The sequence below is a fragment of the Notechis scutatus genome, chromosome 3, assembly GCF_049901735.1.
Source record: "Notechis scutatus isolate UNSWTSFEM ecotype Mainland chromosome 3, rNotScu1.2, whole genome shotgun sequence".
NCBI lineage: Eukaryota > Metazoa > Chordata > Lepidosauria > Squamata > Elapidae > Notechis > Notechis scutatus.
Window position 1 is genome coordinate 6,676,287 of NC_142011.1, and position 143,815 is coordinate 6,820,101.

Consider the following 143,815-nt stretch of genomic DNA (forward strand, 5'->3'; position numbering starts at 1 on the left):
GGGCCAGGGACCACTGGTGGTCCGCAAGAAAATTTTGATGGTCTGTAGAGAAATGTCACCCCCAAAGCAATTCATCCAGGCTGTGCAGGAACACAAGGCTGCACTGCCCACATGGCCCATGGGAACACAAGGCTTGCGTCGCTTGCATTGCGAACAACATGACCTGTACACTCTAAAAGGCCGCCAGAGGTGACCAGCAGACTTTCACTAAGACTCCGAACTTGAAGATTGAACCTCAAGCTTTGCATTTGTTTTGTTTGATGCTTTATTAATGTTTACTGTTTTTCTTAGTTACATAGCTAACTGTTTATCTTAATTATATAGTTATCTGCTATTCATAGTATTACTGTTTACTGGTTATCTTAGTTTATAGTTAATTTTTTTTCTCTTCTCTTAATAGTGGAATTTACAATTCCAGGCGGGGAGTGTGCTGTCCCAGCCAGTCTATGGGAATTGGATAGTTACCGTATTTGCCGGCGTATAAGACGACTGGGCGTATAAGACGACCCCCCAACATTTCCACTCAAAATATAGAGTTTGTTATATACTCGCCGTATAAGACTACCCCTCTTCCACACACCTTCCACTTTTGCACTTTTTTTTTTTTTTGACGCACTTTTCTGCTTTGGACAATTTTGAAATGAGCTAATCCAATTTTGAACCAAGAATATGCCAATAGCTATGGAGTTTAGAAATGAGTTTTAAAAATATTTTTCATTGCTTACCATTAAGCGTAAAATATGTTGTAAATAAAATGAGAACACAGGAAACGTTCTCTTCTCAATACAGCTGCTCTCTCTCTCTCTCTCTCTCTCTCACACACACACACACACACACACACACACCAAAAACCCGGACACTGAAAAGGCTGCCAAGGAACAGTATATTCAATGCCTTCTCTTTGGAATTCCTTAGAATCTTTTTTTTTCCCCAAGTGGCCCTCTTTAAAAAAATATATGGAGGTAACACTTTCATTCAAAAAGTCTTCCAGTATCTGGAGTCGCTCAGACATATTGAAGTGAGGCAGGAGAGTAAGTGAAATTTGAAATGATCCAGCTACAGTTTTCTTCCCCTCCCGCCCGAAGGCCATTATCTCCACATCAAAACGAACGAGGGAGGCAAAGAAGCCAAACACTCTAAAAAGGATCTCTTTATTTTCCTACACAAGGTCACACCTACTTTTCCGCATTCAAAGGACAACCTCTCCTCACCACCACCACACACACACACACACCCCAATACCCGCAAACAATGTTCTGGGCATTAATCACCATTGCTACATTAACCTGGTAAATTTATACCCTGCCTCCCCCAGTGTTGTTTTGACGGCAGGATTTCACACAGCGGGCGCTCGCTCGCTCTCTTCTCCGCTCTCCCACCGTTCGCACATGTTGGAAGCACCGTAAAACCTGATAACTCACCCGGGGCTCCCCATCCTTAACCTACAGCCGCCCGCATGCAAAACCTGCGTGCAAAAAAAAAAAAAAAAGAAAAGTACGCCGCACGTGAGGATCTTCGAATCCTCTCCTCCCCACACCGCTAAGGAAAGAAGAGGGGAAAGGTTGCGCAGCGCGTGGCGAGTGACACCCGCCCCCCCCACACACCGCTCCCCCAGCCTCCCTCCCGGCTGCAACTCAAGCTCGAAGTGGGAGTCGGAGTCCTCCCGGCATATAAGACGACCCCCCACTTGGAGGCATGTTTTTCAGGGCAAAAAAGTCGTCTTATACGCCGGCAAATACGGTACTTAGGAATTATGAGCTGTCCCCTTAAGGGAATGCATCATGGTAAATGTAGCTAAAGGTAACCTGGGAAATGTAGTTCATGTCACATGGCCACATCTGTAATCCCGATTGGTCACTAATTAGACCCTTGATGGGTTGGGGGAGTTTTCCTCACTTTTGCCTGAATTCTCTAACTCATGGCTGCTGCTTTCCATCGCTACGAGATGGGTTAGGAGATAACCATCTTTTACTACAAGGCAGATATGCAAAGGATTGGTCATTAAAGAAGAACTTCATCACAAATGTGAGTTATGAGGATACCTGATGAACCAATAAATGTACTTTGTTATGGACGTCTTGTTGAGTTTATCTATCTGCATCTGCATAGCTTACAAATCCACTACTGTGCAGAATACAGAAAAGGCATCATAATACTGTAATTTTAGAACTTTAATTGATTTGAAGCTAATTGTCTTTAATGATTAATATAACTTATATAACCTGATGATTACTTTGTCCATTGATCATAATGATTCTATACAAAATTTGAATAACCCTGTGTTAAAACCTTTTTTTTTTACTGCATCTGAAAGATTATGCACATTTGCAAGAAACAAAGTACAGTTGGAAAATAATGAACAATTCAACTCAAATTATTTTTTTTAAAAAGCCAATGCAATCCTAAGGCTGCATTAACAGAGGGATAGAATCAAGATCACATGAACTGTTAGTATCACTTTATAATGCCTTGGTAAGGGCACACTTGGAATACTGCATCCAATTTTGGTAGCCAGGATGTAAAACAAGATGTTGAGATTCTAGAAAGAGTGCAGAGAAGAGCAACAAAGATGATTAGGAGACTGGTGGTTAAAACATACAAAGAATGGTTGCAGGAATTGAGTATGTCTAGTTTAATGAAAAGACGGACTAGGGTTGACATGATGGCAGTGTTCCAATATCTCAGGGGCTGCCCCAAAGAAGAGGGAGTCAAATTATTCTGTTTTAGAGTCTAAAACACCTGAAGGCAGGACGAGACCAGATGGAAACTGATCAAGGAGAGAACCAACCTAAAAGTAAGCAGAAATTTCCTGACAGAATAATTAATCAGAGGAACAACTTGCCCTCAGAAATTGTGGGTGCTGCATTACTGGACATTTTTAAGAAGAGATTGGACAAGCACTTGTTTGAAATGTTAATAGGGTTTTCTGCTTGGGGGGGGGGGTTGGACTAGAAGACCTCCAAGGTCCCTTCCAACTCTGATTTTCTGTTATGTCTTTATTACTGTCATAGATCAGCATATCTACTAGATTAATCACTGGGTTCACTCACATTGCAGGGAAAACCAAAAAGTACAAGCTGTTATTATTCTGTTAACAGGCCATTCAGAACCATAATTAATAATTTAATGATGCTAAATTAGGCAGCAGAGGACAGCAATTTGCTTTTCCATTTCATGCCTATGTGGGTCGAATCAATTCTCTTGCTATGCTCAAATTTGGCAGTTTCTCCCATGATGGAGAACGACAACACTCAAACTATTTTCAGTGGGCACACACAAGAATGTTATCACAATCTCTTGAAAAGCCTCTGCAGACTGTCCCCGAGACACAATGCCTTCCATTAAACTTAGTGGAACAGACATGAATAGATTCAGGGCTATTTTTGAGAATCCAGTACATTTTGAGAATACTCCACCAACTCCAAAAAAGTTTGAAAAACACATTGAGTGACCTTGAGTTTACAAAGTGCAAATCCATCTGCGTACCTCGCAGGGTTGTGGCTGGATTTCAAGTCCCCCTCAGTCCCTCCCCCGCTTAAGACCAGCCCGCCCTTCCTTGCCTCCCTCTGCAGCAGCCCAGACTACCTTGCAGGGTTGTGGCTGGATTTCAAGTCCCCCTCAGTTCCAGACCAGCCCCCCTTCCTTGCCTCCCTCTGCAGCAGCCCAGACTACCTTGCAGGGTTGTGGCTGGTTTCAAGTCCCCCTCAGTTCCCCCGCCCGCTAAGACCAACCCCCACTTCCTTGCAGCAGCCCAGACTACCTTGCAGGGTTGTGGCTGGATTTCAAGTCCCCCTCAGTTCCCCCCGCCCCGCTGGTCTCCTCTGCAGCAGCCCAGACTACCTTGCAGGGTTGTGGCTGGATTCAAGTCCCCCTCAGTTTCCCCCGCCCGCTTAGACCAACCCCCACTTCCTTGTCTCCCTCTGCAGCAGCCAGACTACCTTGCAGGGTTGTGGCTGGATTTCAAGACCCCCTCAGTCCCCGCCCCCCGTCCCGCTTAAGACCAACCCCCACTTCCTTGCCTCCCTCTGCAGCAGCCCAGACTACCTTGCAGGGTTGTGGGTGGATTTCAAGTCCCCCTCAGTCCCCCGCCCCCCATCCGCTTAAGAACAGCCCCCCTTCCTCGCCCCACTGCAGCAGCCCAGACTACCTTGCAGGGTTGTGGCTGGATTTCGAACTCCCCACTACCGCCCAATCCCAACCCCGCCCCCGGGAGACTTAAGACCCGCCCCTCCTCCTCGCCCCGCCTCCCCCCGCAGCAGCCGAGCCTACCTCGCGGGGGCGTGTCTCCTGAGTGCGCCCAGCCTTCGCCCCGCCTCCAGGGCCTCGCCCCGCCCCCGCGGCCTGTTTGCCATCATCCTCCGCCGCCATCATGGCCGCCATGGCCGCTTCCTCGGCGGTGTCTCCCGCCTCGGGTTCCTCTTCTTCCTCCGGCGGCGGCGGCGGCCCGGCCGGTTCGAGCTCCTCGGGGGCTTCGGGCGGGGGCGGCGGCGGGGCCTCGGGGCTGACGGCGGCGCTGACCGGCACCATGAACCGCAAGAAGAAGCCCTTCCTGGGCATGCCGGCCCCACTGGGCTACGTGCCGGGGCTGGGCCGAGGGTGAGCAGCCGGATCGTGGGTGGAGGGCGTCCCTGAGCATGTATAGAGGGCTCTCTTTCCTTCAGTTTGCATCCCGGCGGACGTTTGCGTTCCCACGACCGGCCTGGTTTTCTTCGTTTTAGGGGCGTTTTTGCACTTCCTGAGCCGCTTTAAGATGGAGGGGGACTTCAACTCCCAGAATTCCCCAGCCTGATTCCCCAATGTGGGGCATTCTGGGAGTTGAAGTCCTCCCCCCTCCCATCTTGAATGTTGCCCAGCTGAGGAAGCACGTATTAGAATGGTGAGATTTGTCCACAAAGACACGTGTGTGGACTGAAGTGAGCTGTGTTGGGTGTTACCCGTGTTTCAGCCCCTGCTGGATTGGGCTGTGTAATAAGATCCAGGGAAGATCTCCTGGCTTGCATTTTGCACACCTTACTTGTTTGATCTCTGGTTTGCTTTTTGTTGTGGTGTTTTGCATGTGTGCCTGTTTTGAACGTGGTTAAGGCTTTGGGCTATAAAACAAGAGATATTTAGAATAGAATAGAATAGGAAGAGGAGTTGGAAGAGACCTTGGAGGTCTTCTAGTCTGACCCCCCTGCTCAGGCAGGAAACCTTATAGTTGCTGTCCAATCTCTTAAAAACTTCCAGTGTTGGAGAATTCAGATGGAGTTCAGGTTACATCTGGGCCATCTAGGTAACCTTGAATCAGTCCACCTCTCTCAGCCCAGCCCACCTCACAGGGTTGTTGTGATGGGGAAAATGCAGATAGTCAGTCCTCAACTCATAACAGTTTATTTAGTGATTGTTCAAAGTTACAAGGCACTGAAAAAAGTGACATAAGACAGTTTTTCACATGACAGTATCCCCATAATCATGTGATCAAAAGTTGGACGCTTGGCAACTGACTCATATTTATGACGGTTGCAGTGTCCTGGGGTCACGTGATCACCTTTTTTGATTTTCTGACAAGCAAAGTTAACGGGGAAGCCGGATTCATTTAACGAAGACGTTACTAAACTGCAGGGATTCACTCAATAATTGTGGCACCAAAGATTGTAAAATGGTGCAAAACTCCCTTAACAAATGTTTCACTTAGCGACAGAAATTTTGGGCTCAATTATGGTTGTAAGTTGATGACTACCTGTACTTTTTAAAAACAATAAAGGTGAAGTACAAATAAACAAACAAATGTTTAGCTCATTCATTGTGTTCTAAACACAACGCTTCTGGGCCACAATTGAAGATGCACCACTGTCTTTAATCCAAGAGTTTTCTGTGTTTAGTGGTAGGGCCACTAGTGGCCCCTGGGGTGAAGAACAGAAGGAGCTGACACCTGTTTTGAAAAAATAACCACCCAACAATTTGTGGTGTTAGCTTTTGCAGGAAGTTAGCTTTGGATTGCCATAAAAAGGCTTCCCTGTCTGCATGAAATGAAGCAGACAGAATGAATGTGTTTTCTTACAGCTTAGAAAGCGAGTACAGGTAGAGCTCAACTTACAACCACAATTGAGCCCAAAATTTATGTTGCTAAGTGAGAAATTTGTTAAGTGAGCTTTGCCCCATTTGTTAAGTGAATCACTGCGGTTGTTAAATTAGTAACGTGGTTAAGTGGATTTGGCTTTCCCATTGACTTTGCTTGACCAGGAGCGGTGTGGTGGCCTAGAGGCAGAGCTCTCGCCTCACAATCAGGAGGCTTTGAGTTCAATCCTAGGTAGAGGTAGGTAGGTCTTTCTCTGGGCACAGTGTGAATATATTTGCTGAATGTAACTCCGCATTGGTGACAGGGAGGGCATCTGGCCATTAAAACACTCTGCTTGGAAACGGATTATTATTTGACGTGGAATGTACTCTATGATTGGCTAAATAATAGGTATAGAATTGAATAGAGAAGACAACAAGATAAGGTAAAAGTTATAGAGGACAAAGATAGATGAAGCAATATAGACAAGTGTATAGATAGTTAAGATTTATGTAAAAGTATGTATACCATATACATAGTTAAGTACCCAGGATGAGATGGATCTTTGAGGATGTTTTGAACTTTCTTAAGGCAGCGGGAGCTCTAAAGCTCTTCCAAAGAGGGGAGAGGGCAACCATTGATCCTCTGGGCAATGACGTTCACCCTCTGGAGTGCTGTCCTATCTGCCCCTGTGCAATTGGCCAACCATACAGAGGTGCAGTATGTTAAAATGCTCTCTATGGTGCAGCGGTAGAAGGTCACCAGCAGTTTTTCATTCAGTTGTTGTTTTCTGAGAAGTCTCAGGTAGTATAATCTCTGCTGGGCCCTTTTGACCAGGGCTGCAATGCGTGCACCCCAGGTCAGGTCCTCTTTTAGGGTAACACCCAGAAACTTAAAACTGGCTACTTGCTCCAGTCCCCATTGATAAGCAAGGGCTGGATGTCTGTTCCTTCTATAGTCCACGATAAGCTCCTTGGTCTTATTGGTGTTGAGGACCAATTTCAGATGGGTGACTGTCTAGAGTCTCTTCTTAAAAACATCCAGTGGTGGAGTTCCTTTTTCCTGATTTCCCCCCATAATTTTCCACTTCAACTTCATAGAAAGAAAGTGTGCTCACACACTGTTGTTGTTGTTGTTGTTGTTTTGCTGATCAATTCTTAATTTTATAAATAGCCCAGAGGAGATGATCATTGCAAAACACACACACACACACACATCTAACCATGTCTGAATTTTCTCTGAATCTGTTGTGGTGTTTTTTTTTTTTTTCTCCCTGTGTAGAGCTACTGGCTTTACCACCCGTTCAGATATTGGTCCTGCCCGGGATGCTAATGACCCTGTGGACGACCGTCATGCTCCGCCAGGGAAGAGGACCGTTGGGGATCAGATGAAGAAAAACCAGACAGCCGATGACGATGACGAAGACCTGAATGACACAAATTATGACGAGGTGATGCCATTTTGTCACACTGGTCCATGCTGCCGATCAAGCTGTGTTATAGTTGCAATATTGTTCAGTCGCTAAATCGTGTCTGACTCTTCGTGACCCCCAGGGACCACAGCACGCCAGGCCCCCTTGTCCCCCACTGTCTCCCAGAGTTTTGCCCAAACTCATCTTCATTGCGTGGATGACACTATCTAACCGTCTCATCCACTGCCGTCCCCGTTCTTTTACCTTCCATCATCCCCAATCAGGATCTTCTCCAAGGAGGGATGGCCTTCAGCTTCGGTGGCTGTCCATCCAGAGAACAATCAGGGTTCCTTTCCTTTAGGATTGACCGGTTTATATTTGCAATATCATCATGTTTTATTGAGCTTCTACAATTCGCTTAAGGATGGATAGGTGTTTTTTCTTCTTCTTCAAGATTGTAACATTCCTTTTATGTGGAGTGCTATGGATTTGAACCTGTTCTTTTTTCTCCCTGCATGACTGCTTACATGACTTTCCTTGCCCCTCTTCCTTAAGTCTGTCTGTCTGTCTATCATCTGTTTGTGTCTGTTTATATCTCTCTAGTCTGTCTATCCATCTATCATCTACCTACCTACCTACCTACTTATATATCTTATGGCTAAACAGGCTATAAAACTGGATTTAATTTGACATTTTGATTTTGGTGGGTTACAATAAGGGGATAAAATTAGTTGACACAACCTTTTTGTCCTGTGCAGTTTAATGGTATGCTTGAAGCTTGTTCTTAAGGTTTACCTATCCTATCCTATCCTATCCTATCCTATCTATTCTATCATCTACCTATTTGTATCTATCTATCTATCTATCTATCTATCTATCTATCTATCTATCTATCTATCTATCTATCTATCTATCTATCTATCTATCTATCTATCTATCTATCTATCTATCTATCTATCTATCCCTGTCTGTCTGTCTGTCTGTCTATCTATCTATCTATCTATCTATCTATCTATCTATCTATCTATCTATCTATCTATCTATCTATCTATCTATCTCTGCCTGTCTGTCTGTCTATCTATCTATCTATCTATCTATCTATCTATCTATCTATCTATCTATATCTATCTATCTATCTATCTATCTATCTATCTATCTATCTATCTATCTATCTATCTATCTATCTATCTATCTATATCATGTGCCTCTATCTATCTATCTATCTATCTATCTATCTATCTATCTATCTATCTATCTATCATCTCTCTCTCCCTCATTTACGTACTGTATGTATCTGTCTGTCTCGATCATCTACCTATTTCTATCTATTTCTATATGTCTTATCTACCTCTCTCTGTCTCTCTCATCTCATCTATCTATCTATCTATCTATCTATCTATCTATCTATCTATCTATCTATCTATCTCTACTTCTATCTATCAATCATCTTAAGATTAAACAGGTTATAAAACTGGATTGATTTTGGCGTTTTGATTTTGGAGGGTTATATTAAGGGGATAACATGAACTGACATGACCTTCTTGTCCTGTGCAGTTCAATGGATACGCTGGAAGCTTGTTCTCCAGTGGACCTTATGAAAAAGATGATGAAGAAGCAGATGCAATTTATGCTGCTTTGGATAAAAGGATGGATGAAAGAAGAAAAGAGAGAAGGTAAGCATTTTTTTTTTAAGCATGAGAAACACTGCCGTTGTGCTTTGATTTGAAACCTGCATGTTCAAACGTCAGCTGCGAATTTTTAACTTTTGGCGCACGATTTAGTTTTGGGTGTCTCAAATACTTAAATACTTAAAATATAACCTGAAGATAAAATAAAAGATAAAGTATTGGCTGTACCTTTTATTTTCTAGAGAACAGCGTGAGAAAGAAGAGATTGAAAAGTACCGAATGGAACGACCAAAAATTCAGCAGCAGTTCTCGGATCTGAAAGTAAGGAGTCAGCAATATGCATTTGATTTGAGAAAAAAATTATACATATACATATATAAAAATGGCAACGTTAATGCAGAAAATACGTTACGATATTACTATCTCTTCTCAATGTGTTCTTAAGGTCATAAAATCTGCTTAGAGGGACATAATTAATACTCGTCCTCACGGATTCAGTTGTCATCTACAATATCTATATCATACCTTATATCTCTATATCTTCTATCTACCTTATCTTTCTCTCTCTCTCTCTCTGTATACACACACACACACACACACACACACAAACTCTTTCATTTATTTAATCATCTCATACTTCTCTCTCTCATCTATCTTCTCATCTACTTATCATTTCTAGATAATTTATTAACTATAAATTCTATCTATCTATCCTATCTATCCTTTCTTCCTTCCTTCCTTCCTTCCTTCCTTCCTTCCTTCCTTCCTTCCTTCCTTCCTTCCTTCCTTCCTTCTTTCTTTCTTTCTTTCTTTCTTTCTTTCTTTCTTTCTTTCTTTCTTTCTTTCTTTCTTTCTTTCTTTCTTTCTTTCTTTGGTATGTACAACTGAATCAGTGAGGTGATTCTGGGAGCTGAAGTCCCACAGGATTGATTGAAAGATGGGTGAGTATAGAAATGTGTTAAATAAATAAATAAATAAGCCGTTGGGTTGAAGTAAAACTAAAACCACATCTATGCAGATAGTCTTGGACTTAAAATCATGATTCAGCCCAAAATTTCTGAGTGCTAAGTAAGACAGTTAGGTGAGCTTTGCCCCATTTTATGATTTTCCTTGCCACTGTCGTTAAGTGAATCACTGCAGTTAAGTTAGAAACACAGATGTTAAGTGGATCTGGCTTCCCCATGGACTTTGCTTGTCAGAAGGCTGGAAAAGGTGACCCCCCCCCCATGACACTGCAACCGTCATAAATGTGAGTCAGTTTCCAAGCATCTGGATTTTGACCGCATGAGAATGCTGCAACGGTCGCGTGAAAAACGGTCATAATCCGCATTTTCAGTGCCATTGTAACTGAACGGTCACTAAACAAATGGTTGCCAGTCATTTGGAAGATTGGGAAAAATTATGGGAAATAAACTACGTATAAACTAACTCTATCAGCAGCATACAAAGAGAATTTATACAAAATGTTTTACCGTTGCCATTTACCCCCAGCAAGATTGGCTAAGATGTTCCCTAATAGATCAACAAATTGTTGGATATGTAATTATAAACAGGGAACCTATTTCTATATATGGTGGACATGCCCTCAAGCTAAAAAGTATTGGTTTAAAATTGGGAAATGGCTGGAGGAAATTACAAAACAGAAAATTGAATTGAGACCAGAGACATTCCTATTGGGTATATTAAGAGGTAAAATAAGTAAGAAACTCCAATATATTATATTACGTATAACTGCAGCAAGAATAGCCTTTGTCCAGAATTGGAAAAGTGACAGCATTCCCTTCGATATTATGATAATAACAAAAGGTTTTAGAGTGTGCAGAAATGGATAGGCTTTCAATGGAAATGAAAGAGAGAAGAGATAAGAGTACTATGAAAATTGGAATTTGTGGTATAATTGGCTGTAAGGTAGACCACAAAACAGAGAGATGAAATGAAAGGTTATGGTGTGATGAAATAATTTGGTATGAATAGACATCTGTCTATATATAGATAAATAACTACATAAATACATAAAAATAACATAAATCAAATGTAAAATAATTGTAATAATATTTAGTAATATTCTATATACTTAAGAATATGTCAAAATGAGTGAACACGACTACAAATACACTGCAATGAATGGAAATATGTTTTTCAATTGTAGAATTTGTTTAATAAAGTTTTTTTATATTTTTTTAAAAAGAGAGAGAACAAATGGTTGCCAGTCAAGGAATACCTGTATAAAGATCCAGAAAGTCCAAATTTGTTTGTCAGGGAGGGGGAAAAGGCCATAATTTGCAAGCTAAAAGTAAAGATGGGGAAAGGGAAGGAGGGGACAGTTCAAATGCCACGTAGAGATTTCATTTACAGATTGTGATTGTTGTTTGGATAGAGAAAACTGGCTGAAGTTACCGAAGAAGAATGGCTAAGTATCCCTGAAGTTGGCGATGCCAGGAACAAGCGCCAGAGGAATCCACGTTACGAAAAACTGACGCCTGTTCCGGACAGTTTCTTTGCGAAGCACTTGCAATCGGGAGAGAATCACACATCGGTGGATCCTCGGCAGACGGTGAGAATCTCCGTCTGAGATTTCCCAGTTTCAATGGGTTTTCTGAAAGAACGTGTTCTGACCTAGGCTTCCCCCAACAGCACGAAGCAGAGTCCTCATCCCGATAAACCCCTTTCGTTTGATTTACAATGAATTTCCTCTCCAACAAATTCCTGCCTAACAGCCTTTCATGATAGTTCCCAATTAGAGACCTTTATCAGGCTTGGAGAGTTGCCAGACCGATAACCTTTCAGACATCGCAATACTTGGCAAACATGCCAGAGTGAACTAATTGTCTCCTTACAAAGCTGCACTGCCCTTTCACTCCTCTTTTATACTCTAGGGGAGGGGCCATATACCACTCACCTGTGACTTTACTCCCAAATCGGCCCTTGTTCCTCAGCTGTTCCCTTTATCTGGCAACTCTGCACATGGCGCTCGCTGGGAACAGGCTCCAGCTGTTCTTCTGCCTCACTGATCTCCGACTCCAAAGGCAGCTGATACATGCCAGGCAGCCCTGGCCCCATCTCTGCCTCCCAACACAGAGCACTTGTCAGAGCCTTTCCTTGACTCCAGGACCGGCCCATGTTCCCCCCGCCAAACTCCTCACTGTCCGAATCTAATGTCAGCTCCTTCGGCTTTTGTTGGGCCACAACAGAATGGCTTGGGAAGGGATTTCCAATCAATACCTGTTCTATGGACAAAACAAGAGGGAAGCTGGTCTTGGGTCAGAAGTTCAGGAAATTTTCAAGCAGAAAATTATTAATTTAAATTTTAAAAGATTTGTTAAAATGTTAAGACCCTGTAATCCCCTTTATCATTGTAGAGTTGGGGCGACTGAATGGAGCTGAGGCATTTACTGGCCGGCTTCCTTTCCTGATGCCTACGCGGGGTTTGCAGCAGATATTTTCTCTTTGCACCCTGATGGAGAAACGTCTGTCGCTGCCTGGGATTGAACTCTCAGCCTCCCGAGTGTGAGGAGAGCATTTTCACCTCTAGGCCACTGTGCCCCTGTAATTTTAAAAAGATTAAAACTTGAATCAAAACATAGATTTATATACACTGCTCAAAAAAAATAAAGGAAACACAAAAATAAGACATCTTAGATCTGAATGAATGAAATATTCTTATTAAATACTTTGTTCATTACATAGTTGAATGTGCTGACAAGAAACTCACACAAAAATTATCAATGGAAATCAACTTTAGCAACCCATGGAGGTCTGGATTTGGAGTTACACTCAAAATTAAAGTGGAAAAAACCACTACAGGCTGATCCAACTTTGATGTAATGTCCTTAAAACAAGTCAAAATGAGGCTTAGTAGTGTGTGTGGCCTCCACGTGCCTGTATGACCTCCCTACAACACCTGGGCATGCTCCTGATGAGGTGGCAGATGGTCTCCTGAGGGATCTCCTCCCATACCTGGACTAAAGCATTACCCAACTCCTGGACAGTCTGTGGTGCAATGTGGCATTGGTGGATGGAGTGACACATGATGTCCCAGATGTGCTCAATTGGATTCAGGTCTGGGGAATGGGTGGGCCAGTCCATAGCATCAATGCCTTCGTCTTGCAGGAACTGCTGACATACTCCAGCCACATGAGGTCTAGCATTGTCGTACATTAGGAGGAACCCAGGGCCAACCACACCAGCATATGGTCTCACAAGGGGTCTGAGGATCTCATCTCGGTACCTAATGGCAGTCAGGCTACCTCTGGCGAGCACATGGAGGGCTGTGCGGCCCCCTAAAGAAATACCACCCCACACCATTACTGACCCACTGCCAAACCGGTCATGCTGGAGGAAGTTGCAGGCAGCAGAACGTTCTCCACGGCGTCTCCAGACCCTGTCACGTCTGTCACAAGTGCTCAGTGTGAACCTGCTTTCATCTGTGAAGAGCACAGGGCGCCAGTGGCGAATTTGCCAATCTTGGTGTTCTCTGGCAAATGCCAAAAGTCCTGCACAATGTTGGGCTGTAAGCACAACCCCCACCTGTGGACGTCAGGCCCTCATACCACCCTCATGGAGTTTGTTTCTGACCGTTTGAGCAGCCACATGCATATTTGTGGCCCGCTGGAGGTCATTTTACAGGGCTCTGGCAGTGCTCCTCCTGTTCCTCCTTGCACAAAGGCGGAGGTAGCGGTCCTGATGCTGGATTGTTGCTCTCCTACGGCCTCCTCCACGTCTCCTGATGTACTGGCCTGTCTCCTGGTAGCGCCTCCATGCTCTGGACACTACGCTGACAGACACAGCAAACCTTCTTGCCACAGCTCGCATTGATGTGCCATCCTGGATGAGCTGCACTACCTGAGCCACTTGTGTGGGTTGTAGACTCCGTCTCATGCTACCACTAGAGTGAAAGCACCGCCAGCCTTCAAAAGTGACCAAACCATCAGCCAGAAAGCATAGGAACTGAGAAGTGGTCTGTGGTCACCACCTGCAGAACCACTCCTTTTTTGGGGATGTCTTGCTAACTGCCTATGCTTTCCACCTGTTGTCTCTTCCATTTGCACAACAGCATGTGAAATGGATTGTCAGTCAGTGTTGCTACCTAAGTGGACAGTTTGATTTCACAGAAGTGTGATTGACTTGGAGTTACATTGTGTTGTTTAAGTGTTCCCTTTATTTCTTTGAGCAGTGTAGTTCTAGCCCAATGCGGGGCCCACATTGATGGCAGGGATAATTCTGACCAGCAAGTCATTATGTCTGCATGTCGGTCCCAGGGGGCATTGTAAAAGATGGATAGTTGTTTAAATAGTGCTACATTTGCAGTAAATATCCTTGTGGGGAGAGATTCCCATTTTAACATGCGGCCTTTAATTCTAGCCAGACCATTTAAACATCTCCAAACTGTCCACTCTTACTTTGAATCTCCAGACCTGGAGGGAACCAGAAATAGTAGAGAGATTGGCTGAATTTTCGACACAGGGTTAAGAGAGGTCAACCCCATTCCTGCAGATCTTCACTGCAGCGAAAAAAACCGGGGCCACTTTGGTTATGCTTTTCCCCTGGCACAAATAAATGTCTGTTTGTAACCTCCCTGCGCTCCTGCACGGGGGTCTTTGCAATATTTAAACCTTTTTCTTGGTTGCATAAACAGAGTCAAAAGAATCAAAACCGTGTGAAGTATTAATACCGCTTTATAAAGCCTTAGGCAGACCACGCTGGGAATCTTGCATCCAGTTCTGGTCACCACAATACAAGAAAAGACTCTGGCAAAAGTGCAGAGAAGAGCAATTAAGATGATTAAGGGCCTGGAGGCTAAAACACATGAATAACAGTTTTTGGAATTGGGTATTGGGCAGGAATTGAGCATGTCTAGTTTAATGAAAAGGACCGGTGGGGCACGATAGCAATATTCCAGTATTGAAGGGGCTGCTATAGAGAGGAGGGGGGTCAAGCTATTCTCGAAAGCACCCGAAGGCGGGACAAGAAACAATGGATGGAAACTAATCAAGGAGAGAAGCAACCTGGAATTCAGGAGAAACTTGCAAACAGGGAGGACAACTAACCAGTGGAAATGACTTGACTTCAGAGGTTGTGGGTGCTCCATCGCTGGAGGTTTTTAAGATGTGTCTGGACAGTCGCTTGTCTGAGATGGTATAGGTTCTCCTGCTTTGGTAGCGGGTTGGTCTAGAAGACCTCTGAGGTCCCTTCCAGCTCTGTGCTGATTGATTGATTGATTCCACACAGCAACGGCCTTCTTTTTATTGATAGAATTTGACGTTCCGTAACACTCTCTCTTCCTCTCTCCCACGCCCTCCTCTTCCTCTTGCAGCAATTCGGTGGTCTGAATACCCCTTACCCAGGGGGCTTAAACACCCCTTATCCAGGGGGAATGACCCCGGGACTGATGACCCCTGGCACAGGGGAGCTGGACATGAGGAAGATCGGACAAGCTAGAAACACCTTGATGGATATGCGTCTCAGCCAGGTAAGCTGACACCTGGGGGAGGGGGGATGGTGTGAGAAATACAAGTAGTCCTCGACGTACGACCATTCACTGAGTGATCTTTCAGAGTTAGGATGAACCTTGAAAAGGCTGCTTGCAACCTGAATTTGAAATTCCCTCAGCCACCACCCCGCTTCTCCCCAAGGTCACGTGACATTATTTGGGGGCGCTTGTCAACCAGCCCACATTTAGGATAGGATAGGATTAGGATAGAATAGAATAGAATAGAATAGAATAGAATAGAATAGAATAGAATAGAATAGAATAGAATAGAATAGAATATAGAATGGAATATGGAATAGAATAGAATAGAATGAATAAAATAAGGAATAGAATAGAATAGAATAGAATAGAATAGAATAGAATAGAGGTATAGGAGTGGGGTGGAATGGAATAGAATAGAATAGAATAGAATAGAATAGAATAGAATAGAATAGAATAGAATAGAATAGAGGTATAGGAATGGAGTGGGGTGGACTAGAAGAGAAGAAGAGAAGAGAAGAGAGAAGAGAAGAGAAGAGAAGAGGTATATGAATAGGAATGGGGTGGGGTGGAATGGAATAGAATAGAATAGAATAGAATAGAATTCTTCATTGGCCAAGTGTGATTGGACACACAAGGAATTTGTCTTGGTGCAATACTCTCAGTGTACATAAAAGAAAAGATACATTCGTCAAGAGTCAAGAATCATCAGGTACAACACTTAATGATAGTCATAGGGTACAATAAGAATAGAATAGAGTAGAGTAGAGTAGAATAGAATAGAATAGAATAGAATAGAATAGAATAGAATAGAATAGAATTCTTTATTGGCCAAGTGTGATTGGACACACAAGGAATTTGTCTTAGTGCAAATGCTCCCAGTGTGCATAAAAGAAAAGATACCAGAGAGCCGCAGTAACCAAGTGCGCCGAATAACTAAAAATCTCCACAGACCGTTCTCATCCTGGACATTCATATTTCGAACTCAGGGAGGCGTTATAGGTGTCTTAAAATGCAGACTAATAGATTGAGAAACAATTTCTTTTCCAAGGCAGTAATTGCCTTGAATGAAACAGTGCATTTGTGATTTAGTCCTGTTATTATAATTATTTTAATTTTTAAATACTCTGTAGTGTGATTGTGATGGGGTGTTTGGGGCACTGTGCTGGAGTAGCTTTTAAATTTCATTGTATTCATGGAATGCAATGACAGTAAAGGTATTCTATTGTATTCTATTCTAAAAGAAAAGGTACATTCGTGAAGAGTCAAGAATCATCAGGTGCAACACTTAATGATAGTCATAGGGTACAATAAGGAATCAAATCATACTAGGAAACAGTCAATATAAATCGCAAGGATGCAAGAGACAAAGTTACAGCCATACAGTCACAAGTGGGAGGGGATGGGTGATAAGGAGTGATGAGAAGATTAATAGTAATAGTAGTGCAGACTTTGTAAATAGTTGGAATTATGTTGAGGGAATTATTTGTTTAACAGAGTGATGACATTTGGGGAAAAAACTGCTCTTGTGTCTAGTTGTTCTGTGCAGTGCTCTATAGTGTCGTTTTGAGGGAAGGAGCTGAAACAGTTTAGGTCTGGGATGTGAGGGGTCTGGAGATATTTTCACAGCCCTCTTTTTGGCTCGTGCAGTATTCAGGTCTTCGATGGAAGGCAGGATGGTAGTAATTGTTTTTTCTGCAGTCCTAATTACTCTCTGGAGTCTGTGTTTGTCTTGACGTTTGCGACATCCTATGGGCACATAACCATAATTTCCAGCATTTTCTTCAGAAACATGATTTTTACGCTTTGGTTTTCTGCAAAAAAAATGTCCATAGAAAACTGGGTCCTTTTTTACGACCGAGGTGTTTACTTTATGACCAGCGTGAAAACCAGGTGTGTTCCCAGTAATCATCACCTCAATGACTGTCACGACTGGCAGCCATTATTTGAAAGCTCAATTACAGTCGTAAGTGAAGGACTTCCTGGAGCAATGTTGCTTATCAGACCGAGTACACCAGAGGTGCCAAACTCAATTTCATTGAGGGCCGCATCAAGGTTGTGTTTGGCCTCGGGGAGGGAGGTGTGTGTGTGGGGGCCTGGCCAACTTGACATCACTCATGTCAGGGCGCCTGTGCTGGCCTGAGTACTCTGCCAGAGAAAATGGTATCCCAACCTCTGTTTTCGGCTGGGATGGCCTCCTGCAACCCTCTGCCAGTGAAAATGGAGCCAGGGAGGGCTGAAAACGGAGATTGTGACCCCGTTTCCGCTGGCAGAGACACCACAGGCCAGTCTTTCGCTGTTTCCAGGGCAGCCTCTCAAGCCAGATCTAAGCACCCTGCAGGCCGGATTTGGCCCGCAGGCCTTGAGTTTGACACCCCTGGAATAGACCATCAGGATGCTACATTACAGCTTCTAAATGTGGCAGTGCCAAAAAATATTTTTTTTTCTACTGGGGTATTTGGGATAAATTTCCCTAATTTTAAGGGTCTTCTGTTTTCCTTATATCAGGAGTTTCAATGAAGCAAGTTTTCCCCCAAATGCCATCACTCTGCCAAACAGCTAATTCCCACAACACTGTCAAATTAACTATTAAGACTATATTACTATTCTTCTTCTCATCCTTAACTAGTACCTATCTCTTCCCACTTATGGCTATATCCATTTTGCTTATATCTTTACAACTTATATTGTTTTCATTGTCTCCTAGTATGATTTGATTGCTTATTAGTATCCTGTGAGTATCACTGTGTTGTATCTTACGATTCTTGAAGAATATGTTTTATTTTTTTTCTTTATGTACACTGAGAGCATATGCACCAAAGACAAATTCCTTGTGTGTCAACCACATTGGCCAATACAGTCAGTCACATTGCCCAGTTCTATTCTATCCTATTTAAGACTTGTGGACTTCAGTTCTCAGAAAGGAATTCCGGGGGTTGAAGTCCACAAACCTTAAAGTTGCCAAGCTTGGACACGCCTGCTTTATATGATTGCTTGTGAGTCTCCCTGTCGTGCCCCTGTTGGAATCTTGACTCCAAGGGAGAGGAGGAACAGCTGACAGGGAGTAGAAGTGTGGCTCCGGAGGTTGTGGAGGAGGCTGGGCAGTCAGAGGAAGACCCAGGCCCATCCCCTCTCCATCCTAGGGCATGCAGGGAGGAGAGGATAAGGGAGAGACATGAATGGCGTGGTCTACGGGGGAGGAAAGGGCCTTGATCCCCTTCATGGGCTGCAGCAGTGAGAACTGGTTAAAAGGACGGACATGCGTATGGGCCAGTGCTGGAAACAAAGCATGGAAATATCTCTAGTCTGTCCTTCCTCTCTGAGTTTGGCATCCTTCCCAGTGTGTGTTCTGATATCTGTGGACGTCTTCAAACCCTTTATCTTGCCTGGTTCCCTTAATTGCTTCAGTGTGGTTTGTGGTGTTTTTACTCTTTATAGTTTATAGGCATTTTTAGTTTAAACGGCATTTCCTCCTTTTCGTAACTGCTTGTGGGGGAGTTTTTTGTCTCCAGTCAAGGATATTTGGAGCTTTGAAGCAAAGTGAAGGAATAAAAGGGGCTTCACCTGTTTTTGTGACTGTGTTTATTTTGTATCCCACCCTGGGTCATCACACTCCCAGAGTTGTGGAGAGTCAGGCAGCATGCATGTTAAATAAATTAATATATTTTATTTTATTTATTTATTTATTTATTTGATTTGCCAATTGTTTACAAGATAATAAGTATAAGTGTATACATGGTTGTGAATACATGAAATGGGTACATATAAGAAAAATAAAAGAAGAATAAGAGAAACAATAGGACAGGGACGGTAGGCACGTTGGTGCGCTTATGCATGCCCCTACAGACCTCTTAGGAAAGGGGTGAGGTCAATAGTAGACAGTCTAAGGTTAAAGTTTTTGGGGTTTGGGGAAGAAACTACAGAGTCGGGTAGAGTATTCCAGACATTGACCACTCTATTGCTGAAGTCGTATTTCCTGCAATCAAGTTTGGTGCGGTTTACTTTGAGTTTGTATCTATTGTGTGCTCTTGTGTTGTTATGGTTGAAGCTGAAGTATTCATTGACAGGTAGGACATTGCAATGTATGATTTTATATACCATGCTTAAATCAGACCGAAGACGCGTAATTCGAGGTTTTCTAGTTTTAGAATTTCGAGTCTGGTGGCATAAGGTATTCTACAACGTAGAGGAGTGGAGAACTCTTCTTGTGAAATATTTCTGGACTTTCTCAATTGTGCTAATATCAGATACGTAATGAGGGTTCCAGACTGATGAACTGTATTCGAGTATTGGTCTAGCAAATGTTTTGTATGCTCTGGTTAGTAGTGTGATATTACCAGAGAAAAGCAACGTAGGATTAGGTTAACAACTCTTAATGCCTTTTTGGCTATGTAGTTGCAGTGGGCTCTAGCACTTTGATCATTAGAGATGAGTATTCCAAGGTCCTTTACAGAGCTTGGGTCATCAACAAGATCTTGACTATATGGGGATGATCTTTTCAAAAGATAATGATATTTGGAAAGGGTTACAGGTAGTCCTCAACTTACGACCACAATTGAGCCCAAAATTTATGTTCGTTAAAGTGAAAAATTTGTTAAGTGAGTTTTGCCCCGTTTTGACGACTTGCCGCAGCTGCTAAGTCAATCACTGCCATTGTTAAATTGGTAACACAGTTGTTAAGTGAAACTGGTTTCTCCACTGACTTGTCAAAAGGTTGCAAAGGGGGATTACATGACTCCTGAACCCTACAACTGTCATAAATACAAGTCGGTTGTCAAGCATCCATATGTAAATCGCGTGGCCATGGGGATGCTGCAACGGTCGTAAGTGTGAAAAATGGGTCCTCAGTCCCTATTTTTAGTGCTGTTGTAACTTTGGAGGGTGACTGAGCGAACTGTTGTAGGTTGAGGATTACCTGTCCTTAGCGATGGGTGTAACGTCACTTACCTTTTCAGTGCTTTGTGGGAAAATGTTTGTAGTCATTAGCTGTTGTGTTAGCCGGCAGTAGGCGCTGATGGCTGAGGAGAGCGAGGACTCATGAGGGGCCAGGACCATTAGGGTGGACTGCTGCCTTTAGAGATTGTGGGGGCTGGCAGCAGCCATGAGGAGGTTTCCGAGGAGCCTGTGCCAAGTGCGCATGTGCGCAGGATTGCTCATAGGAAAGAGCAGCTGCAGCAGCACGGGCAACTCGGGAGTAAGGCTGCAAGTAATGGTCTCTCCTTCAAGAAGATAAAAGCCAGCAGCTGTGAAACGAACGTACTTTGCAGAAGGCAAAGACATTTTGAAACTCCAGCCTCGTGGACATTCCAGTATGCTGAGTTTGTATTTGAAGATTCTTGTATTGCACATTATTTCTTGTCCGTTATCTTTTGGCAAGTCTCGCACAGTTTGGCAAGGCTTGTGCTTATCACAGCTAATTATTTTGCAGAAGCATTACAAAGTTTCTGTTCCCTTTGGATTTGTGTTTGATTTGTAGGAAACGTGTGTGGGTCAGAACATTAGCCTTTTACATTGCTTTGCTCGTTCCCTCGTTTTAACAAGGCTTCGCTTAATCCTCAGGTATCCGACTCGGTGAGCGGCCAGACAGTGGTGGATCCCAAAGGATACCTCACGGATTTAAACTCCATGATTCCCACACACGGTGGAGACATCAAGTAAGACCACGGGTGTTGTACTTGTATCATAATTGTGGAAAGGAGACAAAACTTCTGGGTTGAAAACGGCTGCGTGAATGTGTAGACGTCTCCTCCCTCCTCCCAGAGAAGCTGCATGCAACCTATCCTAAGGCTACCTTTGCCAGTGTTTCTCTGTCCCTGCACGTAGCAGGTCCGATTGTAGTGGAAGTTCAGTGTGGTAATATTGTCCTAAATGGGGGTGGAGTGAGGCTGTACAACACTTTGGGTCTGAAGTCAGAAAGGTGATTTGGAGTGAAAGTGGAGTCTGTGAAAGTGTCCGAGCTGGATTGTTTTCTTGCCGGTGTTTTATTACCCAACTAGGTAATATCACTAGCATTGATGATGTTACCTAGTTGGGTAATGAAATCTCTGCAGGAAAAGCTCAAAGAGCACCAAGGACCCCACTCCACTCCATTCCACTCCACAAACCCCACTCCCTTCTAGCACTGATGTTGTTACCTAGTTGGGCAGTGAAATGTCTGCAAGAAAACAACCAAGCCCAGAGAGAACCAAGGTCCCCACAGTTCTCTCCTCCTCCTCCTCCTCCTCCTCCTCCTCCTCCTCCTCCTCCTCCTCCTCCTCCTCCTCCTCCTCCCCTCCTCCTCCTCCTCCTCCTCCTCCTCCTCCTCCTCCTCCTCCTCCTCTTCTCCCTTCATTCTGTAAACCTCACTCCCTTCTAGCACTGATGTTGTTACCTAGTTGGGCAGTGAAATGTCTACAAGAAAACAACCAAGCTCAGAGAGCACCAAAGACCCCACAGTTCTCCTCCTCCTCCTCCTCCTCCTCCTCCTCCTCCTCCTCCTCCTCCTCCTCCTCCTCCTCCTCCTCCTCCTCCTCCTCCTCCTCCTCCTCCTCCCTCCTCCTCCTCTCCCCTTCATTCTGTAAACCTCACTCCCTTCTAGCACTGATGTTGTTACCTAGTTGGGCAGTGAAATGTCTACAAGAAAACAACCAAGCTCAGAGAGCACCAAGGACCCCACAGTTCTCCTCCTCCTCCTCCTCCTCCTCCTCCTCCTCCTCCTCCTCCTCCTCCTCCTCCTCCTCCTCCTCCTCCTCCTCCTCCTCCTCCTCCTCCTCCTCCTCCTCCTCCTCCTCCTCCTCCTCCCCCCCTTCATTCTGTAAACCCCACTCCTTTCTAGCACTGATGTTGTTACCTAGTTGGGCAGTGAAATGGCTGCAAGAAAACAATCCCCAGAGGCACCAAGGACCCAAATTTTCCTCCTCCCCTCCCCTTCTCCCCTCCCCAAACCCCACTCCTTTCGTGCACTGATGATGTTACCTAGTTGGGCAGTGAAATGGCTGCAAGAAAACAACCAAGCCCAGAGGGCACCAAGGTCCCCACAGTCCTCCTCCTCCTCCTCCTCCTCCTCCTCCTCCTCCTCCTCCTCCTCCTCCTCCTCCTCCTCCTCCTCCTCCTCCTCCTCCTCCTCCTCCCCCTTCATTCTGTAAACCCCACTCCTTTCTTGCACTGATGATGTTACCTAGTTGGGCAGTGAAACGTCTACAAGGAACGACCAAGCTCAGAAGCACCAAGGTCCCCACAGTCCTCCTCCTCCCCTCCTCCTCCTCCTCCTCTCCCTCCTCCTCCTCCTCCTCTCCTCCTCCTCCTCCTCCTCCTCCTCCTCCTCTTCTTCTCCCTTCATTCTGTAAACCCCACTCCTTTCTTGCACTGATGATGTTACCTAGTTGGGCAGTGAAACGTCTACAAGGAAACGACCAAGCCCAGAGGGCACCAAGGACCCCACAGTCCCCTCCTCCTCCTCCTCCTCCCCTCCTCCTCCTCCTCCTCCTCCTCCTCCTCCTCCTCCTCCTCCTCCTCCCCCCTCCTCCTCCTCCTCCTCCTCCTCCTCCATTCTGTAAACCCCACTCCTTTCTTGCACTGATGATGTTACCTAGTTGGGCAGTGAAACGTCTACAAGGAAACGACCAAGCTCAGAGAGCACCAGGGAGCACCCCACTTTTCCAACCTGACCCCTCTCCTTTCGACCTTGTGTGTGTGAACATAAGTTCTCGGGGAATTCTCCTTCTCTGCGTTCCTGCAACCCATTTGGATACAAGCAGGGCTGGCCCTGCAGGGGAGGAAGCTTTTGCCCTCTTACCTTCCCTCTCTCCCCAGCGACATCAAGAAAGCGCGCCTGCTTCTGAAGTCCGTGCGGGAGACGAACCCTCACCACCCGCCGGCCTGGATCGCTTCGGCCCGCTTGGAAGAGGTGACCGGGAAGCTGCAGGTCGCTCGAAACCTCATCATGAAAGGAACGGAAATGTGTCCCAAGGTCAGAGCTGCTTTGCAGAAGTTTTAATTTTTTTCTGGATCCTTAAGACACAGATAGCCCCCCACTGAAGGACCATTCGTTTAGTGACCGTTTTTCACACTTAACAACCGTTGCGGTGTCCCCATAGTCACGTGATCAAAATTCAGGTGCTTGGCAACCGGCTCATATCTATGACGGTTGCAGGGTCCCTGAGAGGGGTGTGTGACGTGATCCCCTCCTGCGACCTGGCAAGCAAAGTCCACGGGGAAGCCAGATTCACTTAACAACCCGGTTACAAACTTTAGCAACTGAATAACTGAGTAATAGGATAACAGAGTTGGAAGGGACCTTGGAGGTCTTCCAGTCCAACCCCCTGCTCTGCAGCGATTCAGTTCAGAACTGTGGCAAGAAAGGTCGAATGCGACGCACTCGTAAGTGACCTTGGGTCTGGGTCGACTCCTCCTGATAATTGGCATTTCTCATGTTCCTCCCATGCCCTCCCTTTAAAGCAGGGGTCGCCAACCTTTTGGACCTCGGGGACCACCAAACCCATCATTTTAAATCCCGCGGACCAGAGACACTGGGAAAATCCCCCAAAAAGTCTGCAGGAAAATTCCCCACCCCGTTTTCCTACCGGTCGATCGTTCTTGATTTGGGATCGCAGGATACTGTCTCCAGCTCCGTTCTCAGGGGAACAGAGAGAAAGAGAGAGACTTTTGGCTTCATGCAAGGAAAGCAGCAGAAGCAGCAGAAGTCTTTCTTTCTCTCCCCCAAACTCCGTCAGGAATGAGTCTTTGTGAGACTTGTCATGCTAGCGCAGCTTCTTAGAGCAGAAGGCCTTGCAGGGTCCCAAAGACTCATTTCTGGCGGAGTTTGGGGAGAGAGAAAGAAAGACTTCTGCTGCTTTCCTTGCGTGCAGCCAAAATCAGTAGAAGAAAGAGGTAGAAAGAAGCAGCCCGGTGGCCGCGCGAGGCGCATGGCGCGAGTGAAGCTAGTTCCCCCCCTCCACCCTTTCCCCCCTTCCCTCACTACCTCGTGTTGTTCTCAATGCAAGCAACGCAAGCCTTGTGTTCCCGCGCAGCCTGGATTAATTGCTTTAGGAGGAGGGCTTTGGAGGGGGGGGGACATTTCTCCGTGGACCACCAAAATTTTCTTGTGGACCACCAGCGGTCCCCGGCCCACCGGTTGGCGACCACTGCTTTAAAGGACTTGGATCAGTGGCGGGCTGGAACTGGTAGTTCCGATGAGTAGTTAGCCCCGCCCACCTGGCCCCACCCTTTCCTGTCCTATATTTCCCTGTTTTTTTTTTTTAGCTCAGCTGATTCGCGTGGCTAGTTCATGCCTCAGCTGTTTTACTCACCAGCGCTGACATAGAAGGTTAAGTTTTTAAGCTTAAAACAGGTGGTTTTTGAATGCTGTGCGCCTGCGTGCTCAACGAACCGGTTGCTAAACCGGTTGCAGCCCGCTGCGGGCTTGGATCCCTTAACCAATAAGCCATTGTCTCTTCTTTGCTGCCTTCCTCCAGAGCGAAGACGTATGGCTGGAGGCTGCGCGTTTGCAGCCCGGCGATACCGCCAAGGCTGTGGTGGCTCAGGCCGTCCGTCACCTCCCCCAGTCGGTCCGGATTTACATCAGAGCCGCCGAGTTGGAGACTGACGTTCGAGCCAAGAAGAGGGTCCTCCGGAAAGGTGAGATGGGCCCCATAGAGGAAGACCTCAGAAGGTTTGGAAGGTGGTTGCTACCTGGGAGGAGGGATTGGGGGAATTCTGGGAGTTGAAGTCCGCTCATCTTCAAGGGGCATAGGTTGAGAAACACTGCCTTATGGGTTTTGAGATCTTTAAAGCTAGGGGAAGTTGAAAATCCAGTTCCGAGGAAGCTCCGATGAGCACAGCTGGTAGGAAGGGATGATGGGAGGTGCAGTTCAGCAATGTTCTGACCAAGGCTTCCGAGACCGTAATTAAGCACACGCTCAGTTAAAGCAATTCCTCTTTTATTTCGACGCTGGGAATTAGGTTCATTCCCAGCCGGTAATGAGTTTCAAACAGTCCCTCAAGATAAGCGCACCCATCTTTCTTTCCTGTGAAGTGCTGCCAATAACAGAAGTGCCGAATGAACTATAAAAAAAACAACCGAAGTACAAAGTCCATATAGACTTCAAGGTTTAATCTGAACAGAGCAAATGACCTTGCTTCCTGCAAAGGCTTCTCTACCTTTGCCTGTCCTTTATACCTTTGGGGAGGGGCAATCACCTCCCAGCCTTACTCCCGAGTCGCCCCTTTTTGTCTTAGCTGCTCTTGCCTTCTGGCAGCTCTGTGCACACGTGCACTGGGAACAGGCTCCCCTTGCTCCTCTGCCTCGCTGCTGCCAGACTCCGGAGGCTCCGGAGTCAGCACACAACTCCCAGATGGTCCTGGCCCCATCTCTGCATCGGATGCAGACCGCCCGACGTCCTCTTCAAACCCGACTGGTCCTGAGTCCCTCTGTCAAACTCGCTGGACTGCGGCAACCCCATTCGTGTCCCCAACCTGTCCAATTCCCCCACCTGCCCGGTTGCTGCCCATGATGAAAGCTCGCTCACGGCCGCCCGTGAGCCATACCGAAAAACAAGCCCCAAACCACCTAGAGGACTTGTTCCAAGTGTTGGGACCCAGACGTAGACGTGGGTAGACTTGGATGACCGAGACTCTCCATAGACCTCTCTTGGTGTTGTTTTATAGTTTTTGGCTTCCAGCTCCTGGGGCGGGGCTTATGAGGGCCTCCCTTCCAATTGTTTGAGTCCAGATTTTAAGTGAAAGGAGTCGCCGCTTAAGGGGTGACACAAGATGCCATGAGTTCCTGCAAGGCGTCAGAGATCAGTGGTGCTCCTATAGACCCAGTTTATGTGGACCTGGTAATTCAGGCACCAGGCTTTACACAGAGGCTTCGCGAAACAAGTCGCTCGACAGCACTGGAAGATTAAGGGCTTGAAGGAGGTGAAACAAAAACAAACATTCCTACCAGTCTGCACGCTGACTCGTTTAGATTGATGAGGGGGGAATGCAAACACTTCATGACATACCCACCGTCAGCAATGCAGCATTAACCAAGAGGAACCTCATACAAATAAATTCATAAAGACAGCTTTTTTGGCAGGGTGGGTAAATAAGTCAAGAGAGAGCAACTGCAGGAACGGGAGGAGTAAGGGGTAGTTGGGAACCGTGGCTTAGTTAGTGGGATGTAGACACATAAAATTATAGCGTTAATAGGGTAATTGGGACACGAGTGCAGGCGGAGATAGGCAGTGGTTAGGTGGGTGGAGTGAAGGGATAAATTACACTGAAAGATGATTGATTTCAGTGCTAACCTTGTTCAGTTTAACTGTGCTTACCGGTTCCTGTACTAGGAACAATAAAAAGAAAAAAAGAATACAAACCTATCTGTTTGCAATTTCTTACCTAGGATTCACAGAACCATGGCTAAGACTTTGCTAACTGGGGGAAGTTGGCTAGGTGACCTTGGGACAGTTACCAGGAGTCTGTGAGTTCTCGTCCCTCCTTAGGCAAGACAATTGGCTAGGTTACTGTGGGCCAATGGCCAAAATGCTGTGAGTTCTAGTCCCACCGTAGGCGTGAATGCTGGCTTGGGGGGGATGCTGGATCAATCACCCAGAGAGAGTAAATTCCTGTCTGAGGCATGAAAACCGGGTGGGGGACTTTGGCCCAATCACCAGTATACTGTGAATTCTAGTCCTGCCTTAGGCGTGAAAACTGGATGGGTTACTTTGGGCCAATCACCAGGAGAGAATGAGTTCTAGTCCCGCCTTAGGCATGAAAGCTGGCTGGATGACTTTCAATCCAACCCACCTCATAGTCTGGTTGTCAGAGAAATAGGTGTGAGAAGGGATGTTGCATATGTCCCCTGCCTTGAGTTATTTGTAAACATTATAAAAGATGGGATACAAATTATAAAATAATAAGAACTACCAGCCCCCCAGATGCAAAAAGGAGAGACCAAAGTTCCCCCTTACACTCCCACTTACTCTAGAGTAGCTCTGCAGGCTGACGAACTGCCCGTGGCCCATATAATCTCCACCTTATGAGTTACGGTCTCTCTCTTGAAACCCAACCCAATCATAGGCACAGAGCCATAATTGCTGGCCAGACATGAATATGAACAGATTGAACAATGCATCGAGCTGGCATTTCCTTTGCCTGCTTATTGGTTGGGGAGGAAGACCGAGAAGGGAAGGAAAAAACAAAATGCCTGGCCTATGAGCCCGATTCTTAAATGTGTGAAAACAGAACACTCTGCTTGCCAGAACACCCTGTCCCAGACTGTTGTTCCGCATTTTATAGTCTCTTGAACAATCTCCTACTGGAGCTATAAACGTGATGGAAAGTGGTTTCCATCCTCCAACTAATCAGAACATTATCACAATAAATTTTCCATGGATAACACAGTCATCATTGTTTGTTGGCCATTATGGGCATAATTGAAGTCACCGCACCAGCTTGGTATTTTAAGAGCGAAGTGGAAAGCTATTACAGTTTTGCATTAAGAGGTCAATGCCTTAGCATCTTCTCCAGGGTTTTAATTTCCAGTTTCAAACAATCAATTAAATAAATTAAAAAAGAGAGGATAGGTATATTTTTCAGAGTTAGCAACTGTGACTTGGTTCCACATTGTGACTCTTAGCGTTGCCCTTTGCTTACTTATTAAATTTATTTGCCATCTATCTTGCTGTGATGACCCAGGGTGGGATACAAAATAAACACAGTCATGAAAACAGGTGAAGCCTCTTTTATTCCTTCACTTTGCTTCAAAGCTCCGAATATTCTTGACTGGAGACAAAAAACTCCCCCACAAGCAGTTACGAAAAAGAGGAAATGCTGTTTAAACTAAAAATGCCTATAAACTATAAAGAGTAAAAACAACACAAACCACACTGAAGCAATTAAGGGAACCAGGCAAGATAAGGGCTTGAAGATCTCCACAGATATCGCAACACACACTGGGAAGGACGCCAAACTCAGAGAAGAATGACAGACTAGAGATATTTCCATGCTTTTTTTCCAGCACTGGGCCATACGCATGTCTGTCCTTTTAACCAGTTCTCACAGCTGCAGCCCATGAAGGGGATCAAGGCCCTTTCCTCCTCCGTAGACAACGCCATTCATGTCTCTCCCTTATCCTCTCCTCCCTGCAAGCCCTAGGATGGAGAGGGGATGGGCCTGGGTCCTCCTCTTGACTGCCCAGCCGGCCTCTGCCCTTCCCCAGCCTCCTCCCCAACCTCCGGAGCCACACTTCCACTCCCTGTCAGGTGTTCCTCCTCCAACAGGGGTATGACACTTGCTGTCAAACAGTAGAATAATAAATACATGAACATTAAAAAGAAATACAGGTAATCCTCGACTTACAACTATTCGTTTATTGACCATTCAAATTTACAAAGGCCCAGAAAAACAGTGACTTATGACCATGTTTTACACTTAACGGTCATTGTGGCATCCTCACGGTCACGTGATCAAAATCCGGACGCTTGGCAACGGATTCATATTCATGATGATTGCAGTGTCCTGTGTTTATATGTGATCAAAATTCAAACAACTGGCTCATATTTATGACGGTCGCAGTGTCCCAGAGGTCATATGATCACTTTTGGGTGACCTTCTGACAAGCAAAGTCAATGGGGAAGCCAAATTCACCTCATAACTGGGTTACTAACTTAACAACTGCAATGATTCACTTAAGAACTGTGGCAAGGAAGGTCGTAAAATGGGGCAAAACTCACTTAACAAATGACTCACTTAGCAATGGAAATTTTGGGCTCAATTGTCATCGTAAGTCAAGGACTACCCTATAACTAAGATAGCGGGGAGTCTGCATTCAAATGGAGATCTTCTATTTAATCCGTCCACCACCTCCGATACAGGAGGCGTATATAACTCTGCCCATTGTAGTTCGATCCTGACCGGCTCAAGATTGACTCAGCCTTCCATCCTTCTGAGGTCGGTCAAATGAGGATCCAGATTGTTGCGGGGCCCCATGCTGACACTGTAAACCACTTAGATCAGGAGTGTGAAACTCGCATCATCACGTGACATATCGGGACTCCCCCCCACTCCGCTTCGCTAAACTGGGTGGAGGGGTGGCCAGCACGGGACTTATCCGGTTTTCGCGGGCCTGGCTTAAGAGAGAGCTGTAAAGCATTGTGAAGCGGTATATAAGCCTTAAGTGCTATTGCTGTGAAGGATTTTAAGGGCCAAGATGGTGGGGGGGGGGCAGACTTCCCCTCAAGTGGTCTGATGTTTCAAAGGGTGGGAACCACCACAGAAAAGGTCCTGCCAACCGAATTCCCTTGGCCAACAGGCTCTGCAACAGGCTTCTATCCCTGGTGCCACGTGGGGCCGGCTGGTCCCATTGGGGCAAGGTGGTTTCTCAGGTAACTTTGACTTTCTCTTTGCTTGCCCATCCTTTTCCATTTTGAGCTATCAAAGCAGAAAATTGGGAGTGGTTGCTGAAAGAGGGCAAACACGAATGCCTTTCCGAGTCTGCTGGGCAGCTCAGGATAATGGCAGCAGTGGGAACTTGTGGGATTCTGAGGTGATACTGCAGGCTAGCCGAAACGAGTTTGCAGGCTTCGTTCTGGGATTCATTCCAGCTTCATGCTGGGTTCCCTCGAGCTGCCTCTTGACAGCCTGCCTGTCAAATAAACCCAGGATGTGTAGTCCACTAGGAGCAGAGGTTGGAGCCTGCAGCTATTCTTAAGTCTTGACAGTTTGGTATATTTCTGTCAAAGCTTCTGAATAAAACCGGCTTGCTAGTCCAAGCAATTGGGAAATGCCTGGTTTTAATGACCTTTTTTTTTTTTTTTTTGATAAGCAAAGGATTTGCATTCGTTAAGTGAATCACACAGTTCCCTGGTGGCTCCGTAGGGATTCTAGGCTGGTTCCTCTCTTGACTCCACCCCCTCCACCTCCCGGGTTCTGCCACTCCTCTTTCTACAGCGAGTCCCTGACATGCGTGCTTCCGAGGTTTCTCTTTGTGTTAAATTTGCAAATCGCATTACACTCGGTGGCTTTGGATATTGTTAGGTCCTGGATAAAGAAAAGGATTTCTATTCTCTTTCCCCCTCTCTCCCCATTTCTTTTTCTTAGCGCTGGAGCACGTGCCAAATTCAGTCCGCTTATGGAAAGCAGCTGTTGAATTAGAAGAACCCGAGGATGCCAGGATAATGTTGAGCCGGGCCGTGGAATGCTGCCCCACCAGTGTGGAAGTAAGTGGGCAGATTGGTTTTGTACACAGAGGGGGGCAACCTATTTTTCAAAGCACCTGAAGGCAGAACAAGAAACAATGGAGGGAAATTAATCAAGGAGAGAAGCAACCTGGAACTCAGGAGAAACTTCATAATAGTGAGGACGATTAACCAGGGGAACAGCTTGTCTCTAGAAGTTGTGGGTGCTCCATCACTGGAGGTTTTCAAGAAGAGGCAGGACATCCATTTGTCTGGGTTGGTATAGGGGTTTGGACTAGAACAGTGGCCCCCAACCTTTTTTGTGCCACGGCCCGGTACCGGCATCACAAAATCATCCATGGCCCAGTACCGGCATCAGCACGCATGGCAAGGCGAGCCGAGCGACCGGCCAGCCAGCCGTCCCCCGCTTCTCCCCGCCACCTTCAACTCCTCCTTTGTACCTGTGTCGATGGGCTTCGGGACGGCTTCGGGACGGTCGCTCGGCTTGCCTTGCCATGTGTGCTGAAGGAATCCTCGCGCCTTAGTTTTGTTCGAAGCCGCCCCCCCCCCCTCGATGAAACTAAGGCGCGAGGATTCTTTCAGCACCCAAACGCCGCTTTCCAACCGGAAAAGCTCACCGGAAGCACTTTTTCATCAAAACAAGATGGCGGCGCCCAGCAAACCGGCGTTCCACGGACCGGTACCGGTCCGGGGACCGGTGGTTGGGGACCCCTGGACTAGAAGACCTCCATGGTCCCTGCCAACTCTGTTAATCTGCTGTCCTGTTTAATGACTTAAAAGTTACAGCGGCACTGGAAAAAAATGACTTACGAGGCGTGGTGGCACAGTGGTGAGAGTGCAGTGCTGCAGGCTATACTTCTGACTGCTGGCTGCCTGCAGTTTGGCAGTTTGAGTCTTACCTGGCTCAAGGTTGACTCAGCCTTCCGTCCTTCCGAGGTGGGTAAAATGAGGACCCCAAATCATTGGGGGCAAGAGGCTGACTCTGTAAAGCGCTTAGAGAGGGTTGTAAAAGCACTGTGAAGTGGTATGTAAGGGCTATTGCTATTTCACACTTACGAACAGTGTAGCATCCCCCCATAGCCACTTGATCAAGCTCAGGATGCTTGGCAAGCAACTTCCCCCATTGACTTCGCTTGTCAGAAGGTTACAAATAATTTTTTTGGGGGGGGGGGGAATTGTTTTATTTTATTTTATACAAACAATTCATCTTCCATTTAAACAGTGTGTTGTCTGGATACAAACGTCTTATGCGATAACAATGACAGTTTATACATATTCATTATATTGATACTTGTTAGGAATAACAAGGTTACCTAACGTAGTTTGGGTAAAATAATATATATAAACTATGATAGTAAGTTTAAGTGTGTGTCACTTTAAATTGCAAAGCATGTAATTTTGGGTGCGGTTGTAAAACCGCCATAAGAAGGAGCAAGAGAACCTACTTGCTTGCTGGATTGCTGGATTGATGGTTTGCTAACTGCATATTCCCTGCTGCTGAGTTTTTGAACGTCAAGGAAGAAAGGAGGTTTGACTTCTTTATATCTCTACTGCGAGGATATATATTACTGGACTGATATTTGTAAGTTTACTAACCCCTTTTTCGACACTGGACTTTGCAACTGAATAATCCCGAACGGACTGAACTAGTGAATGATATATGGACTGTTTGACTATGATAAAACTCTTACTGGAATAAACTATTTAACTAGCACAGTGTATCTGTTTTACTGAGTGTAAGCTACAAAAACGTTTATCTCACATATTTGCCTGCCTGCCTGCCTGCCTGCCTGCCGTGCAAATTCTGCTAGGGTGTATCCCTAACAATACTGATATACATAATACTGTATATCGAATTCTTATTAACAGTCCCCATCTTAATATTTTTAATTCTTTTCACATGTTTAGTATTTTTCGCTAATCGTCTTTAATTTCTAACTTTCAAATTTATTCTCCAGTTGTTGATAAAATAACTCCCACATCTTATAGCAATAGCACTTAGTCTTATATACCACTTTATAGTGCTTTACAGCCCTCTCTAAGTGGTTGACAGAGTCAGCCTCTTGCCCCCAACAATCTGGCTCCTCATTTTACCCACCTCGGAAGGATGGAAAGCTGAGTCAATCTTGAGCCTGGTGGGATTCGATCTGCCAAATTGCAGGTAGCTGGCTTTCAGCAGAAGTAGTTTGCAGTACTGCACTCTAACCACTGCACCACCGAGGCTCTTCATATGGGAATATGAAGGTTACAAATAATAATCACATAAACCTGGGACACTGCAACCGTCATAAATACAAGACAGTTGCCAAGCGTCCAAAGTTTGATCCCAATTTGTTTGGGACAGATGCATCACAATTACAGTAAGATATACTATACAACATACACTTTAAAATACAAGATTAAAATATGTACAAGTGAAAGAAATCGTGTCCAGAAACTAGCAACACGAATTGCCTTCTGTCATGCTGCTGTGAGGTCTTCAAGACACAAAGGGCCTTGATGCAAGTTTGTGGCAACAATCGTAAGTGTGAAAAACGGTCCTAAGTCATATTTTTTTATTCCTCTGTCCTTGTAACTCTGAAAGGCCACTCAATGAATGGTTGTAAGTCTCGATCAATCGGCAAAAGTCGTATTGAGAGGCAGCTGGGTAGCCTTTCCGGTCAACTCCTCTTGTTTCCTTTGTTCCAGCTGTGGCTTGCCCTGGCTAGGCTCGAAACCTACGAAAATGCTCGCAAAGTCTTGAACAAAGCCCGTGAAAACATCCCAACCGACCGGCACATCTGGATTACAGCTGCCAAGCTCGAGGAGGCCAACGGGAATACTCAGATGGTGGAGAAGATCATTGACCGAGCCATCACCTCCTTGAGGGCGAACGGGGTGGAAATCAACCGGGAACAGTGGATCCAGGTATCTGCCTAGGAGGGATCCCTCTTCTTTCAAAGCCTGACTTTTCTAACCTGGTGTCTTCCGGGCCTTTTGAAATGAGGGGTCGGGAATTACTCAGGAAAAGCTGTTTTAGATCATTATTTTTAATTATTGTTTTCCTTTTTACCTCAGTTTCCTTATTGTTGCGCATAATTCAAGGTAGTGAACATGCCTAATACTCCTTCTGCCTCTTGTTTCCCCCCCCCCCAACAACCCTGTCAGGTGGGTTGGGCTGAGAGAGAGAGAGTGACTGGTTCAAAGTCACCTAGCCGGCTTTCATGCTTCAGGGGGGACTAGAACTCACTATCTCCTAGTGATTGGCCCAAAGTCACTCAGTCGGCTTTCATGCTTAAGGCAGGACTAGAACTCACCATCTCCTGGTGATTGGCTCAATGTCACCCAGCTGATTTCATGGCTAAGGCAGGACTAGAACTCACAGTCTCCTGGTGACTGCCCCAAAATCACCCAACCAGCTTTCATGCCTAAGGCGGGACTAGAACTCACCATCTCCTGGTGATTGACCCAAAGTCACTCAGCCGATTTTCATGCCTAAAGTGAGATATTATATGTGTTCAGGGTGGGTGCTACTATATGATCTGGAATAGCATAAACAAATGTGTTAAAACTATTGCAAAATGTCTAATGGGTCCCAGTGCATTTCATTACAATTTCTGTGGTACTTTTCTTTTACGTATACTGACAGTATTTGCACCAAGACAAATTCCTTGTGTGTCCAATCACACTTGGCCAATAAAGAATTCTATTCTATTCTATTCTATTCTATTCTATTCTATTCTATTCTATTCTATTCTATTCTATTCTATTCTATGATAAATATATGAATACAAATAAAGGAGAATATTTGTAACTCTGGGTTGAAATGAGGGCCCCAAACTTGTCTGTTTTCTTGCAGATTTTTCATTACCCAAACCATGATGTTATCTACTTTGGGTAATGAAACGTCTGCAAGAAAACAGCCAACCTCAGAGAGCACCAAGGACTCTTCAAATATATGAATATTTTAAATGTTATGGATTGAAACAACTGGTGCTCTGGAATCTACGAGAAACAGATGAGAAGAGATGGTTTGGATGTTCAAGAAGGATGGATGAAAAACACGCAATAGAGAATTCCCCCCCCCACCCCGCTTCTTTCAGTTATAGTTAAATATTTAATCACCGCTACGCCGTGAACTAAAGAAGCTCATGTATCTGTCAGTCTTAATCATTGCTCTAATGTGAATTTTTAGAGAGGAAAGAATTATTACTATTGGTTTTTCCCCCAATTGGAAATGAAAGATGCTTAGCAAGAATTATTACATTCCAACGACGCTCTGAATCAAAGCCTAAGCAAAATTTTCATTTTGACTGAATAAGTTACTTGGATGAGCAGTGAAATGTGTCAGTTTAATAAACTTTGGTCCAGTTGTCATAATTTAACCTTTTTAGGTACTTAGCCAAGCATGTACTCTTCTAAGACGGGGTCTCCACCCTTGGAGACTTTAAGATTTATGGACTTCAACTCCCAGAATTCCTCAGGCAGCCATGCTTGTGAACTTCAGCTCCCAGAATTCCTCAGGCAGCCATGCTTGTGAATTTCAATTCCCACAATTACTCAGGCAGCCATGCTTGTGAACTTCAACTCCCAGAATTCCTCAGCCAGCCATGCTTGTGAACTTCAACTCCCAGAATTCCTCAGACAGCCATGCTTGTGAACTTCAACTCCCAGAATTCCTCAGGCAGCCATCCTTGTGAACTTCAACTCCCAGAATTCCTCAGGCAGCCATGCTTGTGAACATTAACTCCCAGAATTCCTCAGGCAGCCATGCTTGTGAGCTTCAACTCCCAGAATTCCTCAGGCAGCCATGCTTGTGAACTTCAACTCCCAGAATTCCTCAGCCAGCCATGCTTGTGGACTTCAACTCCCAGAATTCCTCAGCCAGCCATGCTTGTGGACTTCAGCTCCCAGAATTCCTCAGCCAGCCATGCTTGTGGACTTCAACTCCCAGAATTCCTCAGACAGCCATGCTTGTGAACTTCAACTTCCAGAATTCCTCAGGCAGCCATCCTTGTGAACTTCAACTCCCAGAATTCCTCAGGCAGCCATGCTTGTGAACATTAACTCCCAGAATTCCTCAGGCAGCCATGCTTGTGAGCTTCAACTCCCAGAATTCCTCAGGCAGCCATGCTTGTGAACTTCAACTCCCAGAATTCCTCAACCAGCCATGCTTGTGGACTTCAACTCCCAGAATTCCTCAGCCAGCCATGCTTGTGGACTTCAGCTCCCAGAATTCCTCAGGCAGCCATGCTTGTGGACTTCAGCTCCCAGAATTCCTCAGCCAGCCATGCTTGTGGACTTCAACTCCCAGAATTCTGGCAGTTGAAGTCCACAAATCTTAAAGTTGCCAAGGATGGGGACCCTGTTCTAAGATTCTTGGCTTCTCACCTCTGCTTGGGTGAAAGTGCAGTGGCAAGGGGGGCAGAACAACCAGTTACGGGCCTTGCCAGGTTAGGGAACAGAGTGAAGCTCTCCAGCAAGGGTGTGTTTGGGTGGAATTGCCCCTTTGTTGCCCTGAACTGAGGCCACGTCAAAATGATTTTTTTCCAGGATGCCGAAGAATGCGATAAAGCTGGAAGCGTGGCCACATGCCAAGCTATCATGAGAGCAGTGATCGGGATTGGGATTGAAGAGGAAGATCGCAAGCACACCTGGATGGAAGATGCTGATAGTGTAAGTGCAAGGCCTCAGGTGTGAAACTGAGGACAGGACCAAGAGGTAGAATAAGAGGTGGGACGCTGCTGTCCAGGGTGTCCAACCTTGGCAACCCCTAAGACTTGTGGACTTCAACTCCCAGAGTTCCTCAGCCAGCAAAGCTGGCTGAGGAACTCTGGGAGCTGAGAATCCACAAGTGCCAGGTTGAAATCCACTTGTCTGTAGCCTGTCTTGCGTTACCTATTCCTTCCAGGAGCCATGGTGGCACAGTGGTTAGAACAGCACTATAGCAATAGTCATTAGACTTATATACCGCTTTACTGTGCTTTACAGCCCATCCTAAGCAGTTTACAGACGCAGCCTCTTGCCCCCAACAATTTGAATCTTCATTTTTACCCATCTCGGAAGGATGGAAGGCTGAGTCAACCTTGAGCCTGGTGAGATTCAAATCACCAAATTGCAGGCAGCCGGCAGTCAGCAGAAGTAGCCTGCAGTACTGCATTCTCACCACTGCGCCACTGTGGCTCTTGAATGCAGTATTGCAGGCTGGTCTGCTCACTGCCAGGAGTTCGAATCCTGACAGGCTCAAGGTTGACACAGCCTTCTGTCCTTCCAAGGTTGGTAAAAATGAGGACCCAGATGGTTGGGGGCAATGGGCTGACTCTGTAAACCGCTTAGAGAGGGCTGTAAAGCACTGTAAAGCGGTATATGACTTTATTGCTGTTCCTACTTTTTTGTTATCACTTTTATCAGTTGACACCTCTCAGTCTGCCTTTTTAGGATCGGGGCTACCTCTAAATTTTTTTTCATCATTTTGTTCCAATGAGAGCAAAGAAGTTCTGAATTGCAATTTAGATCGGGTGTCTCTGGTGGATGTGTATAGGTAGTCCCCTACTTACAACCCAAATGGAGGCCAAAATTTTAGACTCGGGATGAATTGTCTGCAAGTGGACTGATGATGTTACCTAGTTGGGTAACAAAATGTCTGCAAGAAAATAAGCTGTCAGCCCTGGAGCCATTTCCGCCCCCGGCACCTTCCCATTCCTCCAGCCCAACTAATCTCCGCTGTGGCAGCCCTGAAGGTGCCAGGGGGAAAATGCCATCTGAAATAGTATAGGTCAGTGGTGGCTAACCTTTGGGGGCTTCTGTGCCAAAAATTGCGTGCCCGTTAGCGTGTGCGCACTCACGTGCCAGCACTCAGAATGCAATGCACGCCCCCCCACGCCCCCGATGCATGCGCGCACAATCCCCCCTCTGTCACCCCCTTACCTGCACTGTGCCTCACAGCTGATTTTTTGGCTGGTTTGTGGCCTTTTTTGGCCTCCCAGAGGCTTAGAAAAAGACTCTTCAAGGCTTTTCAGGAGGAATAATAGGCCCATTTGGTCACTTTCGGTATTACAGGAAGTGACGAAACAGGCCTATTCCTCCTGAAAAGCCTTGCAGAGGCTTTTTCCAAGCCTCTGGGAGGCCAAAAAAGGCCTGAAACCAGCAGAAAAATCAGCTGTGAGGCGTGCACATGTGCAGTGAGGTAAATTTGCCTGCGGCTCGCATGCGGCTCACTTGCCGGCACAAATGGCTCTGCATGCATGCCATAGGTTCACCATCACGCGTATAAGTTCTCCTGCTTAAGCAGGGGGGTGGACTAGAAGACCTCCAAGGTTCCTTCTAGCTCATTCATTCTACTCTAAAGCACATGAGCACGGGGATGCTGCAGTGGTGCTAAGTGTGGAAAAACAGCCACAGATCCCATTTTTCAGTGCTGTTGTAAGTTCGAACGGTCCCTAAAATGAACCGTTGTAAGTCGAGGACTGCCTGCATAGATAAGATTATGAGGTAGGTCACTCAAAAAAGGCTTCTTCGACCTGTCGTCTTTTTTTTCCCCCCCACAGTGTGTGGCACACAATGCCTTGGAGTGTGCCAGGGCAATTTATGCTTACGCCCTGCAAGTTTTCCCCAGCAAGAAAAGCGTCTGGTTACGAGCGGCTTATTTTGAGAAGAACCACGGAACAAGGTACGTCCCTGGGTGCCGTTTCACAAAAAAAAAATTTCCCTCAGAAAGCTGGTTGTGCCAATTGTTCCGGCGATGGTTTTCACTTCACTTGTTTCCACGTGAGGGGAACGGATTCAGGGTGGTTTTTTTCCCTACGGCTCTGTTTTTAAAGACAAAAAAAATGCACCTGGAGGATTACAGCCTCTCCGTCCCGGGGCCTTTGAGGCTTCCTCCATTGTCACTTTCTTGGCCCTTCTGGATGTCCAAAACAATCTCTCCTTTTTGGTCATCGCCCGTGAGATTCTTAAACGTGACACGGCCTCTAACGAATGCCTGTAGCACATCCAGGAGTGGGGTTCAGCTGGTTTGGACTGGTTCAAGCCAACTGGATGTTAAATTTACACCTGGTTCGCTGAACCAGTAATTGAACCGACTGGCTGGCCCCTCCCTCCCCTCCCAGGAGTCTCCACGTGGCCCGTTTTGGATGCAGGTAAGTGCAGGATCCACACAGAGAAAAATGGGAAAAAATGGGCCTTCCGAAAGTGGCCTCCTGACTCTGGGGGAGGCCATTTTCGCCCTCCCAGAGGCCCGAGGGAAGCCTCCAGACTCTGGGGAAGGTGAAAAATGGCCCTCCCGGAAAGTTCCGGAAGTTTGGAAACCGGCCTGTTTCCAGCTTCTGAGGGAGGCTGTTTTCGCCCTCCCAGAGGCTCGAGGGAAGCCTCTGGACACTGTGGAAGGCGAAAAACTCCCACACCCACCATGGCCATGCTCATCATGGCCATGCTCTCAGCGAACCGGTTGCTGGGATTTTTGAATCCCACCCCTGGGCACACCTTGTAAAAATTGCATACAGGTAGCCTTTGACGTACGAAGAGAATTGAGTCCCGAATTTCCGTCGCTAAGAGAAAAGTTGATAAATTGCGGCCCCCGCTTCGCGAGGGGGAGAAACTAATATTGCTTCGATATTATTTATCAATATTCAACCAGGGAGGATAATATATGTGTATGCGTTTTGGTCTTTGGTCTTTTTTTAATGCACATTTTAAAAAATGTTTTGTCTACTTTTGGGAAATTTTTCCCCTTTTTCTATTTTTCCAATTAGTACTGTATTTTAACTTTCTGAATAAAATGCTTAGGGTGGCCTCGACTTACCACTTACAATTGAGTCCTAAATTTCTGTTGCTAAGTGGGACATTTGTTTAGTGAGCTTTGTCCCGTTTTTTATGACCTTTCTTGCCACAGGTGTTAAGTGAATCGCTGCAGATGTCATGTTAGCAACATGATTGTTAAGTGAATCTGGCTTCCCCATTGTCTTGGTTTTTCAGAAGGTCACAAAAGGGGATCACATGACCCTGGAACACTGACCGTCATAAATATGAACCAGTTGACAAGCGTCTGAATTTTTGATCATGCGACCTTGGGGATGCTGCAATAGTCATAAGTGTGAAAAATGGTCATTAAGTCACTTTTTTCAGCACCGTTGTAATTTTCAGAACGGTCACTAAACGAACTTGGTGTAAGTCGAGGACCACCGGTATTGCTTCTTTAAATTTAAAATCACACGTTAGAAGCCCGGACATTTGCATTCTAATTTCCTCGGGTTTCTGTCTTATTTTCAGGGAATCGTTGGAAGCTCTTTTGCAAAGGGCGGTGGCTCACTGTCCCAAGGCTGAGGTCTTGTGGCTCATGGGGGCAAAATCCAAATGGTTGGCCGGAGACGTCCCTGCGGCCAGGAGCATTCTGGCCTTGGCTTTCCAGGTGAGTGTCAGGGTTCCGACGATTGCCCGAATGAAATCATGAGCCTCGAGCCAAGCTTCAAAAGAATCCAAAAGATTTATTAGGAGCAACATGTCCGGCACTAACCCATATGAAGCCAACTCTGAGACACATAATTTACTATCAGCTACGATCCTGTTTCTCCCCCACCCTCCCTGGGTGTGTCATTAAATCAGATTCTCCAATGAAACACCTTCACGGGCTGGGTGTCCTCAATCACACTCTCCAGATAGAAGGGTAGAAGATCCAGTATCCTAGGCTACAATCTCCACAAGATAAGTGTGGAATGTGCTTCTGGCCTTCACCCGCTGCGCTGCTCCCTCAGGCCTCCCCCCGCCCCTTTCTTATGGCAATTCGGAACCAGGCATAGGAAAGATTTACGAGTTGACATGACCGCTTTGGAACATAGGGCTAAATGTTTCTAGCCGTCTTTCTCAGTCTGGACAACTTGAAGAGGTGTGGACTTCAACCCTCAGAATTCCGCAGCTTTCCTGCATAGGGCAGACGGTTGGACGCCTTTAGTGTTTCTCAGCCATACCAACTTGAAGCGTGGACGTCAATTCCCAGAATTCCCTAGCCTGCATGCCCCATTTTCCGCCCTTTGTGAACCCTCGCCATCCGGAATGAGCTGAAAACGGGGCATGCAGAGGCCGAAAACAGGGCACGCGTAGGCCAAAAACGGAGCGCGGAGGCCAAAAATGGGGCGCGCAGAGGCAGCAATAGGTGATGGCAATCCCTGCAGCCTGAAATAGCTGATCGTCGGGAGGCCGAACCATCCGACAATCGGCTGCTTGTGTTAATCAGGCTGTGTTGAAGCTGAAACAGGCTGTTTGCCGTTTGCTGCCAGGGGGCAAACGGCTGGGAGGCAGAGGCCGAAGGGTGGGGCGGGGTGGGCGGGGCTTCGGCAATATTTGCTGTATAAGACGCATAGACATTTCCGCCCACTTTTTGGGAGTGGAATAATAGTGTGTCTTACGCACCGAAAAATACGGTACTTAGATGTTACCTTAACAATTCTTAGGTCCTTGGTTAGGACCTGAACTGTTCAGTTTTTACCAGTCCACAGACTATGAATCAAATTGAAGATGAAATAATAATAGCAATAGCAACGATAAATAAAGGAAGTTTTTATTTATATACATTTATATATTAAGCACCAAGGACCCCACAGTTCAGCCCTCCTGCTTTCTAATCTGGTGCCTTAACCTCCAGACCATGATATGTGATGTTTAGGCTCTCATGATATTCAGCTAGCACAAAGTGCCACGAAGAACAGCGTCGAAGTAGTGGAGGATTCAGCTGATACATACAATCCATGAAAGGGAATTTTTCTGACGCTTCTTTCCTGACTTTTTCTCTCTTTGACTTATATTTTCAGGCCAATCCAAACAGTGAAGAGATTTGGCTGGCTGCCGTGAAGTTGGAATCCGAAAACAACGAATACGAACGAGCAAGGCGTTTGCTGGCCAAGGCCCGTAGCAGTGCCCCAACGGCTAGAGTAAGTCCACTCTTCTGGGAGAAGGCAAATCTGTTGAAAGGAATTCAGCCGTTAAGGCCTAGCCTAGAGCTATGTTTTCAGCCAATCTGCTCGGTTCAGTATATCCCAACTTTGGCCTTTTCTAGCAGTATGGACTTCAACTCCCAGAATTCTTATCAGTGGCCATGCTGTCATGCCTAAGGTGGGAGTAGGACTCAAAGTCTCCCGGTGATTGGCCCAAAGACACCCAGCCAGTTTTCATGCCTAAGGCGGGACTAGAATTCATAGTCACCTGGTGATTGGCCCAAAGACACCCAGCCAGTTTTCATGCCTAAGGCGGGACTACAATTCATAGTCTCCTGGTGATTGGCCCAAAGTCTCCCAGCTGTTTTTCATGCCTAAGGAGGGACTAGAACTCATAGTCTCCTGGTGATTGGCCCAAAGTCACCCAGCTGGTTTTCATGCCTAAGGCGGGACTAGAATTCATAGTCACCTGGTGATTGGCCCAAAGTCTCCCAGCTGGTTTTCATGCCTAAGGCGGGACTAGAACTCTCAGTCTCCTGGTGATTGGCCCAAAGTCTCCCAGCTGGTTTTCATGCCTAAGGAGGGACTAGAACTCTCAGTCTCCTGGTGATTGGCCCAAAGTCACCCAGCTGGCTTTCATGCCTAAGGCAGGACTAGAACTCATAGTCTCCTGGTGATTGGCCCAAAGACACCCAGCCGGCTTTCATGCCTAAGGCAGGACTAGAATTCATAGTCATCTGGTGATTGGCCCAAAGTGGCTTTCATGCCCAGCTGGCTTTCATGCCTAAGGCAGGACTAGAACTCATAGTCTCCTGGTGATTGGCCCAAAGTCACCCAGCCAGTTTTCATGCCTAAGGCGGGACTAGAATTCCTAGTCATCTGGTGATTAGCCCAAAGTGGCTTTCATGCCCAGCTGGCTTTCATGCCTAAGGCGGGACTAGACCTCTCAGTCTCCTGGTGATTGGCCCACAGTCACCCAGCTGGCTTTCATGCCTAAGGCGGGACTAGAATTCATAGTCATCTGGTGATTGGCCCAAAGTGGCTTTCATGCCCAGCTGGCTTTCATGCCTAAGGCAGGACTAGGACTCATAGTCTCCTGGTGATTGGCCCAAAGTCACCCAGCTGGCTTTCATGCCTAAGGCGGGACTAGAACTCTCAGTCTCCTGGTGATTGGCCCAAAGTCACCCAGCTGGCTTTCATGCCTAAGGCGGGACTAGAATTCATAGTCATCTGGTGATTGGCCCAAAGTGGCTTTCATGCCCAGCTGGCTTTCATGCCTAAGGCAGGACTAGGACTCATAGTCTCCTGGTGATTGGCCCAAAGTCACCCAGCTGGCTTTCATGCCTAAGGAGGGACTAGAACTCTCAGTCTCCTGGTGATTGGCCCAAAGTCACCCAGCTGGCTTTCATGCCTAAGGCAGGACTAGAATTCATAGTCACCTGGTGATTGGCCCAAAGTCTTTCATGCCCAGCTGGCTTTCATGCCTAAGGCGGGACTAGAACTCTCAGTCTCCTGGTGATTGGCCTAAAGTCACCTAGTTGGGTGCCATGCTTAAGGCAAGACTAGATCTCAGAGTTTCTAATCTGGTGCTTTAACCACTTGAGCAAATTAACTCCCATGCTATAACTACTACCATTAATTTGTTATTAGTCCAATTTTTCTCATCCCCCCTCCCCCGCACAACATTGCTAAGCAGATCAAAATCCATATCTATAGTTTACAATCTTCCCATTTTTCCTTTCTAAGAGCTGGGGGGTGGCTAAGGAGCAACTTGAAACCAGCTGCTAGGCTGTTACAGTCAGCGGTGGAGCAGACGCTGTGCAGCCGAGTGGTTGTCCTCAGGACCACTGGCGAGCGTGTGCAAGGATCTAAAGAGTCTTGGAAGGTGGGGTTGGGGGGGGGTTCCCCCCTGGATTAGGGTCAAAGGTCAAGGGTCCTCGCTCCTCCTCCTCCAGGTCTTCATGAAATCCGTCAAACTCGAGTGGGTGCTTGGGAACATTGCTGCGGCCCAGGAACTCTGCGAGGAAGCCCTGAAGCATTATGAAGACTTCCCCAAGCTCTGGATGATGAAAGGGCAGATCGAAGAGCAGGAGGAGCTGATCGAGAAAGCCCGGGATGCTTATAATCAAGGAGTAAGCCTCTCCCGTTCTCTGAGACGATCGCGGGCTGTCTCAAAATGTATTTATCTCCGTGTGGGCTAGTAGAATAGAATAGAATGGAATGGAATGGAATGGAATGGAATGGAATGGAATGGAATGGAATGGAATGGAATGGAATGGAATGGAATAGAATAGAATAGAATAGAATAGAATAGAATAGAATAGAATAGAATAACGGAGTTGGAAGGGACCTTGGAGGTCTTCTAGTCCAGCCCCCTGCTTAGGCAGGAAACCCTATACCCTTTCAGAGCAATGGCTGTCCAATCTCTTATTAAAATCTTCCAGTGTTGGAGCATTCGCAACTTCTGGAGGCAAGTTGTTCCACTGATTAATTATTCTCACTCTCCTTAGTTCTAGGTTGCTTCTCTCCTTGATTAGTTTCCACCCATGGCTTCTGGTCCTGCTGTCAGGATTCCAGCACGTAAGCCCAATTAAATCATGAGTCTCGAGCCAAACTTCCAAAACTTCCAAAAGGATTTATTGGGAGTTAAAAGGTCCGGCCCTGCCTGGGTGTAGCCGACTCTGAGACACATCATTCATTGTCACCCTTGACCCTGGTTTCCCCCCACGCCCTGGGTGTATTGTAATTCATATTCTCCAATGGGACACATCCATAGCCCAGAGTAATCAGATATCAGGCTCTCCAGGTAGAATTTTGCCGCAGCAGAAACTTCAGCCACCTTGTTACTATCTTTGAAAACTTATTTATGGAATGCACTTTTGGTTGCCAAGCTGCTGCACTGCTCCCCCCTCCCTTTCTGTTGGCAGCTCTAAACAGACCATAGAAATATTTTATGAGTTGACACCCAAATTGTATAGTTAAAAGTCTGTAGAGATCCTCCGCCCTCCAGGTCATGGTTGTCCCAAAGGTGAAAATGATAACTGTCATACATAAGTAATTTATGATATAAGCATGAATGTTCATGAATTAGCAATATTCAAGTTACTTTGCTCTGCCCTTCCACGTTTACCTGCCCTCAGATGCTTTGGAGAATAGCTTGACTCCCTCTTCTTTGGGGCAGCCCCTCAAATACTGGAACACTGCTATTGTATCACCCCTAGTCCTTCTTTTCATTAAAGTAGACGTGCCCAGTTCCTGCAATCGTTCTTCATTTGTTTTACCTTCCAGCCCCTTAATCCTCTTAGTTGCTCTTCTCTGTACTCTTTCTAGAGTCTCAACATCTTTTCTGTAATGTGAGGACCAAAACTGGATGCAATATTCCAGGTGTGGCCTTACTAAGGTGATACTAATACTTCACGTGACCATGTCACTCCTAGTCCTTCTTTTCATCAAACTAGACATACCCAAGTCCTTAAGTGAATGTAGCAATCATAAACAAATATGGTGGTCATTGAGAGAACACCATAGTCATTAAGTGAACTCAATGTTCACAATGAATGTGGGTTTTTTTTGCCAGAAAGTTTAAATACAGGTAGTCCTCAACTTACAACAGTTTGTTTAGTGACTGTTCAAAGTTACAACACCACTGGAAAAAAACTGCCGTATTATGACAGTTTTTCACAGTTACGACCTTTGCAGCGTCCCCACGATCACATGATCAAAATTTGGATGCTTGGCAGCTGGTTCACCTTTATGACGGTTGCAGCGTCCAGGGATCACACGATCCCCTTTTACGACCTGACAAGCCGAGTCAATAGGGGAAGTCAGATTTACTTAAAAACCGAGATACTAATCAACTGCAGTGATTGACTTAACAACTGTGGCAAGAAAGTTCGTAAAATGGGGCAGAGTTGACTTAACAAACATCTCACTTAACAACAGAAATTTTGGGCTCCATTGTGGTCGTAAGTCGAGGATTACCCATAACAGACTAGCTCCTATGTTGAGGAATCATTGCAGTTATGAAGTCAGTAACAGAATTATTAAGAGAATCTGGTTTCTCCAGTGACTTTGCTCTCCAGAAGGTCCCAAGAGGGACTGCAACCGTCATAGAATAGAATAGAATAGAATGAAAAAGAATAAAATATATGGGATGGGAATGGAATAGAATAGAATGGAATAGAATAGAATAGAATAGAATAGAATAGAATAATAGAATAGAATAGAATAGGAATTATTTATTGGCCAAGTGTGATTAGACACACAGAGTGTATATGCTCTCAGTGTACATAAAGAAAAAAATAAAATACTATTCTATCCTATTCTATAAATTCAAACCAGTGTCTAAATTTTAATCATGTGACCATGGAGATGCTGGAACGGCCATAAGCCAGTCATAAGTCCCCTTTTTTTCCAGTGCCAAATGGTCACTAAACGAACGCTGCAGAGGTGGTATTCATCAGGTTCTGATCAGTACTGGAGAAACGGTAGCGGAAATTTTGAGTAGTTTGGAGAACTGGCCCCGCCCCCATCTATTCTCTGCCTCCCATTGAGTCCCAGCTGATTGGCTGGGTCTTCTTTGGTTGTCCTGCGCAGGAGAACAGAGCTGGAAAGCAGGTTAGTGGGGTGGGGAGGGAATGGAGATTTTACAGCATCCTTCCCCTGCCACGCCCACCAAGCCACACCTACCAAGCCACGCCCACATAACCAGTAGTAAAAATGTTTGAATCCCACCACTGCAACGGTGGTGGTAAGTTGAGAACTACCTGTACAACATTTTCTCTCTGTCTTTACTTCCCAACAGCTGAAAAAATGCCCTGGTTCAATCCCTCTTTGGCTGCTGCTGTCCAGACTGGAGGAGAAGGTCGGTCAGCTCACCCGAGCCAGAGCCATCCTGGAGAAATCTCGTCTGAAGAATCCCAAGAACCAAGATTTGTGGTAAGAGGACATTTTACTGTCGATCAGAAGCCGCGGCAGACTTTCATAGAGTTAAATACAATAATAGATTATTAACAGAAGACTTCGAAGTTTAACTTCGCCTGGGCATTTTTACTCCACTGGCCATTGCTGACTCTAGGGCAGGGGTCTCCAACCTTGGCAACTTTCAGCCTGGAGGACTTCAACTCCCAGAATTCCCCACCAGGCTTAAAGTTGCCATGGTTGGAGACCCCCGCTCTAGGGAACGATGCTCACCTCTGTTTGAAGGCCATTGAGCCAGCACTGTCCAAAAGACAGTCATGTGGCCAGCATGATGTTACAGAACGCTCTTACTTTCCCGTGGAAGTGATGCCTATTTATCTACTCGCATTTGCATGCTTTCGAACTGCTAGGTTGGCAGGAGCTGCGGTAACGATAGGAGCTCACCAGAGGTGGCATTCAGCAGGTTCTGACCAGTTCCGGAGAACCGGTAGTGGAAATTTTGAGTAGTTTGGAATACCACCTCTGACTGGCCCCGCCCCCATCTATTCTCTGCCTCCTGAGTCCCAGCTGATTGGCTGGGTCTTCTTTGGTTGCCCTGCAGAGGAGAACGGAGCTGGAAAGCAGGTTAGTGGGGTGGGGAGGGAATGGGAATTTTGCTGTATCCTTCCTCTGCCATGCCCACCAAGCCAAGCCACACCCACCAAGCCACGCCCACAGAACCCATAGTAAAAATATTTGAATCCCACCACTGGAGCTCACCCCATCTCAAGGTGCTCGGATCTCAAACCCGGGCGGTCAGCTTTACAGCTGACAAACTCAGTATCTTTAATCTCGGAGCCACTGCGCAGCCACTGTTCAATTACCTGTTACATACAGTAGATAGAGGACAGGCCAAGTTGGTTGTTCACCAGATAGTGAAGTTGATAAATTGCAAGCTTGCTTTACAAGGGGGAGAAAGTAATATTGCTGCAATATATTTATCAGTATTCAACCACACAGGACAATATATATATGTGTGTGTGTGTGTTTTGGTTTTTTGTTCTTTCTAATGCACATATTTTTTTAACGTTTTATCTACTTCGTTTGGAAAATTTTTTTTTCCTTTTTCTATTTTTTCCCATTTGTATTTTAATTTCCTGAATAAAATGCTTAGGTAGCCCTCCACTAAACGACTGTAATTGAGCCCAAAATTTCTGTTGATAAGCGAGACATTTGTGGACTGAGTTTTGCCCCATGTCACATTTTGCCACAGTTGTTAAGTGAATCACTGCAGTTGTTAAGTTAGTCCCACAGTTGTTAAGTGAATCCATGGACTTTGCTTGTAAGGTCATAAAAGGGGAACACATGACCTGGAAGATCACTGCAGCCGTCATAAATATGAGTCAGTTGCCAAGCGTCTGAATTTTGATCATGGGACCATGGGGATTCTGCAATGGTCATAAGTGTGGAAAATGCTCCCATTTTTCAATGCCGTAGTAACTTTGAACGGTCACAAAACAGACTGTTGTAAGTTGAGGACTACCTGTAAAATAAAATGCTAAAACGAAAAAGGAAGGAAACCCCTATGAAGGTTTGAGGAAAGCCTTCCTGGAGCCTTTCCACCTTTCCACCTTTCCTAGCTAAAACCTGGTGCTGTCAGCCTTGGGAGCCATTTTTTATTTAGAAGCTTTGAGGCTGCCATTGTCATGCCCCTGTTGGAATCTGATTCGGAGGGGGAGGTCGAACAGCTGACAGGGAGTGGGAGTGTGGCTCCGGTGGCTGTGGAAGAAACTGGGGAAGGGCACAGTCCGGCTGGGCAGAGCAGGGGAGAGATAGAACAAGGGAGAGGGCATTCAGAGGAAGACCAGGCCCACCCCCTCTTCATCCTAGGGCACGCAGGGAGGAACAGAGAAGGGAGCAACGTAAGTTGCATGGCTTACAGGGGAGGAAAAGGCCCCGATTCCCTTCATTAGCTGCAGCTGAGAAAACAGGTTTTAAAAAGGGAAGCTGCACACAGCACCTTGCTGGAAGCAAAGCATGAATTATCTGTTTGCCGAGGCTTATCTGGGTTCTGGCATCCTCCCCATCTGTGTGTGTTTCGTTGGCTTTGAAGTCTGCAATTCCTTATCCTGCCCTCTCCTGTTAATTGCTGCAGCGTGGTTTGTGTTGATTTTTATTTATAATTATATATACTTTGGGTTCGGACTGAATTTCCTCCCCTTAAACTCTCCTGTTCCTGGGAGAGTTTTCATCTCCAGCCGAAGTTAACTGGACATTGGGGGCCAAGTTGGAAGGTATTAAAGGGACTTTGCCTACTTTTGTGACTTTGTTGCTTTTGTGCCACGCCCCAGGTCATCACAGCCACATTCAGTGCCTGGGAATTTGGGAGGGGGGGATTTCATAGTGAGGTAGAAGATTAGACTCAACAACATTCATTCTCCGAGAGTCAAGGACAAGTTACCTTGCACCTGGAGAGGAGTGTGTGGAGTTGGGACGATGATTTGATTGGGCCACTGATGGGTGCAGGGAATGGATCTTTGAATTTCTCTTGGGGAAGGGAAAACCCAGAACTCTCAGATTCGAGTTTTCCCAGGTGTGCCAATATGACAACTCTAATAAAACGGAACTTTTGAGGAAATGCCCGTCTCGGAGTTTATTGGATTGGAGTTGGTTAGCTGGAACGCTGACAGGTGCTTTGTCTTTCTGTAGGCTGGAATCGGTGCGTTTGGAGTACAGAGCTGGACTGAAGAACATTGCAAACACTTTGATGGCCAAAGCACTGCAGGAGTGTCCCAATTCGGGTACGAAAGGCGTCATTCCGGTTTGGCAACTTTGCTCAACCTGACAATACCGTACAATACAATTAACAACAAAGTGTTAAATACTGTTTTACCATGCCTTGGTAAGGCCACACCTGGAATACTGTGTTGAGTTTTGGTCGGCACGATGTAAAAAAGATGTTGAGACTATAGAAAGAGTGCAGAGAAGAGCAACCAGGATGATTAGGGGACTGGAGATTAAAACTTTCAATGAACAGTTGCTGGAATCGGGTAGGTCTAGTTTGATGAAAAAAAGGACTAGGGGAGACATGATAGCAGTCTTCTAATATCTCAGGGGTTGCCACAAAGAAAAGAGGATTGACTTATTCTCTTAAGGCAAGGGGTCTTCAAACTTGGCAAGTTTAAGACCTGCGACTTCAACTCCCAGAATTCCTGAGCTAACATGACTGGAGGAGGAATTCTGGGAGTTGAAGTCCACAAGTCTTAAAGCTGTGAAGGTTGAAGACCCCTGACTTAAGGCATCAGAAAGGCTGGACAAGAAGCAGTGGATGAACCCTGATCAAGGAGAGAAGTGATCTAGAACTGAGACAGATTTCCTGAAAGTGAGAACAATTAACCAGTGGAACAACTTGCCTCCAGAACTTGTGGGTGCTGCAACAGTGGAAGTTTTTAAGAAGAGATTAGATAACTATCTGAAATGGTACAGGGTTTCTGCCTGAGCAAGGGTTGGACTATAAGGCCTCCGAGTTCCCTTCCAACTTCTATTCTATCCCATTCCACTCCATTCCAGTTCTCTATTCTATTCCAGTTTTCTTTTCTTTTCTTTTCTTTTCTTTTCTTTTCTTTTCTTTTCTTTCCTTTCCTTTCCTTTCCTTTCCTTTCCTTTCCTTTTCCTTTTCCTTTTCCTTTTCCTTTTCCTTTTCCTTTTCCTTTCCCTTTCCCTTTCCCTTTCCCTTCCCTTTCCTGTTCCATTCCGTTCCATTCCAGTTATTCTATTCTATTCTATTCTATTCTATTCTATTCTATTCTATTCTATTCTAGTTCTCTGTTCCATTCCATTCTACTCATTTATTTCCCCCCCCCCCTCTTTTTTTAAAGTACAGGTAGTTCTCAACACAGGACCACAATGGAGCCTGCCTATTACAGTTATAGGTCGTATCAATTGTAAATCCTGCCGCGGCTGAGGAAATTATCCTTCCCTTGACCATGGCGAATCGGCTGCGGCAAATTGTCCTAGACCCCCTTCCTGGATCAGTTCTGACTTCTGCCTCTTCTGCCTTTTAGGAATCCTGTGGTCGGAAGCCATCTTCTTAGAGGCCAGGCCTCAGCGGAAGACCAAGAGCGTGGACGCTCTGAAGAAGTGTGAACACGATCCTCACGTCCTCCTGGCAGTGGCCAAGTAAGTCGTAATGCCTGTTTTATTTTAAGGAGGTTGAATACTACCCTCTCATGCAGATACGAATCCAGATACACAGATCAGAAAAAAGATCAGAAAGGAATATTTGCTAAAGGCTGAGGACCTAGGCCAGTGTTATGCAATCTTGGCGGTTTAAAGGTGGGTGGACTTCAACTCCCAGAATTCCTCAACTCCCAGTTTTTCTGCACAGCTGGCTGGATCACTTTAGCGCAGGGGTCTTCAAACTTGGCAGCTTTAAGACTTGTGGACTTCAAACTCCCAGAATTCCTCCTCCAGTCATGTTAGCTCAGGAATGCTGGGAGTTGAAGTCCACAAGTCTTAGACGTGGAGGAAAGTAAACAGCGGGATGCCACCAAGGTTCCGTCTTAGGCCCAGTACTCTTCAATGTCTTCATAAACGACTTAGATGAGGGAATAGAAGGAGAACTTACCAAATTTGCAGATGATACTAAGCTGGCAGGAATAGCTAACACCCAAGAAGATAGGCTCAAGATTCAGATGGATCTTGACAGACTAGAACACTGGGCCGTATCTAACAAAATGAAATTCAGTGTAGAGAAAAGGAAAGTCCTACACTTAGGCAAGAAAAACCCAAAGGACACATATAGACTGGGGGAAACCAGGCTCAATAGCAGGAACTGTGAGAGGGATCTTGGAGTCTTAGTGGACAACCAGCTAAATAGGAGCCAGCAGTGTGGCAGCAGCAGCCAAAAAAAGCCAATGCAATCCTAAGTTGCATTAACAGAGGGTCAAGATCAAGGGAAGTACTAATACCACTCTATAAAGCCTTAGTAAGGACACACCTAGAGTACTGCATCCAGTTTTGGTCACCACATTATAAAAAAAGATGTTGAGACTCTGGAAAAAGTACAGAGAAGAGCAATTAGGATGATTAGGGGATTGGAGACTAAAACATATGAAGAACGGTTACAGGAACTGGACTTGGCTAGCCTAGTGAAGAGAAGGACCAGGGGAGACGTGATAGCAGTCTTCCAATATCTGAGGGGCTGCCCCAGAGAGGAGGAAGGGGTCAAGCTATTTTCTAAAGTGCCTATAGGCCAGACAAGGAATAATGGATGGAAACTGAATCAGGAGAGATTCAACCTGGAAATAAGGAGAAACTTTCTGACAGTGAGAACAATTAACCCATGGAACAGCTTGTCCTCGGAAGTTGTGGGAGCGCCATCACTTGAGACTTTCAAGAAGAGATTGGACTGCCGTCTGTCAGAAATGGTGTAGAGTCTGCTTGGATGGGGGGGGGGTGGGGGGTGGATTAGATGACCTACAAGGTCCCTTCCAAGTCTGATTTTCTGTTATCTGATTTGCCAAGTCTGAAGACCCTTGCTTTAGTGTTTCTCAACCTTGGTAACTTAAAGATGTGTAGACTTCAATTTCCAGAATTCCCCAGCTTTCCTGCACCGTGCAACTGGCTGGACCATTTTACTATCTCTCAACCTTGATAGCTTGAAGAGGTGTGGACTTCAACTCCCAGAATTCCCCAGCCAGCTGGCTGGGGAATTCTGGGAGTTGAAGTCCACATCTCTTCCAATTGTCAAGGTGGAGAGACCCTGTAATAGATGCAAGTAAGCAAGGGGTAATTTCACACCTCTCTTTTGCCGTTTTCACTATTCCTCAACAGCCATTTTGATTTCACTTTTCCCTGTACTAACATGGCTAGGAAGGAACGGAGTTTGCGGGGCGAGGGAGAGATAGAAAGGTTGTTTTGCTATTTTTGAAGACAAAAGAGAAAATCACGCACACAGGCCCTTGGTCCCTCGTACCCATCCTTGCTTCTTCCTTTTCTGTAGATGAAAAAGAAATAAAATAATAATGCACACGAGGTAACCCTTCGAAGGGGAAATGCTGCAGGGAAGGAAGGAAGAGGTGGGGTGGATTATTTCGAGAGAGGGAATCAAGCCATCTTTTGGGTAACACCTTTTATTAAAAGGCAGCTCAGGAAAGCTTCAATAGGAGGGAAGGGTTTTTTCCCACTCCCCTTCAAGGGGTTGGACTAGAAGACCTCCAAGGTCCCTTTAAAAACCCTATTTATTCTATGTTCTTTGCTGAGGGAATAAAACCAACAAAAGGCACTGTCCTGTATTTCTGTTGGCTCAAAGCAGATTTTTTTTCCTTCTTCTTGCAATTAAGCCTGAGTGGATCTTTTAGTCCTTTTCGTTCGACTGGGAAACATTAGGGAACGTGCTGTGGGGTCCTTGGCCCTGCCAGGGAGTCCTTTCCGCTACCATCCCTGACATCTGAACAGCACGCATGGTCCTTTTCCCATTATTTTAATGAGCAAAGGAGCACTCAGTGTGCTCTCCAATTCTCCTCCTGGCCCAGATTGACTGGAGGAAAATCCCAGGGTGGCTGGGCGTTGTTTCTCCATCTCTACCCTGAAAGCCATCAATAAAGGAGAATATTTGTATCTCAGGGTTGACATCCTTGGTGTCAGGGTGTCCCAGGGACGCCCTAATGAATTCATGAGCCTCGAGCCAAGTTTCAAAAAGAAATCCAATTATTGATTAAGAGCAAGGTGTCGGCCCTTTCCCAAATGCAGCCAGCCCTGCCTCATGTAATTTACTGCCCACCTATGACCCTGTTTCCCACCGCCTCGCAGGGTGTGTCATAAATCACATTCTCCAACTGGAGCGCTTTTGCAAACACACCTCTCCGGCTTGCTCTAGTAACCTGGGATACAATCTGGAGAAAGGTATGTGTGGAATATGCTTCTGGCCATAGCAACCAAGCTTCTCCACCAGTTCTCCCCCCCGCTCCCCGCCTATGGCAACTCAAGAGCAAGCTAGGGATGCTTTACGAGTTGACACTTGGGTCCTTGGTGCTCTCCAAGCTCGATTGTTTTCTTGTGGACCTTTCATGACCCAACTAGGGAACCTCATCAGTGCTAGTAAAGAGTTAATATCTGCTGTCTGTTTATGTTTTGATGTCTTGCCAGTCTGTGTTGGGTGAGGGCAGTCTTAAGAGATTCTTTGGTTGGGCTGTTGGCTTATTTGGCAGTTTCTTGATTGGGGTGTTGCTTATTTGGTGGTTGATCTGAAGTTGACCTTGAAGTTGATCTATGCTGATCTGGGGGCTGATCGCTGGTGGAGAAGGTGCTGGAGTCTTTATAATAGACATTAACAACATCTACAGACTGTGCAAAGAGACTATTCATGCAGCCCCAAAGGGGAGTTATTATTGTTGTCGTCCTCCCCCCGCTGCAAACCTCCCTCCCTTCTAGCACTGATGATGTGACATAATTTGGGTGATGAAACGTCTGCAAGAAAAGAAGCAAGCTCAGACAACACGAAGGACCCCTCCCGAAAGCCATTGACAAGAGGTAGCAACCCTTTCCAACACAATAAAGTAGGCGCCTGTCTCTTTCTTCCAAACATCCTTCCTGCTGCCAAGTCATCCTCAGCCAATTGTCCTGCCGTTTGGCCTGTTACTGGGTGATGTTGTTTCACCCAGAATCTCGCTCCATGGGGTCCTAGATGCTCCCTGACGTTTGGACGTTTTCTTGCTTTCCTTAACCAGCTAGGTAACATCATCAGTGATAGAAGGGAAGGGTCTTTGTGGAGTGGAAGAGGAGAAGTTGCTGCTGCTGCTGCTGCCTTGAGCATGAAAGTCGGCTGGGTGACTTTGGGCCGATCACCAGGAGTGAGTTCCGGTGCCACTTTAAACATGAAAGCCAGCTGGGTGACTTTGGTGCTACTCACCAGGAGATGGAGAGTTCTAGTCCTGCCTTAAATAGGAAAGCTGACTGGGTGACTTTGGACCAATTACCAGGAGAGAATGAGTTCTAGTCCCACCTTAGGCATGAAAGCCGGCTAGGCGAGACTCATTTTTCTCTCAACCCAACCCACCTCACAAGGTTGTTATTGTGAAGAAAAAGAGGAGGAGGAGGAGGAGGAGGAGGAGGAGGAGGAGGAGGAAGAAGTCTTAGATATGCTTGCTGCCTAATATTTATAAATAATATTTATAAAGTAGCACAAGTGAGATCAAAACAAAGTAAAATAAAATAAAGTAAGATTCTCTTCCTCTTGCACCGACAAATAAACTTTGCTTGGTTCTGTCTTAAGCACAAGCCTTGTAAATAGTTTTTGGCAACCTCTCGCTTCCAAGGCCTACCCACTTCGCAAATAACCTCCTCCTCCACCCCCCCTTTAGGCAATTGAAGGAACAAGTCCTCTGCCCCCAATCAAGTCCTCTGCCCCCAATCGTGTTTACTAGACCATAAACATGCCCAGTGGAACAGCCTGATCTGCCAGGTAGCCTTTTTAGTAAATGTCAAGAACTGGAACTCCCTGGGCGTGGATGGAACCCCTGTGCCGCGATGCAGAACCGGTGCCTGGGACATGGCACAGAGGCAGCTGTTCTGACGTGAGGGATTTCTTTTAGAAGGAATATTTCAGAATGCGTATAACCAGCAGGGAAAGCTGGACGTTGAGAATTCAGCCCACGTTCTGGTGGCTTTTCTCCATTGTGGTGAGAGTCTTCGGCGGTGCTTCGGTTAAATTTCCTCATTTAGAGGCAACGGTGTCATGCCCTTGTTGGAGTCTGATTCTGAGGGGGAGATTGAGCAGCTGACAGGGAGTGGGAATGTGGCTCTGGTGGCTGTGGAAGAAAGGGGGAAGGGCACAGTCCAGCTGGGCGTTCAGACCCAGGCCCACCCCCTCTTCATCCTAGGGCACGCAGGGAGGAATGGAGAAGGGAGCAATGTGGCTTACGGGAGAGGAAAAGGCCCTGATTCCCTTCATTGGTTGCAGCTGGGAGAACAGGATATAAGTTGGGCGTTTGCACACGGCTCCTTGCTGGAAGCAAAGCGTGCATTATTTTGGCCGAGCCCTATCTGGGTTTTGGCGTCCTCTGCGTTATCCTTTGAAAGTCTGCAATTTATCATCCTGGCCTGTCGTGTTAATTACTTCAGCGTGGTTTTGTGTTAGTTTTTAAAATTTCTAATTATCTTCACTTTGAGTTCAGACTGCATTTCTTCCCTTTGTAGACTGTTTTTGGAAGAGTTTGATCTCCAGACGAGGATAACTGGACCTTGGGGGCCAAGTTTGGAGGCATTAAAGGGAATTTATTCTACTTTGGTGACTTGGTTATTTTTGTGTCACGCCCCCGGGTCATCACACAATGCTGTACCAGAGAATGAATTCATTTATATATTTATCAGATTTGCGTCGATGAACTTAACAAACAAAACGGGGACCAGAATTTCCTGCGGCCTAGCACGGTGGCTGTTAATTGTGCCCAATTTTACAAATTCTTTTTTAGCCACGGTCGTTAAGCGAAATCACTGCGGTGGTTCAGTGAATCGTACAGTTCAGCAAATCCGGCTTCTCGCGTTGGCTTTGCTTGCCAGAAGCCGGCCTGTGGCAAATTAGGGGGCGTGCATAAGCGCACCAACGTGCCTACCGTCCCTGTCCTATTGTTTCTCTTATTCTTCTTTTATTTTTCTTATATGTACCCATTTCATGTATTCACAACTATGTATACACTTATACTTATTATCTTGTAAACAATTGGCAAATCAAATAAATAAATAAATAAAATAAATAAATGTTCACAGGATCCTGGGATGCTGCAATTGTCTTATAAATATATGCTGGTTGCCAAACACCGGAATTTTGATTGCGTGACGGGTGGGGGGGATGGAGGGGGGGGGAATTCATTTTTTTAACCACCGGTTCTGTGGCTTTAGTTGGTGGCTGTGGCTTGGTGGTCATGTGACTGGGTGGACGTGGCCAACTCGACATCACTCATGTCAAGAGGTGCTTGTTGCCTGGCCTCTCATGACAGTGGGGATGTTGCAATGGTCATAAGTGTGAAAAATGGTCATAAGTCACTTCTCTGAACTGCTTAGAAAGTTAAGGGGTTCTATAGAACCGGTCAGAACCAGTAGCATCCCACCCCTGGGCGGGGATGCTATGATGGAGGATCTGAACACAAGGTCACTTTTCTCAGGGCTCTGAACAGTTGTTAAATGAATGGTTTTAAGCCTATGTGGCTACCACTTGTTCTCTTATACAGGAAGGTTCCACTATCCATAGAATACGAGGGCTGGAAGGGTCCTTGGAGGTCTTCTAGCCCAACCCCTTGTCCCAAAGGTGCTTTTTTCAAGAGGCAACTGGACTTCCTTTGTTTTTGTTTTTTCTTTTGAAGATGTTTCGCTCCTTATCCAAGAAGCTTCTTCAGCTCTGACTGAGTGGTGGGGAAATGGAAGGATTTGCATCCTTTTAGAGGGTTGTTGAGGCCACCTGGAGGTTTACCTGTGTCCTCAGGATGCTTTTTTTTCAAGAGGCAACTGGACTCTTTTTTTTTTTTTTTGAAGATGTTTTGCTTTTCATCCAAGAAGCTTCTTCAGCTCTAACAGGAGGTTGGGGAAAGAGAAGGATTTATATTCCTTGTAGACAGCTGGTCATTTGCATCCTTTTAGAGGGTCGTTGAGGCCACTTGGAGGTTTTTCTGCGTCCTCAGGGTCAACTGAATGGTTCTCCTTGTTCCCGTGGTTTGCCATTTTCCCTCTGGAAATCCATTCCTCCTCCCACACCATTCATTCCAAGGCTGTTCATCCCAAATGGTGTAGCTAAAAGTGAGAATCTCTGCCGATTTTTGAGTCAAGGCAAGTGGACCTTGTAGCATCCCAATCAAACAGTCCTCCTCCTCCAGACTCTTGTTTTGACCAGAAAGACGTTCCTGGTCTCCTTAGATTGTCTTCTCCTTCTTCCTCCTCCTCTGCAGGTTGTTCTGGAGCGAACGCAAAATAACCAAGGCTCGGGAATGGTTCCATCGGACCGTGAAGATCGATTCTGACCTGGGGGACGCTTGGGCGTTCTTTTATAAATTTGAGCTCCAGCACGGCACCGAGGTAAAAGAAAAGATGGCACAACTCAAACGGGGACTTAATGGAGAGACTTGGCTAATTGGGGAGAGTAGGCTAAGGTGGCTTTGGTGAGTTCTAGTCCTGCCTTAGGCATGGAAGTTACTCCGTACCTTGCGTCATTGGCCGGGACACCGGGAGTTCTAGTCCCACTTTAGTCATGAATGCTAGTCGGGTGACTTTGGGCCAATCCCCCCAGGTGACCGTGAGCTCTAATCCCACCTTAGGCATGGAAGCCAGCTGGGTGTCTAGCCAGTCACTCTCCCGTAGCCCAACCTACCTCACAGGGTTGTTGTGGAATAGCTAGGAGGAAGGAATATTTACCCCCTTGATATCACCTGACATTATCCATCCAGTAATAAAGGCAGGATAAAAATACGACAAGGCAAATTTAAAACCCTACAAGGTTAAAGCAAGCTTTGCCCCCCCCCCTTTCCCCCCCCCTTCCATCCCGATGCAGGAACAGCAGGAAGAGGCGAGGAAGCGCTGTGAAAATGCCGAGCCCCGGCACGGGGAGCTGTGGTGTGAGGTCTCCAAGGACATCAGCAACTGGCAGAGCAAGATTGGCGAGATCCTGATGCTGGTGGCCGCCAAGATCAAGAACACGTTCTAGAAGAAGAGGAGAGCCGTGGCCTCAAGAGGGGGCCTTGGGTCAAAGGGACTCTCCTGGGGTGATCCCTCTGTGCTCCGAGCATGGAGAAGCGCGAGAGAGCGCCGGGCAGCATCTCTTTTGCCACACCCGGGCCGTGCCATCCTGACAGCTGACCGGTCACGAGGACAATGAACTGCGTAGGGGATGTTTTGTATAGCAGCTTAGCCATCCTGAAGAGCGGACTTCACAGTCCTAGCTGACAGGCAGATGTTTCCTCTGCTGTCTGAAGTCTCCAGGTGTTTGTTTTCTCCAAATTCCTTTGAAAAGCTTCTGGCCGGTGGGCCCTCCTATGGACGCATCGGTTTCTAATATCCAGCTTGCCTACCTGAATCCTCCCCCTCCTCCTTCTCTTCCTCCTCCTCCTCCTGCTCCTCCTCCTCCTGCTCCTCCTCCTGCTCCTCCTCTCCTCTTCCTTCTCCTTCCATGTCTTCCTCCTTCTCCTCCTCTCCGCCTTCTCCTTTTCTTCTCTTCCTCCTCCTCCTCCTTCCATGTCTTTCTCCTCTCCTCCTCCTCCTCTTCTCTCCTTCTCCTCCTCCTCTTCTCCTCTTCCTCCTCCTTCTCCTTTCATGTCTTCCTCCTCCTCCTCCTCCTCCTCCTCCTCCTCCTCCTCCTCCTCCTCCTCCTCCTCTTCTCCTTCTCCTCCTCCTCCTCTTCTCCTCTTCCTCCTCCTTCTCCTTTCATGTCTTCCTCTTCCTCCTCCTCCTCCTCCTCCTCCTCCTCCTCTCCTCTTCCTTCTCCTTCCATGTCTTCCTCCTCCTCCTCCTCCTCTCGCCTTCTCCTTTTCTTCTCTTCCTCCTCCTCCTCCTTCCATGTCTTCCTCCTTCTCCTCTCCTCCTCCTCCTCCTCCTCCTCTCTCTCCTTCTCCTCCTCCTCTTCTCTTCCTCCTCCTTCTCCTTTCATGTCTTCCTCCTCCTCCTCCTCCTCCTCCTCCTCCTCTTCTCCTTCTCCTCTCCTCCTCCTCTTCTCCTCTCTTCCTCCTCCTTCTCCTTTCATGTCTTCCCTCCTCCTCCTCCTCCTCCTCCTCCTCCTCCCTCCTCCTCTTCTCCTCCTCCTCTTCTCCTCTTCTTCCTCCTCCTTCTCCTTTCATGTCTTCCTCCTCCTCCTCCTCCTCCTCCTCCTCCTCCTCGCTATTTAAAGAGTGCCATCTATTTTTCTACTTCCACTTTTCCACCGCATTCTGTAGGAATCCTCAACTAGACATTTATCTTTGGCAAGGACCAATTCAGAAAACCACCAGACCGGTGGGAAAGTGACATATGTCATTTAAAAAGTACTGTTGGCACATAGAAAGTGGAGGGAGAAACAGACAGGATTGCCACAGGAAAACTGGTTGAGACATACCATCTCGTCAAAATGCTTTTTTTAAAAAAAAAATTGAAATAAGGTACCGTTCTCACAGGTTTTCCCCCTTCCCCCCTTTTCTCTTTAAGTTTTTGTTTGTTTGCTGCTTCTTTGGGATTTTAAATAACCGTGCTTTCAAATCTGTAGAAGAATTATCCCGAAATACAGGAAGGAATAAGTGAGTGCGTGGGGAAAAAAAATGTGTTTAAGCAACAGATTATTTTCTAAAAGGGCAGATAGACCTAAAGAGAGAATACAGTATGAAAAGAGAAGCGTTTTGGTGGAAGGAAAGGGGTAGACTGGCAGACGCCTCGCTGTAGTAGTAGAAAAATATCACCTAAACAAACTCTATTTAAATTGTTCTTCTCATAGCAATAGTTTCTGATCTAGTATGTTTGAAACATTTCATTTTTTTTTAAAAAGGAAGCACTTTCCTGGTTTAACTCTTCCCTCCTGGAGTCCCCTTCCCGATTAAAATTCTTTGTCTGTTCAGGAAAATTGTTTTTTGTGTATTAAAACATATTGGAATGTTTTCGCATAGCATCCTTGGTTGTTGTTTTTTTGGGGGGCAGGGGGCGGATTGTGTACACCCACAACAGCTATACATAAACAGTAGCATGCTACTATCAAATACAAGTTCGGTTAGGGTTTGCGCCCGTCTGACACTAAATCAATTTGGTCCGGATCATTTTCTGGTTTTGGTTTACTTTATTGTCATTGCCCCTCGTACAACGAAATTAAATGCCATCTTCGGTGTATATGATAACTATAAAAATGAAACACACATCCTTCTCATTCTATACCTAGAATTGAAAACCCCTGATATTGCATTAATGTTGCACTATACAGTAGAATTCAATAGAGTTACTGCCCTGGGATAGAAGCTGTTTTTCAGCCTATTTGTCCTTGTTTTTATTATCCTGTGCCGTCTGCCAGATGGTAATAGTTCAGAAACAAGGGTTCCCAGGATGAGATGGATCTTTGAGAATGTTTTGAATATTTTTAAGGCAGTGGGAGCTATAAAACTCTTCCAAAGAGGGGAGAGGGCAACCCATGATCCTCTGGGCAATGACGTTCACCCTCTGGAGTGCTTTTCTATCTGCCCCTGTACAATTGGTGTAGGATGTTAAAAGGCTCTCTATGGTGCAGCGGTAGGTCACCAGCAGTTTTTCATTCAGTTGTTGTTTTCTGAGAAGTCTCAGGTAGTATAATCTCCGCTGGGCCCTTTTGACCAGGGCTGCAATGTGAGCACCCCCAGATCAGGTCCTCTTTTATGGTAACACCCAGGAACTTAAAACTGGCCACTTGCTCCACTCGGTCTCCATTGATAATAGCAAGGGCTGGATGTCTGATCTTCTATAGTCCACTCTAAGCTCCTTGGTCTTTTAATTCTTCCCCAAACAGCCACTGTGGATGCTTTTGATGGGGTCCAAAATTAATCAGACATATAAACCGAGTGAGAAGGATTGGGCGACTGGAACATGCTGTCAGCGTTCCGAGTAATGCACCCATAGAAAGCAGAAGTCCGAGGCAGGAAACTTCCTCAAAAGAGCAAATTTATTGGATACATCATATTGGCACAGCTGGTGAAAACCAACTCTGAAAGTTCCCGTGGCTTTCACCTAACTCAAAAGTGAAAGTTTCCCCTTTCCCCCCCCCCCCCCAGTCATCAGTCACATTGTCCAATAGAGGTGCGGGCCGGTTGCTCGGTTACTCTACTTCGCCTCTTCCCAGCCACCTGTTGAAATGTCCTTGGTTCCCACAAGAAAACATTTTGTTTTGACTACAAAACCCCAGCTAACTATCCCCCTCCCCTTTTCTCTCTCGGGGCAACCCTGAAGCCGTAAAGATGGCCTCAACCAGGTTCGCTTCTGGGTTGTAAAAGGTAACGGTTCTCCTCGCACATACGTGCTAGTCGTTTCCAGCTCTAGGGGGCGGTGCTTATCTCCGTTACAAAGCCGAAGAGCCAGCGCTGTCCGAAGAGGAGACGTGGTCATGTGGCCGACATGACTAAACGCCAAAGGCGCATGGAACGTTGTTCCCTTCCCAGTATTTTTCTACTTGCATTTTTTACGTGCTTTCAAGCGGTTAGGTTGGCAGAAGCTGGGACAAGGAACGGGAGCACACTCCGTTACGCGGCATTAGGGATTCAAACCGTCGAACTGCCGACCTTTCTGGTCGACAAACTCAGCGTCTTAGCCACTGAGCCACTGCATCCCCTGAAAGTTCCCATGGTTCTGGATTCCCACGTTCTGGGTTGAAACATGCATTAAAAACCCCTTTGTAAATAAAATTTAACTTTCCATCCATTGCGCATCCCCTTTGTAAATAAAATTTAACTTTCCATCCATTGTTTCTTCACCTGCCTTTTGTTTCTTCGGAAAATAAGTTGGACTCCCTCTTCTTTGGGGCATCCCCTGAGATATTGGAAGACTGTTATCACGTCACTCCTAGTCCTTTTCACCAAACTAGACATATTCAATTCCAGCAACCATTTTTTTATATGTTTTAGCCTTCAGTCCCTTAATCAACTTAGTTGCTTATCTCTGCACTTTTTTTCCAAAGTCTTACCATCTTTTTTTGTAACGTGGGGACCAAAACTGTATGCAGCACTCTAGGCATGGCCTTACCAAGGCAGTACTAATACATCATGTGATTTTGATTCTGTCTCTGTTTAAACAAGTAAGGATTCTATTAGCTTTTTGGCCAGGCAGCTGATAGAAATAAAATCCCCCAATATAAACCCCAATAAATCAATTGTCCCCTGGCAAGAACAATCAACCCCACCTCCCTTGATGGGCTCTGGATCACCCTGGGATCTCCAGAATCAGGTCTTCAGAAAGTGTGTCAAAGTAGAGGCCAATCATAGGGAATTTACTGTAGGAACTCTTGAGATGTCTGGACTTCAACTCCCAGAATTCCCCAGCCAGCCGGGTAAATGCAGTCTGGTTGCAGATGCTGAAAACGTGGCCACAAGGAGCTTTTATGAGGAGGCAACTGGGCTTTCTTGTTTTTTTTCTTTGAAGACGTTTCGCTTCTCATCCAAGAAGCTTCTTCAGCTCTGACAGGATAGCGGGGAATGGACAATTTGGAATGAACACCCTTTGAATGGTGTGGGAATAGGAATGGATTTCCAGAGGGGAAAAAATTGCAGGCTAGAGGAATCATTTGCACCACTCAGGTGACCCTGAGGACACAGATAAACCCTCCAAGTGGCCTCAACGACCCTCTAAAAGGAATGCAAATGACCAGCTGCCTGCAAGGAATGTGAATCTTTCCATTCCCCACCATCCTGTCAGAGCTGAAGAAGCTTCTTGGAGGAGAAGAGAAACATCTTCAAAGAAAAACCAGAAAGTCTAGTTGCTTCTTGAAAAACAAGCACCTTTGGGAGAAGTTTGAAAAAACGGAATTAGATCCATCCCTAATTTTTTAAAAAACAGCCACTCTTGGACACAAGGAGGCACTAGCGGGCTATCTCTAATTCGTTGCTGACTCCGAAAATTGGAAATTTCTGAACATATAAATTTATTTCACGCTCCTGGGGTTAGAAGGTCTCCTCCAGTTGGGAATGACTCAGAATGGTGTGCATCCCGACCTCTATAAATAGAGTTAAAAGCAATAGAATGAAAAATCATACATAAGTGTTTATTCCGGCCACTCCCCACCTCCCATTCCTTATTTGATAGAATAATGAAGCTGTAAGAGGTTTCCTTTTTTTTAATGTTTTATTTGTTTTTTTTTATATAACATGTAAGAATTCAATTTCAATCAAACACTGTGCTGTCTGGGTACAATTATTTTTAGGCAATTATAATCAAGATGTTTACAATAGTTTTCATCAATAATATTAATACTATAATAATAATATTTAACTTATACGCTTGAACAAATCTCCTTATGACATTTGTCCTTTTTATATTTCCATATTTCTAACTTCTGGTTTTATTAACTAACCATTGGTAAAATAAGTCCCATATCAAGAAATATGCAGTTTCTTCTTTTTCCTTAACTGCTTAAATTAGTAGACCAGCGAAATACTGCGGACATAATATATTTAGATTTCAGCAAGGCATTTGACAAAGTAGACCACAAGCTACTTTTTGGTAAGCTAGAAAAAAGTGGGATAGATAGCATCACCACCAGATGGATTTGCAACTGGCTGACAAACCGCACTCAACGAGTAGTCCTTAATGGGTCTAAGTCTACATGGAGGGAAGTAAGTAATGGGGTGCCACAAGGTTCCGTCTTAGGCCCAGTACTCTTCAGTATCTTCATTAACGACTTAGATGAGGGAATAGAAGGGGAACTTACCAAATTTGCAGATGATACTAAGCTGGCAGGAATAGCTAACACCCAAGAAGATCGGCTCAAGATCCAGGTGGACCTTCACAGACTAGAACACTGGGCCGTATCTAACAAAATGAAATTCAATGTAGAGAAATGTAAAGTCCTACACTTAGGCAAGAAAAACCCAAAGGACACATACAGACTGGGTGAAACCAGGCTCAATAGCAGGAACTGTGAGAGGGATCTGGGAGTCTTTTTGGCTGCAGTAGCAGCCAAAAAAACTAATGCAATCCTAAATTGTATTAACAGAGGGATACAGTCAAGATCAAGGGAAGTACTAATACCACTCTATAAAGCAGGGTGGGCAACTACGGCCCGTGGGCCACATCCGGCCCGTTGGTCTGTCCAACCGCCCGCCCCTGAAAAAAAAATCGCTGTGCGTGGCGTATTGCCCTGTGCCGTGTGGCCCCCAAAGCCGCAAAACAGTGCGGAGCGCCTCGGGTAGGAAAGAAAAGAACTTTTGCAAAGGCCTCGGCTGGGAGTTCGAAATCACCTTCGAGTGCGACCTCTCCGAAGGTGAGTCCCCGCCGATCCCCTTTTTTTCCCGGGCTTCCAGGCTTAAACTTTGCAAAGGCAAAGTTTGCAGGCTGGAGCATCTTCCCGCCGAGGAGCGGAAGGGTTCGCCCGGCGAGCGGGCGGGCTGCTTGGAGCGGGCTGCTTGGAGCCACCTAAAGCTAGGCCGCTGCTGGTGGAGCCTTGCCCTGCCTTGGTGCCCCGCTTCCGGCTCGGCGGTCCTGCTCGGCGGCACTTTAGTGCCTGCTCCCAGCACCCGAGCACTTCCCAGCAACTTTGGCTTCCTTTAACTCGTGGGTGCTCGCGCCTGCCCCGAGCCGCGCTCCGGGTTTCCTCCGCCGCGCAGCTCGGGCCAGGCACGAGCGCCGCGAAGTTAAAAGGAAGCCGAAAGTTGCTGGGAAGTTGCTCGGTGCTGGGAGCAGGCTTTTAAGAGCTGCGCCCCAAGGAGCAACTGGCGGCCGGAGCGGGGGAAATGCAGGCGAAAGCCCCCCCACACACACACACACACTCGGCAAGCGGTTTGCAGGGTTAGCCAGCAGTTTCTCGCAAGAGACTGAAGGCCAGTCTGCTCCCCCAATTAGATGTTGGTTCAAGAGGGAGGGTCAGCCCTGCTGATGTATATGTATCGTATCTTGTGCTGACCCGCCCGTCTGTCAAATTTTAAAAGTCAATGCGGCCCCGAGCCAAAAAGTTTGCCCACCCCTGCTATAAAGCCTTAGTAAGACCACACCTAGAGTACTACATCCAGTTTTGGTCACCACATTATAAAAAGATGTTGAGACTCTAGAAAAAGTGCAGAGAAGAGCAACCAGGATGATTAGGGGACTGGAGGCTAAAACATATGAAGAACAGTTGCAGGAACTGAGAAGGACCAGGGGAGACATGATAGCAAGTCTTCCAATATTTGAGGGGCTGCCACAGAGAGGAGGAAGGGGTCAAGCTATTTTCCAAAGCGCCTGTAGGCCAGACAAGGAACAATGGATGGAAACTGATCAAGGAGAGATTCAACCTGGAAATAAGGAGAAACTTTCTGAGAGTGAGAACCATCAACTGATGGAACAGAAGTTGCCTTCGGAAGTTTGAGAGCGCCATCACTTGAGACTTTCAAGAAGAGACTGGACTGCCGTTTGTCAGAAATGGTGTTGGGTCAACTGCTTGGGTGTGGGGTTGGACTAGATAACCTACAAAGTCCCTTCCAACTCTGTCCTATTCTATTCTATTCTATTCTATTCTATTCTATCCTATCCTATCCTATCTGTTGTAAACTGAGGACTACCTGTGACATTAATATGCAGCCTTCGGGCCCAGAAAGAGAGCCTCCCTGGATTAAGAGCAGAAGAGTAGAACCCAAGAAGGATCTTGGCAACCTCAAGAAGGAACCAGGCGGTTACACAATATTTTCTCTCTCTCTCCTGTGTCTTTAACTGGGATTCAACATGGAATTATTTTAGAAGTGGAAGTTTTTCCTGGCAGAAGTGTTGGCAGAAGGTTTGCCTGCTGAATTTTTTGTCAGTTCAGCTACAGATTAAAAAAAAACAACCCACAGGAACCCAGCCAGCTTTGTTATTTTTTAATAAAGCGATAACGGATTTCTAAAGCAGGAATGGACAATTTTTCAAGGAAGGGGGCAGCAGTGGTATGTTTCTGCATTTGCCGAGACCCCCCAGTGCTTGGGGTAGGGATATGAAAAGGGCTGTGTTACACAGGAGTGTGGGTTCAGAATTTCCAGGGTTATGGGAAAGTGGATTAGAAAGCTTCCTTTTGATTTTTCAGTAGTGCTAAGCCACTTTTAGAGCAGGGCTGACCCCTCCTTGAAGCCCTGTGGATTGCAACTCCCAGAATTCTGCACCTACCGCTGATGATGGTACCTAGTTGGGTAATGAAACATTTGCAAGAAAAACCAGGACCTCAGAAAGCACCAAGGACCTCTCATTTCAAACCCGAGCTGCAAATATTCTTCTTTATTGATATTGCTTTCTGCGTAATTGTTTGTCTGGAGTCTTATCTGGGTGTTGATGGCTAACTACAACTCCCAGCATCCCTTGCTAGCCAGCACGCTGGGGCTGGTAAGAGCTACAGTGGAAAGTCAAGAAAATTAACCCCTCACCTTGACCCTTTACCTTCACACTAGTAATTTGGCAGCAGGGGTGGGGTGGTGTGGTGGTGTTTCTCCTTCTGATGGGGAAAAGTTATATAAATCCTCTTGGCTTGTTTTTCAAAAGGATGAGCAAGTTCCTTTTCCTTTCCTTTCTTTCCTTTCCTTTCCTTTCCCTTCCTTTCCTTTCCTTTCCTTTCCTTTCCTTTCCTTTCCTTTCCTTTCCTTCCTTTCCTTCCCTCCCTCCCCTCCCCTCCCTCTATTTTGCCCTCTTCCTTCCCTTTTTTCTTTCCCTCCCTCCCCTCCCTTCCCTCCCTCCTCCCATTTTGCTCCCTTTCCTTTCCTTTCTTCCCTTCCCTTTTTCCTTCCCTCCTCCCCTCCTATTTTGCTTCCTTTCCTTTCCTTTCCTTTCCTTCCCCTTCCTTCTCTTCTTCCCTTCCTCTCCCTCCCCATCCCTCCTATTTTGCCCTCTTCCCTTCCCTTTTTCTTTCCCTCCCCTCCCTTCCCCTCCCCTCCTATTTTGCTTCCTTTCCTTTCCTTTCCTTTCCTTTCCTTTCCTTTCCCTTCCTTCCCTTCCCTTTTTCCTCCCCTCCTCCTCCTCCTATTTTGCCCTCTTCCCTTCCCTTTTTCCTTCCCTTCCCCTCCCCTCCTATTTTGCTCTCTTTCCTTTCCTCTCTCCTCTCTCCTCTCCTCTCCTCTTCTCTCTCCTCTCATTTTTCTTTCTTTCTTTCTTTTCCTTCCCTTCCTTTCCCTTCCCTTCTCCTCTATTTCCTTTCCTTCTTCTCTATTTCCTCTCCTTTGTCTCTTCTCTTCTCTTCTCTTCTCTCTCTCTTCTTCTCTCTCTCTTCTCTTTCTTTCTTTCTTTTTCTTTTCTTTCTTCTTTCTTCTCCCTTCTCTCCCTCTCCCTCTCCCTCTCCCTCTCCCCTTTCCACTACTCCCTCTCCTCTTTCCAGATCAAAACCACCCTCAGCCATATCTGGAGAATTTTTTCCTTGGGTTTTCTGTCCCCCCTCCTCTTGGTTGAACCCTGAACCCACCTCCACCCCCTCCTCCCTGATCCGGCCATGGAGGAAAGCTGACGGCATGGAAAGAAGGGACAGGAGGAAGGAAAGAGGAGAGGAAAGAGCGCGTGGAGGGAGAAGGGAAAGGAACAAAACAACCGGTTGGGGTGGGAGGGGGGAAAGAAAGACACCAAAATAGCGGCCAGCCGAGAGAGAGAGATGACTAAACACAAGACAGGGGTTGGGAGAGAAACTTCCTCAGGAAACCAAAACTCAAGACTGGACACCTGGGCCTTTGGCCCGCACAGAGAAGTTCACTTCGTTTCAAGGAAAGTTGCCAGGAAACCTCAAGGCCCCTACTTTGGTGGACCTGGAACCCAGAACTAGACGCTACAACCTGCTCGGAATAATACATTGTTCAACACACATCTGGAATCCTGCAGAACGTTGCCATATCTCCGTTTCAGAGTTGAGATGGAGCAGATTGGGAGGGAGGCAAGTAGGTTTCTCCTAAAGAGCCCCCATCTTTTGGAGGACCTGGAACCCAGACTAGACTAGACTAGACTAGACTAGACTAGACTAGACTAGACTAGACTAGAATAGAATAGAATAGAATAGAATAGAATAGAATAGGGAGTAGATTAGAGTAGATAGAGAGATGAAGAGTAGATAGAGAAGAGGTAGAATAGAATAGAATAGAATAGAATAGAATAGAATAGGGAGTAGATTAGAGTAGATTAGAGTAGATTAGAGTAGAGTAGAGTAGAGTAGAGTAGAGTAGAGTAGAGTAGAGTAGAATAATAAGAGAGTTGGAAGGGACTTTGGAGGTCCTAGTCCAACCCCCAGTTCAAGCATTTCAGACAAAGAGCTGTCTAATCTCTTCTTAAAACCCTCCTGTGTTGGAGCACCCAAGTTTTGATCACACAACCACGAGGATGCTGCAATGGCCATCAGTGTGAAAAATGATCGCAAGTCACTTTTTTCAGTGCCTTAGAACTTAAAATGATCGCCAAACGAGTGGTTGCCCATCAAGGGCTAACTGTACCTATACAGCGACATTTCACCAAATTAAATAGATATTGAAGGAAGCGACTCGTCACTCCAGGAAGCTCTGGGTGAGGTGTTGTTTGTTTGTGTAAATTAAACCTCAACACTTTCCTTTTAAAGGCGTAAAAATAAATCTACCTTGGAAACAAGGTAGAGTATTACGCCACGGTTGGCACCTGGGTCAGTGGCAGGATTCAAATTTTTTTTACTCCCGGTTCTGTGGGCGTGGCTTGGGCATGGCATGGATTGGTGGGCGTGGCTTGGTGGGCGTGGCAGGGGAAGGATACTGCAAAATCCCCCTTCCCTCCCCATTCCACTAACCTGCTTTCCAGCGCCGTTCTCCTGGGCAGGGCAACCAAAGGAGACCCAGCCAATCAGCGGAGAATAGATGGAGGTGGGGCCAGTCAGAGGTGGTATTTGCCGGTTCTCCAAACTACTCACAATTTCCACTATCGGTTCTCCAGAACTGATCAGAACCTGCTGAATACCACCTCTGACCTGGGTCTTGTAATTCTGCTCTGATGGACTTTTCAAGTCTGTAAAAAAAAAAATGTGGATCATGAAAAAAAAATATATCAACTTTTCTTCCTGGTCCTTGGGCAGAACATCCAATTTTGAAGGCCAGCCAGTCCTACCGGCGTCTCTTCCATGGCTCCAGACAGACCAGGGGAATTCCATGCAGGATGGGGAGGAAGAGGATAGATTGGGCAGGTATGTGAAAAACAGAACAAGGAAGAGAAACGAAACAAGAGTCCTTTGACCCTTTTTGGGGGAGGGAACGGAAATGGGGTGGAGGGGGTGAGAGAACTGGATAGGATTCAGTCATCCACAGCTTGACGTTAACTCCCCTTCTATTGCATTCTTGTTAGGAGTTATGTGGCTGGCTTAACCGTTATTACCAAATGCAAGCTTTTCAACAGATGCGGTTGTCATCAATGGGGTGAAGAGAGTTTGGTGTTACCCATAGTTAAAGGATATTTGTAGCTCAGGGTTGAACTATAGGGTCCTTGGTGGTCTCTGAGCTTGGTGGTTTTCTTACAGACTTCTCATTATCCAACTAGGTAACGTCATCTGTCCCAGAAGGGAGTGTGGTTTGTGGAGAGAAGGGGAAGGGGAAGAGGAGGACTGTGGGGTCCTTGTATTCTCTAAGCTTGGTTGTTTTTTTAGGCCTTTCATTACCCAACTAGGTAACGTCATCAGTGCTAGAAGGGAGTGGGTTTGTGGAGCAGAGGAGGAAGAGGAGGAAGAGGAGGAGGAAGACTCTGGAGTCCTTGATGCTCTCTGAACTTGGTGGTTTTCCTACAGACATTTCATTACCCAACCAGGCAACATCATCAGTGTTTGAAGGGAGTGGGTTTGTAGTGATAAGGAGAAGGAGAAGAAACAGGAGAGGAGGAGGAGGAGGAGGACTCTGGGGTCCTTGGTGATCTCTGAGCTTGCTGTTTTTATGCAGACATTTTATTACCCAACTAGATAAGACTTGTGGACTTCAACTCCCAGAATTCCTCCTCCAGTCATGTTAGCTCAGGGAATTCTGGGAGTTGAAGTTCACAAGTTTTTGGACAAGGTTGGAGACCCCTGGCCTACGAGGTCATATCCGCCTAGTTTGTATTTGGTGTACTGTTTTTTTTTTAAACCAATCTGTAGGACAGGGCATTTGTTGGTCAAGATTTGGAGTTGCCAATTGTTTGACCGTTCAGACACATAATCAAGGTTGCTTTGAAGCATGGTAGCAAGGGAGAGAAGCAACCTAAGGAGAAATTTCCTGACCGTTAGAACAATTACCCAGATTTGCCTCTGGAAATTGTGGGTGCTCCACCACAACTCCACAAAAATGTGAAAGTTTTAAAGAAGAAATTAGACAGCCCTGTGTTGCAAAGGGTATAGGGTTTCCTGCCTGAACAGGGGGTTGGGCTAGAAGACCTCCAAGGTCCCTTCCAACTCCATTATTCTATTATTTTATTAAAGCGAAAGTCTCAGGAAGAAATCCTGTTTAACTGATATTGCACTGAACAGTCTTTGACCCCGTTGGCAAAGGCCTTGCCATGAATTGCTAAATTAAAACAAACCAAGTTTTGCACAATGACTGATCTCTGCCCTGGAAAAGACATTTATAAGACTTTTATTTTTAGACCGGGAAATGAAAGACGGTGATTTGGGAGACAGGACCAGAAACGCACCCTGTTTTATTCCGCCATGTGGAATAATATTCAGGGTGGGTGATTTCAGCGTTTGTCCTTCCGTTATCCTCTTCGCTCTCGGACTCTGACCTCAGAAAGGAATAAGGAGTGATTTTGCAGCTGTGGTTACCTATCCTTTTATATTATTTTTTAAGGCTTTTTTTAAAAAAATCTTTAGATGTCGGGGTCTTGATCTCCGCTGTTGCTGAAGTTGTGGTCAAATGTTTTTAACCTGTAGCCATTGGAGAAGGTGCTCGAATCTCAGACATGGGCAGCGCCAAGGTGATCTTGGCTGATCCAGATTGGCACCGGATGGGAGAGAATAAGGGAATTTTATTTGAAGTGTTAAAGCTAGGTTGGAAGGCTGAAAAACATCTTAGAAAAAGGCAAAAAGGATGAAAAGAAAAAAGGCAAAAAAAGAAGGAAAGGAAAGAAGGAAAGGAAAGGAAGAAAAATAGGAGGAAAGGAAAGGAAAGGAAGAAAAATAGGAGGAAAGGAAAGGAAAGGAAGAAAAATAGGAGGAAAGGAAAAAAGGAAAGGAAAAAATAAGAAAGGAAAGGAAAGAAGAAAAGGAAGAAAAATAGGAAAGGAAAGATGGAAAGAAAAAGAAAGGAAGAAAAATAGGAAGAAAGGAAAGAAGAAAAGAAAAGAAAAAGGCAAAAAAGAAGGAAAGGAAAGAAGGAAAGGAAAGGACAGATGGTAGATAGGTAGGTGGATAGATGGATGGATGGATGGATGGATGGATGAATAGATGATGGATATTAGATAGATAGATAGACAGAGACAGACAGATGTATTGTAGCTAGAAGATGGATGGATGGATGGATGGACGGGTGGGTGGATAGAAGATAGAGATAGATTAGACTGATAGACAGACAGACTTTAGGTATAGGCATAATTTTGTAATTATTTATGTATTTATTTTGTCATGTTTATGTAGTGTGTATTGGAGGTGGTGACCCTTTGAGAGCTGTATGCAATGAAATTTCATTTTAATGTATGCCGATTAGTGTACATTCCAAGTGACAATGAAGTTATTCTAAGTCTTGAAGATATCTGGACTTCAATTCCCAGAATTCCCCAGCCAGCATAGCCAAAGTTGAGAAACACTGCTTTAGTGATTGCTCTTTTGAGCTGTAACCCCTTCCCGTGGCATTTGTATAACCTCTCCACACTACAGGCCCTCCCGAGACCAGAATAGAATAGAATAGAAATAGAAAGGAATAGAATGGAATAGAAAAGAATAGAAAATATGGAATGGGAATGGAATAGAATAGAATGTATGGAAGGAATAGAATAGAATAGAAAATATGGAATGGGAATGGAATGAAATAGAATAGAATGTATGGAAGGAATAGAATAGAATAGAAAATATGGAATGGGAATGGAATGAAATAGAATAGAATGTATGGAAGGAATAGAATAGAATAGAAAATATGGAATGGGAATGGGAATGGAATGGAATAGAATAGAAAATATGGAATGGGAATGGAATAGAATAGAAAATATGGAATGGGAATGGGAATGGAATGGGAATAGAAAAGAAAGTGGGGAATGGGAATGGAATAGAATGGAATAGAAAATATGGAATGGGAATGGAATAGAATAGAAAATATGGAATGGGAATGGAATAAAATAGAATAGAATGTATGGAAGGAATAGAATAGAAAATATGGAATGGGAATGGAATGAAATAGAATAGAATGTATGGAAGGAATAGAATAGAATAGAAAATATGGAATGGGAATGGAATAAAATAGAATAGAATGTATGGAAGGAATAGAATAGAATAGAAAATATGGAATGGGAATGGAATGAAATAGAATAGAATGTATGGAAGGAATAGAATAGAATAGAAAATATGGAATGGGAATGGAATGAAATAGAATAGAATGTATGGAAGGAATAGAATAGAATAGAAAATATGGAATGGGAATGGGAATGGAATGGAATAGAATAGAAAATATGGAATGGGAATGGAATAGAATAGAAAATATGGAATGGGAATGGAATGAAATAGAATAGAATGTATGGAAGGAATAGAATAGAATAGAAAATATGGAATGGGAATGGAATGGAATGGAATAGAATAGAAAATATGGAATGGGAATGGGAATGGAATGGGAATAAAATAGAAAATGGGGAATGGGAATGGAATAGAATGGAATAGAAAATATGGAATAGGAATGGGAATGGAATATAATAGAATAGAATAGAAAATGTGGAATGGAATGGGAATGGAATAGAATGGAATAGAAAATATGGAATAGGGATGGGAATGGAATAGAATGGAATAGAAAATATGGAATGGGAATAGAAAATAGGGAATGGGAATGGAGTAGAATAGAATAGGATAGAAAGTAGAAAATGGGAATGGAATGGAATAGAATAGAAAATATGGAATGGGAATAGAAAATAGGGAATGGGAATGGAGTAGAATAGAATAGGATAGAAAGTAGAAAATGGGAATGGAATGGAATAGAATAGAAAATATGGAATGGGAATAGAAAATAGGGAATGGGAATGGAGTAGAATAGAATAGGATAGAAAGTAGAAAATGGGAATGGAATGGAATAGAATAGAAAATATGGAATGGGAATGGGAATGGAATAGAATAGAATAGAATTCCTCCTGCTTTGCTCTCCCACAAAGGAAACTTCCAATTCTTCTTATTTTCCAAGCCGAGGAATGATTCCACTTGGCCTTCCTTCGTCAGACTGGGGGCCATATTTTATTCCAACAATTAACAAAACAAACTCCGGCTGCTGGGGTCTGTTTGTGATTATTTGCTGAAGAATTCCCCCAGCCTTGGCACGGGGGACGTCCTCTCTCCAGCCTCTGGCCCGCTGCCCAGCCTTCCATCCACTTTCCAGAAGTCCTCGCCTTGCAGAAAGAGCTCCTGACTCCGGGCCGGGCGCCTCGAAGCCGAACCTCCTCCCCCCACCCCTCTCCCACCGAGCCTCGAGGGCACCACCCAGTCCTCCAACCCCGTCCCGAAGGTGACTCACCAGCGTGGGAACGTTCCTGTCCTCTGGATGGCAATCGTCAGAAATAGAAGCAGAACAGCGCCTGACGCTCTAACTGGCACCAACAGCCCCCTAGCTTTGCCCCCGCCCCAAGTAAGCGAGAGCCCTCTGCCCCATTGCTGCTCTTCTGCCGAATTAATAGCACATCAGAGTTGGAAGGGACCTTGTAGGTCATCTAGTCCAGCCCCCTGCCCAAGCAGGAGACCCTATACCATTTCTGACAAATGGCAGTCCAGTCTCTTCTTGAAAGCCTCCAGGGATGAAGCTCCCACCACTTCCGAGGGCAACTTCTGTTCCACTGGATGATTGTTCTCACTGTCAGGAAATGTCTCTTTATTTCTAGGTTTAATCTCTCTCCTTGATCAGTTTCCATCCATTATTCCCTGTCTCTGGCTTTTGGGTGCTTTGGAAAATAACTTGACTCCCTCCTCTCTGGGGCAGCCCACAGATGTGTGCACTAGCCTGCATGACCCAGTGGCCAATATGCTGCAGCCCAGTAGTGGGTCATGGCTCACAGGTTGGGGACCTCTGTGTTGTGGCCCGCCAGCAGCCAGAGAAGCTGGTGGAAGACTCGGACAGTGAGGAGGTTGGGGAGGAACATGGACCAGTCCTGGAATCTGGGGAAGGCTCTGCATCAGAGGCAGAAATGGGGCCAGGGCCATCTGGCAGTTATCAGTTGCCTTTGGAGTCGGAGATCAGTGAGGCAGAAGAACAGCTGGAGCCTGTTCCCAGGGTGTGCATGCACAGAGCTGCCAGGAGAAGGGAACAGTTAAGGAACAAGGGCTGATTCGGGAGTAAAGGCACAGGTGGACGGTGAATGGCCCCTCCCATAGGGAATAAAGAGGAGCTAAAGGAGAGTGGTGTTTGCAGGAGACAATTAGTTTGTTTAATTAGTGCGAAGATTTGTTCGTGACTCTCAGAGAGCTCCAATTGGGGCCCCCTGAGCTCTGTTTTTGCTGGCAAGCAAAACAAACTACTAGCAAAAGTGGATTCCCCCCCCAGCCCCGCCCGGAGCCACCACAGGTGCTCGCGACATGAATGATGTCAAGCTGGCCACACCCACCATGGCCACGCCCACCCAGCCCCCTAAGCTCAACCACAGCCCTGAGGCGGCCCTCAATAAAATCGAGTTTGACACTCCTGGTGTAGTGTCTCCTGCTTGAGCAGGGGGTTGGACTAGAGGACCTCCACGTTCCCTTCCAGCTCTATTCTGATTGATGTCTGACAGTTCCAGCTCTAACTATCACAAGATGCAGTGGCTCAAATGCTGCGGAACAAAAAAAGAAATCTGAGATTCAACTGCATGGTTGCGGCTGCCATCTTGACTTTTTTGGAGCCCACCTGCCCTGTCGAACGCACCTGGCTTCCCTTAGCCACCTAAGTATGAAGGATGCACTGCCGTTCAGCCACACCTGAGCTCCGGCCTTAACTTCTGACAAAATGGTTTGGCTCAAAGCCTGTCGAACAAAAAAATATATATAATTCCTTCTGAATCTGAGATCCAATTGCATTGTGGTGGCTGCCATTTTGGCTTTTTTTTTTTTAAATCATACCTGGGGGCAGAGGTATTTTACCAGTTCGGACCTGTTTGGGCAAACCGGATGTTAAATTGGCATCTGGTTCACCGAACCGGTATTTAAACCCTCCCACCCCTCCTCTCCCCTCCCAGGAGTCTCTACATGGCCCATTTTCAACGCATGTAAGTGTGGGGTCTGCAGGGAGGCTCTGGGAGGGGGAAAATGGCCCTCCGGAAACAGGCCTGTTCCCAGAGGGCCTCCAGAGCTCAGGGGAGGCCATTTTCCCCCTCCCAGAGGCCCGAGGGAAGCCTGCGGACTCTGGGGAAGGCGAAAAACGGTCCTCCCCGAAGTTCCATTAGGCCACGCCCACCATGGCCACGCCCACCCAGCAACTGGGCAGTGAATTGGTAGCTGAGATTTTTGAATCCCACCCCTGCCTGGGGCCACACCTGTTTTATGGCAAAGGTCAGCAACCTAGGACTAAGAAGAAATTTCCTGACCGATCAATTAGCCAGTGGAACCACTTGCCACTGGAAGTTGTGAATCCCCCCAACACTGGAAGTTTTTTAAGAATAGATTGGACAACCATTTGTCTGAAATGGCATAGTCCAGGCTTTCCTGCCTGAGCAGGGGGTTGGACTAGAAGACCTCCAAGGTCCCTTCCAACTCTGTTATTCTAAATTCTAAATCTTTAGAAATGTGTTAGCCTTTGCAAAACTGCAGGGCTCCTGAAATTTTGGCTGCCGCTGGTGAACAAGAATGACCCGCATTATAACGCCACAAAGCAGTTGGCTGGGTAGTCCTCGACTTACGGCCATCACCGAGCCCAAAATTTATGTCGCTAAGTGAAACATTGGCTAAGGGAAAGTTGTCCTATGTTACCACTTTTCTTGCTTCGGTGGTTAAGCGAACTGCTGCGATTGTTTCAGTGAGTTAAGTGAATCGGGCCTCCCTTTACTGGGATTTTACTGATAAAACAGTCACAAAAGTTGAGCCCGGGACCCTGGAATTGTCATAACTATGATGCTCTTAAGTCACTTCTTTACAGTGACGTTGCAACTTTGGTCATTAAATGAACTGTTGTAAGCTGAGGACTATTTGTAATAGGTGGAGAGGTGGAGAGGGGTGGGATTCAGCTGGTACGGACCGGTTCAGATGAACCGGAAGTTCCATTGATCAGTTGGCCCCGCCCACCGGCCCCTGCCCTAATCTAGCCTTTATTTCCTTCTTTTGAAGCCCAGCTGATTCACGCGGCACGGCGGATTTTCACGCCTCAGCTGTTTTACTCACCGGGGCTGCAGCAGAATGTAAGTGTTAGAGCTGAAAATGGCTGTTTTTAAAATACTGCGTGCAAAGTGTGATTGTTACACTGGTTGAATCCCACAACTGGAGGAGGAATATGTTGGGACCCAGGTCTCTTTCTCTCTCAGTCTCTCTCTCGGTCTCTCTCTTGGTCTCTCTCTCTCTCTCTCTCTCTCTCTCTCTCTCTCTCGGTTTCTCTCTGTCTCTCTCTGTCTCTGACTCTCTTCTCTCTCTCTCTGTCTCTGTCTCTCTGTCTCTCTCTCAGTCTCTTGGTCTCTGTCTCTCTCAGTCTCTGTCTCTTGGTCTCTCTCTCTCTCTCTCTCTCTCTCTTCTCAGACTCTCTTTCTCTGTCTCTCTGTCTCTCTCTCGGTCTCTCTCTCTCTCTCTCTGGTCTCTGACTCTCTTTCTCTCTTTGTCTCTCTGTCTCTGTCTCTCAGGTCTCTCTCTCTCAGTCTCTTGGTCTCTTGGTCTCTGTCTCTCTCAGTCTCTGTCTCTCTGTCTCTCTGTCTCTTCTCTCTCTCAGTCTCTCAGTCTCTCTCTCTCTCTCGGTCTCTCTTTCTCAGACTCTCTGTCTCTCTGTCTCTGTCTCTCTGTCTCTGTCTCTCTCTCTCTCTCAGTCTCTCAGTCTCTCTCTCTCTCTCTGTCTCTCTCTGTCTCTGTCTCTCAGTCTCTCTCTGTCTGTCTGTCTCTCTCTCTCTCTCTCTCACACACACACACACTCCTTGCATCCACCCCCGGGGAGCAGCAGAGAGATCCTTGAAGCAACATGGAGTGAGGTTTTGCGGTCTCTGCACACACTGATGCCTGTCGCGCTGCTGTTTGCCTGCCAAACGAAGAGAGCGTCGTGCTACTGTGGTCTCCTCAAAGGGAAGGGTACTGTGGGTGGGGAGGCTGGTAGATCCTCCTCTGATCTCCAGCCTGTTGGAGGCCACCCCTGGTGGCCACTCCTCTGCTAATGAAACCCCTCTGGAATTCTCTGCTAAATTAAATCCTCCATTCTGCCCCAGGAAACCGAAGATAATCCTTTGCAGAGCTCAGAACAACGGGCGTACATCTAGGGATCGCTCCTCTGCTTCCTTCTCCCAAACACTGGAGGACATCTGTGGGGTTAAAGAGCTGCCTGTACAGGTTGTCCTCGACTTACAACAATAATTGAAGCCTGTAATTATGGTCATTAAGTGGGCCATGGAACGTGGCGAGCTCACAAGGTTAGGACGCTGGTCTGATGATCGGTGGCCTGGCGTTTGAGAGCTGGTTGCTACCATTGGATAGGGTGAGCTCCTGTCACACGCTCCAACTCCTGCCGATCCAGAAGTTCGAAAGTGGGCAACTACAAGTAGATAAATGGGTACCACTTAGTTGGGCAACGTAACAGGTGTCTGTGTGTGTGTGAAAGGAGCCCCCTAGCAGGGATCCCTCAAGCAATGGTGAAGTCACAATAAAGGAGTTTTTTTTTTTTAGCTCAGCGTTGAAATGAGGGGTCTTTGGTGCTTTCTAAGCTTGGTTGTTTTTTTGCAAACGTTTCACTACCCAACTAGATGACATCATCAGTGTTAGAAGGAGGTGGAGGAGAGGGAGGAAGAGGAGGAGGAGGAAGACTGTGGGGTCCTTGGATCTCTCTGAGCTTCCTTGTTTTCTTTCAGATGTTTCACTACCCAACTAGATGACATCATCAGTGTTAGAAGGAGGTGGAGGAGAGGGAGGAAGAGGAGGAGGAGGAAGACTGTGGGGTCCTTGGCTCTCTCTGAGCTTCCTTGTTTTCTTGCAGATGTTTCATTACCCAACTAGGTGACATCATCAGTGCTACAGTAGTAAGGAATGTTGGGTGGGGGCGATCTTAGAGATTATTTGGTTGGGTTATTTGCTGATGGCTCTTTGGCAGTTTCTTGATTGGGGCATTGCTTACTTGATTATTGATTTGAAGTTAACCTTGGAGTTGATCTATGCTGATCTAGGTGCTGATTACTGGTGGAGAAGTGCTGGAATCTTCTTTGTTTTCTTTTGGGCTGGTTGATGGTCTCTTTCGCATAGTCGGTAGATGTTGTTAATGTCTATGTGTCTGTCGATGGCTGATTTATCAGAGTGCCAGGCTTCTAGAAACTCCCTGGCATTTTTGGACATGGCCTGGTCTAGGATGGTCACATTTCCCCAATTGAAACTTGTTAGGGATAACATTGTTTACCCTAACTGTTTTGGGTAAAAATAATAAATAAGTTATCATGGTTTGTTGGTAAAGTGTGTGTAACTTTAACTACAAGAATGTAATTAAGGGTGTGGTTGTAAAAGCACCATAAAAGAAGCAAGTCAATTGCAGCTCGCTCTCTCTGACTTAATGATCCCTAATTACTGGATGGATTGATGACTGCGTTTTTCCTTACTGGAATGGGGGAGAGAAAGGAGTGTTGATTCTTCTCAACAGAGAGAAGAGATAATACGGACTGATTTATTGTAAGTGAACTGACATTGGCTATTCAACACGGACTTAGCAAATTGAGTATCCCCGACTGGACTGACTGAAATGATACATGACTAATTGGACCGTTTATTTGACTATGCTATAATTCCTAATGGAATAAAAGATATTTTTGATAGCACAAGCGTATCTGTATTTTACTGCGTGTTAACTAAAATACAATCTTATCTCACACATTTACCTGTCTTCCTACCTGACTACACTACACATTCTGTTTAGCGTGTTTTCCTTAACACCTGTTGGGGAATTCAGGCTTAACAAAACTGTAGAAAGATAGCACCCACCCCTCCCCTAGAAGAAGGAAATATTCTAGGAAATATTAAAAAGGCACAATATTTCCCATAAAAGAGAAATAAAAAATTCAAGGGACACAGAAACTCAGCCCCAGCAGATATTTTAGTGTCATTTTATCTACAACACAAAAAGACCTTCCGCTCTAGGGTGATGGGATTAGCCCTCACTCAGATCCAAGCCATTAAGCCAGTGGTGGGGTGCAACTGGTTGAACAACCGGCTCGGTGAGTACACACGCCGCACAAATCACCTGAACTAAAAAACAGGGAAATATGGAAGAGGAAAAGGCGGGGCCGTATGGGCGGGGCCAACTGCTCACCGGAATTACCGGTTCACTAGAACCAGTGAAAACCAGTAGAATCCCATCACTGCATTAAGCCATAATAGGAATTGCCCAAAGCTAAGGGTGGCATTCTACCGGTTCTCACCGGTTCAGATGAACCGGTAGTTCCAGTGATCATTTGGCCCCACTCACACACCCCTGCCCCTCTTCCTGTCCTATATTTCCTTTGTTTGTAGCTCAGCTGATAGGTACAGCAGAGCAGTTTGCCGCGCGTCAGCTGTTTTACTCACTGGGGCTGCCGCAGAAGTATTATAGCTACAAAGGGTCTTTTCTAAATGCCGGGCGTGCGCGCGAAGTGCTCACCAAATCGGTTGTTACACTGGTTGAACCACACCACTGCCCAAAGCTCTTTCATTACATCACCCAGCAAGATTCAACCAAGCCTGGGACTCAAGACAACCTACAAAGTGACCTCTGCATGGCCCCACAGGAGTCTGACAACCAATCAGGGTACATTTCTTGCCACAGGAACAGGGAGCAAGTTAAAAGCCCAACAGAAGTTATAAATCTCTCTCCGTCTCTCACCCATGTACTCCATTTTACCCAGGACTTTAAACCCCATGTGGTCCTGTCCACCATTAAACCATCTTTCCAAGCAGTCTCCATGTTTCCAGTGTCTTTCTTCCCACTTGGAACCAAACCCAGATGGACATTCCTTCCAACAAAAACTATGGTTAAATCTGTCTATATGTGGTGAAATTAAAGAATTTTCGTCATGTCACAGTTCAAATCTTTTGAACCTAGAAGCGATTTGGTGCTCTTGACACAACCGTAATAGTAGCAGTAGTAGGTCATGTGTCTGCCCCATTTTACCTCCTTTTTTTGCTGCAGTTGTGAAAGGAACACGATGTCCATAAAGCAAGCATCATGGTTGTTAAGCAAACCCATTGCATTCTATAGGGTGAGGGTTTTATTTGCTGGAAATGGGACATAAATGCAAAAACATTGCAAATAAAGGACACGACTGTAAGGCACTGCAAATAGCCATAAATGTGGGCCATTTTCCTAGTGCCCAAAATGTAGACACAAATTTAGGGGGATGTGGCCATCAGAACTTCAAATCTGGGTCACAAGTCCTTTTTTTTTTTTTTTGGTGTGGGTTTGTTGTAACTTTGAACAGTTGCTAAGTGACTGGTAATAAGTCAAGGATTACCTGTACGATGCAGTGAGATATAGAAAGCAGAGTTCCCCCTGTTTGTAAGGGGAGGTTTTGTCACGGGTTCAAAACTAACCCCCCCCCCCACCAAATTTAGCGGATCCTATTTTCTCAATATTGATCAGTGGAATCTCCACAGAGATAGGACCCTCTGTGAAATCTAGTTCCGTATTGATGGTGGAGGAATTTTATTACCGCTTTACGGGGATAAATAAAAGGCGATCAAACTTTGCTCTTCAATGGCAACTGAAGGTCTCCGTCTGCTTGGTCCACACTCAAGGTCTCAAGGGGCTTCTGGATTTGAAAATAAAGCTCATCGTCAAAGCAGAATTGGTCAGGGGGCTGAGCCAAGAAGGGGAGTTTCAAAAGCAACCCCGTGAGGAACCCTCCGACGAGAGAGACGATGACCGAGACGCCGAGGCCCACCGCTTGAAAGAGAGCCTGCTGTGAAGCACTCCTTCCCAGAGTTTCTCCAATGAAAACGTGCTCCACGGTGGCATTTCGTAACGGTGGACTCCTCGCAGGGAAGACGTGGTAAAGCTGGTGCCCATAGGCTTCATCTGGGACCAACAAAATGGTCGCAATCCCCGCGACGGCTCCAATGATGCCTGGAAGACCATGAAGATTGTGGATACCACACTGGTCTTGAACGCGGAACTTGTTGGCCAAGAACGGGGTCATATATTTGAAGCCAAGGATGCAGGCCAGAGAGGACAGGATCCCCAGGAGAAACGCCCCGCTTGGATTAATGGCCATGTCGGCTACCGTGCCAATGGCCACACCTCCAGCCAAGGTGGCATTCTGCAAGTGGCCCATGCTGACTTTGCCCTTCTTCTCCAAGAGGCTGGAGATGGCAAAGGTGGTCAAGACGCTAGCACTGAGGGCAACCCAGGTGTGTAGCACAGCCCTGTGTTGGCCGTCGCCCGGAGGGACGAGAACGGAGACAAAACTGGGCCAGAAGACCCAAAGGAATATGGCGCCCACCAAGGACAGAAGATCAGAGATGTAAGAAGGCGTCTCCTTGGGGTGTCCCGTCTGGAGTCCTGACCGGTACAAAGCTATGGAGGCCCCCAGGCCAAAATAGCATGCAAAAACATGGACAGTTACACTTCCTCCGATGTCCACTGCTTGGAAGTAGCTTAAAATGAGCCACTCAGAAGCTACGTAGAGGGGCACCTCACAGAAGCCCATGAGGAGAAGTTGGATGGGGCTTGTTCGGCCCAAGATGGCACCTGCCGAGATGAGGACAGCCACGGTGGCAAACTCTGCAGTCAGGAGGTTATAGAGGCCTAGGTGGATCTTCCCCTCGTGGTAGTGGTAGATGAACCCTTGCACAATTAGGGCCCACTGCATGCAGAAGTTGGACAAGAGGAAGTTGTAGGCCACAGCACTGACGCCGTAGCCTTTCATAAATGCCAGCAGCAACCCGAGGCCGACCAACAACATCAGCTGGATGTCTTGGAAGAGAGAGAAGAAGGTGTAGAGCTGGTTGCCAGCTGGGTCAATGTCAGCAGGCTGGCTGGCAGCATCCGTGTGCCCATCGTACGTTGTGAACAGGACAAAGATGAAGAGGAGGGCACCTTGAAAGACAGAGAGCAGGACGGGCAACCGGAAACGGAGGCTGGTGGAGAAGACTCTGGACATGATTCACTCAGCACGTCCAAGACGAACCTGTGAGGAAGCAATGAAAAGATGAAAAAATATAAACAATTTTGAGAAGGCCATCCCAAAGATATAGAGTAGAGTAGAGTAGAGTAGAGTAGAGTAGAGTAGAGTAGAGTAGAGTAGAGTAGAGTAGAGTAGAGTAGAACAGAATAGAATAGAACAGAATAGAATTCTTTATTGGCCAAGTGTGATTGGACAGACAAGAAATTTGTCTTGGTGCAAATGCTCTCAGTATACATAAAAGAAAAGATACATTCATCAAGAGTCAAGAATCATCAGGTACAACACTTAATGATAGTCATGGGGTACAATAAGCAATCAAATCATACTAGGAAACAGTCGATATAAATCATAAGGATACAAGTGACAAAGTTACAGTCATACAGTCACAAGTGGGAGGGGATGGGTGATAAGGAATGACGAGAAGATTAATAGTAATAGTAGTGCAGACTTTGTAAATAGTTGGACAGTGTTGAGGGAATTATTTGTTTAGCAGAGTGATGGCATTCGGGGGAAAACTGTCCTTGTGTCTAGTTGTTCTGGTGTGCAGTGCTCCATAGTGTCGTCTTGAGGGTAGGAGTTGAAACAGTTTATGTCCAGGTTGTGAGGGGTCTGTAAATATTTTCACAGCCCTCTTTTTGACTTGTGCAGGATACAGGTCCTCCATGGAAGGCAGGTTGGTAGTAATTGTAGTATCCCAACTTATGGTGGAATTTGGATTTTTCCAACTGGGTGGTGTGCAAACATATGTGGTACAGGAAACCCTTGACTTACAACAGTTCATTTAGTGACCATTCAAAGGTACAATGGCACTGAAAAAAATGACTTATTAATGACTCATTTTTCACACTTACGACCATTGGAGCATCCTCAAAATTCAGACCCTGGCAATTGGCTCATCTTTATGACAGTTGCAGTGTCCTGGGGTCATGTGATCACCTTTTGCAACCTTCTGACAAGCCAAGTCAATGGGGAAGCCAGATTCACTTAACAACCGTGGCAAGAAAGGTTGTAAAATGAGGCAAAATTCACTTAACACAGATCTCACTTAGCAACTAAATTTGGCGCTCATTTGGTGCTCAGTTGTAAGTAAGAATTGTACTCTCGAAATTGTACTCTTCTGTTAATATAGCTTTACAATAAAATAGAATTAGCTTATTTGGCTGGGCTTAGTGTCTGGTGCATTGGGTAAGGCTGGCAATTGCAGGCATTAAAAACAGGTAATTTCTGATGTGCAGAATTGTCCTTTATGCTTATATAATGATACTTTTATGCGGCATTTAATCTCTGATGTTAAACATTAACCAGGGATAGAATGCACTCATATGGAGAGATTTAACTTGTTTTGTTGCGCAAGCTTTAGAAAATTGCAGAGGTGCTTTATTGGCCCAATGATCAAAAGTGTCACAATATGCTTGATAAAACGATCCTCCTTCACATTCCCTACTGAATTGGCCCAAAGATATGGACCTTGAACAGATTTCACGAGTGCAATTTCTGAATTACAGCTTTGTTTTAAACCGGAGGTCATCGAATAAAACAACCACTTACAGAAAAAAAAAATAGGCAATTTGTGGATTATTTGCCATCAAGGTGATCCTGCTGATCTTGCTGGGTGGTTTTATAAGGAAGTTAGAATCTTCAATAGGATACAAAAATGGAAATCAGTATTTCCACATTGATAGCCACAATTGCTTTCAATAAGAATCAATAGTAATACAGGGGATTTTGTTGGAGAAGCAAAAGCCAATTTTAAAAATTATTATTTATTTTTAATCCCACCTGTACTATTTTTATAAATAAGACGGAGACCATACCTTACGTTCCTTCCTCTTCTTATTTTCCCCACAACAACCCTGTGAGTAAATTCAGGCTAATGTCACCCAACTGGTTTTCATGCCTAAGGTGGGACTAGAACTCACTGTCTCCTGGTAATTGGCCCAAAGTCATCTAGCTGGCTTTCATGCCTAAAGTGGGACTAGAACTCACTGTCTCTTGGTGATTGGCCCAAAGTCACCTAGCTGGCTTTCATGCCTAAAGCCAGACTAGATCTCACTGTCACCTGGTGATTGGCCCAAAGTCACCCAGCCCGCTTTCATGCCTAAGGTGGGACTAGAACTCACTGTCTCTTGGTGATTGGCCCAAAGTCACCTAGCTGGCTTTCATGCCTAAGGCCGGACTAGAACTCACTGTCTCCTGGTGATTGGCTCAAAGTCACCCAGCCAGCTTTCATTCCTAAGGTCAGGACTAGAACTCACTGTCTCCTGGTGATTGGCCCAAAGTCACCCAGCTGGCTTTCATGCCTAAGGTGGGACTAGAACTCACTGTCTCCTGGTGATTGGCCCAAAGTCACCCAGCCACCTTTCATGCCTAAGGTGGGACTAGAACTCACCGCCTCCTGGTGATTGGCCCAAAGTCACCTAGCTGGCTTTCATGCCTAAGGCCGGACTAGAACTCACTGTCTCCTGGTGATTGGCTCAAAGTCACCCAGCCAGCTTTAATTCCTGTCAGGACTAGATCTCACTGTCACCTGGTGATTGGTCCAAAGTCACCTAGATGGCTTCCATGCCTAAGGCCGGACTAGAACTCACTGTCTCCTGGTGATTGGCTCAAAGTCACCCAGCCAGCTTTCATGCCTAAGGCGGGACTAGAACTCACTGTCTCTTGGTGATTGGCCCAAAGTCACCTAGCTGGCTTTCATGCCTAAGGCCGGACTAGAACTCACTGTCTCCTGGTGATTGGCTCAAAGTCACCCAGCCAGCTTTCATGCCTAAGGTGGGACTAGAACTCACTGTCACCTGGTGATTGGCCCAAAGTCACCCAGCCAGCTTTCATGCCTAAGGTGGGACTAGAACTCACTGTCTCCTGGTGATTGGCCCAAAGTCACCCAGCCCGCTTTCATGCCTAAGGCGGGACTAGAACTCACCATCTCTTGATGTTTGGCTCAAAGTCACCTAGCTGGCTTTCATGGCTAAGGTGGGACTAGAACTCACTGTCTCCTGGTGATTGGCTCAAAGTCACCCAGTCAGCTTTCATGCCTAAGGCGGGACTAGATCTCACTGTCACCTGGTGATTGGCCCAAAGTCACCCAGTCAGCTTTCATGTTTAAGCCAGAAGTAGAACTCACAGGCTCTTGGTGATTGGCTCAAAGTCACCCAGCCAGCTTTCATGCCTAAGGCGGGACTAGATCTCACTGTCTCCTGGTGATTGGCCCAACATCACCCAGCCGGCTTTCATGCCTAAGATAGGACGGGCTCTGCTTTATTGGGGGTGGTTCAAATGGCGAGTACCATAGACTTGGAAGAGACGTCAGAGATCTTCCGAAATCCTCAGGCCAACCTTGACCAAAGGTGGTACATATTTGGACATCCCTCTCTAGGGCTTCCACCTGTTGGCTCTTGTCCTAGAATCCATACATGCTACATATCTGTTTCTTTGAGAGTCTGGATTCACACACTTATACAGGTAGTTCTCAAGTTGTGACCATAATAGTCATATGACCATGACCGACCAAATTTTACCCCTTTTTTTTTGTGGCAGTCGTTAAGTGATAGCCACCGTCATTAAATGAACCGATGGTTCACTTTTGGGTTTGCCAAAACCCAGAAGTTCTGTACAGTACATTGCCCAGAGTCCCTCTTTGAAGGGAGATAGGTAATAGTTCAGAAATGTGAAAAAATAAGTCAACAAATAAATGAATAAATAGATGCGGCCATGTTAAAGGTAAAGGTTCCCCTCGGACATCCGTGCTAGTCGTTTCCAGCTCTAGGGGGCGGTGCTCATCTCCGTTACAAAGCCAAAGAAGAGCCGGCGTTGTCCGAAGACGTCTCCGTGGTCATGTGGCCGGCATGACTGAAACGCTGAACGTGCATGGAACGCTGCTCCCTTCCCACCAAAGATGGTCCCTATTTTTCTACTTGCATTTTTAACGTGCTTTCGAATGGCTAGGTTGGCCGAAGCCAGGACAAGGAACGGGAGCTCACTCCGTTATGCAGTGCTAGGGATTCGAACTGCCGATCTTCCGACCTTTCTGATCGACAAGCTCAGCGTCTTAGCCAACTGAGCCACGGTGTCCCAGGCGGCCATTTGCTGAGGTCCAAAGTACGGTCACGTGACCATGAGGGGAGGTTGGCGGAGGGCACTAACTCGTGGAACTTCAGATGGGAGTCTCCTGAGTCCCTCCTTTCAGCTGGCCCCAACTTCAAAGGATCGCTCACCGGCTGGTTGTAAGTCATAAGTCGAGGACTCTCCGTCCGTGGGTTTCGAAAGTCCCCACCCTCTCTTTCTTGCAAAGAAAGAAGGATGCTCTTTGTTCTCGTCATTCGAGTTTTAGAGTTTGACAACCACAGCTGGGGGAAAAAAAATGATGGAGCCACGCAGACAAATAAGATTGCCCAGCCCAGTGCAGGCATCAGTCCTGGAAGTCCAGATGTTGCAAAGATGGCTCAGAGGCTGCGGCTTCCCCCGGGTCGGTTTTTCTGTTTTTTTTTTTTTTAAAGTAAACCAAACCTCAGTGATGCAGTCAGGACCCCATAGGTGGAGTTTGGAAATACTTAAGCTCCCTATTTCCATGTTATTCCTTCCCTTCATATGACTCCAGGGAAGTGAACTATAGTAATATTTCCTCTTTCTCCTCCTCCTCCTCCTCTTGTTCCTCCTCTTCTTCTTCCTCCTCCTCTTCTTCTTCTTCCTCCTCCTCCTCTTCCTCTTCCTCTTCTTCTTCATCCTCCTCCTCTTCTTCCTCCTCCTCCTCTTCTTCTTCCTCCTCCTCTTCTTCTTCTTCCTCCTCCTCCTCTCTTCCTCCTCCTCTACTTCTTCCTCCTCCTCCTCTTCCTCCTCCTCCTCTTCTTCTTCCTCCTCCTTCTCTTCTTCTTCTTCCTCCTCCTCCTCTTCTTCTTCTTCCTCCTCCTGCTCTTCTTCTTCTTCCTCCTCCTCCTCTTCTTCTTCTTCCTCCTCCTTCTCTTCTTCTTCTTCTTCCTCCTCCTCCTCCTCTTCCTCTTCTTCTTCTTCCTCCTCCTCCTCTTCTCCTCTTTCTCCTCTTCTTCCTCCTCCTCCTCTTCTTCTTCCTCCTCCTCGTCCTCCTCCCCTCCTCCTTTTCTTCTTCCTTTTCCTCCTCTTCTTCTTCCTCCTCCTCCTCTTCTTCTTCTTCCTCCTCCTCCTCCTTCTTTTCCTCCGCTTCTCCTCCTCCTCGTCCTCCCCCTCCTCCTCCCTCCTCCTTTTCTTCTTCCTTTTCCTCCTCTTCTTCTTCCTCCTCCTCCTCTTCTTCTTCCTCCTCCTCCTCCTCCTCCTCCTTTTCTTCTTCCTTTTCCTCTTCTTCTTCTTCCTCCTCCTCCTCTTCTTCTTCCTCCTCCTCGTCCTCCTCCCCCTCCTCCTTTTCTTCTTCCTCCTCCTCCTCTTCTTCTTCCTCCTCCTCCTCCTCGTCCTCCTCCCCTCCTCCTTTTCTTCTTCCTTTTCCTCCTCTTCTTCTTCCTCCTCCTCCTCTTCTTCTTCCTCCTCCTCCTCCTTCTTTTCCTCCGCTCTCCTCCTCCTCCTCCTCCTCCCTCCCCTCCTCCTTTTCTTCTTCCTTTTCCTCTTCTTCTTCCTCCTCCTCCTCTTCTTCTTCCTCCTTCTCCTCCTCCTCCTTCTTTCCTCCGCTTCTCCTCCTCCTCCTCGTCCTCCTCCCCTCCTCCTTTTCTTCTTCCTCCTCCTCTTCTTCTTCCTCCTCCTCCTCTTCTTCTTCCTCCTCCTCCTCCCTCGTCCCTCCCCTCCTCCTCCTTTCTTCTTCCTTTCCTCCTCTTCTTCTTCCTCCTCCTCCTCCTTCTTTTCCTCCGCTTCTCCTCCTCCTCCTCCTCCCCCTCCTCCTCCCCTCCTCCTTTTCTTCTTCCTTTTCCTCCTCTTCTTCTTCCTCCTCCTCCTCTTCTTCTTCCTCCTCCTCGTCCTCCTCCCCTCCTCCTTTTCTTCTTCCTCCTCCTCCTCTTCTTCTTCCTCCTCCTCCTCCTCGTCCCCTCCCCCTCCTCCTTTTCTTCTTCCTTTTCCTCCTCTTCTTCTTCCTCCTCCTCCTCCTTCTTTTCCTCCGCTCTCCTCCTCCTCCTCCTCCTCCTCCCCCCTCCTCCTCCCCTCCTCCTTTCTTCTTCCTTTTCCTCTTCTTCTTCTTCCTCCTCCTCCTCTTCTTCTTCCTCCTCCTCGTCCTCCTCCCCTCCTCCTTTTCTTCTTCCTCCTCCTCCTCTTCTTCTTCCTCCTCCTCCTCCTCGTCCTCCTCCCCCTCCTCCTTTTCTTCTTCCTTTTCCTCCTCTTCTTCTTCCTCCTCCTCCTTCTTCTTCTTCCTCCTCCTCCTCCTTCTTTTCCTCCGCTCCTCCTCCTCCTCCTCCTCCTCCTCCCCCTCCTCCTTTTCTTCTTCCTTTCCTCTTCTTCTTCCTCCTCCTCCTCTTCTTCTTCCTCCTTCTCCTCCTCCTCCTTCTTCTTCCTCCGCTTCTCCTCCTCCTCCTCGTCCTCCTCCCCTCCTCCTTTTCTTCTTCCTCCTCCTCTTCTTCTTCCTCCTCCTCCTCTTCTTCTTCCTCCTCCTCCTCCCTCGTCCCCCTCCCCTCCTCCTTTTCTTCTTCCTTTTCCTCCTCTTCTTCTTCCTCCTCCTCCTCCTTCTTTCCTCCGCTCCTCCTCCTCCTCCTCCTCCCCTCCTCCTCCCCCTCCTCCTTTTCTTCTTCCTTTTCCTCCTCTTCTTCTTCCTCCTCCTCCTCTTCTTCTTCCTCCTCCTCCTCCTCCTCTCCTTTTCCTCCGCTTCTCCTCCTCCTCGTCCTCCTCGTCCTCCTCCCCTCCTCCTTTTCTTCTTCCTCCTCCTCTTCTTCTTCCTCCTCCTCCTCCTCGTCCCCTCCCCTCCTCCTTTTCTTCTTCCTTTTCCTCCTCTTCTTCTTCCTCCTCCTCCTCTTCTTCTTCCTCCTCCTCCTCCTCCTTCTTTTCCTCCGCTTCTCCTCCTCCTCCTCTTCCTCCTCCCCCTCCCCCGCTCCTCCTGTTCTTTTTTTTTAAAATTTTATTGGTTTTTAAAAACAAACATAAACAAAAAAACATAAAAACATCAAGCTGTCTTCCATAGGTGTACATACAGTGTGCCGGTTGGTTTACAAATTGTTTTGTGCTTCCATTTCGTAGTCTTCAATTACAATTACATTATATATAATCTCATATTGTCAATCAAAAACTAAATACCTTAGTATCATTATTAATCAATCATTTGACTATACTTTTATTCATTCATGTTTTACAAGATAACCATAATTTACTTAATTTATTGTATAACAGTTCATATTATCACCCGAAATCTATCCTAAAATCATTTTGTAGTTATAATAAGAAAGAAGTACATCTTTATATATTTATTATTTTCTAAAAATCTACATATTTCATTACTGTACTTTGTTATCTAACCATTGATAGAAAAGATCCCAAATTTTATAAAATTGTTTATCCTCTTGTTCTCTAATTTCAAATGTCAATCTACTCATTTCAGGACATTCCAATATTTTCTTAATGATTTCCTCCTGTGATGGTATCTTCTCATTTTTCCAGTTTTTAGCAAATACAATCCTAGCCGCTTTTAATACATTTACAATCAGGTATTTCAAGTCTTTACTATATATTTCAGGTAAAATTCCCAATAAAAATATCCCTAGTTTCAAGTCTATATGTTTTCTTGTCATTTTTTCTAACCACATGTGGATTTTAGTCCAGTATTTTTTAGCATCTGCACAAGTCCACCACATATGTTCTTTCTTCTTCATTTTGCCGGCTTCCTTCTTCCTTCCTTCTTCCTTTCCTTCCTTCTTTCCTCCTTCTCCCCCTCCCCCTCTTCTTTCTTCTTCATTTTGCCTGCGTCCTTCTTCCTTCCTTCCTCCCTCCCTCCCTCCTTCCCTTCTTTCTTTCCTCCACCACCTCCTCCTCCTCCACCCCGCTCATCCTGTTCTTTTTTCTTCGTTTTGTCTGCTTCCTCCTTCCTTCCTTCTTTCTCCTCCTCCTCCTCTTCTTCCTCCTCCTCCACCACCACCATCATCATGGGATTCCTAGAGTGGCTCTATATATGTAAGGCCCCTCTAGGGCTTTGTCCCACTATGTCTCATCATACAACCCAGCTGGTGGGGAAGTTATTTAAGCATAAACCAGGAGCCTCCAAATTTGGCAACTTTAAGACTTGTGGACTTCAACTCCCAGAATTCCTCAGCCGGCTATCCCAAGTTCAGAAACCCCTAGCTTAAAGCACCCAGGCACTCTTTGGGACTCAATCTACTCTCCTTTGCTTCCAATGGCATCTCATACAGGTTGTCCTCAACTTACAATCAGTGGTGGGATTCTACCGGTTCGGACCAGTTCAAGTGAACTGGTAGTTCCTGTGCTTTATTTCCTGTTTTTTTTTATTTAGCACAGCTGATTCACGTATCAGAGAACTTTGCCCTGCCTCAGCTGTTTTACTCACTGGGGCTGCAGTAGAAGGTAAGTAATGGAGTAGAAAATGGGCTTTTTAAAATGTAAAGTGCACGCACAAAGCACGCATGAACATGCAAAGCATGTGCTAACCGAACCGGTTGTTACACCAGTTGAATTGCACCACTGCTTACAACCATTTCATTTACTGACGGTTCGAAGTTACAACAGCACTGAAAAAAAAGGGACTTACAGCCTTACAGCCAATACTCATATTTACGATTGTGACAGCATCCCCATGGTCACGTGATCAAAATTTGGGCGCTTGGCAACAGGCATGTATTTGGGGAGAACGATAGCCCTCTTATGACTTGCGGACTTCAAGTCCCAGAATTCCTCTGAAGTCCACAAAGTCCACAAAGGGAGCGCCATCACTTGAGACCTTCAAGAAGAGACTGGACTGCCATTTGTCAGAAATGGTGTAGGGTCTCCCGCTTGGGCTGGGGGTTGGACTAGATGACCTATAAGGTCCCTTCCAACTCTGATGATCTGTTATCTATTAAGTCATAAAGGGGCCATCGTTCCCCACCTCTGCTTTACACAAATGCTCACCCTTTCAGACTTCAGCGGATTTCAGATACTCCCCCGCCGTCGCACTCTTTTCGCCGGTCACAAATAGCAATTCCTCGGCATCAATGCAGTTGTGGTGCGCCTACAGTTGTTTTGTGACCGTTGGAGTCGCCTGTTGCAGGAGAAGGAAGTCAGAAGTTATGACTCAAGAGAGAATTCTTAATTCGATGTTTTTTAAGGCTGGGAAGGAATTTCTGTCAATGCTCCACCATTGAAAGAGGTTGGGAAATACATGTTCCACTTCTTTTATAGGTTGCAACCCAGAAGGAGATCGTTGAGCCTGGATTGGTTAAATTGTAACTTTTATTGATTATTCCAAATCAACCCATAAAGCCAACCCTAACCCTGAGAACATTTCCCAGTGACCTATCCTTGCACTGACAATCTTCACTGTGTTTTTTTCTCTCTCCAAGGAACGTATGAGATGGTTTCTACCAACTCAACCAATGATGGAGCAAGTTCAGATGTCAGGCTAAAACATACGATGAACGGCTGCAAGAACTGGGCCTGGCTAGTCTAGGGAAGAGAAGGATCAGGGGAGACAGGAAAGCATCTTCCAATATTTGAGGGGCTATCACAGAGAGGAATGGGGGTCAAGATATTTTCTAAAGCCCCTGAAGGCCAGACAAGGAATAATAGATGGAAACTGACCAAGGAGAGATTTAACCTGGACATAAGGAGAAACTTTCTGACAGTGAGAACAATCAACCCATGGAACAGAAGTTGCCTTCAGAAGTTGTGGGAGCGCCATCACTTGAGACTTTCAAGAAGAGATTGGACTGCCATGTCAGAAATGATGTAGGGTCTCCTGCTTGGGCAGGGGGTTGGACTAGATGACCTACAAGGTCCCTTCCAACTCTGATTATCTGTTAAATCTGTTAAAAGAAGCAGTGGGTGGAAACTAATCAAGGAGAGAAGCAAGAAGCAATTGATGTCAGTTAGTTAGTTAGTTAGTTAGTTAGTTAGTTAGTTTACTTTATTGTTTAGCCCATGGGTCATATCAAAGTGCTAAGTTCCAAACACAAATTATTACTAAAATCTGATAAAAATAATTTAAAATTATTGGAATAAAATACAATTAAAAGGAAATTGGAATAAATATACAATTTAAAATGAGATTGTAATAAAATACAACTATTTAATATATGGATAAATAAATTATGATAAAATTATGACTTAAAGCATCACCCCCTACAATCTACCCCAATTTGTCCCACAAGCAATGAATGGAAACTAATCAAAGAGAGAAGCAACTTAGAACTAAGGAGAAATTTCCTGACTGTGAGAACGATTACAGGTGGTTTACTTACAGTTAATTTAGTGATTGTTCGAAGCTACAACAACGGCACTGAAAAAAGTGACATATGACCTTTGTTTTCATTTAACAACCTGTCATGCCCCTGTTGGAGTGGAACAGCTGACAGGGAGTGGGAGTGTGGCTCTGGTGGTTGTGGAGGAAACTGGGGAAGGGCACAGGCCGGATAGGCATTCAGAGGAAGACCCAGGCCCATTCCCTCTTCATCCTAGGGCATGCAGGGAGGAGCGGATAAGGGAGAAATGTGAGTGGCGTAGTCTACGGGGGAGGAAGAGGCCCTAATTCCCTTCATGGGCTTCAGCTGGGAGGACTAGTTAAACAGACAAACTGCATATGGCAAAGTTGCTGGAAGCAAAGCGTGCATTATTCTTGTCGGAGCTTCTCTGTGTTTTGGCTTCCTCCCAACTGTGGTTGCTGCGTTATCTGGTAGAAGTCTGCAATTAATCATCCTTGCCTGCCATAGTAATTCCTTCAGTGTGGTTTGTGTTGGTTTTTTTTTATTTCTAATTAACTTTACTTTGGGTGCGGACTGCATTTACTCCATCCATAGACTGTTTTCTTTAAGAGTTTGATATTCAGCCGAGATTAATTGGACATTAGGGCCAAGTTGGAGGCATTAAAGGGACTTCCTTCTAATTTTGGGACTTGGTTGATATTTGTGTCACACTCCGGGTCATCGCACAACCATTGCCGCATTCCCTTTAGCCACGTGATCAAAATTCAGACGTTTGGCGACTGACTCATATTTGTGACGGTGGCAGAATATTCTGGGGTCACGTAAATCCCCTTTTGTGACCATCTGATCAGCAAATTCAGATTCAGTTAACAACTCTGTTACTAACTTAAACAACTGAAGCGATTGGTTTAACCACTGTGGCTAGAAAAGTTGCAAAATGAGAGAGAGAGAGAGAGAGAGAGAGAGAATGATTTTAATTTCCTTAAAAAAAAAACCATGACGCTCATACCCCTCGCTGAGTCAAATTTGGATAGAATGGAAACCAATCAAGAAGAGAAGCAACCTAGAATGAAAGAGAAATTTCTTATGCCAGGAACAATTAATCAGAGGAACAGCTCTCCTCCAGAAGTTGTAGCTGCTCTATCACTGGAGGTTTCTAAGAAGAGATTGGACAACCATTTTTGCCCAGAATGGTAGAGAGGGCTCCTGCTTGCGCAGGGGGTTGGACTAGATGACCCCAAGGTCCCTCCCAACTCGGTTATGAGGGATTCTCTAGATGTGAAGGCGCCTTCTGTCCCTCAGCCTTCCTTTAGAGAAACTCTTTCTGATAACAAGAGTTGGGAGGTACCTTGGAGGTCATCTAGTCCAACCCCACCCCTCGCCCAAGCAGGAGACCCTACACCGTTTCTGACAGATGGCAGTCCAGTCTCTTCTTGAAAGCCTCCAGTGTTGAAGCTCCCACAACTTCCGAAGGCAAATTCTGTTCCGTGGGTTGATTGTTCTCACTGTCAGAAAATTTCTCCTTAGTTCTAGGTGGCTTCTCTCTTTGATTACTTTCCATCCATTGCTTCTTGTCTTCCTTCAGGTGCTTTGGAGAATAGCTTGACTCCCTCTTCTTTTGGGGCAGCACCTCAAATATTGGGACACTGCTATCCTGTCTCCCCTGGTCCTTCTCTTCCCTAGACTAGCCAGGCCCAGTTCCTGCAACCGTCCTTCATATGTTTGAGCCTCCAGTCCCCTCATCATCCTGGTTGCTAAACTCTTCTATTCTCTTAGAGGAGCATTTCAAAAGGCCTCAGTCAGGGAAGGGACATGAAAAAAAAGGCCATTCAGATGGCCACCAGCATCTCTGCATCCAGATGTTCTCCTGGTGCTTCTGCTTTCGCACTAGCGCTGACTTCAATGGGGGCCATTTCCTAAAGCGGCAGCGTCTTTTCTTAAAGTTGCCCTGTAATTAATAGGGCAGATGTGCTGCACTCAGTGGGGGTCAAAACAATAACTTCCAAAAGCGAACCTTAAGGGTGGTGGAGCTATCGGGACCATCCTTACCCTCAGTTATACAGGCAGTCCTTGACTTACGACCACAACTGGGCCCAACATTTATGTTGTTGTTGTGACTCAGAGGTTTGAACCTGCTCTGTCAGAAGACATAGGCTCGAGTGATGAGGAAGATCTGGCATTAAGGTTTGAGCCTGCCTTGTTGAGTGACATAAATGGGAGTCAGGAGGAAGAGGAGGACTTGGCATTGGGGCTTGAACCTGCTTTGCTGGAAGTTTCGGAATCCTCATCCTCTCCAGGACCTTCCTCATTAGTTATGCCTCAGGTGTCGACAGATAAGCAGGAGAACGTGCCGGAGTCCTTGGATGAAGATCAAACCGAAGAATGTTGGTTTGATGCAAGGAACAGACGTAAGCAGAAACGTCAAGCACAAACTGGAAGGAGATGTCGAATCAGGGACTGAGGAAAGAGACTGACACGTCCCTCAGGGAATATAAGGAGGCGTGTTAGCTTTGAATCCCCGTTCGGGTCAAACTTGTTAATTTGCGTCTGCAGTTTGGACAAAGTATTCTGTTTGCTGTTCGTCTCTGATTTATAGTTCTGCTCGTTATCAGAATTGCAGACAGCTTCTGGGAAAACTGCCAAAGACGAATTCAGCCAAAGGAAAGTTAACTCTGTTGTTCCTGATATTGTCTGTTTGTGTTTTTTCCTTTGGACATTTGGACTATCACCTCGTGGCCACAGGTGAGACAGAACATGTTGTGAAGTGAAAAAGTTTGTTAAGTCAGTTGGCTCCATGTTACGACTTTTCTAGCCACATTTGTTAAGCGAATGGCGTGCAGTTCTTAAATTAGCACCTCGGTTGTTAAGTGAATCTGGCTTTCCTTGTTGACTTGGCTTGTCAGAATGTCAATCACACATGGCCATCATAAATATGCCAAGCTTCTGAATTTTCATCACATGGTCACGAAGATGCTGCAACGGCCATAAGTATGAAAAACGGTCGTCAGTCAACTTTTTCCCAATGCTGTTGTAACGGTCCTTAAACAAATAGTTTTCAATTGAGGACTAACTAATTTAATCTGGAGATAAGGAGAAACTTTTGGACAGGGAGAACAATCAACCCATGGAACAGAAGTTGCCCTCGGAAGTTGTGGGGGCTTCATCACTGGAGGCTTTCAAGAAGAGACTGGACTGCCATCTGTCAGAAATGGTGTAGGGTCTCCTGCTTGGGCAGGGAGTTGGACTAGATGACCTACAAGGTCCCTTCCAACTCTGATGATTTGTTATCTGTGTAAATCTAAGTGCTATTGCTATTTTGAGCCCTTGGAGGGAAAACCTTGGGTGAAAATCCCAGAGTTGAACATTCAACTGGAAGAAAAAGATGTCAACAAAAAATCCTAAACATCTGAATTTTTTTCCATCCGTGCTCAGAACGATTCACGTATCTTGGATGGACAATCACTTAAATACGAGCCAGCCTTGTGCTGCAGCTGCACAAAAAGCCAACACAGTCCTAGGCTGCATAAACAGAGGGATAGAATCAAGATCACGTCGTAGTGTTAATACCGCTTTATAATGCCTTGGTAAGGCCACACTTGGAATATTGCATCCAGTTTTGGTCGTCACGATGTAAAACAAAAAATGTTGAGACTGTAGAAAGAATGCAGAGAAGAGCAACCAAGATGATTAGGGGATTGGAGGCTAAAACATATGAAGAACGGTTGCAGGAACTGGGTATGTTTAGTTTGATGTAGAGAAGGACCAGGGGTGAAATGATAGCACCGTTCCAATATTTGAGGGGCTGCCACAAAGAGGCGGGGGTCAATCTATTCTCCAAAGCACCTGAAGGCAGGACAAGAAACAACAAATTGGAACTAATCAAGGAGAGAAGCAACCTAGAACTAAGGAGGAATTTTCTGACAGTGAGAGCAATTAATCGGTGGAACAACTTGCCTCCAGAAACTGTGAATGGTCCAACACTGGAAGGTTTTAACAAGAGAATGGACAACCATTTGTCTGAAGTCGTGTAGGGTTTCATGTCTAAGCAGGGGGTTGGACTAGAGGACCTCCAAGGTCCCTTCCAACTGTGTTATTCTAAGAGACGTAAATAAGTAGAGCTGGGTTTTGACTCAGGAGAGACGTTACCTTAATTGCTGACTGTGTACAAAGGGAACATTGAAGTGACCCAAATAAAAATGCCTTGTCATGATTCTCCGTCAGGTAGGGAATTGCAAGGGGACAAAGTCTTGAGGACTGGTGACATAATCACCAAAACTGAGATAGCAGAATGAACACAGGAAGAGAACGCCTGAGCCCATTTCCTCTGGAATCTCCAGATAGTTTCCCTTCTCCAAAGATAAACCACCCCTGACACAGATTCACTTGTTCAAATAATGCTTAATCATTGTGTGAAATGCGATCCTATAAGTCACTTTTTTCAGTGCCGTTGTAACTTCGAATGGTCACTAAACAAAAAGGTTGTAAGTTGAGGATACTTGTATTAAAGCAAGAGCTTTTTATGTGACAGGCAAGGAAGGAAGGATCTGATGTTTCAATTAACATTTATAGTTACAGAGAAAGTCCAACGTTTTGTGAATGGGGGTGTTCAGCAACCCAGCTCACATAGGCACATTATTTTACAGAATAATTTATAATATTTATTTATAATCTTTTCAACCTTTTATAGAGAGCAGTTCCCTCCTTTGACGAAGGCCTTTGCCCAATGATTGACAGCTGGTTTGATTTCCTTCTGCCTTCTCAGCAATTTATAAAACTGCACAGGTCAACCTGCTCAATCCTTTTGACGTTTATTGCAAGATAAATGCATTTTTCAGTTGCAACGTTCTTGATCCATCGCCTTCTTCCTCACCCTTATCACACTAATAGCACCTTGTAGCCCAGTGCTTTGAACATGGAGGTGTTTAATGGTTGGTTTTATTTGGGAGTTTTATCATAAGCAAAGGACTCTGGACAACAAATTTACATTATCTTTTGTACAATGAGCAGGGGTGTGGTGCTGTTATTGCAACTAAATGGAGAGGCACAGGTTTTCTTTTTTTAATAGTGCCAACATTGCATTCCCTGCTGCATGGATTTTAAAGCATATTCCCCACCCCCAACACACACACACACTTTAGAGATTTAGACCTTAAAAAACTATTTTTAATTCCACCTTCATTATTTTTATAAATAATTCAAGGCGGAGAATGTACCTCATTCCACCTCCTATTTCCCCCTACAATAATATCCTGCGAGGAGGTTTGAGATAAGAGCCCAAAGTCACCCAGTTGGCTTTCATCTCTAAGGCAAAACTAGAACTCCCAGTCTCCTGGTGATTGGCCCAAAGTAACCTAGGCAGCTTTCATGCCTAAGGTGGAACTAGAACTCACTGTCTCCTGGTGCTTGGCCCAACGTAACCTCGGCAGCTTTCATGCCTAAGGTGGAACTAGAACTCACTGTCTCCTGGTGATTGGCCCAAAGTAACCTAGGCAGCTTTCATGCCTAAGGTGGAACTAGAACTCACAGTCTCCTGGTGCTTGGCCCAAAGTAACCTAGGCAGCTTTCATGTCTAAGGTGGAACTAGAACTCCCAGTCTCCTGGTGACTGGCCCAAAGTAACCTAGGCAGCTTTCATGCCTAAGGTGGAACTAGAACTCCCAGTCTCCTGGTGACTGGCCCAAAGTAACCTAGGCAGCTTTCATGCCTAAGGTGGAACTAGAACTCCCAGTCTCCTGGTGACTGGCCCAAAGTAACCTAGGCAGCTTTCATGCCTAAGGTGGAACTAGAACTCACTGTCTCCTGGTGACTGGCCCAAAGTAACCTAGGCAGCTTTCATGCCTAAGGTGGAACTAGAACTCCCAGTCTCCTGGTGACTGGCCCAAAGTAACCTAGGCAGCTTTCATGCCTAAGGTGGAACTAGAACTCACTGTCTCCTGGTGATTGGCCCAAAGTAACCTAGGCAGCTTTCATGCCTAAGGTGGAACTAGAACTCCCAGTCTCCTGGTGACTGGCCCAAAGTAACCTAGGCAGCTTTCATGCCTAAGGTGGAACTAGAACTCACTGTCTCCTGGTGATTGGCCCAAAGTAACCTAGGCAGCTTTCATGCCTAAGGTGGAACTAGAACTCCCAGTCTCCTGGTGACTGGCCCAAAGTAACCTAGGCAGCTTTCATGCCTAAGGTGGAACTAGAACTCACTGTCTCCTGGTGACTGGCCCAAAGTAACCTAGGCAGCTTTCATGCCTAAGGTGGAACTAGAACTCCAGTCTCCTGGTGACTGGCCCAAAGTAACCTAGGCAGCTTTCATGCCTAAGGTGGAACTAGAACTCCCAGTCTCCTGGTGCTGGCCCAAAGTAACCTAGGCAGCTTTCATGCCTAAGGTGGAACTAGAACTCACTGTCTCCTGGTGATTGGCCCAAAGTAACCTAGGCAGCTTTCATGCCTAAGGTGGAACTAGAACTCCCAGTCTCCTGGTGACTGGCCCAAAGTAACCTAGGCAGCTTTCATGCCTAAGGTGGAACTAGAACTCACTGTCTCCTGGTGATTGGCCCAAAGTAACCTAGGCAGCTTTCATGCCTAAGGTGGAACTAGAACTCCCAGTCTCCTGGTGACTGGCCCAAAGTAACCTAGGCAGCTTTCATGCCTAAGGTGGAACTAGAACTCACTGTCTCCTGGTGATTGGCCCAAAGTAACCTAGGCAGCTTTCATGCCTAAGGTGGAACTAGAACTCACAGTCTCCTGGTGACTGGCCCAAAGTAACCTAGGCAGCTTTCATGCCTAAGGTGGAACTAGAACTCACTGTCTCCTGGTGATTGGCCCAAAGTAACCTAGGCAGCTTTCATGCCTAAGGTGGAACTAGAACTCCCAGTCTCCTGGTGATGGCCCAAAGTAACCTAGGCAGCTTTCATGCCTAAGGTGGAACTAGAACTCACTGTCTCCTGGTGATTGGCCCAAAGTAACCTAGGCAGCTTTCATGCCTAAGGTGGAACTAGAACTCACTGTCTCCTGGTGATTGGCCCAAAGTAACCTAGGCAGCTTTCATGCCTAAGGTGGAACTAGAACTCACTGTCTCCTGGTGATTGGCCCAAAGTAACCTAGGCAGCTTTCATGCCTAAGGTGGAACTAGAACTCACTGTCTCCTGGTGACTGGCCCAAAGTAACCTAGGCAGCTTTCATGCCTAAGGTGGAACTAGAACTCACTGTCTCCTGGTGATTGGCCCAAAGTAACCTAGGCAGCTTTCATGCCTAAGGTGGAACTAGAACTCCCAGTCTCCTGGTGACTTGGCCCAAAGTAACCTAGGCAGCTTTCATGCCTAAGGTGGAACTAGAACTCACTGTCTCCTGGTGACTGGCCCAAAGTAACCTAGGCAGCTTTCATGCCTAAGGTGGAACTAGAACTCACTGTCTCCTGGTGATTGGCCCAAAGTAACCTAGGCAGCTTTCATGCCTAAGGTGGAACTAGAACTCCCAGTCTCCTGGTGACTGGCCCAAAGTAACCTAGGCAGCTTTCATGCCTAAGGTGGAACTAGAACTCACTGTCTCCTGGTGATTGGCCCAAAGTAACCTAGGCAGCTTTCATGCCTAAGGTGGAACTAGAACTCACAGTCTCCTGGTGATTGGCCCAAAGTAACCTAGGCAGCTTTCATGCCTAAGGTGGAACTAGAACTCACTGTCTCCTGGTGATTGGCCCAAAGTAACCTAGGCAGCTTTCATGCCTAAGGTGGAACTAGAACTCACAGTCTCCTGGTGACTGGCCCAAAGTAACCTAGGCAGCTTTCATGCCTAAGGTGGAACTAGAACTCACTGTCTCCTGGTGATTGGCCCAAAGTAACCTAGGCAGCTTTCATGCCTAAGGTGGAACTAGAACTCACTGTCTCCTGGTGATTGGCCCAAAGTAACCTAGGCAGCTTTCATGCCTAAGGTGGAACTAGAACTCCCAGTCTCCTGGTGCTTGGCCCAAAGTAACCTAGGCAGCTTTCATGCCTAAGGTGGAACTAGAACTCCCAGTCTCCTGGTGATTGGCCCAAAGTAACCTAGGCAGCTTTCATGCCTAAGGTGGAACTAGAACTCACTGTCTCCTGGTGATTGGCCCAAAGTAACCTAGGCAGCTTTCATGCCTAAGGTGGAACTAGAACTCCCAGTCTCCTGGTGACTTGGCCCAAAGTAACCTAGGCAGCTTTCATGCCTAAGGTGGAACTAGAACTCACTGTCTCCTGGTGACTGGCCCAAAGTAACCTAGGCAGCTTTCATGCCTAAGGTGGAACTAGAACTCACTGTCTCCTGGTGACTGGCCCAAAGTAACCTAGGCAGCTTTCATGCCTAAGGTGGAACTAGAACTCACTGTCTCCTGGTGACTGGCCCAAAGTAACCTAGGCAGCTTTCATGCCTAAGGTGGAACTAGAACTCACTGTCTCCTGGTGACTGGCCCAAAGTAACCTAGGCAGCTTTCATGCCTAAGGTGGAACTAGAACTCACTGTCTCCTGGTGATTGGCCCAAAGTAACCTAGGCAGCTTTCATGCCTAAGGTGGAACTAGAACTCACTGTCTCCTGGTGATTGGCCCAAAGTAACCTAGGCAGCTTTCATGCCTAAGGTGGAACTAGAACTCACTGTCTCCTGGTGATTGGCCCAAAGTAACCTAGGCAGCTTTCATGCCTAAGGTGGAACTAGAACTCACTGTCTCCTGGTGATTGGCCCAAAGTAACCTAGGCAGCTTTCATGCCTAAGGTGGAACTAGAACTCACTGTCTCCTGGTGATTGGCCCAAAGTAACCTAGGCAGCTTTCATGCCTAAGGTGGAACTAGAACTCACTGTCTCCTGGTGATTGGCCCAAAGTAACCTAGGCAGCTTTCATGCCTAAGGTGGAACTAGAACTCACTGTCTCCTGGTGATTGGCCCAAAGTAACCTAGGCAGCTTTCATGCCTAAGGTGGAACTAGAACTCACTGTCTCCTGGTGATTGGCCCAAAGTAACCTAGGCAGCTTTCATGCCTAAGGTGGAACTAGAACTCACTGTCTCCTGGTGATTGGCCCAAAGTAACCTAGGCAGCTTTCATGCCTAAGGTGGAACTAGAACTCACTGTCTCCTGGTGATTGGCCCAAAGTAACCTAGGCAGCTTTCATGCCTAAGGTGGAACTAGAACTCACTGTCTCCTGGTGATTGGCCCAAAGTAACCTAGGCAGCTTTCATGCCTAAGGTGGAACTAGAACTCACTGTCTCCTGGTGACTGGCCCAAAGTAACCTAGGCAGCTTTCATGCCCAAGGTGGAACTAGAACTCACTGTCTCCTGGTGATTGGCCCAAAGTAACCTAGGCAGCTTTCATGCCTAAGGTGGAACTAGAACTCACTGTCTCCTGGTGATTGGCCCAAAGTAACCTAGGCAGCTTTCATGCCTAAGGTGGAACTAGAACTCACTGTCTCCTGGTGATTGGCCCAAAGTAACCTAGGCAGCTTTCATGCCTAAGGTGGAACTAGAACTCACTGTCTCCTGGTGACTGGCCCAAAGTAACCTAGGCAGCTTTCATGCCTAAGGTGGAACTAGAACTCACTGTCTCCTGGTGATTGGCCCAAAGTAACCTAGGCAGCTTTCATGCCTAAGGTGGAACTAGAACTCACTGTCTCCTGGTGACTGGCCCAAAGTAACCTAGGCAGCTTTCATGCCTAAGGTGGAACTAGAACTCACTGTCTCCTGGTGACTGGCCCAAAGTAACCTAGGCAGCTTTCATGCCTAAGGTGGAACTAGAACTCACTGTCTCCTGGTGACTGGCCCAAAGTAACCTAGGCAGCTTTCATGCCTAAGGTGGAACTAGAACTCACTGTCTCCTGGTGATTGGCCCAAAGTAACCTAGGCAGCTTTCATGCCTAAGGTGGAACTAGAACTCACTGTCTCCTGGTGATTGGCCCAAAGTAACCTAGGCAGCTTTCATGCCTAAGGTGGAACTAGAACTCACTGTCTCCTGGTGACTGGCCCAAAGTAACCTAGGCAGCTTTCATGCCTAAGGTGGAACTAGAACTCACTGTCTCCTGGTGACTGGCCCAAAGTAACCTAGGCAGCTTTCATGCCTAAGGTGGAACTAGAACTCACTGTCTCCTGGTGACTGGCCCAAAGTAACCTAGGCAGCTTTCATGCCTAAGGTGGAACTAGAACTCACTGTCTCCTGGTGACTGGCCCAAAGTAACCTAGGCAGCTTTCATGCCTAAGGTGGAACTAGAACTCACTGTCTCCTGGTGACTGGCCCAAAGTAACCTAGGCAGCTTTCATGCCTAAGGTGGAACTAGAACTCCCAGTCTCCTGGTGACTGGCCCAAAGTAACCTAGGCAGCTTTCATGCCTAAGGTGGAACTAGAACTCACTGTCTCCTGGTGACTTGGCCCAAAGTAACCTAGGCAGCTTTCATGCCTAAGGTGGAACTAGAACTCACTGTCTCCTGGTGACTGGCCCAAAGTAACCTAGGCAGCTTTCATGCCTAAGGTGGAACTAGAACTCACTGTCTCCTGGTGATGGCTCCAAAGTAACCTAGGCAGCTTTCATGCCTAAGGTGGAACTAGAACTCACTGTCTCCTGGTGACTGGCCCAAAGTAACCTAGGCAGCTTTCATGCCTAAGGTGGAACTAGAACTCACTGTCTCCTGGTGATTGGCCCAAAGTAACCTAGGCAGCTTTCATGCCTAAGGTGGAACTAGAACTCACTGTCTCCTGGTGATTGGCCCAAAGTAACCTAGGCAGCTTTCATGCCTAAGGTGGAACTAGAACTCACTGTCTCCTGGTGATTGGCCCAAAGTAACCTAGGCAGCTTTCATGCCTAAGGTGGAACTAGAACTCACTGTCTCCTGGTGACTGGCCCAAAGTAACCTAGGCAGCTTTCATGCCTAAGGTGGAACTAGAACTCACTGTCTCCTGGTGATGGCCCAAAGTAACCAGGCAGCTTTCATGCCTAAGGTGGAACTAGAACTCACTGTCTCCTGGTGATTGGCCCAAAGTAACCTAGGCAGCTTTCATGCCTAAGGTGGAACTAGAACTCACTGTCTCCTGGTGATTGGCCCAAAGTAACCTAGGCAGCTTTCATGCCTAAGGTGGAACTAGAACTCACAGTCTCCTGGTGATTGGCCCAAAGTAACCTAGGCAGCTTTCATGCCTAAGGTGGAACTAGAACTCACTGTCTCCTGGTGACTTGGCCCAAAGTAACCTAGGCAGCTTTCATGCCTAAGGTGGAACTAGAACTCACTGTCTCCTGGTGATTGGCCCAAAGTAACCTAGGCAGCTTTCATGCCTAAGGTGGAACTAGAACTCACTGTCTCCTGGTGATTGGCCCAAAGTAACCTAGGCAGCTTTCATGCCTAAGGTGGAACTAGAACTCACTGTCTCCTGGTGATTGGCCCAAAGTAACCTAGGCAGCTTTCATGCCTAAGGTGGAACTAGAACTCACTGTCTCCTGGTGATTGGCCCAAAGTAACCTAGGCAGCTTTCATGCCTAAGGTGGAACTAGAACTCACTGTCTCCTGGTGATTGGCCCAAAGTAACCTAGGCAGCTTTCATGCCTAAGGTGGAACTAGAACTCACTGTCTCCTGGTGATTGGCCCAAAGTAACCTAGGCAGCTTTCATGCCTAAGGTGGAACTAGAACTCACTGTCTCCTGGTGATTGGCCCAAAGTAACCTAGGCAGCTTTCATGCCTAAGGTGGAACTAGAACTCACTGTCTCCTGGTGATTGGCCCAAAGTAACCTAGGCAGCTTTCATGCCTAAGGTGGAACTAGAACTCCCAGTCTCCTGGTGATTGGCCCAAAGTAACCTAGGCAGCTTTCATGCCTAAGGTGGAACTAGAACTCACTGTCTCCTGGTGATTGGCCCAAAGTAACCTAGGCAGCTTTCATGCCTAAGGTGGAACTAGAACTCCCAGTCTCCTGGTGCTTGGCCCAAAGTAACCTAGGCAGCTTTCATGCCTAAGGTGGAACTAGAACTCACTGTCTCCTGGTGATTGGCCCAAAGTAACCTAGGCAGCTTTCATGCCTAAGGTGGAACTAGAACTCACAGTCTCCTGGTGATTGGCCCAAAGTAACCTAGGCAGCTTTCATGCCTAAGGTGGAACTAGAACTCACAGTCTCCTGGTGATTGGCCCAAAGTAACCTAGGCAGCTTTCATGCCTAAGGTGGAACTAGAACTCACTGTCTCCTGGTGCTTGGCCCAAAGTAACCTAGGCAGCTTTCATGCCTAAGGTGGAACTAGAACTCACAGTCTCCTGGTGATTGGCCCAAAGTAACCTAGGCAGCTTTCATGCCTAAGGTGGAACTAGAACTCACAGTCTCCTGGTGATTGGCCCAAAGTAACCTAGGCAGCTTTCATGCCTAAGGTGGAACTAGAACTCACAGTCTCCTGGTGATTGGCCCAAAGTAACCTAGGCAGCTTTCATGCCTAAGGTGGAACTAGAACTCACAGTCTCCTGGTGATTGGCCCAAAGTAACCTAGGCAGCTTTCATGCCTAAGGTGGAACTAGAACTCACTGTCTCCTGGTGATTGGCCCAAAGTAACCTAGGCAGCTTTCATGCCTAAGGTGGAACTAGAACTCACTGTCTCCTGGTGATTGGCCCAAAGTAACCTAGGCAGCTTTCATGCCTAAGGTGGAACTAGAACTCACAGTCTCCTGGTGACTGGCCCAAAGTAACCTAGGCAGCTTTCATGCCTAAGGTGGAACTAGAACTCACTGTCTCCTGGTGACTGGCCCAAAGTAACCTAGGCAGCTTTCATGCCTAAGGTGGAACTAGAACTCACTGTCTCCTGGTGACTGGCCCAAAGTAACCTAGGCAGCTTTCATGCCTAAGGTGGAACTAGAACTCACTGTCTCCTGGTGACTGGCCCAAAGTAACCTAGGCAGCTTTCATGCCTAGCCAAGGTGGAACTAGAACTCACTGTCTCCTGGTGACTGGCCCAAAGTAACCTAGGCAGCTTTCATGCCTAAGGTGGAACTAGAACTCACTGTCTCCTGGTGACTGGCCCAAAGTAACCTAGGCAGCTTTCATGCCTAAGGTGGAACTAGAACTCACTGTCTCCTGGTGACTGGCCCAAAGTAACCTAGGCAGCTTTCATGCCTAAGGTGGAACTAGAACTCACTGTCTCCTGGTGATGGCCCAAAGTAACCTAGGCAGCTTTCATGCCTAAGGTGGAACTAGAACTCACTGTCTCCTGGTGATTGGCCCAAAGTAACCTAGGCAGCTTTCATGCCTGGAACTAGAACTGGAACTAGAACTCACTGTCTCCCTGGTGACTGGCCCAAAGTAACCTAGGCAGCTTTCATGCCTAAGGTGGAACTAGAACTCACTGTCTCCTGGTGCTTGGCCCAAAGTAACCTAGGCAGCTTTCATGCCTAAGGTGGAACTAGAACTCACTGTCTCCTGGTGACTGGCCCAAAGTAACCTAGGCAGCTTTCATGCCTAAGGTGGAACTAGAACTCCCAGTCTCCTGGTGATTGGCCCAAAGTAACCTAGGCAGCTTTCATGCCTAAGGTGGAACTAGAACTCCCAGTCTCCTGGTGACTGGCCCAAAGTAACCTAAGGTGGAACTAGAACTCACTGTCTCATGGTGTGGCCCAAGGGCAGCTTTCATGCCTAAGGTGGAACTAGAACTCACTGTCTCCTGGTGATTGGCCCAAAGTAACCTAGGCAGCTTTCATGCCTAAGGTGGAACTAGAACTCACTGTCTCCTGGTGATTGGCCCAAAGTAACCTAGGCAGCTTTCATGCCTAAGGTGGAACTAGAACTCACTGTCTCCTGGTGATTGGCCCAAAGTAACCTAGGCAGCTTTCATGCCTAAGGTGGAACTAGAACTCACAGTCTCCTGGTGACTGGCCCAAAGTAACCTAGGCAGCTTTCATGCCTAAGGTGGAACTAGAACTCACTGTCTCCTGGTGACTGGCCCAAAGTAACCTAGGCAGCTTTCATGCCTAAGGTGGAACTAGAACTCACAGTCTCCTGGTGATTGGCCCAAAGTAACCTAGGCAGCTTTCATGCCTAAGGTGGAACTAGAACTCCCAGTCTCCTGGTGATTGGCCCAAAGTAACCTAGGCAGCTTTCATGCCTAAGGTGGAACTAGAACTCCCAGTCTCCTGGTGATTGGCCCAAAGTAACCTAGGCAGCTTTCATGCCTAAGGTGGAACTAGAACTCCCAGTCTCCTGGTGCTTGGCCCAAAGTAACCTAGGCAGCTTTCATGCCTAAGGTGGAACTAGAACTCCTGTCTCCTGGTGATTGGCCCAAAGTAACCTAGGCAGCTTTCATGCCTAAGGTGGAACTAGAACTCACTGTCTCCTGGTGATTGGCCCAACGTAACCTAGGCAGCTTTCATGCCTAAGGTGGAACTAGAACTCCCAGTCTCCTGGTGATTGGCCCAAAGTAACCTAGGCAGCTTTCATGCCTAAGGTGGAACTAGAACTCCCAGTCTCCTGGTGATTGGCCCAAAGTAACCCTAGGCAGCTTTCATGCCTAAGGTGGAACTAGAACTCCCAGTCTCCTGGTGACTGGCCCAACGTAACCTAGGCAGCTTTCATGCCTAAGGTGGAACTAGAACTCACTGTCTCCTGGTGATTGGCCCAAAGTAACCTAGGCAGCTTTCATGCCTAAGGTGGAACTAGAACTCACTGTCTCCTGGTGACTGGCCCAAAGTAACCTAGGCAGCTTTCATGCCTAAGGTGGAACTAGAACTCACTGTCTCCTGGTGACTGGCCCAAAGTAACCTAGGCAGCTTTCATGCCTAAGGTGGAACTAGAACTCACTGTCTCCTGGTGATTGGCCCAAAGTAACCTAGGCAGCTTTCATGCCTAAGGTGGAACTAGAACTCCCAGTCTCCTGGTGCTTGGCCCAAAGTAACCTAGGCAGCTTTCATGCCTAAGGTGGAACTAGAACTCACTGTCTCCTGGTGATTGGCCCAAAGTAACCTAGGCAGCTTTCATGCCTAAGGTGGAACTAGAACTCACTGTCTCCTGGTGCTTGGCCCAAGTAACCTAAGGCAGCTTTCATGCCTAAAGTAACCTAGGCAGCTTTCATGCCTGGAACTAGAACTCCCAGTCTCCTGGTGATTGGCCCAACGTAACCTAGGCAGCTTTCATGCCTAAGGTGGAACTAGAACTCACTGTCTCCTGGTGCTTGGCCCAAAGTAACCTAGGCAGCTTTCATGCCTAAGGCGGAACTAGAACTCACTGTCTCCTGGTGATTGGCCCAAAGTAACCTAGGCAGCTTTCATGCCTAAGGTGGAACTAGAACTCACTGTCTCCTGGTGATTGGCCCAAAGTAACCTAGGCAGCTTTCATGCCTAAGGTGGAACTAGAACTCCCAGTCTCCTGGTGATTGGCCCAAAGTAACCTAGGCAGCTTTCATGCCTAAGGTGGAACTAGAACTCCCAGTCTCCTGGTGATTGGCCCAAAGTAACCTAGGCAGCTTTCATGCCTAAGGCGGAACTAGAACTCACTGTCTCCTGGTGATTGGCCCAAAGTAACCTAGGCAGCTTTCATGCCTAAGGCGGAACTAGAACTCACAGTCTCCTGGTGCTTGGCCCAAAGTAACCTAGGCAGCTTTCATGCCTAAGGTGGAACTAGAACTCACAGTCTCCTGGTGATTGGCCCAAAGTAACCTAGGCAGCTTTCATGCCTAAGGTGGAACTAGAACTCACAGTCTCCTGGTGCTTGGCCCAAAGTAACCTAGGCAGCTTTCATGCCTAAGGTGGAACTAGAACTCACTGTCTCTCCTGGTGACTGGCCCAAAGTAACCTAGGCAGCTTTCATGCCTAAGGTGGAACTAGAACTCACTGTCTCCTGGTGACTGGCCCAAAGTAACCTAGGCAGCTTTCATGCCTAAGGTGGAACTAGAACTCACTGTCTCCTGGTGATTGGCCCAAAGTAACCTAGGCAGCTTTCATGCCTAAGGTGGAACTAGAACTCACTGTCTCCTGGTGATTGGCCCAAAGTAACCTAGGCAGCTTTCATGCCTAAGGTGGAACTAGAACTCCCAGTCTCCTGGTGCTTGGCCCAACGTAACCTAGGCAGCTTTCATGCCTAAGGTGGAACTAGAACTCACTGTCTCCTGGTGCTTGGCCCAAAGTAACCTAGGCAGCTTTCATGCCTAAGGCGGAACTAGAACTCCCAGTCTCCTGGTGACTGGCCCAAAGTAACCTAGGCAGCTTTCATGCCTAAGGTGGAACTAGAACTCACTGTCTCCTGGTGATTGGCCCAAAGTAACCTAGGCAGCTTTCATGCCTAAGGTGGAACTAGAACTCACTGTCTCCTGGTGATTGGCCCAAAGTAACCTAGGCAGCTTTCATGCCTAAGGTGGAACTAGAACTCACTGTCTCCTGGTGATTGGCCCAAAGTAACCTAGGCAGCTTTCATGCCTAAGGTGGAACTAGAACTCACTGTCTCCTGGTGATTGGCCCAAAGTAACCTAGGCAGCTTTCATGCCTAAGACGGAACTAGAACTCACAGTCTCCTGGTGATTGGCCCAAAGTAACCTAGGCAGCTTTCATGCCTAAGGCGGAACTAGAACTCACTGTCTCCTGGTGACTGGCCCAAAGTAACCTAGGCAGCTTTCATGCCTAAGGTGGAACTAGAACTCACTGTCTCCTGGTGATTGGCCCAAAGTAACCTAGGCAGCTTTCATGCCTAAGACGGAACTAGAACTCACAGTCTCCTGGTGATTGGCCCAAAGTAACCTAGGCAGCTTTCATGCCTAAGGTGGAACTAGAACTCACTGTCTCCTGGTGATTGGCCCAAAGTAACCTAGGCAGCTTTCATGCCTAAGACGGAACTAGAACTCACAGTCTCCTGGTGACTGGCCCAAAGTAACCTAGGCAGCTTTCATGCCTAAGGCGGAACTAGAACTCACTGTCTCCTGGTGACTGGCCCAAAGTAACCTAGGCAGCTTTCATGCCTAAGGTGGAACTAGAACTCACTGTCTCCTGGTGATTGGCCCAAAGTAACCTAGGCAGCTTTCATGCCTAAGACGGAACTAGAACTCCCAGTCTCCTGGTGCTTGGCCCAAAGTAACCTAGGCAGCTTTCATGCCTAAGGTGGAACTAGAACTCACAGTCTCCTGGTGCTTGGCCCAAAGTAACCTAGGCAGCTTTCATGCCTAAGGTGGAACTAGAACTCACTGTCTCCTGGTGATTGGCCCAAAGTAACCTAGGCAGCTTTCATGCCTAAGGTGGAACTAGAACTCACTGTCTCCTGGTGATTGGCCCAAAGTAACCTAGGCAGCTTTCATGCCTAAGGTGGAACTAGAACTCACTGTCTCCTGGTGATTGGCCCAAAGTAACCTAGGCAGCTTTCATGCCTAAGACGGAACTAGAACTCCCAGTCTCCTGGTTCCCAGCCTGATGCCTTAAGTACTACCCGCCTCTTTTGAAAAACTGTCTGTTCTCTTTCCGCTTCCCCATCCACCACGCAGGGTGCATACATACCGAACGCTTCCTTCCGAACCTCTGGCTTTCAAATGTCAACAGTGCTGGCTTTGCTTTGAGTATCCTCAGCTCCACTGGAGTGTTTTTCTACCTATCCTATTTAGTCAGGCAAAACAGGTCCCTGCCAGCTTCTGGCTGGATTTCAGAAACAGTCCTGCGTTGGTTTGTCTCTGGAATGTGCCTTTTGAGATGGCAACCCAGCGGGGAGAGGCGGGGGTATGGGGAAGAAAAATGTCCTCCCCTCCTTCTAATTCAAACATTAATGTCCACATTTTCTGCTTAATAAGAGCACTGCAGTTCTTAATTGCCATTTTCCAGTCCAACTGGCTGGTATTTGCAAAATAGCGTTTCTCAACCTCGAGAAGCTTTAAGCTGTGTGGACTTCAACTCCCAGAATTCCCTAGCCAGCATGTATGGACTTCAACTCCCAGAATTCCCTAGCCAGCATGTATGGACTTCCTCTCCCAGAATTCCTTTGACAGCATGTCAAATCTCTGACTCTTGTGTCCGCCGCTGCAACTCGCCGTGAGCTCCCGTGGACTGGTGAGAGAAGGAAGAAAACCCAAGAAGCGCCGGCCGGAAGATCGCTGGGTGAGAGCGCTCCAACTTTCTCTCCCAATTCGGTCTCCTGTTGTGGGTCGCTCGGAGAGGTTTCCTTTTGGTTCTAAGTCCCCGAGTGAATCTAGAGAAAGGGCGATTCGGTAGCCACGTTCTCCATCCCTTGAAGAAATTGAAGAGCTCCGAGGACAGTAATCCCTTCCTCACGATCTAAAAGCCCTTAAATAAGAGTGGAGGGGCACGCCATTTTAACTAGGACGAGCCCTCAGACAAAGAAGACTCCTAATACTACCTCATCACCTCAAAACTTACAACTTTTCTACCTCATCACATATACCAACGATTAGATTATCAATTTCTATAAAATATTTTATTAATGGTTTAATTGATTTATTGTTTTTTAACTGATTAGTGTGATTAGAGTGTTTAGTACAAATAGTATGATTACAGACTAGTTTAAAAGACCAAAATCCATGCAATTTAATTGAATAGCAAAATCTTTGATTTAGTGGATTTAAATGAACAGTGTGAGTAATGATTAATGTAAATAATTGACTAGCGATTAGAGTAATTAATTGACCAGGCTGATTGTTGCTTAGAAATACTATCTGATTTGAGAGATTACTACAATAGATTGTTTGATATTGTTTGATGTAATATTGACTATATAGATTACCCTAAATTGTTCATTTAATTAATTCAATCAACGTACTATTTTACCAATATTACCATGCCAAAAAGAAAATCCTACCTCAAACCACAACTCAATGAGAAGACAATCCCCACCAATGAACTACAAGACTCCTGCACCAATGAACCTCAAGACTCCTGCACATGCCTTAAATGCTGCAAAAATCTAATAGATAACAAATACTCCATCAAATGTTCTCTGTGTAAAAATACACCCACCATGACTGCTTGGGATTACCTGAGCAAATGATTCGATACCTAGAATCATCCAATGAGTTTCCATATTTCTGCAAATTATGCTTATCCAAACTAGATCTGTCTAAAAGAGATGATACCACCGAAACCATCAAAACATCCCCAAACATTGAAACCATTGAAACATCCTCAACCATCGAAACCATTAAAACATCCCTCAACACCATATTAGCATCCCTGGACGCCGTAAAAGAAAGAATAACTAACCTTGAAAAAAAAGACACAACACAAAAACCTGAACATCAAATAGCCACAAACCACATCTCCACCCAACAACCACAATCCAATCCAAAACCCAATCCACAAATAAACGCAACCCAGACAAATATTGATATCCCAATCCTCATCAGAGAAGCTGTTGAGCGTGAACGGAAACGTCCAAACGCCATCTTATTTGGACTAGAAGACAGCACTGTCAATGATGACATCACAACTGTCCGAAACATCATCAGAGATTACCAAGCATCAACCATCTCCGGCGATGAAATACTTGACATTTCCGCATTGACCGAGAGCTTAAAAATAGAGACGGCTCTGTGGCCCCACGCTTGTGCAGGATCATTTGCAAAAATGAATCAAGCAAACGTAAACTCATTTACACTATAAACTCACTCGCCAAAACCAACACCAACCACAAAACCTCCGTTGCCGCCCTGACTTAACCATACAGCAACGTGCCCGCTCCCGTGCACTCCGCATCGAACTCAAAACCCGTCTAGACAATGGAGAGAAGGACCTGTACATTGACTACCATGCTGACTGCATCAAAAGTAAGACACGCAACCCAATACCCAACTTTTACCCTCAACCACTACCCTACCTCAACCACCTACCACCACCCACCATCACCCAAAACTACCCACCACCCACCATCACCCAAGACTAGGCACACACGCCCCAACTACCTCAATCCCAACTGCTGCCGGACTTAAATGCAAACTACTCAATGCAAGAAGCCTCGTGAATAAAATACCTGAATTTCTCATCCTCTTAAATATGGCTAACTTTGACATTATATTTGTCTGTGAAACATGGCTCAATGCATCTCTCCCGACTCCATTACCACAGTAAGAGACTATCATGTTTACCGATCAGATCGTGAAAATCGTCGAGGAGGTGGTGTTGCTATATTCTACAAAAAATCCTTACATCTAAAAAATATCCAAGTTACCCAGGAGCTTGCCCTTCCTGAAACCATCATCTGTGAACTATCCTTAAATATCACAATTCGATTCTTACTATGTTACAGAGCACCTGATTATGACATCGAACATATAAACAAGCTAAATACACTACTAACATGGGCTACATCCTGCCCATACCCTTTCATCTTTCTTGGAGATTTCAATCTACCTCATATTGACTGGACCCTAAATAATTGTACAACTGAAATCATACACACAACCTTCTTCAATGCTATTACAAATCTAGGTCTTGAACAACTAGTAACCAACAACACTAGACTGAACAACTGCCTCGATCTCATCTTCTGCAATAGTTTGAATTTAATTTACCGAATACAAACCAAAGAACCCTTTTCCAGTAGTGATCACAATATGATTGACTTTTGCCTGAACATACGTCCACGCAAAAATCACCACAACGATGTCATCCCTAGTTGTAACTTCAAAAAGGCAATTATGATCTTATAGATAACGATCTCTCATCCCTCGATTGGCAATCTCTATTCACTGGATGCAACACTGTTGAAGATCATTACAACATATTTTTACTTGAAGTCAAAAGAGTCATCAAACTATATGTTCCAACAACAACTCCAAAAACAAAACAAAAAAGCAGATTACCCATATCAATAAGGAAACTTCAATCCAAAAAGAGATCACTCTGGCGGAAAAACAAATCTGGTCACGTTGCTAATTTCAAAAACCGATATAAAAATTTATGCCACCAGATAAAGACCGAATGCACCAATTACCACATTAAACAAGAGGAAAACCTTCTAAGCACCAATTCCACCCGTGCTTTTTACAATTTTGTAAACAACAAACTAAAAGACTCAAGGTCCATCCCTCCCTTGATAGGACCTGATGGTAAAGACTGCAGCGACGACACCATTAAAGCCAACATCTTTAACACATTCTTCGGCTCAGTGTTTGTAAACAGTAATGGATCATGCCCAATGTTTCCTAGCCGTACCACAGACAACAATAATGATCTAATACATATCGATTTTACAGTAGACAACGTTGAAAAAGCACTACGCAACCTAAAACCATCTCTATCTATTGGACCGGATGGAATATGTGCCTACTTCTTAAGAAAACTATCCGCTGCCATAGCCAAACCTCTAAGCATAATCTTTGAAAGATCTTTCAGAACCAGCTCCTTGCCCAACCTATGGTTACAAGCCACAGTCATTCCCATCTTCAAAAGGGAGACCCAAGCCTAGTTGAAAATTACAGACCAATCTCCTTATGCTGCGTCACCTGTAAAGTCATGGAATCAATTATTAACCAATCCATCATCCTCCATTTAGAGACAAACAACCTACTCTCCAATAAACAATTTGGTTTCAGAAAAAACTATCCTGTAATCTGCAACTCTTACACTGCAAAAACATATGGACTAATCAACTCGACCAGGGCAAAGCAATTGACGCAATCTACATAGACTTCTGCAAAGCCTTTGATTCAGTGGTACACGACAAACTACTCCTAAAAATAAAATCTTATGGTATCTCTGGACAACTGAATAACTGGATAGAAGCATTCCTGTCAAACAGACAACAAATGGTCAAAATTGGGAACGCCCTATCAAATCCAGTACCTGTCAATAGTGGTGTTCCCCAAGGCAGTGTTCTAGGACCAACTCTCTTCATAATCTACATAAACGACCTTTGTGATCATATCAAGAGCAATTGCGTTCTCTTCGCTGATGATGTAAAGCTGTTCAATACCACAGACAATACTACTACCCTTCAAAAAGATCTAGACTATGTATCTGAATGGTCTAACATATGGCAACTCCAAATCTCAACAAATAAATGCTCTGTCTTACATATTGGTAAAAAAATCAGAAAATAAAATACAAGCTGAATAGTCAAGATCTTGTTGATGACCCAAGCTCTGTAAAGGACCTGGGAATACTCACCTCTAATGATCTAAGTGCTAGAGCTCACTGCAACTACATAGCCAAAAAGGCATTAAGAGTTGTTAACCTAATCCTACGTTGCTTTTTCTCTGGTAATATCTCACTACTAACCAGAGCATACAAAACATTTGCTAGACCAATACTCGAATACAGTTCATCAGTCTGGAATCCTTATCACGTATGTGATATTAACACAATTGAGAAAGTCCAGAAGTATTTCACAAGAAGAGTTCTCCACTCTTCTACCCGTTATAGAATACCTTACGCCACCAGACTCGAAATTCTAAAACTAGAAAACCTCGAATTACGCCGTCTTCGGTCCGACTTAAGCATGGTATATAAAATCATACATTGCAATGTCCTACCTGTCAATGAATACTTCAGCTTTAACCATAACAACACAAGAGCACACAACAGATACAAACTCAAAGTAAACCGCACCAAACTTGATTGCAGGAAATACGACTTCAGCAATAGAGTGGTCAATGTCTGGAATACTCTACCCGACTCTGTAGTCTCTTCCCCAAACCCCAAAAACTTTAACCTTAGACTGTCTACTATTGACCTCACCCCTTTCCTAAGAGGTCTGTAGGGGCGTGCATAAGCGCACCAACGTGCCTACCGTCCCTGTCCTATTGTTTCTCTTATTCTTTTATTTTTCTTATATGTACCCATTTCATATATTCACAACTATGTATACACTTGTACTTATTATTTTGTAAACAATTGACAAATCAAATAAATAAATAAAATAAATGCATGGACTTCATCTCCGAGAATTCCTTAGCAAGCGTATATAGACTCCAACTCCCAGAATTCCCTAGCAAGCGTATATAGACTCCGACTCCCAGAATTCCCTAGCCAGCATGTGGGACTTCCTCTCCCAGAATTCCTTTGACAGCATGCATGGACTTCATCTCCGAGAATTCCTTAGCAAGCGTATATAGACTCCAACTCCCAGAATTCCCTAGCCAGCATGTATGGACTTCCTCTCCCAGAATTCCTTTGACAGCATGCATGGACTTCATCTCCGAGAATTCCTTATGCGTATATAGACTCCAACTCCCAGAATTCCCTAGCCAGCATGTATAGACTTCATCTCCCAGAATTCTTTTGACAGCATGCATGGACTTCATCTCCAGAATTCCTTAGCAAGCGTATATAGACTCCGACTCCCAGAATTCCCTAGCCAGCATGTATGGACTTCCTCTCCCAGAATTCCTTTGACAGCATGCATGGACTTCATCTCCGAGAATTCCTTAGCAAGCGTATATAGACTCCAACTCCCAGAATTCCCTAGCCAGCATGTATGGACTTCCTCTCCCAGAATTCCTTTGACAGAATGCATGGACTTCGTCTCCGAGAATTCCTTAGCAAGCGTATATAGACTCCAACTCCCAGAATTCCCTAGCCAGCATGTATGGACTTCCTCTCCCAGAATTCCTTTGACAGCATGCATGGACTTCATCTCCGAGAATTCCTTAGCAAGCGTATATAGACTCCGACTCCCAGAATTCCCTAGCCAGCATGTATGGACTTCCTCTCCCAGAATTCCTTTGACAGCATGCATGGACTTCATCTCCGAGAATTCCTTAGCAAGCGTATATAGACTCCAACTCCCAGAATTCCCTAGCCAGCATGTATGGACTTCCTCTCCCAGAATTCTTTTGACAGCATGCATGGACTTCATCTCCGAGAATTCCTTAGCAAGCGTATATAGACTCCGACTCCCAGAATTCCCTAGCCAGCATGTATGGACTTCCTCTCCCAGAATTCCTTTGACAGCATGCATGGACTTCGTCTCCGAGAATTCCTTATGCGTATATAGACTCCAACTCCCAGAATTCCCTAGCTAGCATGTATGGACTTCCTCTCCCAGAATTCCTTTGACAGCATGCATGGACTTCGTCTCCGAGAATTCCTTAGCAAGCGTATATAGACTCCAACTCCCAGAATTCCCTAGCCAGCATGTATGGACTTCCTCTCCCAGAATTCCTTTGACAGCATGCATGGACTTCATCTCCGAGAATTCCTTAGCAAGCGTATATAGACTCCAACTCCCAGTATTCCCTAGCCAGCATGTATGGACTTCCTCTCCCAGAATTCCTTTGACAGCATGCATGGACTTCATCTCCGAGAATTCCTTAGCAAGCGTATATAGACTCCAACTCCCAGAATTCCCTAGCCAGCATGTATGGACTTCCTCTCCCAGAATTCCTTTGACAGCATGCATGGACTTCATCTCCGAGAATTCCTTAGCAAGCGTATATAGACTCCAACTCCCAGAATTCCCTAGCCAGCATGTATGGACTTCCTCTCCCAGAATTCCTTTGACAGCATGCATGGACTTCATCTCCGAGAATTCCTTAGCAAGCGTATATAGACTCCGACTCCCAGAATTCCCTAGCCAGCATGTATGGACTTCCTCTCCCAGAATTCCTTTGACAGCATGCATGGACTTCATCTCCGAGAATTCCTTAGCAAGCGTATATAGACTCCAACTCCCAGTATTCCCTAGCCAGCATGTATGGACTTCCTCTCCCAGAATTCCTTTGACAGCATGCATGGACTTCATCTCCGAGAATTCCTTAGCAAGCGTATATAGACTCCGACTCCCAGAATTCCCTAGCCAGCATGTATGGACTTCCTCTCCCAGAATTCCTTTGACAGCATGCATGGACTTCATCTCCGAGAATTCCTTAGCAAGCGTATATAGACTCCAACTCCCAGTATTCCTAGCCAGCATGTATAGACTTCATCTCCCAGAATTCCTTTGATAGCATGCATGGACTGCAGCTTCCAGAATTCCCCAACCAGCATGTATAGACTCCAACTCCCAGAATTCCTTAGCCAGCATGTATAGACTTCCTCTCCCAGAATTCCTTTGACAGCATGCATGGACTTCATCTCCGAGAATTCCTTAGCAAGCGTATATAGACTCCAACTCCCAGAATTCCCTACCCAGCATGTATGGACTTCCTCTCCCAGAATTCCTTTGACAGCATGCATGGACTTCATCTCCGAGAATTCCTTAGCAAGCGTATATAGACTCCAACTCCCAGAATTCCCTAGCCAGCATGTATAGACTTCATCTCCCAGAATTCTTTTGACAGCATGCATGGACTGCAGCTTCCAGAATTCCCCAACCAGCATGTATCGACTCCAACTCCCAGAATTCCTTAGCCAGCAGGTGTGGACTGCAACTGTCAGAATTCTGGAAGTTGAAGTCTACACAGGTTAAGGTGCCTGAGGTTGAGAAACGCTCTTCTAAAGAAGTTTTTTGTAGCACCTGAAATCAATTGAACACTGGATTAAATTAATCTCCAGTAGAAATAAAGAAAGAATATGGTATTGAATAGCAGAGGTAGAAATTCCCTGGGAACAAACCAGAGGTAGAAGTCAGCAGGTTCTGACCAGTTCTGGAGAACAGGTAGTGGAAATTTTGAGTAGTTCGGAGAACCGGCCAATCCCACCTCTGACTGGCCCCACCCCCATCTATTCTCCGCCTCCTGAGTCCCAGTTGATTGGCTGGGTCTTCTTTGGTTGCCCTGCACAGGAGAACGGAGCTGGAAAGCAGGTCAGTGGGGTGGGGAGGGAAGGGGGATTTTGTAGTAACCTTCCCTTGCCATGCCCACCAAGCCACACCCATCAAGCCCTGCCAACAGAACCAGTAGTGAAAAAAAAATTGAATCCCACCACTGAAACAGACCAGCTATGCAGTATGCTGGATTTCTCTGTCTTGATTTTGGGGGTAAAACTCTGGCCAGTTGAGAAGGTTTTCAGATTATATCCTGAACCTGTTTCCATTTCTGTGCTCCTGTATTAAAAACCAGCGGTGGTCTTTCCCCAGTGATGACACCCTCCTGGGATAACCAACATCCCTTATAAGGGGAAATAGCAATTGTTGAGGCTGTGTGATAAGAGGGCAATTTGCTCATTCTGATCTGCATTCTTTACTTGAGGGAAGGCAACATATAATGGAGATAACAGATAATCAGCACCTGAAGGTCAGACAAGGAATATTGGATGGAAACTGAACAAGGAGACAGATTCAACCTGGAAATAGAATAGAAAGCAACGTATGAGATGGTTTCCACCTACTCAACCGAGGATGGAACAGGTTCAGATGTCAGGTTAAAACATAGGAAGAACGGTTGCAGGAACTGGGCCTGGCTAGTCTAGGGAAGAGAAGGACCAGGGGAGACAGGATAGCATATTCCAATATTTGAGGGGCTGCCCCAGAGAGGAGGAGGGGGTCAGGCTATTTTCCAAAGCACCCGAAGGCCAGACAAGGAATAATAGATGGAAACTGAACAAGGAGAGAGATTCAACCTGAAAATAAGGAGAAACTTTCTGACAGTGAGAACAATCAACCAATGGAACAGAAGTTGCCCTCGGAAGTTGTGGAAGCGCCATCACTGGAGACTTTCAAGAAGAGATTGGACTGCCATTTGTCAGAAATGGTGTAGGATCTCCCGCTTAGGCGGGGGGTTGGACTAGATGACTTACAAGGTCCCTTCCAGTGGTGGGATTCAGCCAGTTCACACCACTTTGGGAGAACTGGTTGTTAACCTTATGAGCAGTTTGGTGAACTGGTTGTTGAAAGAAATCATTAGGGCAGAGAACCGGTAGTTAAATTATTTGAATCCCACCACTGGTCCCTTCCGTTATTCTGTCATTATTCTGTTATTCATAAGTTGTGGGATCTTCATCACTGGAAGCTTTCAAGAAGAGACTGGACTGCCATCTGTCAGAAATTGTGTAGGGTCACCTGTTTGGGCAGGGCAGGGGTTGGACTAGATGACCTTACAAGCTCCCTTCCAACTCTGTTATTCTCTTATTATCCTGTTATTTAGAAGTTGTGGGATCTTCATCACTGGAAGCTTTCAAGAAGAGACTGGACTGCCATCTGTCAGAAATTGTGTAGGGTCACCTGTTTGGGCAGGGCAGGAGTTGCACTAGATGACCTTACAAGCTCCCTTCCAACTCTGTTATTCTCTTATTATCCTGTTATTTAGAAGTTGTGGGAGCTTCATCACTGGAAGCTTTCAAGAAGAGACTGGACTGCCATCTGTCAGAAATTGTGTAGGGTCACCTGTTTGGGCAGGGCAGGGGTTGGACTAGATGACCTTACAAGCTCCCTTCCAAGTCTGTTATTCTCTTATTATCCTGTTATTCATAAGTTGTGGGAGCTTCATCACTGGAACTTTTCAAGAAGAGACTAGGCTGCCACCCATCAGAAATGGTATGTGGTCTCCTGCTTGGGCAGGGGCTTGGACTAGATCAGTGGTCGCCAACCAGTGGACTGGGGACCACTGGTGGTCCATGAGAAAATTTTGGTGGTCTGCAGAGAAATGTCACCCCCAAAGCAATTAATCCAGGCTGGGAGGGAACACAAGGCTGTGCCGCCCACATGGCCCGTGGGAACACAAGGCTTGCGTCGCTTGCATTGTGAACAACACGAGGTAGTGAGGGGAGGGGGAAAGGGTGGAGGGGAGGAACTTGGCCCACTCGCCCCACATGTCCCGCTTGGCCACTGGGCTGCTTCTTTCCGCTTCTTTCTTCTTCTGCTTTTGGCTGCACGCAAGGAAAGCAGCAAAAGTCTTTCTTTCTCTCCCCCAAACTCCGCCAGAAATGAGTCTTTGGGACCCTGCAAGGCCTCGGGCTCCAAGAGGCTGCGCCAGCACAACAAGTCTCACAAAGACTCATTTCTGGCGGAGCTTGGGAGAGAGAAAGACTTCTGCTGCTTCTGCTGCTTTCCTTGCATGAAGCCAAAAGTCTCTCTCTCTCTCTCTCTTCCCCTGAGAACGGAGCTGGAGACGGTATCCTGCGATCCCAAATAAAGAATGACCGATCGATAGGAAAATGGGGTGGGGAATTTTCCTGCAGACTTTTTTGGGGGGATTTTCCCAGGGTCTCTGGTCCACAGGATTTAAAATGATGAGTTTGGTGCGCCTTGAGGTTCAAAAGGTTGGCGATCCCTGGACTAGATGATCTGCAAGGTCCCTTGTTCTGTTATTCTGATTTCACACACACACACACACACCGTAGGAAAAGGCAGGATGCAAATCTGAGTTGAACCATCTAAGATGTAAACGTCCATGCACCTTCTCACTCCATTGTTTGGCCAGACCTCGTATTATTACCCTGGCGCTAGGCAGGAAGGGACTTCATTCACATCAATGGGCTGGAGACTCCTTGAAACCAGCAGGGCCTTTTCATGTGGCGGTCATAACACCTCGCCCACCTTGGCCGCTCTTGAAACGGTTCCGGGGGGGTCAGACCTAGTCAGGATTTGTAAGATGGGGGGAGACCGTGAGAAAATCTCAAGGCTGCAGGCTAGACGGGGAAGTTGAAAAGCCATCCGGGAAGAAAGCAAGCGAGTTCCCTCTCTACTCCTGCCAAGAAAACCCCACGGACATCTTCCAGCAGCCTGCAGAGGATCGGAGAAAGACATGCTTTTTTAAAAAAAAAATAGACGCCACCAGTGCATGCCAAAAAACAGCTCTGGCACGTTCATGTCTCCCTGGAAGGCGCAACTCAGGGCTGCCTGGGCACATTCAAAAAGCCAAATCTAGCATCGTGCTTTCCCCCCAAAAGCAACATCTAGCATTGTGTTTTTTTCACAAAGCCAAGTCCAGCACCCTGCTTTTCCCAAAAAGCCAAATCTATCATCGTGCTTTTCCCAAAAAGCCAAATCAATCATTGTGCTTTTCCTAAACAGCCAAATCTATCATCGTGCTTTTCCTAAAAAGCCAAATCTATCATCGTGCTTTTCCTAAAAAGCCAAATCTTGCACCATGATTTCCCCGAAAAGCAACATCTAACATTATGTTTTTCCCCCCAGAAAATCAAATCTAGCACCATGCTTTTCCCAAAAAGCAACATCTAACATTGTTTTTCCCAAAAAATCAAATCTAGTGCTGTGCTTTCCCCAAAAAGCAACATCTAGTCCTGTGCTTTTCCCAAAAAGCAACATCTAACATTATATTTTCCCCCAAAATCAAATCTAGCACCGTGCTTTTCCTAAAAAGCCAAATCTACCATCGTGCTTTCCCCAAAAAGCAACATCTAACGTTATGTTTTCCCCAAAGAATCAAATCTAGTGCCGTGCTTGTCCCAAAAAACATCTAACATTATTTCCCCCCCCAAAAGAATCAAATCTAGCACCGTGCTTTTCCCAAATAGCCAAATCTAGTGCCGCTTTTCCCAAAAAGCAACATCTAACATTATGTTTCCCCCAAAATCAAATCTAGCACTGTGCTTTTCCCAAAAACCAAATCTAGCACCGTGCTTTTCCCAAAAGCAACATGTAACATTGTTTTTCCTAAAAAATCAAATCTAGTGCTGTGCTTTCCCCAAAAAGCAACATCTAACATTATATTTCCCCCAAAAAACAAATCTAGCACCGTGCTTTTCCCAAAAAGCAACATGTAACATTGTTTTTCCCAAAAATCAAATCTAGTGCTGTGCTTTCCCCAAAAAGCAACATCTAACATTATATTTCCCCCCCAAAAAATCAAATCTAGCACCATGCTTTTCCTAAAAAGCCAAATCTACCATCATGCTTTCCCCAAAAAGCAACATCTAACGTTATGTTTTCCCCGAAGAATCAAATCTAGTGCCCTGCTTGTCCCAAAAAACATCTAACATTATTTTTTTCCCTCAAAAATAATCAAATCTAGCACCGTGCTTTTCCCAAATAGCCAAATCTACCATTGTGCTTTTCCCAAAAAGCCAAATCTAGTGCCGTGCTTTTCCCAAAAAGCAACATCTAACATTATGTTTCCCCCCCAAAAAACCAAATCTAGCACCGTGCTTTTCCCAAAAAGCAACATCTAACATTAAGTTGTTAGAAGAAATATCCTTCTGGGTTCAGTTCCAAGTGGGGGAAAAAGACACTGGAAACATGGAGGCTGTTTGGAAGGTTTAATGGTGGACAGGACCACATGGCCTGAAGTTCTAAAGTGAAAAGGAAGCTGAAGGAACAGATCAAAAAAGGGGCCGAGGTGCTGAGAGTGCCTGGGTTTTATAACATTTGTTGGGATTTGAATTGGAGCTTGTTTCTAATTGGCTGTCATGAGGCTACGCGGGAGCAACTCTGTAGGCTGTCCTGAGTTCCAGGCTTGGTTGAGCCTTGCTGGATGATGATGCACTGAAAGGGCTTTTGAGCAATTGCTGTAACTTTACCTGGAGATCTTTGTGATGTAAAGTATTCTGGCCCAGGCCTTAATGGCCCACCCATTAACAAAGGTGGGGGTGAGCTTCTGCTTCTGAGGTGAGTTTCTGCTCTTGAGTTTCTACTCTTTTTAGGGGAAATATTCTGCCTTTTTCATATTTCCTAAGATATTTCAATTTTCTAGGAGAGGGGTGGGTGCTAACTTCCTACAATGTTTTCCCCCCACACACACAAAAAAAATCAAATCTACCATCATGCTTTTCCCCAAAAGCCAAATCTAGCACCATTGGCTAACAATGGTGGCTAGAAAGGGGGTAAAAAGGGTCAAAATTCAGTTGACCCCTATCTCGCTTAGCAACAGAAATTTCACGCTCCATTGCGGCCGTACGCCGAGAACTCCCCGTATAGAATCCTAATAGGAATGAAATACCATTCTCTCTTCCCCACCCCAAATCAAAGTTGGTGGGTGGCTGTCCTCCCTGGGGGAGGCTTTGAGGGAGGCCACACGGTTCGCAAGCCACCAAAGTCCCCTCCTTGGCAACGGGGGGCCGGGCCTGGCGAATCCTGCCCCCCCCCCCCGCCCAGAATCGCTGAAAAAGATCCCGCTGGGAAGCAGGCACCTTGCATCCACATGGCTCCGTTGCCAATCGTGGGGCCGCGGGAGCGGCTGTCACAAAATAAAACAAAATAAAAAAACGACAGGCAGGCGTCCAAACCATTATGAATCCCTCCCGAGAGGAACGGCCCGCTTCTCCCGAGCCCCCCCACACACACCAAGTTCGCAACCCATGTGCCATTGTGGGAAGGAGGCCGCCCCCCACTCTTCCCTGAGCCTTTCTGAACAATCTCTCCCTCCCCTCGTGCCATGTTGTTAGCACATGGCGCATAGCATGACTTATGGAGACCATCGGACCGCACAAATGGGCGATGATGAGGCAGCCTGCGGGCCAGGCATGAAGGGACCGAGGCAATTTTATTTTTATTTTTTAAAAAATTTTTTTTGGGTCTTTCCAGACATCAACAATCGTCTTGTTTCGTCACTCGCTGTCATGGCTCCGTCTGAACTCGCAGGCCCGAAAGCTTTGAAGCCAAACGGACGCCACATCTGGAAAAGCTTGGATTAATGAAAACAGAATTCCCCAAACGAGTCGTGCCGCTTTGCAATTTGTGTGTTCCACCCGCCCCTCCCCAAGTGAATCGGTTAATTTCTTTCAAGCTGGGGGCCCCCTTTCCCTCCCAATTGTCCCCTCGTCCTCTCCCGGGGACGAATATTGCCTCCTCCCCTCCCCCCGCCCCGTCACCCGGATGGCAGACTTCACACAACAGATTAGCATCAAAGGAACTGGGTAGTTTTGGTCCAGCGTTTTTTGGTTGAGCCAAGCAGTCCTACGATCTTAAAATAGAGAATAGCAAGAGTTGGAAGGGACCTTGGAGGTCTTCTAGTCCAACCCCCTGCTGGAGCAGGAGACCTGTAACCAGCTAAATCTGGCTGTACAATCTCTGGTGAAAATAATCTCCACTGGTGCTTCTGAAGACAAAGTTGCTCTCGCTGATTAATTGATAGGAAATTGGATTCGGAAGATCATCTAGTCCAACCCCTCCTCACTCAATCCAGGAATCCATGTCTACAGAAGCCATCCAGCACCATTTGACAGAATAACATAGTGTCAGAGTTGGAAGGGGCCTTGGAAGTCTTCTAGTCCATCCCCCACTGTTCAAACAGGAGAACTTATACCATTTCAGACAAACGGCCTGTCCAGACTCTTCTTAAAAAAGCCTTCAGTCACGGAGCAGCCACAACTTCTAGAGGCAAGTTGTTCCCACTGAAAGAGAAATTGGATTTGGTAGATCATCTCGTCCAACCGCAGCTCAATCCAAGAATTCATGTCTATAGAAGCCACCTGGCACCGTTTAAACACCTTCACGGCAGGAGAACCTGTTGTTTCCTGAGACAGTCTGTGGATCAGCTGTTGCTGCTAGGACTTCTGGCCAAAACCCAGTCATAAGTCAGTCCATTTGGTGCATAGGTGAAGGCACCACACTAGCGAATGGGAAGATATGAGTTCAGATCCTGAGTTAGGGGCAAAATCAGCTGGGTCATCTTGGACCAGTCCTTCTCTCTCAGCCCTAGAGAGGAAACAAGGGTGAATCGCTTCAGAAAACCTTATCATGAAAATGCAAGGATCAACCTAGACTTGGAAGGTGCAGTTTGGTCTAGTGGTTAAAGCACCAGGCTAGAGACCAGTAGATAGTGAGTTTGAGCCCCATCTTAGCATGAAAGCCAGCTGGGTGACTTTCAGCCAATCAGCAGGAGACTGGGTTCTAGTCCCACCTTAGCCATGAAAGCTGGCTGGTTGACTTTGAGCCAATCACCAGGAGAGAGTGAGTTCTAGTCCCACCTTAGCCATGAAAGCTGGTTGGTTGACTTTGGAGATGGTGAGTTCTAGTCCCACCTTAGGCATGACAGCTGGTTGGGTGACTTTAGGCCAATCCCCAGGAGAGAGTGAGTTCTAGTCCCACTTTAGCCATGAAAGCTGGTTGGTTGACTTTGGGCCAATCACCAGGAGACAGAGTTCTAGTCCCACCTTAGGCATGACAGCTGGTTGGGTGACTTTGGGCCATTCACCAGGAGAGAGTGAGTTCTAGTCCCACCTTAGTCATGAAAGCTGGTTGGTTGACTTTGGGCCAATCACCAGGAGGCAGAGTTCTAGTCCCACCTTAGGCATGACAGCTGGTTGGGTGACTTTAGGCCAATCCCCTGGAGACAGTGAGTTCTAGTCCCACCTTAGCCATGAAAGCTGGTTGGTTGACTTTGGGCCAATCACCAGGAGACAGAGTTCTAGTCCCACCTTAGGCATGACAGCTGGTTGGGTGACTTTAGGCCAATCCTCAGGAGACAGTGAGTTCTAGTCCCACCTTAGCCATGAAACCTGGCTAGTTGACTTTGGGCCAATCACCAGGAGACTGTGAATTCTAGTCCCACCTTAGGCATGAAAGCCGACAGGATGACAGGGCCAATCACAAGGAGATTGAGAGTTCTAGTCCCAGCTGAGTTACTTTGGGTTACTGTCTCTCAGCTCAATCCACCCTACAAATTGTTGTCGAGGTAGAAATAGAAGAAGGAAGAAACATTAGATATGTTTACCACCTCATTTATAAATATAATAAAGGAGGGGTTAAAAAAAATAAAAAATATCCAGAATATCCAACTAAAATTCATTCCTGGCACTGTAAACTAAATCTCATTTCTTCTGTTCTCTAGAAAAATACTGGAGCAGGTCTATTTTGTCTTCTATACCAGGTATTTCTCAATCTCAAGAAATGTGGACTTCAAGTCCCAGAATTCCCCAGTCAGCCAGCCAGCTCAGGAATTGTGGGAGTTGAAGTCCACAGGTCATAAAGGGGCCCTAGTTGGCCATCAAGGGTTTACAGCAGTGTTTCTCAACCTTGGGCACTTTAAGTGGTTTGGACTTCAACTCCCAGAATTCCCCAGCCAGCCATGCATTGTTGAATTCTGGGAATTGAAGTCCACAAGTCTTAAAGTTGCCAAGTTTGGGGACCCCTGATCAAAATAATAATTTATGCCTATCCCAGATCCTTGAGAAGGACTTGTTAGGTAAATAAAAATGCCAAATCCAGTGTAAACATCTGGCTGACTATGCAATCAGCAGTAATAGTAATAGTTTAATAGGAATCGTTCAGCCTGTCTTTGAATCCCAGGAAGGGAAGAAATGCCAGCAGCCTGTTGTGACTTCTAAACACACCTTGTGATCAAAAGGAACCAGCAGGCACAACAGAACACAACAATAAACAGATGGAAATCCGGGCGGCCCCTCCCCCTGGCTTCCTTTCCCTGGCCTTGAATTCCCTGGATGCCACCTGTCTCAGCTTCCCTCTTGGAGATAACAAAGGGAACTACAATAACAACAACCCCCACCCTGATGCACAAAGGGGGAAACGGGGCCCTGCCATTTGCATTCCAGATGCTTCCATCAAAAGCAGACCACAAAGTATCTCCTGGAGCTGCCAGATCTGAGCTGCAAGACAACCACTGGGGGGTCGCAAAGAGAGGGACAAACAGACACTTTGCTTTCCCCCTAGTGGTCGCCTGCAGTACTGCACTCCACATCTGTTCAATTTCATTTCTCTCAAAGGGTCTCCTCCAGCTGCCAGTTCTGAGCTGCAAAAATCAAGACAACCACTAGGGGGCTTCAACTAAAGAAAGAGGGGGGCAGAGAGGGAGACAGACAGACAGACAGACAGACAGACAGACAGACAGACACACACACACACACACACACACACAGAGAGAGAGACAGAGAGAAAGAAACAGACAGACAGAAACAGAGACAATCACTTTGCTTCCCCCTAGTGGCCACCTGCAGTACTACACTCCAGATCAGGTCAATTTAATTTCTCTCATCGACGTAAACCATCTAATTTGAATCCAAGGGGTGGGTTAAATAAAATAAAATACGGGATCTCCCCACTTTTTTTTGGGTCTTTTTATAGTCTTGACCTGGGATAGAAATTAACACTCACCCACCCCCTTTTTTTCCCTTTTTGTGTGAAATACCACTTCCTTTAAAACAGGTGTTTTACAGGCTGGATGGGGAGGGGGTGTTGGCCAGGAAATAGCCCAACATGGACAAGGGGGAGGGGGCTGGTGATTTTGAAGAATTTGTATTTACAAAACCCAGCTTTTTCCTGGTGCCGGTGGTGGGAAAAACAACAGGATGTTGAGCCCGGCCATCTCCTGAGGTCGCGCACAATGCCGTTGGCACAACTGCGTACGTAGGACTGACTTTTTCATTCTCTCCTCTTTCCCATATTTTTTTTTTTTAAAAAAAGCTTCTCCATCTCCATAAACACAGACATAGTAACAACATCTCCCAGCTGATTGCACCTGCCAAGACATCCTTCGTAAACTACTCAAGGTCTCCACCGGATATGGATGGCTTGGATTTCCCACCAACCACAATAAGACCCACAAAAATCTTCAGGGAGCTTGTAGACTTTCTCCTGGAGGGAGAGAGAGAGAGAGAGGAAACCCTGACACCATTTGCACATTTCCTTTGCAGTAAACATATCCTTTTTCATTCATCCCTGCTTTATCCTTTTCATCCATTTTAATAACAGATAACAGATAATCAGAATTGGAAGGGACCTTATAGGCCATCTAGTCCAACCCCCCGCCCAAGAGGCAGAACCTACACCATTTCTGACAATTGGTAGTCCAATCTCTTCTTGAAAGTCTCAAGTGATGGCGCTCTCAAACTTCCGAAGGCAACTTCTGTTCCATGGGTTGATTGTTCTCACTGTCAGAAAGTTTCTCCTTATTTTCAGGTTGAATCTCTCCTTGTTCAGTTTCCACCCATTATTCCTTGTCTGGCCTTCGGGTGCTTTGGAAAATAACTTAACCCCTTCCTCCTCTCTGTGGTAGCCCCTCAAATATTGGAAGATGCTCTCCTGTCTCCCCTGGTCCTTCTCTTCACTAGACTAGCCAGGCCCAGTTCCTGCAACCATTCTTCGTATGTTTTAGTTTCCAGTCCCCTAAATCATCCTGGTTGCTCTTCTCTGTACTTTTTCTAGAGTCTCAACATCTTTTTATAGTGTGGTGACAAAAACTGGATGCAGTACTCTAGGTGTGACCTTACTAAGGCTTTATAGAGTGGTATTAGTACCTCCCTGGATCTTGATTGTATCCCTCTGTTAATGCAATTTAGGATGTTTGTATTTATTTTCATGATCATATTGTGCACTGAAGATGGTGCTTGATTTTGTTGTATAATAAACTAAACTAAACTAAGTCGAGGACTACCTATAGATGGTTCTCTGGACGACCTCAGAAATGTTTGGTGAGACTAAACATGGCCTATATTCCTCAAAAGTGTTTAAAATCCAACGGCTCCATTTCAGTGGTGGGATTCCAAATTGCAAGTTACCAGTTCTGCTTGCTTCACGCACGCAGGAAGCACTCAAAGCTCGCCCTTGGTGAGGTGAGCTGTTTTTGAGGTGCAGCAATCTGCCCTGCTGCGCGAATCAGATGAGTTAAAAACCAGTGGAATAAAGGACAGGAAAGAGCAGGGGCAGGTGTGTGCGGCCAGCCAGAGGTGGTATGTGCCAGTTCTCCGAACTAATCAAAATTTTCGCTACTGGTATATCAAAACTGTTCCAAACCAATTGAATACTACCTCTGCTCCATTTACATCACACACATTCTTTTTGATTAGGGGATGAAGAGTCTGAGTTGACCTATATTTATGTTCCTCCATCTTGGTGAATTTAAAAGAGGTGGGACTTCCATACCCAGAATTCTCTCAGAAAGGCTGAGAAACCATTGGTTTATGGCTGAGGAGTCCCTCTGGCGTACACACGTTATACAAATGGTGTGCAAAGGGAGTCACAGCTGAAAAGAGCGATCATTAAAACTGTGTTTCTCAACCTCGGCAACTTAAGGATGTCTGGACTTCAACTCCCAGAATTCCACATCCTAGCATGGTTGGCTGGGGAATTCTGGGAGTTGAAGTCCGCCCATCTTTAAAATGGCTGTGGTTTCAGAAACCTGGTCTAATCCCAGGATCCAGGTATGTATATAAACCCAACAGTTCCATGATGTCATCATCACACCTGTTTCATCATTGAGACGTTGTGCTGCTATCCCACGACTACCCTGTTTCCTCAAAAATACAACCTACCCTGAAAGTAATTCCTAGCTTGATTTTTATACGTGTGCCCAAAATAAGCCCTAATTAAGATCCCGCCCACTCCAGAGTGGACAGGAAAAAATTAAGCTTAGGGTGGGGATGTGGGGGGGGGGGGAGCTGCCCTACTACTTACCTTTGGATAGTTGTAGCCAGGCCTCACACACCCCGACCCCTGCCTTACTGGCCCATTTCTTCTGCAGCCAGCAAGGCTGGCAAGGCTTTCCTGAAGGCCTCTGGAGCTGATAACAAGGGTCCGGATCGATCCAGAGCTCTGTTATCGGCCACAGAGGCCTTCAGGAAAGCCTTGCCAGCCGCAGAAGAAGAAGTTCCTGGTGGCTTCTGACTAGGGGTGATGCGCGCAAGTGAGGTTAGTCAGTGGATGACATCCCCCGAAAATAAGACCTGGTTCCATTTTTGGTGGCAAAAAAAATATATTATAAGACAAGGTCTTATTTTTGGGGAAACGTGGTACGTTTGAGCACTCAGCACCGCAAATCACCCACCAATATTTGACTACAAGATGGCCAAACATCAAAAGCACAATTTTAGATGGGGGGGCAGGGTGATGATTGGGATTGGGACCCCCTCCTCCAAGAGGCCAAAGGTTGGATCCCTACTTTCTTCAATGGTATCACAGTATCATGCAAAGGAGGGGATTTTGCAAGATGGCGCCCCAAACCCCTGGGATTGAATCCGCCCTCGTTTATTATGTCCGCCATCTTGGCTTTTTAAAACTCTCTGTTTACTGACACCCCGGGTGTCCCAAGCAGGATAGGGGTTGGTTAGTTCTTGGATGGGGCACCAAGAGGAAATCCCAGGGTGGTAAATTAGACGAGGAAGTTGGGAAAAATCATCCTTAGAAGAAGCTCTTGGAACTGTTTCCATAGTACAGCTAGTCCTTGACTTGCAACCATTCATTTAGTGAGCGGTCAAAGTTACAATGGCAATGAAAAACGTGACTTATAGATCATTTTCCACACTGACATTCTGACCATTGCAGGATCTCTTTGCTGACGTGGTCAAAGTTCAGACACTTGGCAACCACTTCATATTTATGATGGTTGTGTTTTCCTGGGGTCGTATAGAATAAAATAGAATAACAGAGTTGGAAGGGATCTCAAAGGTCCTCTATTCTAACCCCCATGCAGGAAACCCTATACTATTTCAAACAAATGGTATGAAAGCCATATGATCATCTTTTGCCACCTTCTGGCAATGAGGAAGCCAGATTTGCTTCATCGCCATGTTACTAACTTGACAATTGCAGAGATTCACTTAATGATGGTGGCAAGGAAGGTGGTAAAACAAGGCAGACATTTAACAATGGTCTCGCTGAGCAGCGGAAACTTGGGGCCCAACTGTGATTGTACATTGAGGACTACCAACTCGAATAGGAAAGGTCAATTTTCTCCGTTGTCCCATTGCTTAGCCTGAGGCAATGGAGGGTATTCAACTACAGATATAATGTTTTTTTTTCTCCTCTTTTTTTTGTATTCTAAAACAAAAGATAATGAGAGGAAATCTGGGACTCTCCACATCCCTGGTGGGAAGAGGCACAAAATAAAAGCTATTCATTGCCGATTCCTGAGATTTGAAAGGGAGAACAATTCATAAAACAAAAAAGAGGAGGAATCTCCAAAGCCAGAGAACCCCCACCCCCCCCCAAAAAAATGTTGTTGCAAATGGAGTGTACTCTTGTGAAGACTCAACAGAGAACAATCAACCTTCCAGCAGTGGGATCCTACTTTTGATGACCCAAAGGGGCGTGGCACAAAAGCAACAAAGTCACAAAAGTAGGTAAAGTCCCTTTAATTCCTCCAACTTGGTCCCCAATGTCCAGTTATTATCGGCTGGAGAAAAAACTCACCCAAGAACAGTTTTCAAAGGGAAGAAATTCAGTCCGAACGCAAAGTACATATAAATTATAAATAAAAACCAACACAAACCACCCTCCAGCAATTAATGAGATAGGGCAGGATAAGGAATTGAAGACATCAAAAGATAATGAAATACACACAGTTGGGAGGACTCCAGAACTCAGATAAGACTTGACAAACCAGAATAATTTCATGCTTTGCTTCCAGCAACTTCGTTGTGTGTAGTTTGCCTTTTAAAACAGTTTTCCCAGCTGCAGCCCATGAAGGGGATCAAGGCCCTTTCCTCCCCCGTAAACCACGCAACTCACGTTGCTCCCTTATCCACCCCTCCCTGCATGCCCTAGGATGAAGAGCGGGTGGGCCTGGGTCTTCCTCTGAATGCCCAGCTGGACTGTGTCCTTCCCCAGTTTCCTCCACAGCCACTGGAGCCACACTCCCACTCCCTGTCAGCTTCCACTCCCTGTCAGATTCCAACAGGGGCATGACACTACCTGTTCTACTACAGGTTTCGTGCACGTGTGTGCACCTAACACACATGCACCTAACTCGTGTGCACACATGCAGCTTTCCACGCACCAGCTGAGGCTTGCAGCGCCAATCAGCTAAGAGGATAAAGAAGAGAAAAGCGCAGGGGCAAGTGGGAAGGCCGATCCTGCACTTGTCTCTTCTTTCAGCTGATTGTTGGAGGCTTTTTTTACTAAGTAGACCAGTGATGGCTAACCTTTTTGTCATTGTATGCCGAAAGTGCCTGCACCCATAATGCAATGCACATACGACCCTCCCTCCGTGCTGTGTGCATGACCACCCGTACTCCCCCACTACCTGTGTATATGCGTGTGACCCCCATGTTCCCCTCACCCCCCCTGCACAGGCACACGCATCTCACACATGTGCCCCACCCCCGCATGCACAGCAGATACCCAAAAATCAGCTGGCTGGCAGGAGGCACGTGCGCATGCACAGTGAAACTGAGCTGAGGTGATGGCTCATATTTATTTTTATTTTATTTATTTGATTTGCCAATTGTTTACAAGATAATAAGTATAAGTGAATACATAGTTGTGAATACATGAAATGGGTACATATAAGAAAAATAAAGAATAAGAGAAACAATAGGACAGGGACGGTGTGCTATGCACGCCCTACAGACCTCTTATAGGGCCCCATAAGACCTCTTACGTGCCTACCGCACCTGTCCTATTGTTTCTCTTATTCTTCTTTTATTTTCTTATATGTACCATTTCATGTATTCACAACTATGTATTCACTTATTGATGGCTAACCTTTTTGTCATTGTACGCCGAAAGTGCCTGCACCCATAATGCAATGCACATGCGACCCCCTGTGCTGTGTGCATGACCACCCGTACTCCCCCCACTACCTGTGTATATGCGTGTGACCCCCATGTTCCCCTCACCCCCTGCACAGGCACACGCATCTCACGCATGTGCCCCACCCCCGCGCATGCACAGCAGATACCCAAAAATCAGCTGGCTGGCAGGAGGCACGTGCGCATGCACAGTGAAACTGAGCTGAGGTGATGGCTCATATGCGGGCAGAGATGGCTCTGTGTGCCACTTCAGGCACGGGTGCCCTAGGTTTGCCATCACAGACCTAGATGAACTGGTAGCAATTTTTGCTACCAGTTCGTGTGAACCGTGCTGAACCGGTAGCATCCCACCACTGCAAACTTCCCTCGGCAGCCTCTTGTTAGGTTAGACTGAGGGTCTCCAAAACTGGGCCACTTTACGACTTGTGGACTTCAACTCCCAGAATCCCCCAGCCAGTAAATTCATAATTTACTGCAATAAAAACTTATTAATAATATTAAAAAAAAAAAAAAAAGTCCGAGTCTTTCTTGCAAGGAACACAAGAGCTGCTGGAAAGAATTGAATGTATTTTGAGAGAGGCAGTGATTTTAACTTCCATTAAAAAAGAAATCCAGCACATAGTCAAATTTGGGTGGAACGGAAACTAATCAAGGAGAGAAGCAACCTGGATTAAGGAGAAATTTCCTGACAGTGAGGACAATCAACCAGTGGAACAGCTTGCCACCAGAAGTTGTGGGTGATCCATCACTGGAGGTTTTTAAGAAGAGACTGGACAGCCATTTGTCTGAAATGGTATATGGGTCTTCTGTTTGAGCAGGGGGTTAGACTAGGGGACCTCCAAGGTCCCTTCCACCTCTGTTATTGTCAGATGGTTCTCCATTCAAAGTCCAAGAAAGAAATACTTAGATTTCATTGATCAGAGAAAAGATATCTTTTACTGGAAATCAAGTGGTAGCAACAAAAGAATTCTGAATCTGAGAAAATGGGCGCGTAAATCACATATACAAAGTAATGGCAATGTTCCCACCCCCAATAGTTCAATTGGCTCATCCAATTCAAAGTTGTGTATGCATCATGTGGGCATCTCCAGGTGGTGATGAGGCCTCTGTCCGTTGACCTTGACATATTTTGATAAAGAGTTGTGGCTGCGCATAGCATAGGATAGAAACCTAAGCAAGAACCTCCCCCCCACCAACTTATACAGTTCTGTTTTGTAACACCTCCAGCTCGCTTCCCTTAACCATATCCCCCCTCCTCCCCCCCGTTACTTATGACAGCCGAAAGATGCGAAGCAAAGGGAGAAAATCTTGAAGGCTGACATTTATTCTGTTACAACAGTTCATTTCGTGGCTGTTCAAAGTTACAACGGCACTGGAAAAAGTGACTTATGACCGTTTTCCACCCAGATGACCTCTGCAGCATCCCCATGGTCATGCGATCAAAATTCTTGGCAACTGACTCGTATTTACGATGGTTGCCGTGTCCCCGGGGTCATGCGATCCCCTTTTTTGTGACCTTCTGACAAGCAGAGTCCATGGGGAAAACGGATTCGCTTAACAGCCATGTGACTCTCTTAACAGCCGCAGTGGTTCACTTCACAACAGCGAGAAGAAGGATCGCAACATGGGTTGAAATTCACGGATTGACTGTCTCGCTTAGCCACCGATATTTGGGGCTCCGTTGCGGCCATAAGCCGAGGACTACCTGTACTCTGTTACTATTGGTCTTTTCCAAGCATTGCCTTTGCTCTCTCTGCAAAGCAGGGAGGTCCTTCCGCGCCACACGCCATTAGTTAGGAGATTCCCTCTCCCCTCTCTGACGCATGCCCTGCTCTGCATAGCAACATCCCAGGGTTTTTGCAAGGCTGTTTTGCAAAGAATTCTGGGCTTCTGCTGGACAGAGATAAGCTCAAGAATTCAAGCGCTCCGTTCCAAATATCCTGCCCGCTTCCGGCTGTTTCCTTGCTGCTGCTCCATGTCATTTGTCTGGTTTCCGCTACATCACGCTGTGGAGGGCTTCCTGTTTTCTGGACAGAGATTGGGGAATGGCTGTGCAAAAGACCTGTCCTGATGGAGAAGGACCGGAGGGAGGAGAGGCTGAGATGGGATGGAATGGAGGACCGGAGGAACCTGGATGTCTAATGAAAAAAAGGACGAGGGGGGGACATGATAGCCTCTTCCAATATTTGAGGGGCTGCCAGACAAAAAGAGGGGGTCAATGTATTCTATTTAAATTTAACAATTTAATGTATCAATTGATCAATTTAATATATTAATATTATCAATTGATCAATTTAATGTATTAATGTTATCAATTTATCCATTTCATTTATTAATTTTACTAATTTATCCATTTGATTTATTAATTTTATTAATTTATCCATTTGATTTATTCATTTTATTAATTTATCCATTTGATTTATTCATTTTATTAATTTATCCATTTGATTTATACATTTTACTAATTTATCCATTTGATTTATACATTTTAGTAATTTATCCATTTGATTTATACATTTTAGTAATTTATCCATTTAATTTATCAATTTAAAGCACCTGAAGGCAGGACAAGAAGCAACGGATGGAAATTAATCAAGGAGAGAAGCAACTTAGAACTAAGGAGACATTTCCTGACAGTGAGAACAATTAATCAGTGAAACGACTTGCCTCCAGAAATTGTAAATGCTCCAACACTGGAAGTTTTTCAGAAGAGATTGGATAACCATCTGAAATGGTACAGGGTTTCCTGTCTAAGCAGGGGGTTGGACTAGAAGACCTCCAAGGTCCCTTCCAACTGTGTATGTATGCTATTCCTATTCCTATTCCTATTCCTATTCCTATTCCTATTCCTATTCCTTATTCTATTCTATTCTATTCTATTCTATTCTATTCTATTCTATTCTATTCTATTCTATTCTATTCTATTCTATTCTATTCTTAGAACATATGAAGTTGCTGGAACTGGGTCTGTCTAGTCTGATGAAAAGAAGGACCAGGAGTGACATGATGGCAGTGTTCCAATATCTCAGGGGCTGCCCCAGAGAAGAGGGAGTCAAGCTATTCTCCAAAGCACGTGAAGGCAGGACAAGAAGCAACGGGTGGAAACTAACCAAGGAGAGAAGCAATTTAGAACTAAGGAGAAATTTCCTGACAGAATAATTAATTAGTGGAACAACTTGCCTCCAGAGGTTGTGGCTGCTACATCACTGGAGGTTTTTCAGAGGAGATTCGACAACCATGTGTCTGAAATGGCATAGGATCTCCTGCCTAAGCAGGGGGTTGGGCTAGAAGACCTTCAAAGTCCCTTCCAACTCTGTTATTCTGTTATATACTGGGGAGGTTGTGAGAATGGGTCCAAGGAAGGAAAGCTGGATTTTTGGCAGGGCAAAGCAACAGGCTTTGTTTTTTGAGACGAAGATAACAGATAATTAGAGTTGGAAGGGACCTTATAGGTCATCTAGTCCAATCCCCCGCCCAAGTGGGAGACCCTACACCATGTTGGCCCTGCACCAAGGTTGGAGACACACCCCATGTTGGTCCCTTGTCTTCAAGGCTGGATGTTCTTCTCCAAACATCCTGCAGAAGAGAAGAAGAGGGTTGATTTATTCTCCAAAGCATCTCGGGGCAGGACAAGAAGTCATGAGTGGAAGCTTGTTAAAGAGCGAACCAACCTAGAAGTGAGGGGAACTGTGAACCGTGAATGTGAACAATTAATCAATATAAGAGTTTGCCCCTTGGAGTTGGGTGTGCTCCATTGCTGGGGGTTTTCAAAAATAGACTGGGTAATCTGGTGACCAGGATGGTCTAAGGCAGTGGCCCCCAACCTTTTTTGTGCCATGGCCCGGTACCGGCATCACAAAATGATCCGCGGCCCGGTACCGGCATCAGCACGCATGACAAGGCAAGGCGAGCTGAACGACCGGCCAGCCAGCTGCCCCCCGCTTCTCCCCGCCACCTTCAACTCCTCCTTTGTACCTTTGTCGATGGGCTTCGCTTCGGGACGGCTTCGAGACGGTTGCTCGGCTCGCCTTGCCTTGGGTGCTGAAAGAATCCTCGCGCCTTAGTTTTGTTCGAAGCCCCCTTCGATGAAACTAAGGCGCGAGATTCCTTTAGACCCAACGCCGCTTTCCAACCGGAAAAGCTCACACAGAAGCACTTTCTTGTCAAACAAGATGGCGGCGCCCAGCAAACCAGCGGCCCGGTAGGAAATGTTCCACGGACCAGTAGCGGTCCACGGCCCGGTGGTTGGGGACCCTGGTCTAAGGCAGTGAGGGTGAACCTTTTTGTTGTGGTGTGCCAAAAGCGCGTGAGTGTGCCAGGACCCACAATGCAATGCGTCCCACCCTCCCCTGCACATGCGTGCACAACACTTCCGCCCTGCCCCCTACACCTGCACTGCGCATGCGTGTACCTCCCACCTGATTTTCGGCCCGTTTGAGGCCATTTTCACCCTCCTAGAGGCTTGAAGGAAGCCTCTGCAGCCTCGGGAGGCCGAAAAACGGGTCCATTTCGGCACTTCCGGTATTTCCAGAAGTCTGGCTTTTCGGCTTTCGAGGCTGCAGAGGCTCCCTCGAGACTCCGGGAGGGCGAAAATGGCCTCAAATGAGCCGAAAACCAGCTTGGGAGGCGCACGCATGCTCAGTGCAGGTAAGTTTGGCTGGGGCTCGCATGCCCGCACAAATGGCTCTGCGTGCCACCTGTGGCATGCGTGCCATAGGCTTGCCATCACGGGTATAAGGTTTCCTGCTATGAGCAGCGGGTTGGACTAGTTGACCTCCTAGATCCCTTTCAGCCCAACCATTCTATGTTTTACCAATTATGCAACTGGGCTTGATGAGGTTTGAGAGGGAGGAGGGAACCAGGAGTCCATGTTTCCACCCCAGTTTGACCATAGAAGGCCTGGATTTCCACACACACACCCCAATCCTCTTGGAAAAAAATAAAAGGAAACGAGTGGGGAATTGCAGCAAAATGCAGTTGCTTCCTCTGAGCCTGTTTGTGGTGTCAGCTGGCTGGTTGCCTCATCCTCCAGGATAGCCCATATTAGATAAGCATGGAAAGAGTCCCCCCTTCAGCCTTCTCCAGCTTGGTGCTCTTCAACAGAGCTGGAGTTTACTCCCAAATGCCCAACCAGGATGGGGTGCATTGAGTAGGCATCCCATTGGAGAAGGCTGGTCTGTTCCTTCCCAAAAGCAGTTCGATTTATTCTCCAAAGGACCAGAAGGCAAGAGAAGAAACAAGGGTTGGAAACTAATCAAGGAGAGAAGCAACCCTGGAGTTTAAAGAGAAACTTCCAAACAGTGAGGACAATTAACCAGTGGAACAGCTCCCCACCAGAAGTTGTAGGGACTTCATCACTAGTGGTTTTAAGAAGAGACCGGAAAGCCACTTGTCTGAAATGGCATAGGGTCTCCTGCTTGAGATGGGGTTGGACTAGAAGACCTCTATGGTCCCTTCCAGCTCTATTCTGATTGATGGACCTTTCCTTGTTTACTTTTTAGCTCTTTGACTTATAACAGAATAAGTGCTGTTGCTATTGTTTCCAAATTGAACCTAGCGGTCACAGTTTATGTATGTATGTATTTATTTATTTGGTTTGTCAATTGCTTACAAGATAATAGGTATAAGTAAAAACATAGTTATGAATACATGGATACATATAAGAAAAATATAAAAGAAACAATAGGACAGGGACGGTAGGCACGTTGGTGCGCTTATGCACGCCCCCTACAGGCCTCTTAGGAAAGGGGTGAGGTCAATAGTAGACAGTCTAAGGTTAAAGTTTTTGGGGTTTGGGGAAGAAACCACAGAGTCAGGTAGAGTATTCCAGACATTGACCACTCTATTGCTGAAGTCGTATTTCCTGCAATCAAGTTTGGTGCGGTTTACTTTGAGTTTGTATCTATTGTTTGCTCTTGTATTGTTATGGTTGAAGCCAAAGTATTCATTGACAGGTAGGACATTGCAATCTATGATTTTATATACTATACTTAGATCGGACCGAAGGTGGCATAGTTCTAGGTTTTCTAGGTATAGAATTTCAAGTTTGGTGGCAAAAGGTATTCTGCAACGAGTAGAGGAGTGGAGAACTCTTCTTGTGAAATATTTCTGGACTTTCTCAACTGTGCTGATATCAGATACATAATGTGGGTTCCAGACTGATGAGCTGTATTCAAGTATTGGTCTTGCAAAAGTTTTGTATGCTCTAGTTAGTAGTGTGATATTACTTGAGAAAAAGCTACATAGGATTAGGTTAACAACTCTTAATGCCTTTTTGGCTATGTAGTTACAGTGGGCTCTAGCACTTAGATCATTTGAGGTGAGTACTCCAAGGTCCTTGACAGAGTTTGGATCATCAACAAGGTCTTGACTAAATGTTGCTTGCGACCATAAGCAAAGTGAAGGCAATATAAATGGTGAGGTCTTCAGTGCTCTCTGAACTTGATAATTTTCTTGCAGACTTTTCATTACCAAACTAGGTAACATCTTCAGTGTGATGATGATGATGTTACCTAGCTGGGTTGTGAGATGTCTGCAAGAAAACCACCAAACTCAGAGAGCACCAGAATAAGAGAGTTGGAAGGGACCTTGGAGGTCTTCTAGTCCAACCCGTTGAGGCAGGAAACCCTATATATCATTTCTGACAAATGTTTGTCCAGTCCCTTCCTAAAAACCTCCAGTGTTGGAGCACCCACCACTCCTGGAGGCAAGTCATTCCCCTGATTACAGGTAAGACCTTAACTTACAGCAGTTCATTTAGTGACCGTTCAAAGTTACAACACACTGAAAAAAGTGACTTAAGGCCGCTTTTCACATTTATGACCATCGCAGCCTCCTTCGTGGTCCCGTGATTTGCATTTGATGCTTGACAACTGGTTCATATATATGACGGTCGCAGTGTCCTAGCTTTACAACTGCAGCAATTCACTTAACCACTGTGGCAAGAGAGGTCATAAAATGGGGCAAAGCTCACTTAACAAATTTCTCACTTAGCAAGATAAATTTTGGGGCTCAATGGTGGTCATAAGTCGAAGTCTACTTGTAGTTGGTATTGTCAGGAAATGTCTCCTTAGTTCCAGGTTGCTTCTCTCCTTGATGAGTTGCCATCCATTGCTTCTTGTCCTGCCTTCAGGGGCTTTGGAGGAAGCCGCAGGAGCCATCCACGTCAAATGGTTATCCAGGTAATTTTTGACAACCCTTTGAAAGCAAAGTCAGTGGAGGGAGCTGGATTTGTTTTACAACTGCATGATTCACTTAACAGCGGTGGTGAATTGTGTAACATACATGGCAAAATTGGTTTTGAAACTGGGTGCAACCTCCATGCTTGGCAATGAAAATTCTGGTCCCGATTCTGGTCGTAATTCCGGTTCCGATTATAGTCGTAAGTCGAGGACAGAACAAGGACAAATAGGCTGGAAAACAGCTTCTATCCCAGGGCAGTAACTCTATTGAGTTCTACTGTATAGTGCAACATTAATGCAACATCAGGGGGTGTCAGTTCAATTGTGTAGAATGCGAAGGATGTGCGTTTGTGTTTTACTTTTGATACTTTTCTTATGTATAATGTACATTGAAGATGGTATTTAATTTCGTTGTACAAGGAGTTTAGTTTATTGTCATTGCACCTCATAAAACAAAATCAAGCACCATCTTCAGTGCACATCATGACCATGAAAATAAACACAAACACACATCCTTCACACTCCACACATTGAATTGAAAACCCCAACAATGCACCAACACTGCACTATACAGTAGAATTCAATAGAGCTACTGCCCTGGGTTAGAAGCTGTTTTTCAGCCTATTTGTCCTTGTTTTTATTATCCTGTACCGTCTGCCAGATGGTGGTAGTTTAAAAAATAAAAGGGTTCCCAGGATGAGGTGGATCTTTGAGAATGTTTTGAATATTTTTAAGGCAGTGGGAGCTATAAAGCTCTTCCAAAGAGGGGAGAGGGCAACCCATGATCTTTTGGGCAATGACGTTCACCCTCTGGAGCGCTTTCCTATCTGCCCCTGTGCGATTGGCAAACCATACAGGGGTGCAGTAAGTTAAGATACTCTCTATGGTGCAGCGGTAGAAGGTCACCAGCAATGACAATAAAGCACTACTACTACCTATAGATATCCAGGGTTAGGATTCTATTGGTTCGGACTGGTTAAGCTTTCATCGGGTTTGCCGAACCAGTATTTCAATCAACCGGATGGCCCCGCCCACCCTGCCCTTTCCCAGGAATCTCCACACGGCCCATTTTCGATGCAGGTTAAGGGCAGGGTCCCCATGGAAGCTCTGGGAGGCGGGAAAACAGGACTTCCGGAAGTCCAGACACAGGCCAGAGCCCAAAGGAAGCCATTTTCGCCCTCCCAGAGGCCTGGGGGAAGCCTCTGGACCCTTGGGAAGGCAAAAAAATGGCCTTCCCGGAAGTTCCGGTAGGCCACGCCCACCCAGCCACCAGGCAGAGAAACGGTTGCTGGGATTTTTGAATCTCACCCCTGTAGATTTCCCATATTAGCACTTTTTAAAAATAATAATAATTGAGAAAATGGATTTGCTGCCCACCCACCATGAATGCAGCCTGTAGGGTTGCTTCCTAGTTCGTGTGTCACGTCATCCTAAAGTATGGGTTAATTCAGTATTACATGAGCATGCAGATCCTCAGTCCTGTCCTGAAAAAAAACACAACCGCTGTTGGTTTTTTTCCATTTTTTACTGTCATTTTTTTTTAATCGGGTCCTTTATTTATAAAAAGGCCTTTAGCAGTTCAGGGGCTGTCTAGCCAGTGTTGTATAGTTGTTGGAAAAGATGTGATACCCCCACCCCCCCACATCACTGGTTTGTGTTTGTGACAGACACCACAAATCTGTTCTCTGACTACGTTAGTCATCGCAGCAAAAAAAAATAAAAAAAATCCCACTACAAAACAACTCATTTCTATAGTTGTTAGTGCAGTTGTGTCCTGTTTCCTGTCTGGCTTGCATTGGTTTCTGTGTAAACACACACACACACACACACATACACACATACAGAGAAATCCCTAAAATAAAATTACAGTCTTGGGCGCTCTCTTGTTTAAATCTCAAATAATACAAGTAGGTAGACATGTTATTGAATTAAATCGTTAGTTTGTCTAATCCCAGAATTTTTAACTGCATTCCAGCATTTGAAGTGATTGTTTTACTTAGTGGTGTTCCTGGCCATTTTAAATTGGAGAAGCTCAGAACTGACCCCCTGGGGGAGGGAAGAGGGAGGATTGGGGATCATTCGCTAGATCTTCCATTGAGTCATTGGCTGTCACCCAGGATACATTTTGCATCCTGTCGTGATGTGGACAAGGTGCAGTTTTCTTCAGATTATTCTTTTCTTCCATTATTAGGTTCCAGACTGTCTTTGGCATGCCTGCTGCTGCACCAGTTTAGGGAAAGAAAGGAAAGAAAGGAAAGAAAGGAAAGAAAGAAAGAAAGAAAGAAAGAAAGAAAGAAAGAAAGAAAGAAAGAAAGAAAGAAAGAAAGAAAGAAAGAAAGAGAGAAAAAGAGAGAAAAAGAGAGAAAAAGGAAGAAATGAAGGAAGGTTGTATGGGAAGGAAGGTTGTGAAAAAAGGAGAAGGACAGAAGGAAGGAAAGAAGGAAGGTTGCGGGAAAAAGGAAGGGAAAAGGAAAAAAGGAAAAAGAAAAGGAAGGAAAAAGAGAGAGAGGAAGGAAGGAAGGTAGGTTGTATGCGAAAGAAAGGTTGAGAAAAAAGGAGAAGGAAGGAAGGAAGGTTGTATGGGAAGGAAGGTTGAGAAAAAAGGAAGGAAATAGAAAAAAGGAAAAGGAAGGAAAAAGAGAGAGAGAGGAAGGAAGGTTGTATGGGAAAGGAAGGTTGAGAAAAAAGGAGAAGGAAGAAAGGAAAGAAAGAAGGTTGTATGGGAAGGAAGGTTGAGGAAAAAGGAAAGAAAAAGAAAGAAAAAGAAAAAATGGAAAAGAAAAAAGAAGGAAAAAGAGAGAGAGGAAGGAAGGAAGTTTTAAAATAATTTCAGAGAATTAAAATGAATTTCCATGATTGATGATACTGGGGTAGGGTGGAACTGTGATCTAATATTTGGAGAACAAACATGTATCAGATCATTAATGAATTCTCTGTCTCATTCACATGCAATGCTTTGGCCCTATTGTTTGAATCACATATCCTAATCAGGCTATCCTGACATGCTAATGTAGGTTCTCCCTCCCTCCCTCCCTCCCTCCCTCTCTTTTTCCCAGACCTTTCTCTCCTTCCCTTCCCTCAGTGGTGGGATTCAACATTTTTTACTACCAGTTCTGTGGGCGTGGCTTGGTAGGCATGGCGTGGCTTGGTGGGTGTGGCAGGGGAAGGATACTGCAAAATCCCATTCCCTCCCCACCAGAGATGGTATTCAGCAGGTTCTGACCAGTTCTGGAGAACCAGAAGCTGAAATTTTGAGTAGTCCAGAGAACCGGCAAATGCCGCCTCTGACTGGAGATTTTACAGTATCCTTCCCCCACCACGCCCACCAAGCCACGCCCACAGAACCGGTAGTAAAATAAAATTGAATCCCACCACTGCTCCCCACCCCACTAACCTGCTTTCCAGCTCCGTTCTCCTGTGCAGGGCAACCAAAGAAGACCCAGCCAATCAGCTGGGACTCGATGGGAGGCAGAGAATAGGTGGGGGTGAGGCCCAGTCAGAGATGGTATTTGCCAGTTCTCCGAACTACTCAAAATTTCTGCGGCCGGTTCTCCAGAACTGGTCAGAACCTGCTGAATTCACCACCTTTGCTTCCTTTCTCTTTCTCCCTCCCTCTCCCTCTCCCTTCCCTTCCTTTTCCTCTTCTCCATCGTCACTTTGTTAGTTTTTACATT

At 46.0% G+C, this 143,815-nt stretch overlaps 1 protein-coding gene and 1 pseudogene across 2 annotated transcripts; one reads left to right on the forward strand and one right to left on the reverse strand.

The window, feature by feature from the left end:
- Window positions 1-4,337: 4,337 nt before the first annotated feature.
- On the forward strand, window positions 4,338-59,176 carry PRPF6 (pre-mRNA processing factor 6). The gene is made up of 21 exons (XM_087962330.1): window positions 4,338-4,596; window positions 7,319-7,487; window positions 9,003-9,121; window positions 9,319-9,397; window positions 11,454-11,630; window positions 15,390-15,545; window positions 21,105-21,199; window positions 23,337-23,493; window positions 24,998-25,160; window positions 30,609-30,727; window positions 33,395-33,613; window positions 36,239-36,361; window positions 38,233-38,354; window positions 39,953-40,091; window positions 41,488-41,607; window positions 43,566-43,742; window positions 46,415-46,548; window positions 49,219-49,310; window positions 50,574-50,688; window positions 57,450-57,576; window positions 58,049-59,176. The coding sequence occupies exons 1-21, from the start codon at window positions 4,370-4,372 to the stop codon at window positions 58,199-58,201; spliced, it is 2,982 nt and encodes a 993-aa protein (XP_087818456.1). The 5' UTR covers window positions 4,338-4,369; the 3' UTR covers window positions 58,202-59,176.
- Window positions 59,177-81,045: 21,869 nt separating this feature from the next.
- On the reverse strand, window positions 81,046-91,804 carry LOC113431050 (ammonium transporter Rh type B pseudogene; annotated as a pseudogene). Its single transcript, XR_015748412.1, has 2 exons — window positions 91,537-91,804; window positions 81,046-82,545 (listed from the first exon to the last, which is right to left on the reverse strand). The product of XR_015748412.1 is annotated as an ammonium transporter Rh type B pseudogene (transcript).
- Window positions 91,805-143,815: the final 52,011 nt, after the last annotated feature.

Coding starts and splice junctions, on each gene's coding strand:
- PRPF6 (XM_087962330.1), top strand. CDS start 4,370: ATGGCCGCCATGGCCGCTTCCTCGGCGGTGTCTCCCGCCTCGGGTTCC. Junction 9,122..9,318: donor GAAAGAAGAAAAGAGAGAAG/GTAAGCATTTTT, acceptor TTTATTTTCTAG/AGAACAGCGTGAGAAAGAAG. Junction 33,614..36,238: donor ACCGGGAACAGTGGATCCAG/GTATCTGCCTAG, acceptor ATTTTTTTCCAG/GATGCCGAAGAATGCGATAA.